General features: G+C 39.5%; 6 protein-coding genes and 1 long non-coding RNA gene across 12 annotated transcripts; 2 read left to right on the top strand and 5 right to left on the bottom strand.

Moving 5' to 3' along the window:
• Window positions 1-4,160: 4,160 nt before the first annotated feature.
• LOC131241284 (uncharacterized) lies at window positions 4,161-8,253 on the bottom strand. The gene is made up of 4 exons (XM_058240066.1): window positions 8,015-8,253; window positions 7,710-7,789; window positions 5,194-6,822; window positions 4,161-4,796 (listed from the first exon to the last, which is right to left on the bottom strand). Coding segments are annotated over exons 2-4 (2,037 nt in total). The 5' UTR covers window positions 7,711-7,789; window positions 8,015-8,253; the 3' UTR covers window positions 4,161-4,389.
• A 7,632-nt stretch (window positions 8,254-15,885) lies between these two features.
• On the bottom strand, window positions 15,886-33,001 carry LOC131241286 (exosome complex component RRP41 homolog). Of its 2 annotated transcripts, XM_058240067.1 has the most exons (12): window positions 32,896-33,001; window positions 32,745-32,791; window positions 32,589-32,649; window positions 25,855-25,893; window positions 25,693-25,760; window positions 19,559-19,637; window positions 19,428-19,464; window positions 18,692-18,808; window positions 18,504-18,589; window positions 17,445-17,534; window positions 16,879-16,936; window positions 15,886-16,379 (listed from the first exon to the last, which is right to left on the bottom strand). In XM_058240067.1, exons 1-11 carry the CDS (start codon window positions 32,947-32,949, stop codon window positions 16,889-16,891), a joined length of 726 nt encoding a protein of 241 aa, XP_058096050.1. In that variant the 5' UTR covers window positions 32,950-33,001; the 3' UTR covers window positions 15,886-16,379; window positions 16,879-16,888. The 2 variants fall into 2 exon arrangements, with proteins under 2 accessions (XP_058096050.1, XP_058096051.1); XM_058240068.1 differs by lacking the exon at window positions 17,445-17,534.
• LOC131241288 (uncharacterized) lies at window positions 17,607-18,309 on the bottom strand. The gene is made up of 2 exons (XR_009168992.1): window positions 17,788-18,309; window positions 17,607-17,736 (listed from the first exon to the last, which is right to left on the bottom strand). It is a non-coding gene; the product is annotated as an uncharacterized LOC131241288 (long non-coding RNA).
• A 32,936-nt stretch (window positions 33,002-65,937) lies between the features above and the next one.
• On the top strand, window positions 65,938-74,208 carry LOC131239160 (protein neprosin-like). Its single transcript, XM_058236716.1, has 6 exons — window positions 65,938-66,064; window positions 66,745-66,896; window positions 67,807-67,814; window positions 67,979-68,160; window positions 72,803-72,934; window positions 73,891-74,208. Exons 1-6 carry the CDS (start codon window positions 66,014-66,016, stop codon window positions 74,206-74,208), a joined length of 843 nt encoding a protein of 280 aa, XP_058092699.1. The 5' UTR covers window positions 65,938-66,013.
• Window positions 74,209-82,581: 8,373 nt separating this feature from the next.
• LOC131241287 (exosome complex component RRP41 homolog) lies at window positions 82,582-85,234 on the bottom strand. 2 transcript variants are annotated; one of them, XM_058240071.1, is made up of 5 exons: window positions 85,188-85,234; window positions 85,038-85,084; window positions 84,876-84,936; window positions 82,945-82,983; window positions 82,582-82,850 (listed from the first exon to the last, which is right to left on the bottom strand). In XM_058240071.1, exons 1-5 carry the CDS (start codon window positions 85,191-85,193, stop codon window positions 82,749-82,751), a joined length of 255 nt encoding a protein of 84 aa, XP_058096054.1. In that variant the 5' UTR covers window positions 85,194-85,234; the 3' UTR covers window positions 82,582-82,748. The 2 variants fall into 2 exon arrangements, with proteins under 2 accessions (XP_058096054.1, XP_058096053.1); XM_058240070.1 differs by having other exon boundaries at window positions 84,876-84,942; window positions 85,188-85,232.
• Window positions 85,235-119,070: 33,836 nt separating this feature from the next.
• LOC131241289 (probable inactive receptor kinase At4g23740) lies at window positions 119,071-125,836 on the top strand. Of its 2 annotated transcripts, XM_058240073.1 has the most exons (3): window positions 119,071-119,360; window positions 119,777-121,205; window positions 124,801-125,836. In XM_058240073.1, the coding sequence occupies exons 2-3, from the start codon at window positions 119,969-119,971 to the stop codon at window positions 125,544-125,546; spliced, it is 1,983 nt and encodes a 660-aa protein (XP_058096056.1). In that variant the 5' UTR covers window positions 119,071-119,360; window positions 119,777-119,968; the 3' UTR covers window positions 125,547-125,836. The 2 variants fall into 2 exon arrangements, with proteins under 2 accessions (XP_058096056.1, XP_058096055.1); XM_058240072.1 differs by having other exon boundaries at window positions 119,071-121,205.
• A 1,591-nt stretch (window positions 125,837-127,427) lies between these two features.
• Window positions 127,428-138,863, bottom strand: LOC131241290 (uncharacterized). 3 transcript variants are annotated; one of them, XM_058240074.1, is made up of 4 exons: window positions 138,526-138,861; window positions 129,952-130,339; window positions 128,416-128,474; window positions 127,428-127,628 (listed from the first exon to the last, which is right to left on the bottom strand). In XM_058240074.1, exons 1-4 carry the CDS (start codon window positions 138,761-138,763, stop codon window positions 127,597-127,599), a joined length of 717 nt encoding a protein of 238 aa, XP_058096057.1. In that variant the 5' UTR covers window positions 138,764-138,861; the 3' UTR covers window positions 127,428-127,596. The 3 variants fall into 3 exon arrangements, with proteins under 3 accessions (XP_058096057.1, XP_058096059.1, XP_058096058.1); XM_058240076.1 differs by having other exon boundaries at window positions 129,952-130,270; window positions 138,526-138,854; XM_058240075.1 differs by lacking the exon at window positions 127,428-127,628 and adding an exon at window positions 127,664-128,244 and having other exon boundaries at window positions 138,526-138,863.
• Between the last annotated feature and the right edge of the window lie 5,316 nt (window positions 138,864-144,179).

Here is a 144,179-nt window from a genome sequence, read left to right on the forward strand (position 1 = left end):
TCTTCATACAAAGTGCATAAAATCTGAGCCATTTGTAGCTAAGCATGCAGAATTTGCAAATTCCCTAAATACACTCATCTGCATTGGAAATCCCTTCTAATGTCCTTTCAAATCCCAAAGTTCTCGACTCTCTCAAGACTAATTGCATGGGCAAAATTGTCGATTACTACCAGCATTATATACAGTAGAGATAAAACCAGTGTTTTAAATGTCGACGATATCGGCAGATATATCCCATGATATATCTCGTATCCCACCTGTGAGATACGAAATGCATAGGTAGTGCCGATATATCCCACCTATTCGATCCGGTGAGCATATTCGATTTTTTATCCCTTATTTTTTTTTTTGCTGTAAATCACGTTAAATCAATGGCAAATGGTTACAAATCTATAATTTCTTCATGTTTTCCATGAAAAATCATGGATTTGGAGTTTCGATTTCAAGATTTAGGGGAGATGGGGCAAGTTGCAGAAAATTGGGAAAAATCAAAATTTCTCTTAAATCAGTTGCAATTGTTGTATCCAAACACAAACTCAAACATGTAACCTGATCTAGTGATTCTTTTTTTTCTTTTGAATGTATTGCTTGTGTTTCCATACATGTCTTCTTACATTTATAAATTATATGAATAGACTTTAAATATACTTGCATTAGTTCAGTTGGACAATGCATGTATTAGTACCCCATACAAAGGAAACCCCTATTATGTGCACCTTTTTTTTTTTGTAATGTTTTGATTTCTAAGTGTGTATTGATGTCTTTTTCAACAATCCTTGAAGTTTCCTTGAAAAATTCGACCAGTTTCCCAATGGTCCCATGTTTCCCAACAACAACGATACATTATGCGATACAACCAATATATCCCATGCGATAACCGATATGTATCCGTATGCCAAGGGTGTGATACATCACGCGATAACGATATTTAAAACATTGGATAAAACATGAGGTTGACGTCGTAGTAGTTAGTCAGAAAATAGTAAGTGAAGAAATGTTGTGTATACTTGGATGAACTTAGAAACGAGCAGTGTGTTGATAAAGCCACATAACTTGGATATGGAATTGCAGAAATGTATTTTGTACATGAGGATGGATAATTTTCATTTATTTCTCTAGGCAAGGTATGCAAGTCATGAACTTATTGGTAGTTGTAGATTAACCCAACCGAACTACTCTTCTATAGTATGCTTTGGTTGTCCTCTCAAGCTGTTCTCTCCATTTTTACACATGGAACTGTGGGCATGAAATTTTCAAAACCAGCACCACCTAGCATGAAAATCAAACTGGTCTAGCCATCAGAGGGGCCACACTAAGTCGGAATACAGGTGTGGACCACCTAGTGAATCAATCAGCATGTTTTTCAAGAAGGGTGATCTTTATAGTGGGGACCTTCAGCTTTCATTATATGTCCTGCATGATTAGCATGTTAGCGGAAAACATGGCACGGCACAAGTTGTGGTGCCATTAGCTGTAGGCGATCGATTCTCATGCAAGAATACCAAGAAACATGATAACAGTAATTGGAGTTTTACCTAGTTGCAAAGTCAACATACGAGCCTGAACGATATGCTGTCCAACAAGGCAGAATCCTAGAAATGAAATGAGCATGTCATGCAAACATAAGAATATGATGGATGTGGCCATATGAATTTATGATGCATCGAGAAGGTTCCAATCGCAAACCCCAATTAATTGGGATGAGGCTTAGTTGATGATGATGATCTAGAAGGTTCCAATTATGTTGACATGAAAGAACAATGGAAAATGGAAGTAGTATCCTCAATTCATCAAATCTAATCAAAATGTTTGAATCGGCTTGCAAATTTTCAATCTAATGCATCGGGGCACTTTCAAGATTGAAGTATAATAGGTGGGGCTATTTGGTGATAATGGTTAAGAAACACACCTTATTACACATGGAAAAAGGCATGACTGGTTCAGACCAAAGTCGTATCAAACCCTTCTGACTTCTTTAGAAAACCTTCAGCAGTTAACATCATCAAGCAATCTCTGAGAAGTGTTTTTTGTTGGAACTCCGCACACGGCTTGAAGGAGGCTCGAAGAAGCTACACCTAACGTTGCATGTCTAAGAACTTGTGAGTGTCGCTCAGCTGAACTCATTCTCTCAGCTGAAACAGAAGTTGCAAAAAAGGATCCTGCCATTTCATGGATCCATGTGACAGATCCATTAGGGCCCGTTTGGCCAGGTGGATTGAAAGGGATTGAATGGTACTAGGGTGGATGGCATGGATTTCTAGGTTTGTCTTGAGATCCATGGGATTGCTCTATCCCTGGATTGCTATATCCAGTCTGTTTGGCACGCCCGGCCAATCCCGGGATTAAACCTTCCCATCCCTTCCAATCCCTCGAACAAAACACGTCCCAGTCAAATTTGAACGGATTAGGGTGGATTGGATGGGATTTAAAGGTAATGATGGTGTTGTCAGTGGATTGTCTTAAGATCCATGGGATTGGGATCAGATCACTGACTCCGTTTGGCACGCCCGGCCAATCCCGGGATTCAACTTCAAATCCCTTCCAATACCATCCAATCCCTTCCAATCCGACCGGCCGAACGGGCCCTTATAGAAAAATGAGGCTTCCATTCCATCACAATTCAGATTAACATAGCATGATTATGGATCAGAGGAAGTGAAATCAATGACATGGTTAGATGACAAAAAAAACCCTTGATGCATATATAGAAATATATTTTTATATTTTTTTTAAAAAAAGAAAAGAGTAAGGTTAAGGTACCTCCATATCTCAAGAATAGCTTCACTTTTTGGAATCAAAGGCTCAGTTGAATAACTGGTATTTTATTTTATTTTATTTTTATTTTATTTTATTTATCTAAAGGGATCTCCCATGAATGGGCAGCGTGTCCTACATGGGGCTCCTAGTGTGTCATGAAAGAAAGAGCTTTCATGGCCTGAATTAGAGCAGAGCTCTATACTAGAAACTGCAAAAAGGATAAATCTGAATGTGGGTGCAAGGAGGACTGGGATAAACAGGGCAGGGTGCATGGACTTAAACATGGAAAGAGGGTATCCTTAATCCGGTGTCCACAGAGACAGCTGGTGAGCCAATTTTCTTCGATACATTACAAGAAAATGGAAAGCATTTTAGGTTATTCACATTTTGCAAGCTAAACTCCAGTAGCTCCTTCTCCTCTCATTTATAGATAATTAAAAATAATAATAATAAATGCTAAAGGTAAATTGTGTAGGTTTATGGAGCGTGTGACATCCACCCCATCCATGAGGTGCACCACCATGTGTTTGGCCTTGATCCTCAAAATCAGGCTGATCCAAACCAGGTTGGCCCTGCCATAGGAAACTGTGCAAAATCATGCCTAAAACCTCTAAAAATACACATGGTATAGTCACTGAAGTTTTGGAATAGAATGATTTTTTGCGGAGTCCCTTCATCCTAGGGAGGCACATCAGATGAATGGATTGAGTGGCATATAAACACCACAGTGGGCCCCACACACAACTAATGGTGGGCGTCCCAATCCTAATTGTTCCCTATGCTGTGGCCTACATGAGTTTTGGATCAGCCTGATTTTAGGGTTCCATGGTGAACATGAGGCTGCACAGCTGATGGATGGGGTGGATTTCATGCACATTCCTGCCACATAGAGTTGGCGGTAGGCATGCCCTCTATATACCTATGTGAGTCACGCTAGAGCGGTTCTTTGACAATGGAAATGTAAATTGGACACGTAAGAATTTCATATACACATGAAAAATTTCTCTGAAGGATTCCATACATATGAATGAGTTTCTCATTTAGGGTCATTTTGATGTCAGTAAAAGCTCATTTATGTCAACTCTTTACACAGTACAGAGTTATACAGGTAAACTGTTCCATTCCATCACGTTTGGGTACTGGAAAAGTCTGTATCAGGTTTCTACTGATAGTTGTTGGAGAGACAGAGCAGGGGTAAAGTTTTTATTTTTTTATTTTTTTATTTTTTTTATAACAGCCGCAGGGGTGAAGTTGGGAAACTGCACTCAGCCAAGTTTTTGGCATAAAGTGTATTATGAGGAGTGAGGACTTTACATCCCTTTCACAACATCCAAACACCTCGTGTGAACTATTTACAGGTAAATAGTTTACATAAGTGAGTACCCACATCAAAATGGAAGTACTTAGAAAACTAGAAACCACTGTGCCCAAAATTAGAATTCAATGCACGTGCTTCATGCTTTTTCTTTTTACAGAAAGGGTAAAAATTATTAATAATGAGATAATGCTACACATTTCATAAGAAAACAAACTGTTGAACTTGTTGAAGAAATAAAAATCTATAGAAAGGCTATCACCAATCAAGCATTAACGTCCACATGGTAAAGATGAGGTGCTAAAAGGTGCAAACAATCACAACCCAAATATATGATCATTTGAACTAAAGATGGTGCTGTTAAATTGCCTTGTATTCAAATCTCCACCATCTAAAGTGGGACCAAACCGATCAAGCCACTGGGTTGGGTTAGGGTTTTCAGTCTCCTCCACCCAATCCGAAGTCATATCTACGTCCTCAACAATAATAGGATCAATGTCCGCAGGCTTTCCTTTCACACGGTTTGCCAACTTGAGATTGTAACTTATGTATAGAAGGTCATTCAATGTCTCTTTATCCAGCCTATTGCGCTTTTCAGAGTGAATCTGCTGAAAGGTGCTCCAGTTCCTCTCAAAAGTAGAAGCGCTGCAAACTTGGCTAAGTATTCTAATAGCAACCCGTTGCAACCCCGGCGCTGAATCGCCATATTCATCCCACCATATCCCTACATGTTTAAATTGCAGTATCTTAAGAATTTCATCAGAAATATTAAGAACAAGGAATGTTAGTAAAGACACACACGCCATAAGGCACGTGTACAAAATCCAGGCAGCTCATCTGGCAGCTCAACATATATGGGCTATGCTTAAAAACCACAAAGTCGACCAACAGTATTTGTTCAAGTGCATGAACCGTTGGTCAATGTTCACCATTTTCCCACTAAAGGGTTACAACCATCCAATTGGTGTGATTATTTATGGTGGTGCCCGCAGATTGACTGGTCCAGATTATGCATGTGTACCACATGTGCCATTGAGTGGAATGTGGCAAGTGGGGGTGATGATTGAATGTGACATGGCAATCATCATTGAGAACATAGTACCTGAATCTACATTACATACCTGGTGGGATTGTGTTACGGGACTCCCTAGCTATGCTACAGCCAAACATCCCTTGTGCTTTTTTAAATGCAAAGATCTGTCCAGTAATGTCATGTCTCAATTCCGGCGTTGGCAGTAGCTTTTCCAGAACGGTAAGGAACTCTTCCTTTATGTGTGCAAGGAATTTACTATCCTGATTGTATTGGATACTGGGATTCAAAAATGCCGCTGCGGAATGGAGAGGTAAGTGGAGCTCATTCCGCCACCTCCCGTCAACTATGTCCAAGAACAACTTGCACTTGTTCTCATCCATTATGTAGTATGTCCTGATAGATTCCTTGGCCTTGGTCATAGATTCATAAATTGATCCGACAGCCGGCTTTCCTCCAGCAACATCCCTCAGTACTTTTAGTAAAGGCTCCGAAACAGCTACTATTTCTTCAACAACTCTCCAGAAATTGTTATCCTCAAGGATGTCGATACAAGATATGCTTTGAGTTTTGTTGGCATATGAGGAAGATGAATATTCCGGACTATTGAACATGTGCCGTAACCTCGACCTATTCCTCAACAATGACTGCAAGGAGAGGAAGTTGGAAGCAGCCTTTGTAATACTTGTGCGGACAACTTCTTGTCCCCCTGTGAATTTTCTCATTAGATCAAGTATCCACATGTGATTGTAAATGAACCTGGAAACAGATTGTGCTTGTGAGATGCATCTGTGCACCCAATCAATCTTGCAAAAATCTTCCAAGATCAAATTCAAGCAATGAGAAGCACAAGGTGACCAGAAGATCGTACTGTAGTTCTGCAAGATGTGATTTCCTACACCAACATAGTTCAAGGCATTATCTGTGATTACTTGAACAACATTTTCCGGGCCACAATCTTGAATAACTGAGTCGAATAAGTCAGACAGGCATTTCGTGTTCTTGAAGTACATAGATGCATCAACGGATTTGTGGAAAAAGGTTCCAGAAGGTGATGAAACCAAGAAGTTTATTAAGGCCCTCGATTTATTATCAGTCCATGTATCTGCAATGATCGTACAACCTGTTATCGACCATTCTTTCTCCATTTCCCTTGATTGCAGAATGACTTCAGATTTAATTCTTTGCAACCACGTGGTCCTCAAAGCTTCCGATGAAGGGCCCCTGAAACCTTGGCCACACTTTGAGACCGCCTCTATCATCTGCTGATAGGAAGAAGACCGTGCGGCACTGGAATCCAACTTATTTTCGAAGAAGAATAGAGCAATGCTTCTCTCCGCACTTTCTCTATCAGATGAAGGCTGGGGCACAACTGTTGGGCCAGACGGAAAAATTTTCATAATTGGAGGTGTCATCTCTATGGATGTAAGAGCTTTAATAGCTGAAATATTTCCTGGAGATTTGGATTCAGCTAATCGTTGTTTTTTAGCACTAGCGGCTTCTTTACCTTCCTCCTTCATTGCTATTATAGCTCTCACCTTGTCAGTAACATCATCTCTTACTTTGCTACACGGATGAACGCCTTTACTTGGTAATCGAGATAGATGATGCTTCAACCTACTGATCCCCCCATTCAAAATTCTAAGGCAAAATTTGCATTTGACCTTGTTTCCTTCTAACTTCTCGGCATATTCCCAACACACGTCCTTCTCTCGAACCACTGTAAAAGGATAATCGACATTACAAAATAAAGCCATTTGTAGTTCCAAAGTAACTAGGTTCCTTGGGATGCTTTTCATGATTAATCCAGCTCAAGAAAACGAAATGAAAAATGTGGGCACGATTTAAGATGTAATGATCTTTCCCTATATGGAGTTACTAGATATGGTGTATGCACTCATTCATCGCACATGTGGGGCATATGTATAGTACAAAACCCATCCAAATAATGGACCACACTGTAAATGGGAGATAGCCCCAACATCAGATTGATTGGGCAATCCTAACTCTGGTTAATGGACATTTGATTATTCATACAGGTGCATCTCCACACTGGGGTGGGGTGGCCCATGAGGTGGATGCAGGATGGCCACGGGGTGGGGCCCACTGTGGGACCTGTGAGATGCGGAGTAGCCCACGGGGAAGTCTTGGTCTGGTTGCATGGGAGGGCCAGGATAAAGGGATATTCCGGTGCTTCCCCAACAGCTCTAGCGCTTTTGGTGCATTGGCTAGTACTCCCTGCATCAAGTGGTACCAAAGCAGGAGACCAATATTTGAGTCTCCTTACCGGTGTGGGTGGATGATGCAGGTGCATCTCCAACTCTGGAGTTTTCGGTGCGTTGGCCAGTACTCCCTGCATCAATTGTTGACTACTTTTCATTTTAACTATTCACTAGATGCCAACTAATCAGTGAATTAGGATCAATCCCATTCAGTGTAATTTTCAGGTTAGACCCATCTAAACATGTCCGTAGATTGGACAGCTGGATTGAACTAAATGCCATGTCTGCAGAGGCTGTGTGGATGCATACTGCCAAAGTATCAATGCTTTCTCTTTTGTATGCACATGAATGTTTAAAATTCAGAGAAATATGGATTGAAGCTCACTCCTGAAAGACGTTTATTCTGTTCTCCCCGACTAAAGAATAGTTGTCAACTCATGCTTCTTGTGCCATGAATATGCGAAACTGCATAATGCATAACCAAAAAAAAAAAGAAGGTATGTTTGAGAAACTTACTAACGAACAATATAGGAACTGTATTCTCTTCATGTATATGCCTCAACATAAACATTGTATAATGATTTGTTCGGGGAAAGTATATCGATGATAAATTGAATTAATAGTAGATAGAGATATGCCAGTGCTATTTGTATGAAGAGAGATTGAAGATGTGATCCACAGATCACCTACCAACTTATCACTCGTGTTCTAGATCCAGGCCTGTCATCAGGTTAGACCCACCATCAACATGCCCTGGCCCACAAATCAGGAGTGCTTCACCTGATAAACAGCCCAAAGTGCCAAGTTCCCACGCATACATGAGTCGCCTCTCCAATCTCTCCTCACACAAGTCGCCTTCTTTTAGTAGAAATATGAACAACATAAGGTCTGTAAGCAAACTGGTGTTATCAAAATCCTAGAGTACACACTCAACATGAATCCCACAGGAACAATTCACGACAAATTCTAGGGGATGTTTAGATGGAGAAAAACTAAATGGATACGGAATGCGACCTGGAATCATCAGGAAATGGAAATCCTTGGATTTTGATTTTCCTTCTCTTGTTTGTTTCGGATTTTAAGTGGCAACCAAACAGGGCCTAAGGCTAGTTGGGCAACGATACATTGGAGAGGCTATCCGCAGCACACACACCGCTAGGCCAAGGTACAATGCTAGGATGAGAGATTGTACGGTACATTCAGGTTTTCAGTTTGTACAAGTGGTGCTGATGATTTAGTGATCCAAAACATTGATAAGATGGGACCCACCGACACCATGGACATGCACCATAAAACCCTAAAATTGGAAGATCCAAGCTAAAGAAATTTGAACTTCTAGTGATTGAATGGGAACCTTTGCTGGAATTTCCTAACAACAAAAGGTTTAGGATGCTTTCATCAAGGGATTGTTGGTGCATCAACCATTCACAGTACAGCCCATCACATCTACGGCTCAGATGCGTGCTCGTACAAATTGACAGCCCAAATTGTAATACGCAATCGCACGGCCCAAACCACTCATCAGATGGCTGCTGCCTTGATCACGCAGTGGCCCCAAAAATCATGCCGGTCTGCACATCAGGCGTGCCGCACGCGTGTCAAATTCAGGCGGTCGGTCATCCCTCCCAGCCCATGTTCACGGCAAGCCCCACCCAACGTCTGGCCCGGACCTCGCACGCACTAGGCAGTTTCGCGCGTGTGCGGCGAATCACCCCATAGCACGGTCATGCCTCATCCATGGATTCATAGTAAAAGGATTGAGAAGCGTTGGGAGAGAGGAAGAGTCTTATTTCAAATATTTGAATATTACAACGGCCTTTTTTCGTTCGTTTTCCAAATTGGAATTGAAATATATTACATTTTCTCATATCGAAATATATAAAAATAATTTCAGGAGAGATCGAAGTAAATGAAATGTTTATAAAACTTGCCTGAAAATTTGAGATTCTGAATGTGATAACGGTTTTTTCAACAGAGAAAAATCCGATTTATCGCGAAGCCATTTTCCAAAGACGGTATCGCGATATATCGCTCTAGGGTTTCTTTTCCTCTCTCTCTCTCTCCCTACCGTTTCTCTGCTTCTCCCGTCTTCCTCTTTATTTTTCCTTGGATTTGGGAATCGCGAGATTTAGACGATATTTTGATACACGTGTGACAGTGGATTCGAGTCCTGCAACACCTGTTACTGGGAGTTTCTGTAACGCAAAGCTTTTTTGGGCCCATAGAGATGGCCTTGTAAATCCATTCCGTCCATCAGTTTCTAAAGACTTTTTTATAATGATATAAAAAAAAATTAGATAGATCAAAAATTTTATTGGGCCACACGGTAAGAATAAGTAGAGAGTAAACGTTCACCATTGGAACTATTTTGAATCCACAGAAGTTTTGGATCAGGATGATATTCGTTTCTTCCCTTAATCCTAGTTGTAATTCATAGGTTGAATGGGATATATACCTCACGGTGGGACCAGGAAAAGTTTCAGTGGTGGACATTTCAATGCGTACTGCTGCCTGTGGTCCATTTGATTATCGCCCTTGCCCCACGGAGCTCTGTGTTACACGAACTTTGTGAAACAGGTGTCGGAGGAAGCTGGCGTCCGTGCAAATGTGTTGGACGCAAATTGCATGCTAACACTGCCAGTGGTGCTCTGTAGGACCGACCATGATTTAGGTGTTTTATCCAAGTCGTACATCGATTTTCTCAGCTCATTTTAGGCTATGAGACCAAAAAGTATGCAGATCCAAATCTCAAGTGGACCACACTACAGGAAACAATGGTGACTAAACGCTCACCATTAAAAACTTCCCGGAGGCAAAGTTTAGGATCGTGTTTGTGTTTTCCCTTCATCCAGGTCCCGTGACCTAATCAACAGGTTGGATGGGAAATGAAAATTACAATGGGCTCTTGGAAGTTTTTAATGGTGTTCATTCAATCACCATTATTTTTATGTGGTTTGGTCGACATGAGATTTGGATCTTCCTAATTTTTGGGGTCATGGCCTAAAATAATGATCCAAAGATGGATGGACGGTGTGGATAGAACACAGCCATTATTGTGGTCCCTCAGAGCACCATCCATTAGCCACGTCGCTACTGGCAGTGTCAGCCCGCAACCTGGGCCCGTGCAATGCGCATTCCAATGTTGGATGGGGACGCGGATTGCGTCCTACCCCTGCCCGGACGGTAATCCGTCCGGGCAGGGTTCTGTGGGGCCCAAAGTGATGTAAGTATTTTATCCACGCCGTTAATCGTTTTTCTCAGATCATTTTAAATTATGATGAAAAATATTAGGCAGCTACAAATCTTAAGTGGACCACAAAGTGTGGATTGAACTTCCACCATTAAAAAATTATTGGGAGCTAGAGAAGTTTAGGATCAAGTTTATATTTGTGTTTTCACTTCATCCACCTCTAATAGGTTGGATGGTAAAAAAACATTACAGTGGCCCTCATAAAGGTTTCAACGGTGGGTGTCATTATCACTGAAGCTTCCTTTGGTGTGGTCCACTGGAGTTGTGGACATGCCTCGTTCTTTGAATCATAATTTAAAATGGTCTAATAAAAGCGATTAACGGCGTGGATATAACACTTACATCACTTTGGGCCCCACAGACCCCTGCCCGGACGGTAATCGACGCAATCCGCGTCCGTTGGATTGTACAAGCGACTCGCGCGAAGGTAGACTTTGATTCAAAAGGAGATTCGCGGAACGCCTGGATCTCGACAGATGTACGATATCCGATCCATTCATCCGAACGTGTTTGAGTAAAATGGATTGCAAGAGACAAAATGCCCGACAGGCTAAGCTCAATGGACACTTGCGGTAAATCTGTACGTATTTCTACTTTCTAGGTCGGCAATGTAGCCTTTGGATCTGGCGTCAAGATCAAGTGATCCAAACCATTGATATGGTGAACCTCACATTTGGTGGATAAGTTGCTATTGTAGTCTTCTTCAACATTGGAAGATCCTATAGGTATTCTACTACATAAAGGTTTAAAACAAAAGAGTTAGATTAATTAGAGGATTGAAATATTCAAATTGGAAGGAAATTTTTTAGATATCTCTCATCCAAGGTGAGGCCGGTCATATAAACGGTTTTGATGATTACAACGTTAGCTTAGATTCAGCAGCTACGGTCCCGACGTAACAAATAGCAATAGGTTGAGATGTACCGAAGAGAAGGGAGTTAATATCGAGAAGTGGCCGAGTCTTGAATTCCAAAATCCCTCCTTTCTGTTCCTTCTCAATTTCAAGTGAAATGAAAGTGAACGCAATTTCCCCCGTTTCTTTACAGCAGATATCATGGTTTGATTTCACACGAGGTCCGACTGGACACGTGCCTCCTGTATATAACATCTGTACCATTGATCTGATTAGCCGCATACATGGACCATACCCCAAAAGATCCGGCCTATTAGATAAACCACCGTTAGCACCCTCCAACTAACCCGAGAGTAGGGACATGGACGGTCTATGGTGGTGGCCGCTGATTAACGGTCCAGCTCTTCAACCCGGAAGCGGATTGCGTCCTGCCTCGGCGGGACAGAAATCGGTCCAGGCAGGGGCTGTGTGGGGCCCTACGTGATTTATGGGAATTATCCACGCCGTTCATCCATTTTTTTCAAATCATTTTATGATAAGAGCCTAAAAATGAGTAAGATTCAAGACACAAGTGGACTACACCACAGGAAGCAGCGGTAATAATGACGCTTAATGTTTGAGTAGGGCACTCCCTCACACGTGAAAATGAGGCACACGTGCAAGATCAACGCACTTCCACATGTGATCCCAGCAACGTTAGATGTTACATCTAAAAGACAAGGTCCATCGGATCATCGTGTGAGCCCCACCTGTAAAAAAAACAACCAACAGTCCAAGTTCTCCGTACCAATGTCACTCACCTAATGATCATCTCGCCCTGATTTTAGAAGAATGGCATTTACACGGCGAGGATGGCTTAACGTGGAACACCTTTTGTCTCATAGAACACTGGGCCGAATTTATCATATTGCAAACCAGAATTCGTACATGTGGGCCCCCTCTCCATGATCCACAACGTTCAACTAATGGCTAGCACGGGTGTGTGGCCGACCGAAAATCTCCTCCGTGGAGCAATCCTAACAATTAGATCAGCAGACCTTTCCCAAATTCTCTTTGAAGATCGTCTTCCTTAGGTACGGGAATTGGCTGGCCCAGGCCTGGATCTTGTACTGCAGGCCCAGGTTCGGGCTTGGGGCTATTTAACTTTCTGATTTTGATGGACCCAAGCCCGGCCCATTGCCAACGTTAGTCTTATTGAGGTTGCCATGGTATCATCCGCCATCTAATGATGGACCAATAGGTTAGACCGACGCGGCTTCGGTGGTTCCAGGACTGGGGACCCACTGGGATGTATGTGTTTTATATCCACACCGTCAATCCGTTTTACCAGCTTGTTTTAGGGTAAAAAGTCAAAAAGGAAGTAGATCCAAATATCAGTTGAACCACACCACATGAAATAGTGATGATTGAACTCCCATCATTAAAAACTCCCCAAGGCCCGCCGTAATGTTTATTTTACATCCAACCCGTTGATAAAGTCACACAAACTTAGATGAAGGGAAAAGTTAAATATCAGCTTGCGTAGACAAGTGTCCACTGATGGGGAAAGATGGACGGATGCACGTTCCAGATCATCATAGAATGCAGCAATCATCTATACACATAAATTTTCATGCGTTGGCCAATACACAGCGGAACCAACTGATGAGCCCAATCATTTTGCCATTGACTATAACCCGCGAAATAAACAGTCCAGATCGTCGCACACATGGTCACTCACGTACGCGGTAGTTGGCGTGTGGCTGGGAATGTTTTACGTCTCCGTGGACAGCTAACTTACCGTCCATCAAATCCGCTGAAAGCGAACCCCACCTCGAAGACATCTGGAAGCCAAAAAACAGCCATCCATTCATCAGGTGGGCCACACTGGAAAATATATGACAAAAAGGTTAAATAATTCTATTTTTTTTTATCAGAGACAGGTTTCGATCCTGTGACCTGTGGGTTATGGGCCCACCACGCTTCCGCTGCGCCCCTCTGATGTGTTGAGAAGTTGTCCAAAAATTAAATATTTGTACAGAATACTAACTCTGCTAGAACGTATGACTTGTATGTGAACCTTTGCTGCAGTTTACTTCTTAACCATCCATCTTTTATGTTGCAAATCGAAAGGTTAACATTATTATGCTAAGGAATTTTCTTAACATGGTCCATCCATGATAGGAAACAACAGATCAATGGACTGGATTATTGAACCATATGCCCCACTTGTCAAAAATTGGAAAACCATGTGTGTACCTTGGATCATGAGGGTTAGGAAGCATCCCCTCGATCAGATCCCCAGCATTTTGCAGTGATGCAATACATATCATCCCAATACTGTGATAGTTACCATACAAAAGACTCCTACAGCCGTTGGATGAGTGTAGTCTAGGCGGGGAATCTCAGAAAAATCGAATTTGAAAATTTTGCCCACCATAATTTACGCGGCTGCATTTGGATGCTTAATTGAATGGAAATTGCAATAGGGTAATTCAAAGTCATTTTGGAAAATGGCAGCGACCCTTCAACCAAACATTTAGGCATGGTTTTGACAAGCAATCTTGACCCTCCAAATCACTGACACAATTGTGTATGGAGCATGACAAAAGACTAAAGACTATGAAAATGGCAGCAACCACAAGTAGAGGTGGGCATCGAGTCGAGTCAGACCGGATTGGGTCCAACTCGACTCGATCCGATTTTTCAAAAACCTGACTCGAATTCGATCCGATCCGGGACCAAGTCTGATAGAGCTGACTCGATCCGATCCGAATCCTTGCTGGCCTCACCCGAACTGAGTCCAACTCAGTCTGAGAAACTAAATCGAGTCGGATCGAGTTGAGTCTAAGGAGAGAGAGGAAGAGAAATGAGGAGAGAAAGAAGGAGATGTGGGAAACCAAGAGAGAAGGAAGGAGAGGAGGGAAAGCGGGAGAGAAAGAGGGAGAGAAATGAGGAGATGAGTGTGTGCGGCGCCTCCTTCAAGTTGAGAAAGAGGGGTTAGGGTTCGTTTGGATTTCGGATCGGATCAGTCCGGATTGACAACGATCCGAACTCGATCCGATGTACGATCGAATCTAAGTGGTCCTACTCGATTCGATCCAGGCCTTTGGTTCGGTTCGGATCGGGTTGGATCCACCGGATCGAGTCGGATTTTGCCCAACTCTAACCACAAGCCATCCATTTAATAGCCATCAACAAACTAAGGTGCCCCGCGCGTGCACGCGCGCACACACAAATGGCACCTAATTTGGGAGAGAGTGGCGGAAGCTTTTAAGCCGTTCATTGGCTTTCGCCGGTGAAATTTGAATGATCCGATGGACACCAATCACATTTTTTTTTTCTAAAATATCCTTGAACTAATTAAAATGTCTTATTATGGTCTTAAATTATTTAAAAATTTCCATCCATGAAAATAATTGTAGGGGCTAAAATGTCTAAGACCTGCTGTCCTTATGTGGTAGAGATTGTTAGGATTTCATGATTAGTGTGTGATCCTAGATAAATGCTCCATTGACAATTAGGTATTGATGGTAGTCACAATGAGGTTGGGTTTTGATGGTTGTGCATCAGGGGAGATTAGGTATTGCCCCTACTTGACATGGTAAATTTTGATTGGATGATGGGCCACTATCAGAGATGAGGCCCAGGCCGACGGAAAATATGGTTTACTTGATCAGGTCACATTTCTAACAGCAGCTTGCCTTCTAATTAATTTCCACCACATTTTGCCTTCACCCACACTCAACCGGGCCACATTTCTAACAGCAGCTTGTCATCCAGTCAAATCCCACCATATTTTGCCTGAGTGTGTCTGGCACCACATGTGAGGATGAGCAACGACCATTTTCAAAATGGCAGTAAACTATCACAGCAGCCCAGTTTGAAATGCATGGAATTGAAATTGTCGGTTGGTTGACATCATGGGTCAGAATCGCACGTCCCCACTTGTGCCATTTCCACTATAATGGTTGGAATAAATTGCAATTATTTTCAATTGAGCATCCAAAGGCACCCTTTTTGCTTCACCAACTCTTACATGTATTGCATGCACTTCTCAGCATGTAGGAAATGCTCTAAAATGCCTCCCTGAATCTTATAATCTGCAACTTGGTTTCGTTTCCATTATCCTGTTCAGCATTCATGCATTGTTTACTGCACGTGGTTCCATCACAATCAAACATCACAACATAAGAAGGAGATCAGAGGCTGTTTATGTGATGGCACTCATCAGGAAGGCTTTAGGCCAAAACAACTCTCTGCCTCTCTTCTTTACTTCTTTTTTTTCTTTTTCATGGTCAGGACGTGAGCTGTCCACATAGTGGCCCCCCAGATCAGTGGTTCTGCTCACCACATGAGGAGCTGCACAGCATGTCTATGACCAAAGCAGCATATTAATATCTCCGGCACAATCCATAGCACTGAAAACCGGTCTGCTAAACTATTAACTCTAAGGGCCATCTCATGACTAGATATAACTAATCATAAACCAAACTTACTCATCCGAAATAAGTCACTTGTCTACGGCTGTAAGTAGAAAAAGTTTAGTTATTTGGTGGTATTCAAACAGCCCCCTAACAGATACACCTTAGTATATCTATTAAAAGGAAAACCACACGTTTTACTGTAATTGCACATAACTTGAAAGGAGCAACAAAGGATGCAAAACTGCAAACAAGCTACACTACAAAGCGCATTTTCAGAATGACATAAAACCCAAGTTGGTGGAGATCGCTTTTAGTGATCCATAAAATTCCAAGTTGGCAGAAATTGCATGCTAGTGATCCTGTCATCGTAGTATAGGCAGGAGGTCCACCATGTTCATGCTGTAAGAGCAATGAACGATCATGCGGGTTGAGAGAACTATAGCTTTCACAAGACCCCACAAAACAGCCAAGGGAGGATTGAAAGATCATTTGAAGTTGAGCTGCATCGCCATCATGTGTTAGGTGATTGGAGCGGTAAAGGTGCATCTGCATGGAATAAATATCAAGCAGCCCAGTTATTTGTCACTGAATGCATTTTCTGGTTTTTCTCTTGTTCTTCAAAAAGATGTCAGTTGGGATCAGGGACTTGTGACAGTGGCCACAAACTCACTGACTTGACCAAAATGGATCATGTCAAGTTGTTGGGGACAGGCTTGAGTTGTTCAGAGCCCAATTTCCTAAGAGGAATAATGCAATCCTCAAGGTGAGGATATGCAGTCTTCAAGCATTGAGTTGGTACAAGTTCAAGCCACATTTGGTGACCCGGACTGTTGATCCCATGTCGCCCAGAATGGATCATGGATTCAATTCTCAGATCCAAAGCCTGATTTCCAAGTTGGGTCCAAGTTTAAATTTTTAGTCAATGGTCCTCACAGCTAAACAGGGATTGGATCTCCAAAAATGCATTATACTTGAACAAAGTGACATTTTCAGGTAAGGAGAATTCATCAGTTCCAATGACAATAAAGAACTTGGGAATCTTAACCTGACGGAAACTATATGCCTCGTCGATACTCCAACTGTTTGGTATTCTCCAACAGCACCTGTGAACAAAACAACAAACACCCATGAGCAAAGACCAACAAATTGGATAAAATTGCATGCTCTTAAGAGAGAGAGAGAGAGAGAGAGAGAGAGAGAGAGGGGAGAGGGCGCGAGAGACTGTGGGCGCACGCACAAGGGGTGGGGGAGGGACAGTGAATCATCTTGTGCCAAGGCAAGCTTTTGAATGCAATAGCAAATTGAAGTGCAAAGAAGCAGTTTAATGAAGAGGAAATGACAAAATCATGTGTCATGATGAAGTAGCCCTCAGATTCCAAATCTAACTTGAAAGTAACGTAATTGCAATTTGGAGCCCAGATCCTCAATATGGATGCTAAGGACATAACAGTTTCTTCTTCTTCTTTTTTTTCCCCCTGATTTCCACCTTTGCAGCTGAATAATTGCAATACAATCAATAGTGCTTCCAAATGCACCCTTACAAAACACAAGAAAATAAAATAAAAAAAGATGATCTCGACTCATAAGTTAAATGAATTGACAGCTTCTTACTTCCCGAATGTAATGAGCAACTGCTTTGCATCCTTCTGTTGCAAGTTCCATGACATTTTCAAAGATATCCATGGGTAGTTTTGCATCCATCTGAAATTTGAGCAATATGGGTGTGATAATCACGTGGTAAAACTTTAATAAGAAAAAAAGGGTTCGGGGAAACAATGACAAAGAAAAGGAAAAATAGGCAAGTGAAAAGGCCATAATGTTCCGCCGCCCATAGCTGGTGTGCGGTGCACATTTCAGGATGGAGGCCAAGAGGATGGCAATTCCAACGTATTCTTCACAGGACCTTGGATAAGATGGTGTTTCATGCATGAATCAATAACTACCACCATAAAACCATCCAACCAGCATGGTAATATATGCATATACAAATGCATGTACATGTAAACATATATGCACATAAGAGGTTTGCTATTTCAAGACTTGTACAATTCAGATCCAAACCTCCCATCAGGTGGGTCCCACCATGCAGATGCCCCAGCCCGAAAATAAGGCCTTGAGTCATTGGCTGTCACACAGACCAAGCTAAACCATGCATTTGTTCACAACGTTGCGGCCCACACGATGAGTGGACCAGCCTGATTTTTCAGGCAACACATGTATGTGGTGGGACTGACCTGATGGGGGGCTTGGATCTCACATAACTGAGCCACATGGGCACATGTAGCCTATACACTGGGATTAGACAACCACCACACATATAACATTCAACAATAATTATTTTAAAACTAACAGGTACTCCTCAACTACAGTCAATTGTATGCACAGATTGAAAGTAATGGTTCGCTTATATGTAGTGATCGATTTTTATGAAGATGAAAAGGTAACATTTTAAAAATATGCTGACACATGAAAAAAAATAAAAAATGATCTCACACCCAAACCATGCTCACTAGATGATGGGCCATATTCATGTACGCTTGTTTCAAATCCCCAGAACAAGCTTTGTCCTCAAAATCAGTAAGACCACAAAGAAAGACAATTTTATGATTTGTATCTTATGTTCACAACATGAAGCAATCAATCACAGTAGAGTTATTGTTGTTTTGAGACCTGAAGAAGAGTCACTTTATCCATCTTTGCTAGGATCCCTACGGTGACATCTGCACCTCCAGCACTATCTTCTACATAGTTCAGGTCTGCCCATATAACAGTTAACGACAATGAGCCTATATAGAAATCTTCAATAATCTTCTTGTATGGTTCTTTTAAAGAAAATCAGAAACCAAAAAAAGCTTTACCCAGCAAAGGAGTGCTGTTAAGATATCCAGCACTGCATGATGTGACAAGATCACGCATTGGAATCCCGGCATCTGCAAGGGCCAATGTTGCAGCATTGATGCATGCAGATCTCGTTCCTGCAAGTAGGATGATTACCATTTACATTGATTTCACAAGCATGGACAATCGGGGGGGGGGGGAGGGCGTCCATATGCATCCATATATTTCACTAGGAGTGTGGCACATGGAGAGAGAGAAACAGAAAGAGACTGAGGGAAAGAGTGTAGCTACAAGCATGCAGGTTACATGCAGAAAGAGAAAGAAACAGTGTGTATGTTGCAGATTCATCAGTGGACTCCAAAGCACATTTCACATGGGTTCCCTAACACTACACGCGCTACATGCATAGAAGAGAAGAAGTGGATGCAGGCTACTCCCAGGAATGAGTTGGAAGAACAAAAACGCCTTCAGGTTGAAGGGCTACACAGATTAAAAAACTGAAGGTTTTTCCTCTCCCCACTACTTACAGGAGCAAAAATATCCAAAGCTACTCATGTTATATATAGTATAGATATGAAAGAGAGGGAAGAGGGAAAGACCCTGGTTTTTCCAGAACATACAGAAACCTCTCCCCATTGCTTATAAGTAAGTTCACCCTCTGAAGCAGTTCAGTTTAAGAAGCCATTGTACATTTATTGTGAAACAGCAGGGAGATTTCATAGGAATCAAATCTGGGAGGCATTTAGAGAACCCTACCTCCATCAGCTTGAAGAACTTGGACAAATATGTCTATCTGCAAAACACATTAAAGAGAGTTTTTGAAAAGAAAAGAAAAAAAAAAAAAGTATGTGGTGTAAATGAAAAAGACATTGGTACGGATGCAAAACCTGAGAACGAGGCATTAAGTGAGTCAATATGCAAGCTTCCATGGTTTGACGGATTACTAGAGATATTTCTGTGGATCGCCTGCCATATAACAAGTGACCTATGAAACTTTAGAAAATTGAGTTGATGATATACTTCAATTTGGTCACGATCATAGTTAGCAAAACAGCATACAGCAAACAAACAAAAAATTTATGGGAAATGTCCTTGTTTAACTCGGTCTCGATTTTAAAAATACAGTAAAAATTTGGTATTAAAAATTTAAAAAAAAAAAAAAATTAAAAAAAAAAAAAGGAAAACACAAAATTTTGGAGAATGAAAAGGTTAGGTTTAATACAGTTTGAACTCAAAAAAATCAGAGTGAAAAAAATGGCTATATATGTGCATATATGTGTTTATCTATTACATATAAATAAGTTCAAAATTGAAAGTTATAATTAAAATAATTAGAATTTCTATATGTATGAACAATAATGCATATAGAGATTAGAGAGTCAAATGGTGTTCTTTGCCTCTCTCAAATCCTTTCCTGTCAAGTAATCATATAAATCAGTTCGTCTATACTATTTTCACCTTCTACTCAATTTTATTAATGGCTGGTGCCCACCGATCTCTATATTTGAAAGTGCCCCCAAAAGTTTTTTTTTTTTTTTTTTTTTTAAAGATATAAAACTTGTTTTATTATTATATTATATATATATATAATAAAAAAAAAAACATGTTTAATCCATTTTGCCAAAAAATAAAAAAATTTATGTCTTCCAAAATACACGGAGTTTTAAATGTTCAATTAATTATAAGCAATTCTTTTCAAACATATGGATGTTAAAACGGACTTTTCCTAACAAAGGTCATGATACGTAGAAGCATAAACAGCAAAATGTAACATGGTTTCAAAAGTCCAAAACATGACGCAGTTAGAAACCAACCACCAGAATATATACATATTACATAACTAAAAAGAAAAAGCTGGGAATCAACTTACAGGTGTGGCCATACTTGTAATTTACAAATGGCACCCTGGTTATCTAACTTCGGGTGGTCCACGCTCATATCCACAATACAACTCTTCAGATTGCAACAAGAGAGTGATAGTTGTGAGTCATCTTTCTCTCACCATTAAGGAGAGAATTTCTTTCATTACAATTTAAAGAGTCGTAATTTTTTACCATTTTGGAAACAATGTGTGGGCTCATAGGAGGCAGACAATTGGATCTTCTAGAAAGTTCTTTCTAAAAGTTTCCTATGTTGCATTGAGGCCTATATAAAGGCAAGAGGGAAATACAATTGATGTAATGTGTCAGTGTGCACAAGGTGTATGTACACTTGAGGAGTACACAACACCAATGGTGTACACAAACCTTAATGCACCTGCATTGTACAGTATTAAGAGATTTAACTTTAAGTTTCCTAAATTGTATTTAGCCTCTATCTGCTTAAGTAGAGGTGGGTACCGGACGACTTGATCCGGCTAACTTGACTCGTCCTACTTGTTTAGATCCGACTCGACCCGAACCGAATGGGTGAGTTGGTCCGAACCGAGTAGGCTTCGCCCAATCCGAACTCAAACCGAGTCGAGTTCGAGTTCCCTAGTAACTCGATCCGGTTATACCCAACTCGATCCGAAACCCGACTCTCTAACCCTACCCCGACCTGATCCCAAAATCTCTCTCTCCTCCCTCATCCTCCTCATCTTCCAAGCCTAACCTCTCTCTCTCTCTCCCTCCCTCATCCTCCTCATCTTCCAAGCCTAGCAACCACCCACCACCATCACCCTCCTCCTCCTCTCTCTCCTCTCTACTCTCTCGGTCTCTCCCTCCCTCATCTCTCAATCTGACTCAGTGCCAACTCGACCCGACTCAATACTTCTGACCGGATCGGACTCAGTCCGGATCAGTCTAGGCCAGACCGGACTCGGATCGAGTTAGGCATGCCGGACTTGGTATCGAGTCAGATCGAGTTCGGGTCAAGCCTATTTCAAAACCAGATCAAGTCGAGTCATCCCTAACTCGGTCCGACTCGACTCGATGCCTAGCTCTATGCTTAAGTATCCTTATTGTAATCTAATTAGGATTATAGTGGAATTAAGGTTATAAATAAAGGTTTAGGGAAAGAGGGTATGAGATATAGCTCACCCTCTTCCTCTTCTCTTTCTATCCTTTCTCCATCTATTCTTTCATGGAATCAGAGCTTTTTCTTATCCAAATTCTCCTTCACTAGTTCCCTTTCTTCTTCCCAACAATACCCAACCTCTTCTCTGCAGCGTTTGACCTTGAAATTGATCAGATTTCATTCTTTTTCTCTCAGTAGGATGGTGAATGAGAGATAAAGTCTCCATCATCATCCTACAAATGCCATTCTAGCATCATAGCCTTACCGGAAGGATTCTTTTTCCATCGGAAGTTCTCTAGAAGCACCACTCACCAGAGAAGTCTCAATCGACCCTGGATCTGACCGAAAATCCTCTCAAATTTGATTTCTAGCACCAGATCTGCACAAGAATCAGTCCAACACCTTTAGATCTCGTCGGAATCAACTTCCTGCACCTCTCAACTCACTGGGTATTGCTTCCGGACTTGTTTTTAATGTTGGATCTTGCTGGTGCTCACTTCTATGCCACCCATTCTTGCCAAAATCCCCTCTAGACACACCTTGTCTCGCCGAATCGCTCCCGGCTCTGTCCAGGAGCATCAGATCTGACTCCATGCCACTTTAGATGTAACAACCCTGATTTTCATGAACCACTTGAGACCTTGACTAAAACAAATTAATATTTTAGTTCCCATTATTAATAAAAACCAAGCACTTAGCCCAATTAGTAAAAACACACTCGGTGAAGGGATAATTTAGCGAATTGATTCCCCATACGCAGTAATTATATTTTTGCCAAATCCACCAAAACCCTAGTGGAATCTTCTAGAATCAAGGCTCCCACTCTATTTAAAGGGGAGATCTATAGGAAACTCCTGCAGAAAACCCTAAACCTAAGGGCAGCCGGGAAAGAGATGGAAGCCATGCGAAAGGAGAGCCTCCACTAGTAAGGTTTCATTTTCCTACCCTTAATTTTCTATAAATCCCTACTAAAATAAAATAAAATGGATTCAACCACCACGAGCACACAAAGCACATTAAAGTTGACTGTCACCTCATTTGAGAAAAATTGGCCACTAAGCTTCTACGTACTCCTTTTGTCCGTTCAAAAGATCAGCTAGTAGATGTCTTTACCAAAGCCATGTATACAGTGCATCTCAAGAGCATCAGTGTCAAGCTTGGCATGACCAATATTCATGCTCCAGCTTGAGGGGGAGTGTTAGTGTGCACAAGGTGTGTGTATACCTGAGGAGTACACAACACCGATGGTGTACACAAACCTCAATGCACCTGCAGTGTACAATATGAAGAGTTTTAGCTTAAGTTTCCTAAATTGTATTTAGCCTCTATATGCTTAAGTATCCTTATTGTAAACTAATTAGGATTACTGGAGTTGAAAGGATTAAGGAAGGAAAGAGGGTACGAAGTACACCTCTCTCTCTCTCTCTCTCTCTCTCTCTCTCTCTCTCTCTCTCTCTCTCTCACAATGAATGGCACTACAATGGCAACAGGCCCATGCCTACGCCCGAAAGCTAGGACTAGACCCATCCACGTATCCAAGCCTAGGCTCGTAACTTGCTTGTAGGCCCAAGTGCCTAGAGATTTATAAGATATTTATTAAACAAAGGTAGTCATTAAAGACAGTGTTGGCTTGAGAAAGGTGAAATCTGTGGGAGCTTATGAAGGTGGATTTCCAACAACAAAGTGGCATTGGAAACTAAATTAGTTGTCTAGGACTAGGAATATGAAGTGCTTATATAGGAAAAATAAAGTGGTAGATTTCCTAAATTGATTATTAATTTATATGTGGCTACTTTAGCAAGTTTCCTCTTCTATAAAACCAGTATACTAGTTCTCTTTTCGGCATGAATGAATAAGAACAAAATTTTCCAGCACTTGTTGCTTCCTTGGTGGTGTGACTCCATCAACCCCTTTCAGAGGTGAGACGTCTCTGACCGATTAGTGTGACTCAAGTCACTCAACAATCTCCATTTAGATGACTAAGGTGAGACTCTAGTTCAGGTTGTGTGACTCAGTCCATTATCCTTCTTTCATATTCTTGTCTTTAACTTTCTGATCTATTGACCGCCACATATATCTATCCACTCTTGCTTGACCAATCCTAAACCTCATCTAGCCCAAACACTGAAATTTGGACTAATCATGTAATCATGTCCTGCATCACACTGAATTACTTTAATTAAGAAATCTACTTTTATATTTTGTGTTCATCACACTGAATTACTTGAATTAAGAAATTTGCTTTCTTATTTTGTGTTTCCTGTGATTGGAAACACAGTGTAATGATGTGATGCTTCTAACTAGATTAGGGATTGACTCCCTTAGGTTTCATGTGGTGCAACTCTTCACTCCACATAGATGTCTATACTTTCTTGCTATTATTGAATATATTGAAGAAGTACTTGAGCATCTGAAGGTCGAATCCATATTCTCAAATTGGTACTAATTCAAATTTCTAATCTCAAAGTTCAAATCCATCTTCATACTCCATCACCAAGCCATACTACCTTCCAATTAATTGGTTCATACAAACTAGGAGGGTGCTGAGACGGACATTGGAGAACGAAGGGTGTGGGAGAAGCATGTGATAACACATGAGGCACACTATTGGAGATGGATGGGCTCGAGTAAGTCAAGACGCTAAACCCAACTTTCACCCAAAGCAGTCGAACTTAAACGAGTCAAGTGACTACATGACACTTGGACCTTGGAAGATGTGCTTGAATAAGATGATTAACTAATCTAACGTGTTACATGTTCACAAAATCTGATGTGTCTTCTAATCTCCGAGGTTAAGCAAGCCAAGTAACCTCCTTCTTTAGCCTATTTATAGGAGTATTTGTAAGGCATCTAAGGAAAGATTTTAGTGTCATCCTCTTTGTTTATGTCTTCTAACTTTCTTTTACACTTCGTATTCCTTTCTATTCACAAGTTTCTTTCTTATGTAGAGTGGATTGGACTAGAGCATTCTTACCATGGAATCCAAGTGAATAATGCCATTGCCCCATTACACCATCACCATTGATGCCAACTATTAAAAGAAACTAGCTGTTCTGGCCGTGCAACACTAGGCACTACCTTGATAACATTGTTTGGTTTCATAGGAGCTGTATGGAAAACTTGTGGTTGAAGGGTCTCAGGGGATCTTCCACAATGTTTGGAAAGCGGTTGCCCAGGGCTTGGAATTCAACAATTGCTGAAGGCTAGTGCATCATTTACTGTCTGAGATCTATCACTGACCAATTTAGGGGCTAGATCATCGCAGGTTAGCAGAGTTGTCTGCCAAGATCTTTCCCAAAGAACTCCTCTCTTTTTCCTTTTTCTTTTCTTCATTTTTTTTTTAAAGAATAACTTTCTAGTGGACCATCATTCATAGGGAATCCAAAACAACGCATGACTTGGCATCTTGCTGGAGTTTCTGGGGCTGTAGTGTAGTCGCCGCCTTGGCGTCTCGCTGTGTTTTGTCTTGCTGCTTTGCTTTGTTTTGCCTTGCTTCTCTTCTTCTTTTAATAAAATTTTCAGTAGTGGACCTTCATTCATAGGGAATCCAAAACAATGCATGGCTTCTTCATTGACAAAGGTGTTAGGTAGGAGTGTCCACTGTTATTTCTGACCCATAATTCTTACGAATAAATGCATTCCTCTGAAAACTAAAGTACAAATTCATAACCAATCTATTTGAGGAGCAATGCCTGGTGATGGGAAACGTTTCCAGATGTTTGTATGCTACAACTTACATCAGCATTATATAATCATCTCAGAAATGCGCGCCTTCATCATGAAGGCAAAAGCTCAGGATCCAAATCACCTGTCCTTCATACCGTTTAGAGTTTTCACTTTCATACTATTTATTTGGCTATGCATATTTTCTTTCAGCACCATTTAGACTCTGAGTTTCAATAGGAATAGCTAAATACGGTATAACAAGCATACAAGTTCAGATCCTTCACAATCATGAACATGAACAACTGATCAAAATTTTGATTATGAGACATGGCATAAAAGAAGATGAAAGAGGGTGGACCTGTCACCCTTTGGCCTTCTCATGCGGTCTCCTGTGCTAAAATTGGCCATGCTGTACTCACACCGCACCTGCATACGCATTAGGAAAAAAGAAGGGTGATGACAAAATGTTCATGGAATATGCATTCGAAAATGGAAGTAACCAAAGGCAAAAGGACGTTACCAGTGCCTGGTCAGTAATTTGTTGGCTCCTATTTTGGACCTAGGAAAAAAAAAAAAAAAACTCCAATCAATCAAAACACTATGCAGGCTTACCTTCACATTAACTTACAAGACATGCATAGAACAACTTATCTATAATGCACTGTGTCTACCATAGAAGATCTATATGAAAGATGAATTTTTCTGTGAAGGAATTGAAACTCATGCATGACTGAATCTTCCCACCCACTGCAACTTTGAACAGATTTTCTAAAGAGAACTGAGAAAATGATAAGGGCCAATTTTGGCAGTAATGCCAAATCGGGATTGGCTCCTGAGCTTGATTGGGATCCATTAGCACAAAAAACAGAAGCCCATTAAGTTCAATTCAGTTTTCTCCTTTTTGTCCCATATCTCATGTGACAATTGATATGGGAGCATCCCATCCGCCACTAAAAGAAGAGCACCAAACGCATTAAGGAAACAACTCAACTGAGAAATACACCACTGAAAGAGACAACACCGTTATTCCTTCTTCTTTTTTAATATGCTAGGAGTAGTACAACTACTTTCAATCTGTAAATGTGCATGCCACTTGATGACCAATGAAAACATCTTCAATATGATTCATGCTAGGAAGCAAGAGCATTTACGTATATGTGATATTATTGTAAGACACATGTCTGTAATATCATCTGAGTTGTATATAGTCTCGTACTGATAGATTATAATGCATGATCATAGAAAATTCTCAAATTTAATTCTCGATTGAGATGAGAAGCATTACAAAATGAATATATTTTTCATCAGTAACTTAACATGAATGTAATCAGAATTTGGGACTAGTTATTTACCATAGGGTTGAATTTGGATAAACTAGCAAATTGAGTTGCAATTGATTAGCCAAATGAAGATTAACTGAGAAAATTCTAATTTTCTTAGGCCTTGTTTGGTAGCCACTTAAAAATGATTTTGCCCCACCAAACAGCCACTAAAAAGACAGTCCGTATTCAGAGGAAAAAAGGTGAATGATCAATGGGCCACAGTGGCCACACACAAAATCTGGAAGGTTTTTAAAGTTGGGCATCCCATCCCAAGTGTTCCCTCTCATGTGGCCCATCGGATGATCATCAAGGGACGCACATGATGGACAGATTGGATGCTCTTTATGTAAGACTGAATGTGGAATGTAAGATCGATCTATGCATCAATTATGGAGATTATAAAACTAAATAACTGAATCTTAAATGCAGACCTGAATGACAGCAGATTGTTTACATGTGAATTGATGAACTTGGCCTAGACATGTATTTATAAAAGAGGGGCCAGAGTAGTTCAACCCATCACAACTACTCCCTCACGAGTCTCTACACTAAATAGAGTCCACGTACTGTTGATACGTAACACAGTCCAAGCGCACCACATCGATCACCACTGTTGTGGGGCCCATTGGTAAGCTCAATCTAAACACCCAACAGCCAGATCACCCAAACCATTGATCACGTGAGCCCCACCTAATACACTTTGCACATCATGGTAGTCCACACACATCATGAGTGTGTATCAACCACTGTGTTTTATTATATATAATGTCATTTCAGTTGTAAAGAAATTATCTGTACTGATCTGAAACATGGCTTTTTGCCTGTAAAAAAGGGGTGAATTTACATGAAAAATGTTTACTGCTTGTAAACACCTTAAAGGCAAATTTTTGTCATCCAAACACTTGTCTGTAAAGTGTTTACCTGTAACCCCTTTATGACTAAGTATTTTGCATGCTGGAAATAATTTATTTACTCAAGTATTTGAGTTTTTTAGTTGTCCGGATCAATAGGATATTTTCAATTAGTGGTTTTATGGTTATTATACGTGTCCAGTTTTTATGATCATGGTCTTTTGTTTTACCTAGTCTATAGGATAGTTTGTTTTACACGATGTGTGTAGTGCTGAGTTTGGTGCTATTAGTTTGGATCTATTCGTTGGTGTACTGCCTATTTAAAGGCTATTGGTTAATGAATGAAAGAGTGTAGATAAATCAATATTTCCTCTTCCTTATTTTACTTTTGCTCAGTGTTGTCTTCGTTCAAGCGTATTATTTTTATTTGCAATAGTGGTATCAGAGCCAAGTTGAGAGTGTAAGAAAAGTAAAGTTGAGAGTACCAAAAAGGGGTGTTCGTGAGATAAAATAGCAGCAGCATTTTTTCATCAAAACTCTTTTGTAGCAGTAGCAATGGCCTCCGAAAATAATTTTGTGCAACCTGTAATTCCACGCTTTGATGGTCACTATGACCATTGGAGCATGCTAATGGAGAACTTCTTAAGGTCTAAGGAGTATTGGCAAGTCGTTTCAGAATGAATAACAGAACCAGCAGCAGGCACGGCAATGTTGGATGCGCAGAGAACGGAGATAGAAGGGCAGCGGTTGAACGATCTCAAAGCCAAGAACTATCTATTTCAAGCCATTGATCGGTCAACCTTGGAAATAATTCTTTGCAAAGAAACTTTTAAGCAAATTTGGGATTCCATGAAGAAGTATCAGGGATCAGTAAGGGCAAAGAGGCAGCAACTTCAAGCACTTCATACGGAGTTTGAAATGCTTCGGATGAAATTGGGAGAGTCGGTCATAGATTATTTTTCACGAACGATGGCAATCGTCAACAAGATGCGTGTTCATGGCAACAAGATGGAGGACGTGACTGTAATTGAAAAAATTCTTCGATCAATGACGCCAAAATTTAATTATGTGGTTTGTGCAATTGAAGAATCAAAAGATCTTGATGATCTTTCAATTGATGAGCTGCAAGGTTTGTTGTTGGTTCATAAACAAAAATTTAAACAGCAAGAGAAGGAGGAACAAGTGTTGCAGGTCACAACTAGTAACAAATTTTCGGCCTTGAACTCAGCAAGCTGAGGAAGAGGAGGAGGCAGAGGAAACAAGGATCAAAGAAACCAACAACAATTCCAACACCAAAAGCCTGAAGATAACCAATTTCATGGTTCTCAATGGAGAGGAAGAGGACGAGGCACTACCAAGGATGTGACAGTCACCACTCAATTACTAAAGACCGATGTCAGCAGACAAGTCTAATGTTGAGTGCTACAGACGTCACAGGTATGGCTATTATCAGTCAAAATGTAGAACTAACTTGTCCAATAAACGCGGTGAGAAATCTAATTTTGCAGAAAAGGAAGAAGAAGTATCCTTGTTGATGGTTTGTCATGCAAAGGAGGAAACCAATAAGATTTTATGGTACTTAGATACAGGCTGCAGCAATCATATGTGTGGAGACAAGTCTGCATTCTCTGCTTTGGATGAATCCTTCCGTGATGATGTGAAGTTTGGAGACAATTCTAAAGTTCATGTAATGGGAAAAGGAGGGGTAGCTATCCAAACCAAGGGAAATTCCATCCACACTCTCTAATGTTCTTTTTGTGCCAGATTTAAAGACTAATCTGCTTAGTGTGGGACAACTGCAAGAAAAGGGATACGAAATTTCTATCAAAGATGGAGTATGTCGAATTCAAGATGCAAAATTAGGCTTAATTGCCCTAGTCAATATGACGCCAAATCGGATGTTTCCGCTTTATCTCTACAACACCACTCATTCATGCTTCTCAACAAAATTGAAGGATGCCGCGTGGCTATGGCATTTTCGCTATGGTCACCTAAACTTTGGTGGATTGAAGATTCTACGACAGAAAAATATGGTAACAGGTCTTCATCAAATTATAGCTTCTTCTGAAGTTTGTGAAGAATGTGTTGTTAGCAAACAACACCGTAATCAATTTCCACAAGGAAAGTCATGGAGAGTAAAGCAGTCGCTAAAACTAGTTCATTCTGATCTTTGCGGGCCAACAAATCCATCATCTAATGGAGGCAAAAGATACATAATTACCTTCATTGATGATTATAGTCGGAAAATTTGGGTATATTTTTTGCAGGAGAAATCTGAAGCTTTTTCAGCTTTTAAAAATTATAAAGCGCTTGTTGAAAAAGAAGTTGGAAGTCCAATCAAAGTTCTTCGCACAGATTGTGATGGAGAATACAACTCGTATGAATTTACAAATTTTTGTGAGTTTCTTGAAATCAAGAGGCAACTTACAACAGAGTAGGCGCCCCAACAAAATGGAGTTTCTGAGAGGAAAAATCGCACTATCCTGAGTATGGTACGAAGTCTTTTAATGAGCAGCATTCCGAAAAATTTCTGGCCCGAAGCAGTCAATTGGAGCATTCATATTTTGAACAGAAGTCCCACTCTGGCCGTTCAAAATATGACGCCAAAGGAAGCTTGGAGCAGACAAAGACCATCAGTAGATAATTTCATAATTTTTGGGTGTATTGCTTATGCCCATATTCCAGATAAGAAGAGGAAGAAGCTCAACGAGAAAGGAGAAAAATGCATTTTTCTTAGTGTTAGTGATCAGTCAAAAGCTTATAAGTTATACAATCCTAGCACCGAGAAAATTGTTATCAGTCGCGATGTTGTTTTTGATGAAGAACAATTCTGGCTATGGAACAATAACGTTATTGGACAACAAATTCTTGCTGATTTTGATGGAGAAAAAGAAGATGGAAGGCAGCAGCCAGTGGAGAATGAGCAACAACCAGTTCCGATAGCTACTTAAGATGAACAACGACTAGAACGTGCTAGAAGAAGGCCCACGTGGATGACCTATTATGAGGTAACTGGGATTGACCAATCTGAGGACCCACTTGCACATTTGCTCTATTCTCAGATTATAATCTTACCACTTTCGAAGTAGTTGTCAAAGAATCAAAATGGCGAAAGGCGATGGATGAAGAAATTGCATCTATTGAAAGGAATAATACTTGGGAGTTGACTGAGCTTCCAAAAGGGCACAAAACAATTGGTGTCAAGTGAGTGTACAAGGCAAAATTGAAGGAGAACGGCGAAGTCGACAAGTACAAGGCACGCTTAGTAGCTAAAGGCTATAAGCAAGAGTTTGGTGTGGACTATAGAGAAGTTTTTGCTCCTGTTGCACGACTTGATACAATCAGATTGGTGATTGCATTGGCGGCTCAAAACTCATGGCCTATCTTTCAATTGGATGTGAAATCGGCTTTCTTACATGAAAACTTGGAAGAACAGGTATTTATTGATCAACCTCCCGATTATGTTAAGATTGAAGATGAGCATAAGGTGTATAAATTAAAAAAGACACTATATGGACTAAAACAAGCTCTGAGAGCTTGGTATAGTCGTATAGACGCTTATTTTTCCAAGGAGGGATTTAAAAATGTCCACATGAGCATACACTCTATATTAAAATTGGTGATGGAGGAAAGATGATCATTGTGTGCTTATATGTGGATGATCTTATTTATACTAGAAATGATAGTGCTATGTTTGACAAATTTAAGAAGTCTATGATGGTTGAATTTGATATGTCTGGTCTTGGAATAATGCACCATTTTCTTGTATTGAAGTAACGCAATCTGCAGCTAGAATTTTTATTTCTCAAAAGAAGTATGTGCGAGAAATTTTAGACAGGTTTCAAATGAAGAATTGCAATTCTGTTAGTACACCAACTGAAGTAGGTTTGAAGCTCATCAAAGATCCTAAAAAACAGAGGGTTGACAACACCCTTTACAAGCAAATTGTGGGAAGCTTGATATATTTGACTACAACAAGACCTGATATAATGTACGTTGTAAGTCTTATTAACAGATATATGGAGAACCCAAGATAGATGCATCTTCTTGCTGCAAAGAAGATTTTTCGTTACTTGCAAGGTACTGCTAATTTTGGGCTGCTCTACAAGAAGGGAGAAAATTCAGATTTGATGGGATTTACTAATAGCGATTATGCTGGAGATCAAGATGATAGAAAAAGCACTTCGGGGTATGCTTTTATGATGGGTTCAGGAGTTGTCTCATGGTCTTCAAAAAAACAACCAATTATCACTTTATCAACAACCGAAGCCGAATTCGTAGTTGCAACTTCATGTGCATGTCAAGCTATTTGGCTAAGGAGAATTCTTGAAGAACTTTAGTTTAAGCAACAAGGAGCCACTTCAATTTATTGTGACAACAGTTCAGCAATTAAACTTTCCAAAAATCTTGTTTTGCATGGAAGAAGCAAACATATTGATGTTAAGTATCACTTCTTAAGGGATCTCACGAAAGATGAAGTGATTAATCTTATCTTCTGCAGAAGTGAAGACCAAATCGCTGACATATTCACCAAACCTCTCAAAATGTCTTTGTTCCATAAGCAAAGCAAGTTGCTTGGGGTCTGCACTTTGGAAGGTTCAGTTTGAAGTTCGCAGTTGATATTCTTTAAACTGAATGTTGTCAAAGATTCAGTTTAAGGGAGGGAATGTTGGAAATAATTTATTTACTCAAGTATTTGAGTCTTTTAGTTGTCTGGGTCAATAAGATATTTTCAATTAGTGGTTTTATGGTTATTATACGTGTCCAATTTTTATGATCATGGTCTTTTGTTTTACCAGTCTATAGGATAGTTTGATTTACACGATGTGTGTAGTGCCAAGTTTGGTGCCATTAGTTTGGATCTATTCATTGGTGTACTGCCTATTTAAAGGCTATTGGTTAATGAATGAAATAGTGCAGATAAATCAATACTTCCTCTTCCTTATTTTACTTTTGCTCAGTGTTGTCTTCGTTCAAGTGTATTATTTTTTATTTGCAACATTGCAGGCATCCAAACGACATGATTTCAGATACAAATGCAGCCGGAAAACAAGAATCGACGATAAGAAAGAAAAACCAACCTCTCTAGGCCCGTAGACTGCAGCAATGACTTTGGTGTTCCCCATCTCGAAAACAGCAGAGCTGCGGGCATTTGAAGAAGAAACAGAATCAATCCCATTTCAATTTCTTGTAAAAGAAAGCAATTTTTCAATCAAGAAAACAAAAATGGGAAATACCCATCAGCTTTCGCAACTGCACCAATCTCCGCTCGAATTTTCCTCATCTAAAATAAAAGAAATGGAAAAAAGAAAAGCAATTGAGAAGGACCAAAAAAATCTGTAGCGATGGAGATCAGAAATAGAGAGTGACAGGGGGGGGGGAATTTACTTCCATGGGACGACGGCCATCTAATCGAAGTCCTTCCGGGCTTACAAACTCCATTTTCGTCTCCTAACGAGAGAGGGGGGGGGGTTAAGGGTGTTGGCGTGGAGAGAGAGAGAGAGAGAGAGAGGGAGGGAGCGAGGGTTCAAGGAAAGCGGATTGCGTCCTGCCCCGCCTGATGGCCTCGGTCCAAACAAGGGCGCTGTGGGGCCCACCGTAATGCATGGGTTTTATCCACGCCGTCCATACATTTTTCCAGATCATTTTAGGTTATAAGCCCAAAAATGATGCAGGTCCAAGGCTCTAGTGGGCCACACAGTGAGGATTGAACGTCCGCCATTAAAAACATTTTGAGAGCCGCAGAAGTTTTGATCGAGCTTATAATTGTCAGGTCCATGTGACCTTTACGAATGGGTTGGATGGCAAATAAACGTGGAGGTGGGCTTGGAAAGCTTTTAACGGTGGGCATCATTAACACTTCTACTTATCGCCTGGAGGTGTGTACGAGTCCAGTCGAGCCGAGCTTTGCCCAACTCGTGCTCGACTCGGACTGCTTGAGTCTCAGTGTCACATCCCAAACTCGGAAACCAGGCTCACAAAATTCTCGATCGCCGAATCCAGCGCCGACGGCCTCCGTAGTGCTCCATTCTCGGATTCCAGCACTCATATGCCAAATTCCGATCTTGGGATCCTACAAGAAGGATTTTCCAACGTATTTTTTTTAAAAAAAAGAAGCATAACCACGAGTTTACCCAAATCACAAAGACAACATCATCATCATATATCCACTAATATAAACATTTGGATACAATACTGAAAGGGAAATACATATGACAAATTCAAGCTCCATAAGTCAGCTACATGCTCCAAGCTCCACGCTGCTGTAACCTAACATCACATGCACGCATCTATCGTGCATAAGCTTATAGAAAACTTAAAGGGTGGTGAAAGTGTGTGCATAAGATAAATGTCAAGTATACCATAAAGTCCATAAATCATACATCATCGGAATAAGCGAAAATACTGACAAGATCATGAGTGTTATCAGCCATACCAAGGCTATGCGATGCAAAGCATGAATGCTAACGGCCATATCAAGGTTATGCAATATAAAATGTGGAAGCCAAATATCAGATGCCGATGATGTAATGCAATATGCAAATCATGCTAAGTCCGTCTAGGTCATATAAGTGCAAAAACATAGTAACCCAAAATGCTAAGTACTACGGATGCAATGTAATATGCGGTGCGAATGAAATGGTCATGCTGGAATGTGAAGTCGGGATGATAGTACGTAGTATCGCAGGCTATGGGGTTCACCACAAGGGACTTCTATCGAAATCAGTCTCATACTTAAATTTGGATAGTCCGACTCAATGTGGTAAACTCCTGAGCTCAAGTTAGTCACGCGCCCAACCGAAATCTTGGCCACACGAAGATACACGTAACAAATAGTTACACACCACTAGCCCGAGTGAATAGTGAATGAATGAATGAATGGATATGTAATTCCTATTCAATTAGTCCACATATCAGTACGGTTACTCTCTGGAGAAATCATCGGGGTCTATTACACTCCACACTGACTGTCTCTTCCCTAGCTGCACAGTCAAGCAAGTGAAAGAGACCTCACTATCTACCTACCAATATCGGGCCCGGCTCGTCGATAGCGGACCTATTTATGAGCTGGTCATACTCAGCCTAGCTTATAGCCCCCTCACTCGGGAGGATAAGGCCACACCCCCTTCCAACCGACCATGACACAGTGGAAGACACGACCTTATGATATAGGCACCGACGTTCATATTCCACTCGGTCTAGACGTTGGAGTATCTCCTGGTACCAATGAGGTTCTGAGATTTTCACCCAAGGACATCCTACGTGCCCACAGTGCTAGAACTAAGTATTTTCGGTGTCCCATCTGGCCATCCACGATGTGTCTGTGGAGGCCACGGCCCTGATGTCACTAGGGCATACAATGATCATGTCACACATATACGAGATGCACGAGTCACACTGTCCAGTCATGCAACAATCCTGCGCATACCACGCGCTTATGTGGGTAACTCCTATTAGTGAGTCCCCTAAATAATCTGCTCAATGGCTATGCTATGATCAGTCACTACTCGTCTCAAGCATGCATATGATGCGTATGGCATGAGTCATGGAATTATACTACGCATGTTATAAAGTGATGAACTATCCTCTCAACGAAGATAGTCCTAGATGGCCTACGCACAACAAGTATGGGTCTATCAATGGGCCCTAGGGAGATTTATAATGCAGACATTAAACCAACATAATTCTTACAATGTGGACGTCAAACCAACATTGCTCCCAAGGCATGACCCACCATAAATGTCATTACATAACCCATAGTGGAATCACACAATGCAATAGACCTTGTATACATTCCATTTGACCTCAACCCATGGGCCTTAAAATACATCAAAATGGGCCTCATCATATGGTCCTCATACACATCACGGTGGGCCTCAATAACCGGCCTTGAATACATCACAATGGGCCTCAACCCATGGGCCCCAAATATATCACAATGGGCCTCAACCCACGGGCCCTAATACATCACAGTGGGTCTTACCAAATGGGCCACAAATATATCACAATGGCCTCTACCCATGGGCTCCAATTACATCACAATGGGCCTTAACCCATGGGCCCTAATACATCACAATGGGCCTTAACCCACGGGCCCTAATACATCACAATGGGTCTCAACCCATGGGCCCCAAATACATTCAAGTGGGCCCGACGGATGGGCCACAAAATACATCGAGGTGGACCTCACAGATGGACCACAAAAATACATCAAGGTGGATCTCACAGATGATCATATCACGGAGTGGCCCGCTGTGATGTGTTCGAGATCCAACCAATTCATAAGTTAACATAGAGCTAGATGAAGTGAAAACAGAATATAAGCTTAATTGGAAGCTACTGCGGCTCCTAAAAAGTTTGAATGTTGGAGGTCATTGTCCACATTGATGGTGGGGTCCACTTGAACTTTAGATCTAACTCATTTTTATTCTTAAACCTTAAGACGAGCTTTCAAAATTGTTGAACGGCTTGGATGCAACACATGCATCATGGGTGGGGTCCAGGAGCGTGGCCAGCACGCTAGATGGATGGACGGTTTGGATGCAACACATGCATCATGGTGGGTCCCATATAGATGGACGACATGGATGAAACAGGAGGGACCCACATAACTTGGTGACGTCACATACACCAGCTATATAGCTCGTGTGTGGTACCCCAGCCAATTCGCTTCACAAGGTAGGTCCACATGTGTGGCCCACACAGACCCTGACGAAGAGGAAAAGCAAAATTCATAACTGATCCAAAACTTCTGCTACCTAAAAAAGGGTTTCAATGGCAGACCTTCAATCAACATTGTTTCCTATGATGTGGGCCGCCTGAGTGTGGTATACGGCTGATTTTTGGAGGGCGGCCCACTGCCCTAAGGGCCTACAAGATGGATGGTGTGGATATACAAAACACACAACATGGTGGGGCCCACGACTGGGTTGTGGGGACTGCTGTCCGTCCGCTCAAATGCCGCAGGCAGCATCAGCGTCTGCTGCACACTTTGTTTTTTTTTTAATCGCGTAATCTCGCGGTTTTTCAGGCGTAGGGCCCGCATCGGAAGAATCCACCCCGTCCACTGGTTCCCATAGCTCAAAACAAGCCAAACAAGCCCAATATTCAGGGTGTTTTGGCGTATAGAAACATTAGGTGGTTTTTCAACGGTAAAAGTTACAGTTTTCTAAACTATGGCCCGCCAGATAATCTGATTGGCTTCATTTTTTGGCTCAATGCCTAAAATGAGCTAGGGAAAGGGATGGACAGCTTGGATTAGAATTATACATCAAGGTGGGGCCTGTATGAGTGGCCCACCCAATAAGCTTTAAAACAAGCTAATATTTCTGTTTTCTTTTCACATCCAGCGTCCCTTGACGTTGGACGGTTTGGGCGTAACACATACATATGAGGTGGGTCGGTGGGCCACCGAGTGGCTTGATGGCTTGGGTAAGACACACATATAAAGTGGGCCCCACCTGCAAATGGCTTGGATAAAATACATGCTTCATGGTGGGGTCCATCCGGGTGTGCCAGATGGCCACATCATCACATAAGAAGAAATGAAAAAGAGAGGGAGAGGGAGAGAGAGAGAGAGAGAGAGAGAGAGAGAGATAAAGGGATTGGAACACGTGTGATGGAGGGACCCCGACACTATGGGCCCTCCCTTGCATGATTTACAACATACATCAAGTGGGTCTCATTTCATATGGGCCCACCGATCAAAATCAACGGTGGAGATCCCTTCTCCACAAAAATAGAAGGTCTAGATGACCTCCTTTCTAAACTAGAAAGTAAACATTATGATGGGGTCCATGGAGAATAGCCCCATCATGGAATGATCATGATAATCAAGGTGAGTCATCGGCCACATTTAGGGTCCAAAGTGAGATCCATACCATCAATCGGTAGGCCTCACTTGGCCCATCAAAAAAGCATGAAATCTAGGCTATAGAAGCACCCACCGTTCGATCTTCTCAGTCCGATGGAATGCCGGTCTCCTTGTACTTCACTTTGATGTAAGATGATAAGAGTTGAATGGTTAGGATGAAGGATTTTGGGGGTGGGAAGTGGGCCACACACATGCATTTTTCTCTCATGGAAGAGCTTGGACGTGAACCTCTTCTCTTGATTGGGAAACGTGTTGGAGAAATGAGAGAGAGAGGGTTATTGTAAGAGAAGTGATGGTTGATGGATGTGAGGTGATGGTGTACTTGACTAGTATGAGTGTGTAAGAGAGGGTGAGAAAGAGTTGACTTTGGGGCTGCTTGACTTGAGGAGAAAGAAAGCATTGATTGATTGATTGATTGATTGATGAGACATGTTGTAGAGATTCTCTTGGGATTGCAAACGCGCGGCATTTTCTTCAAACTGAATGCGGCCCACATCTCCCTGCCAGGGTATCGGATCGGTATGCAAGACATGGTGTTGGAATCACGGCGATGGTGAGGTCGTAATGGTACAAGTCTCAGATTAAGCCGACTTAAATTTATAGGATACAACTTAGGGTCGTGCGCAAACGTCGATCATAGGTCGCAGGTTGGCGGAATTCAACAGGAAGGATTGCGAGAGTTGACGGAACAGTATGGACTAGGATACGGGTCTTACACTCAGCTCGTGCTCAGCTCGGTTCAACCTTCGAGCTTGGAACAGCATGTCGTGCTCGGCTCGGTCCAATCCGAGCTGAGTTCGAGTTGAGTGGAGGAGAGGAGAGGACTTACTTTGGAAGAGGATGGACGAACGCTACTCGTCGCAAAAAATGAAGAGAGTGAAAGAGAGGACTCACTTTAGAAGAGGAGCTTGTTCGGATAGACGCTGGAAGAAAGAATGTCGCCAAGCGAAAAGTATTTGGCGGAGCTCGTCCGGATAGACGCTGGAAGAAAAAAATGTCGCCGGACGGACGACTGATTTAGTCGAAAGGGAGAGAGAAATGGGTTAGGGTAAGGCAATTTGGACGATTTGGGCGAAAGGGAGGGAGAAACGGGTAGGGTTGCTAGGTTGGGCGAACTGGGTAGGGTTTTTTAAAATTTCGTTATATACTTAAACTCAATCCGAGTCGAGTCAAGCTCAATACCGAGTCGAGCTAGGTCTATCTCAAACTCAACTCGAAATGTTCCGAGCTCCCAAAAAATGGTTCGACTCGGTTCGAACAACATTTCTATTCGAGTCAAGTCGAGCAAGTTACCGAGCTTAGTCTGCTCGTGTACAGCTCTACTTACGGGTAGGCAGGGCTAAAATAGTCTAACCTAAACCGGGCATATATGTGGCTTGAACCTAGCCATTCCCAGAAAGACGGAAGCACTATTATCACCGCTGCTTATGGGTAGGCAAGGGTGTCAATGGGCTGGGTTAGGTCCAGGCTCAAGCCCAAACCCAGCAGAGGCTAAAATAGTCCAGCGAACTAGGCCAGTAAAACATATGCAAGGCCAAGCTCGAGTCCAAACATAGCCATTCCCGTAAAGTGAGAACAAACTCCTTATGAGGAACCATGTCCCCTTCATTCATGCAAAATCAACAACCAGTTACATGAGCTTCCATATCAATCTTTCATTCTCATCAATCAAAAATATGAAAACTCCTTACAAAAAAACAAAAGATTAAAAGAAAGGAAAGAAAGAAAATGAATAAATCAAAGCCTTAGTTATGAGCTATTTACGTCTTTGTTCTCGTTATAACTCTCGACTACAACAAAGAGAAAAGAAAATAAGAGTAAGTACAATATTAAAAAAAATCAAGATATCTAACCAAAAAATGAAGGAAAAATTTCAAAATTAAAGTTAGAGATTGTGCCATACCAATCTTTAGGGGGAGAGATAAAAATAGGTGGGGAATGAGGACGAGAGAGGTGTCAAGAGTTTTTTGGGAAGATCTTTAAAAAAAAAAAAAAAAAGAGGCTTTAAGAGTTTTGAGTGGGAAAAGTTTTAGTTAAATTTTGAAAATGTTTAAAAATTATCGAGTTGGGCTAGACCGACGAGCCGGCCTGCTTGATAAATGGGCTCATGTTTTAAACCTGAACCCTTTGGGGCCAATACTCCAACCCAAGCTAAGCCCAAGGTAGGCCAGGTCAGCGGGCGGGGCTAGCCCATCATACTTACAAGCTTGGTCTGGAGTATCAGGCCTAAGAGTCAGGTTCGAGCTTAAAACATGAGCCCCTTTAGCATGTGGGCCCAACCCGATAGCCTAGCCCGACTTGTTAATTTTTTTTCTAAAAAAATAAATTTTAAAACTATATTTTCCATCCCATCCCTCCCTTCAATTACTGAAAAACTAGCTGGAAAAGAATATTATAGTATTTCACTCTCATAATATTCTCATCACATAATCTTATATGAGAGAGAGATGAAAAGATCTCTTCTCTCTTGCTCTGTGGTACTCTTAGGAGTTTCAACACCTGGTCAAGGGTTCGAGTACCCATAGGTGGTGAAATTCCACTATGGTGTGAGTGTGTTGGTAAGGGCTCGAGTACCCATAGGTGGTGAAATTTCACTATGGTGTGAGTGTGTTGGTAAGGGCTCGAGTACCCATAGGTGGTGAAATTTCACTACGACGTGAGTGTGTTTGGGTATGTGTGCGTGTGTAAAAAAAAAAAGAAGAAGATGAAAAGCTCTCTTTTATCTCATTTTTCTAACACTCATTTCTTTCTCTTCGAATTCCATGTTGAAACTTCTCCCACTAGTAAATCAAACTAACCCAGTGTCTTTTCTTTCTTTCTTTTTAAATCTCTCTAATTTTTTTAAATTTCCATTAATGGGCTTCTATTTTTCCATGTATTGTTTTGCAGGGCCCTTGATAAAACATGTCTTCTTTTCTCAAATGGACATCGCTTTCTCCCAAACTGCCCAAACAAGTCTATCAAATCCTCTCTTTCTCTCTCTCTCTCTCTCTCTCTCTCTCTCTCTCTTATTTTTCTTTTTTCCTCAAAGAAAGAAGGCAAATGCTCTTTATCTTTGTAAGTCTTATTCTTCTTCTCCTCTACTTTTGAAATTTTAACAGCGAATGCTAGAGATGAAAAAGTTGTGAAGAGAACCTACGTCAAAATTTGGGAGCGGGTCCTGTATAACCAATTTGAGCCAAGCTCTTGCTCGATTATTTTGGCTCGTCATGGGCCTGAGCAAGGTTTGGGCTGAGGTTGAAAATTGCAATCCACGCTCAGACAAAACTTGGCCCAGCCCTACCCCAATCTGTTAACACCCCTACTATTATTGGGTGTGATCCACTGGAGCCTTGGATCTGCCTATTTTTTGGCTCATATCTTAAAATGAGCTGGAAATAGATGGAATGTGTGGATAAACCCCATACATTGTGATGAGCTCCACAGAACCCCTTCCTAGACTGAGTCCATAGATGTGAGGGTAAGACACAAATTGGGTTTTGATGTAAAACGTGTTATAGATACATTCATAGCATGGTGGGGGCAAAATAAGGTGAACCGTAAATTGGCCATAACTTTTGATCTAGGTATCATTATGGGGCGCACAACCTACAATCTTTACTGAAACGGGCCATCTGAGGTGAACCGACCCACAAGGTGGGTCACATCTGTTCGTTTCGTCAGAAAACAAGCGCTTTTAGCTGAAAATTGAATTTTTAGGAAAACTTTTATATTGTTTAGTAATTCCGATTTTTTAATATTTTCTTATTTTTAGAGTTTTAAAATTTTCTTCTTTCTTAGAAACAACTTATAATCATGTTAGGACTTTTCTAGCAAAAGTTTATTTGGAATTTTATTTTTTAGAAATTATGCTTTAGAAGAGTTTTAGTGGAATTAGTAGCTTTATTAGAGTTAGAAATTTACTATTTTTGGTAATTACGAATTTTAGTTTTTTTTTTTTTATATTAATGATGTAACTGACACATACAGATTAGACAATTATTAATAAAATTATTTCGAATATTTTAGAATTATTTTTATTTTCTTTTCCTTGTGGATTCGAGGTTTCTTTGTGAGGAGTCTAGAGAAGTTCCATAGATTTGGAACAATTATCCCCCTAAGGAAAATCATATTAGCCCCTGTGGATCCAGAGGAGCCACCCGAAACTTCTAAAGTGGATGGTCGTTTTCTCTTAACCATACGGGACTTTGTGGATGAATCCAAATAAACAGAACAGGCCTATGCCCTAATTATAAAGCGGAAGGAACTTGATCCCACCATCATCCATGAGAAACTAAAACCCTTGCCGTATAAGTTTAAAGAAATTTGGCCCAATGACCTTCTCGATGGATTGCCTCTTATGCGAGATATCCAGCACTATATCAACTTTATCCCTGTGTCCACCTTACTCAATCGTCCTTACTATCGGATGGGTTCGAAAGAGTGTGAAATTTTATAGGGGTAAGTTGAGGAACTGATCCATAAGTGTTTTATTTGAAAAAGCACGAGCCCATGCGTCGTACCATTGAGGGTCAAATATTACATATCAGACCCAGTTATTGCCTAGATTTATGAACACGGTACCATTGAATAACCCATTTTAATCATGTTTGTGTTGCGAGGTGTAATTGCGCTGAGACTGGATCGGGATGCTAAAAGCATGGATTCAACGGTCTGAAGTCACAAGGCAAGTGACGGATCCTAGGAGACCAAGATCGACAAATTTGCACGCCAGGGATCCAAGAAAATCGAGAAATTGAAGCTCAAGTGGCCCGAAAAGTGTCCAGAATGCAAAATCATAGGGTTCCCACCATCTGATCAGTTCGAAACTCCATACGTGGCCTGAGGACCATAAATTAACCGTACACGTCGAATTTCATCTGTTCAGTGCCTCTAGAAGTGGCACAACTGTCAGATCAGCCCATAAACAGTTGATTCTGGGCCCACTTGAGATCTGGATATGCTTCAAGTTTTTCTCAACCCATTATATGATGTGAAAAAGCTAATGGACGGAGCGAATTTCTCATTAACATCTCTGTGGGGCCCCGCCTGTGATGAATGTGTATAACATCACGTGCACCAGCCGTGCACCCGTGCACTCAAAGTCGGTCAGTTGGCGCTGACCGACTCAAACTCAAATTCTTCTTACGCAACAGCGTAACGCTGCCCGACTGTCGGTTTGCTTAGTGGGCCCCACTCATCATGTGATTAGAAGATCCATGCCGTCCATTTAGATTTCAAAGGTTGTATTGCCAACGCCTAGGTGACAGAATTTTAGGAGATGGCATATATCAGATTTCAACCGTCAAAACGGAAGATGGACGGTAGTGAGAAAACTCTTGTGGGACCACACCGAAATCAATACAATCTCGCTTTTCTCGAACGGTTTTTCGTCCTGAATCCACTGGACGGCTTGGATTTCTTAAAAAAAATAGTGAAGTGGGCCCCACCATCAGTACAGCGTAAGTACATTACGCACCCTGTTTTCGTGTCTGGGAAATCTGAAATTTCCGGCCGATTGTGGGCCACTGCCTGTGATCGGATTGGTGATCCAAACCGTCCAGATGATGACCAAGCTAGGAATGACCCTAGCCATGAAGTCGATTTTGAGGTTACTGGACGGCGAGCCTCCCAAACTGAGGCCAAACGCCACTCCTTTTGCATTTTGATTTTTTGCTGCGCACGCTGCTGCATCGCTGGCTGCGTAAGAAACCTTCCAGGAGTTTTCCGCACGGACTCCAGGAGCCACAGCATGCGCCGAATGCATATATAGAAGGGAACCAGGGAGCAAAAGGCTGGGATGGCTGGGGAAAAAATGGGAAGACAGGGGTGGTTTTTCTGCTGGACGTGGCTGAAGCGAGAGGTTGGAACGGGAGCAAGAATCTGGGCGGCTGTGAGGAGCAAGACAGGAAGCTTTAGGGCTGGTCATGGAGCAGGAAAAGAGGCATTGGAAGGAGGAGAGTTGGAGCTTGGTCTGACGTATGGAGAGCTGCACATGAGCAACATTGGCAGGCTGGGTTTCCTCTTTTTCTTTTCTTCTTCTTCTCTTGTTTATGTTGGATTCAGCCTAAGCATGTCCATTCTCGGCTGAACCTCTTAGCTAGGGCTAAGAGGTGAAGCCTGTAGCGAGATGGGAGATTTTACTGTGTGCCTTTAATTCATAAACTGAATTTGATATAGTTGATTATCAAAGGAATATTTTTCTTAGTCTTTTATGGTCTGTTGTGACTGAAATTACAATGGGTTTGCAATGGCTTTGAGTAATTCTTTTCCCCTTTTTATGTTTATGAAGTCAGGAACCCCTGTTGTTCATCATTGTCCCATGGGCATGGTAGGATGACAGTACCCTTCCTGATCCTCATACATTGTTGGTTGGTTGGTAATTAGTTTAATTCTGTTGTTTACTTTGTCTCCTGGGCATGGCTTGGTGATGGAATCCATTCTAATTCATATACCTTTCACCTCTTGAAAACTATATCAAAGGAAGTCTAGTTAAATTCCATGATTTCTGAAGCAGGCATAATTTCTCCCTGATCTCTACAAGTGGATCCTCTGAATCCCTAGTTTCCTTCCTCTGAATTCCTTAAAGTTTTAGGTAATTATTTCTTAAATTCTATTTGGTTTAGATCACATCTTAGTCTAGTTCTAGTTCTACTTGGTTTCAGTAACGTACAGGTATCAGTCCCTGTGGATAGGAACTGATCCATAAGTGTTTTATTTGAAAAAGCACGAGCCCATGCGTCGTACCATCTCTATTAACTCCTAAGAAAGATGTGAGTCGGCGCATGTGTGTTGATAACCAGGCCATTAACAAAATCACCATAAAATACAAGTTTCAACACCACAGCTGGATGATATCCAACAAATACCTAAGGGCGCAAAATTATTTTCTAAATTGGATCTAAGGAGCGGCTACCATCAGATTCGAATACGGTCGAGTGATGAGTGGAAGACAGTGCTCCTCATCACGTTCATCCTTGCATCAGGTTTAAGAGCGTTATGACGTTAACCATATAATACAACTCTCATACTGAATGTTTGTACATAACAATTTTGGCACTCTGTTTATACAAGTGGCCCCATGTTTCTGTGATCGAAACCACTTATATGATAAGAGGCACTTCGAATAGGTCATGGAATAAAACTTTCAAAATAAAAATTAATTATAAACCTTCAATTAAAGGTCAAAAAATAGTTGTTAAAAAAATTTATGTAACAATGGTCCACATTCAACCTAAAAGGACATGATCTTATATGTTCAGGTGTTTACACCTAATCTAACCATGTCAGATCTAGTGATTCAGATGATGCCACGTGTTAATGAAATCTCAATAAGAGAAAAAAGGAAGATTTATTCAGTAGCTCTGATGGTCGAATGAGATTAAAATCTGTAAAGTCATGAGTAGCCTAAAAAGGATAAGACAAGCTAGCTACAATAAGGATACACGTGTCGACTCATGATTGATGTTGAGTATTGATCGAAACACGGCCGCACCGTATGATGAGTTCGGCTAACACACCATGACGTGTCACATTGTCACTATGGTCGAAAATATTCGAGGGGTGGAGTAATGAATACACTAAGTTGGCCTAATATCATGATGCACCATCCACGTTTGTGCAAAGAAAATGGTGATTATTGTTAATGTATGGTAGCATAAGAGAAACTCTCGTCCACCTAGTAGGGATAAAATGTGAATGTAACCAATGACCAACCGATAATGAACAACCTGCATGCGTAGTATCGTCTGATATGTTATGATTGTCTTTGGCTTTATATAATTATCTCCACATCAATAGACATGAGAAGTGGTTATAAAGATCTCCCCATGTAACCGTCTTAGAATTCTATAATAGGAGGAAGATCAAAGAGCTCCAGACCCTTGCCAACCCAACACATCAAACCAAATCTACAGTGCAATGTTGCCTACCTTTTATCTTTTATAGTATCTTAGCATGGAATAACTTGTCTACACTACTACACTAGATCAACCTTAGCATATGAGCAGTGTAATCTCGTTTGTTTACGCTGCTATGATATAATAACCTAGACTACAAGTAGTGTAATTACATTCCATCTACACTGAGCACTAGATCGCACGAAAGACATTTTTCTTTTCTTTCAGTAGTATAATTCCTCCTGCCTATGTTAGAGTTGCTAGACCCAGGAAGATTCAGATCTATGATATCGCCATTTACTCCACGGATATTGGATAATCGAGGTATACTTTTATAAGTTTTTTTTTCAATTAATGCAATTGAATTCTTTCTATTCTCATATTGTGGGAATTGAATTATCTCTGTTATTACGACGAGAAAAAGTTCTTTCGGTTGAAAGATAAAAAGAATTTATTAAAAGGACGAATCTCCCCTTCACAAATTACGTGATTATGCATGCAAGTGGATGAATAAATGACTAAACTGCTTCAATTCTCGGTCATATATGACACCCATAGTTTCTTTGTCTATCTCAGTACTTTAAGTCATAGACATTCGGTTTAGATCGAGCTGTAAAAGGCTTTGGTACGCCAGGCACAATACACATGTACCAATGATCTAATTTCAAGCCAAACATCAGGATATACCTTTCTTTGAGATTTTCATCAATTGGCCATAAAGGATGAGACCCATCATGTCAATGGTTTAGATAGTGAAAGATGGGCTCCACTGCTACCAACCAAATGTACAAACGCCCTTCGATGCACTCGGCAATGTATAATACCTTGGAAAGATGCCAGTGTATGTATAATCAAGGTGAATTATGTCGGACACAGTTTAGCTAGTAACCCCAACACCAGCCACCTATCTAGTGTGAAAACTCTATGGACCCCCCACCATGATGTATGTGTTTTATCCATGTTGTTCATCCATTTCTCCATCTTATTTCAGGGCATGAGCCGAAAAATGAGGTAGATCTAAATCACATATGGACCACACCATAGGAAAGCAATATTAATTGCATGTGTACCATTAAAAACTTCATAGGCCCACTATAATGTTTATTTGCCATCCAACCTGTTGATAAGGTCACACAGACTTGGATGAAGGTAAAACACAAATATCAGCTTGATCCAAAACTTTAGTGGCAATCCCCACTATTTCCTATGGTTTGGTCCACCTCATTTTTATGCCGTCTCATTTTTGGAATCATGCCTTAAAACGAGCCGGCAAAATGGATGGACAACATGGATAAAACACATACATTATGGTGGGGCCCACAAATATTTGGCACCATCTACCTGGCTAGTGTTGGGGTCACGTCATTCATATGTCGTAATTCATTTATTTTCAAAATTCTAAACGGTGACATGCTGTATTAATACATGTAGCTTGATTACTTTTGAATTAAGACTTCCAAATAACTTAACTTACCTGACTACTTTGCATACAATCTAAATATGTTGCACCCAGAAGGGTGGATCTTTCTACCGTAAGACAAATGTATGAGTTATTGTCGGCTTATGTTGGAGTTGGCGGGCAATGGCCACCAAAGTAAAAATACCCATTGATGAAAAAGAGAAATATCCATAATTGTCTACTTGGCAAGTCCTTGTCAGCTTATGTTGGGTGGTGGTGGGTAATGACCACCAAAATAAAATCACTCATTGATAAAGAAGAGCAACATGGAACCACTGAATAGGGTTATATGCTTGACATTGCTTTCTTTTAATCATTTATCCCAATATATTAATCTTTATTTGTTTTTGTTCCTTTCTCAGGTTGAAGGCTTTAAGCAGAGAAACAACCTGAGATTTCTGAGTCGTATTCGGTTTCAACAGTCCCTTATTTCGCCTTTTGTAAGGTCAATTATTTTTATTTTTGGCCTCTCTTTATTTCTTGTCTTAATGCAAGAAAATACTGCACGCGTAGCATTTGCATGTAGGTTGCACTCTCGAATTGAATTGCAATCACTATCCTAATTGTAGTTTCCTTGCATTTGTAACTATATTAAGTTGGACTTCAAAGAAACATAGCTGTAATTTGAGGGCTACTTCCTGATTTATGAATGATAGAAAACATCACTTAACTATTGTCATTTCTTCTTGATAAATGTGAGTGATTACAATGCAGATTATAGGTTGATCTAACAACCCATAGATTGATTACTGGCTATGTACTGTACTCTTAATATGTACATTGCTTTCTTTGCTTAGATTATTATTGTGACTTGTGATTGTGATTTGTAAGTTAGATAATTAGTTACCCATTTGAGGATTTCTATGTGGCCATATATAGATATAGTATGTTTTTGGTGGCATAGAAATCGCTCAAATTGTCCCTTTTTGGACAGTTCAAGATTAGATGGATAGTATGCTTTCATATAACCTATTTAAATGTTCATGCCTGATCTGCGGTCCATCTCCTCGTTTCTCTCTGGATTTATTTTTTTCGTTTCGTATCCAATGCCAAATATATTCATATTGCTTTAGATATTTGGCATCAGAATGTAACGTAAGATCAACTTATCTGGAGAGGCATGGGGAGATGCTGCCAGATTTTCGGCGTGAACGTTTAAATGGGAATATGAAAGTATTACAATTTATCCAACCTTGGATGGATAACTAATTTATGATTTAATTGTTACTTGTAAGTTAGATAATTAGTTACCCGTTTAAGGATTTATATGTGGCCATATATAGATACAGTATGTTTTTGATGGCATAGAAATCGCTCAAATTGTTCCTTTTTGGACAGTTCAAGGTTAGATGGATAGTATGCTTTCATATAACCTATTTAAATGTTCATGCCTGATCCGCGGTCCATCTCCTCGTTTCTCTCTGGATATGTTTCTTTCGTTTCGTATCCAATGCCGAATATCTTTACATTGCTTTAGATATTTGACATCGGAATATAATGTAAGATCAACTTATCTATAAAGGCATTGGGAGATGCTGCCGGATTTTCAGCATGAACGTTTAAATGGGAATATGAAAGTATTACAATCTATCCAACCTTGGATGGGTAACTAATTTAGGATTTAGTATAACTCTATTAGCATTAGATTGTTAATGCTAATATGATTTAGTATATTTCAACTATCAGATGGAAAGTGAGGGTCTTTCCAATATCTTATCCCCGACCCCTGGTGGTCAGTCAATTACATCACCGATTATCCTTGAAGATGAAGGATTAGGTCTTGAACATGAAGAGGTTCTTGTCGACATCGTTGATACTAGTACCACACAGTCACATCTTGCGAAAAATACGAAAAAATGGTCGGTAGTGTGGGAAGATTTTGAAGAAGTAACCTTAAAGAATGGCCAAGTAAAGATACAATGAAAGCACTGCAAGAGTCAGTGCACTAAGCAAGCAGATGGTTCGACCACAACGTTGAAGAAACATCTAGGAAAGTGTTTTTAAAAAGTGAGAAGTGTATCAAAGCAACAAACATTTTCATTTTCGCAATCTGCAGGGGGTCCATCAGTGTCCATCTACAAGTATGATAAAGAGTCGGTGAATGAGTGCATGACCAAGTTAATTATTTCAGATGAAAGACCATTTCAAATGGTAGAGAGTCCTGCTTTTGTTGGACTAGCCAAATGTCTTAACCCCAAATACGAAAAGGTCTCTCGTACAATAATCAGGAGGGTGTGTATGAAGATGTATGAAGGCGAGAAGGTCAGGTTGAAATGAGAGTTGGCTATGATTTTCTGAATTAGTCTGACATTAGATTTATGGACGACATCCAATTAATGAAAGGAATATATGTCCCTAACTGCTCACTACGTTGATGCCGAATGAAGGCTTTGCAAGAGAATAATAAACTTCCGTTATCTTGTGCCTCATCATAGTGGTTTGATGATTTCAGACTGCATACACAGATGTCTAATGGAGTGGGGAATTGAGAAGAAGATCTCGATAATTACACTAGACAATGCCTTTGCAAATGATAGCGTGATAATGAATTTGCGCAACCATTTTAAGGCCACCAGTGACCTGTATTTTGGTGGAAAGATATTTCATGTTAGGTGTTGTGCCCACATCCTAAACTTGATTATACAAGAAGACTTTAAAACAATCGATCCCACGATTGAAAACATAAGAGAGAGTGTAAAGTACATACGGGAGTCCCCTTCACGATTACATGTATGGAATGAGATCGTGAAGCGATTGAATTTGTCAACTCAGAGAACGATAAAGTTGGACGTCACGACATGTTGGAATTCAACTTTTGAAATGTTCAATTCAACGATAGATTTGAGACATGCCTTCTCTCACTATTTGAAGAGTGATAGTGCATATGTTTGGCTGCCTTCTGAAGATGATTGGTCAAGAGCTGAATCAGTTCGTAAGTTCCTTTCTGTTTTTTACAACAGCACGAAGAAATTTTCGGGCTGCAAGTATCCAACAGCAAATATATTTCTGCCTAAACTTTGGAAGGTAAAAGATGCCTTGCGCAAAAACAAGAGTGGACAGGATATTTTACACATCATGACCATATGTATGCAGGTAAAGTTTGATAAGTATTGGTCTGAGTGTAGTCTAGTAATGGGTGTTGTAGTCGTTCTTGATCCCCAATACAAGATGATTGTGGTTGGCTTCATATGTAATAAGTTGTATAGTGTGATGGGTGTTGCTAAGGCTGAAAAGATTTCTGGTGCAGCCAGTGAATTATACAATTTGTATGCATGTGCCGCAAAAGAACAATCTCCTCGTGTAGGTTATAGTTCTATTGTTGATGAATCGCAAGAAGACACGACAGATGATTTCATGTCTTACTATGCATAATAAAAGGGACTCAAGTACAGATGGCTAGATCAGAACTTGAAGACTATCTGAACGAGGATCTTTTAGTTCTAAACAAAGGCGATGATTTTGATATTTTAGAGTGGTGGAGGATGAGACCTGGTAAGTTACAGTACCCTGTGCTCTTGTTAATGGCATGCGATATATTATTAATTCCAATTTCAACTGTGGCTTGAGAATCCGTTTTTAGTACGGGGAGTAGGGTCCTAAGCAAATATGGAAGCTCACTTACACCTAAATCGGTTAAAGCGCTCATTTGTACTCAGGATTGGTTGCGTCCGATGTGGGGGAAAGAGACCTCTATTGACGAGGAGTTCGATGAAGAGGAGAGTGACAAGATTGATGAGACAGTACCTACAACTACAATATGATTTTGATGCATTCTAATTTTTTTATATCATGTTATTTGTAATTTTATTAAAACAGTTACATTGAAGTTTTACGGTTGTCTTATGGGTGGATAAATATTTCACCTTTTTTATTAGTACTATTCAATTAGATAATGTTGTTTAAATATTTTATTATATTGTTATTCATTCATAACGTTAATTTTTTTGTCCTAAGCTAACCAGATATACACTAGATATGTCATCGGAAGATGATGCATCAGCGGATATTTGGGATTATGGAGTCCAAACCTACTCCTAGAATAGAAAGATAAAGTTGAAATGTAAGTTATGTGGAAAACAGTTTGTCAACAAAATAAATCGACTCAAATTACATTTGGCTTGTCAGGGAGGAGATGCCGCACCATGTAGCAAAGCTTCTTAGGAAGTCCGAGATTTATTTAGAGTCATTCTCGATTCTAATACGAAGACTTCCCACACCCCTCACCCTGCAACTACAACCAATACAACTAATCCAAGAATATATAGAAGTAAGCCTATTAAAAATGAAGAAGGGTTTAGCAGAGGAACTGCATTTGCCTCTGGCTATAGTTTCAGGCCTTCTACAACAACAATTAGTAGAGAAGAAAAACAAGAGAGAATTTTAAGGGAGCAAGAAGAACGGGATTATAAAGAGGCTGTTCACTCCCCAAGTATAGGGTTGTGATGTAGTAATAAACTCGGTGAGACCGAGGTTGAATCCTAAGGGACTGAAACCTGTACGTTATCTGAAACTAAGTAGAACTAGAACTAGACTAAAATGTAATCTAAATTAAGTAGAATTGAAGGAATAATGGTGAAATATTAATTTAAAACTTAAGAAATTCAGGAAAAGGAAACTAGGGATTCAGAGGATCCACTTGTAGAGATTAAGGAGATCTTATGCTTGCTTCAAGAACTCAACTGAACTTAGAGTCCATCTTCATCCAGTTGAAGGGTGTAACCATGAAAATTAACTGAACTTCTTTTGATATAGTTTTCAAGAGATGAAAGGTATATGAATTAGAATGGATTCCATCACCAAACCATGCCTAGGAGATAAAGTAAATAACAGAATTAAACTAATTACCAACCAATCAATAATGTATGAAGGTTATTGAGGGCACCGTCATCCGACCATGCCCAGGAGACGATCGTGAACAACAGGGCTTCCTGACGTCATAAACATAAAAGGAAAGGAACATGCTCAAAGCTATTGCAGACCCATTGTAATTTTAGTCACAACAGACCATTAAAAACTAAAAACATTCCCATTAATTAACTAAAATCCACATCAGTTCAGCATAAACAAAAAGGCACAAGCACAGAGTCTCCCCTCATGCTACAAGCTTCACCTCGTAGCCCTAGCTAAGAGGTTTAGCCTGACATGATGAGGCTAGAACACATGAGAAAAAATAAAATAAAACAAAATAAAAAAAACTCTAAAAGAACCACTCTCCCTGTCTCTGACTTCCAGCTCTGGCTCTCGTCCCCCTCTTCCATGTCCCAAAACCTCCTCTTATAGCTACTGGAAGGCTAGAGTCGGTGGCAGAGTCGCAGCAAGAAACGGAGTGCAACTTTTCGTAGCAAACTTCGGTGCCTCAAAACTCGCCACTTTTCTTGCTCAATTACCAAAGAAACACCGTCCCTTAGAACTTTTTTGAGTTCTCTACATGATGGACGGTTCAGATCTGCCATATGATGAAATATGGTGGGCCACAACCGCCTGGAAATTCTATTTTCGCAGATGTGCGTAAGTTTTCGCACGTTGAACGCTGGGTAGCTCGGTGGGCCCCACAGAGGTATTTTCTGGGAAATCCACCCCGTCCATTGGATTCAGGATGAAATTTCAGTTAAGAATGGATAGTTTTGAACGTCTATTGACGCGGCCCAGAGGAGAAATCACAATAAAATCACTTTTGAACATTACAGGACAGTCCTTTTGTGGCCCCTGTATCGCACACGTGTGCACGTATGGGTATGAAATTTCAGCAATATTTTGAAGTGTTTGAGACACTCTACACGATGTACGGATCGGATCTGTCGTACAGGTGATGTATGGGTCCCACAGTCATCCGCAAAAACGGCTAGTGGCCGTTTGTTGCGCAGCTGAAAATGGAAACTTCCGTTTCTGTGAAGGTTGCCGCTAGTAAGGGCGGGCGCTGGTCCGGTGCGGCCCGCGTACATGTACACGTGCAATGTACACACCTCACATACGGGCCCCACTGTGATGTGTTTCAAAAATCTGATCCATCCATTCATTTTCTCATCTTATTTAAACCGTCGAAACCAAAGTTGAGACAGTTCCAGATATCAGGTGGGCCCTAAATTAAAGATTAATGGGATGATCTCTCTGTTAGGCTACTTTTGGAGATCTTCAATGGTTGAAATTTAATATGTATGGTTAATTTATGGCCCCCATCACATGTATGAAGTTTCGTGTCAATCGGATGGCGAGAACCCTATGATCTTGCATTTTAGACCATTTTCGGACCTTTTTAATGTGAACAACTTGATTTCCTCGGATCCTTGACATGTAAATCCGTTGATCTCAGTCCTCGGGAGTCTGTTCCTTGCTCTGGTGACTTCGGAGCGTTAAATCCATGCTTTTAATACTCTTTTTCAATCAAAGCTCCTTATTACATCCTGCAACAAAAACACGATTAAATTATAATATTAAGCATTATCGTGTACGTAAAATCAGGTAGTAATCGGGGTCTGATATGCAATATTCGACCCTCAACAGAGGCTGTCACAGAAGCATGCAAATGGCATACAGATCAAGAATTACCAGACAACAACATCCACCTCCGAGACAACATGATGCTGAAGCAGGTAAAGTAAACCATCAAAGTTTATTAAAAGTCTTGCAACATTTCATAGGTGGTTGGGAATCCCGTACAAATCGGATCATAAAAAGCATTTGAAAAAACTTCTTGCATCTATGAATGAGGACGATGGGAAAGGATCCCCACCATCCGATTCAGCAGAAGTGAATGACCATTTTTTGGACACATCCAGCTCGGAGTCGCCCAAGAGTTCTCCTGCAGTTGAATCAATAAAAAGAGAACCGAAGGATTAATCTAACGACGAAGGTGGAGGTGGAGGAGGTGGTTACTATTACGGACAAGGTTCATTTAGTTACATGTCACAAAGGTATTCATCATATAGAGGGTATTGAATGTATGAAAGTTTTACGTAATCTATATGTTAGTATGTGCATGTTAGGTTTTTTTACTTTTGATTTTGGACATGATGTTAGATATGATTTATTTACTTTCGAAGTGAAGAATGTTCTTTTGTTTAGATGCTAATTTGCTTTTTTGGCCTATTCTTTTTCTTTTTCTTTCTTTATTATTCTTTAAATTTTAGCTTAAAGTGTATTTAGTACCAAATTTCATGAAAATCTGCACCAAATTAGACTGATTAGTCATGAAATGTCATGGTATTTGCTGCAACCATACAATTTTTTATCCATATAACTTCTTAACATCTTGATTGCACTAAATATCATGTCTAATGTGGCACAATATATCATGATATTTTAATGAAATAATGGTGCAATCGAACACATTGTCTTCTCTTTCAAATTTGAAGCACTCATTCTAGAGTTTTCTTATTGACTGGGGTCCACCATCTCCATGTGCTAAGGTGTGGGAATTTGCTCATTGGACTGTAAAGGTGCTTCCATGAATGATGTCTTCATAATGATGTCCACCATCTCTTATTTTTGTATTTTAGCAATTTTCATTCATTTGTTGTATTTTGAAGGTTTGCAAGTTCTCTGTGTTTTTAAACTCTGTTTTCTCTTTGCTGATCTCTTAAGAGTGCTATTTGATATGTAAATTAGGTTTCGAAAAGATATTTAAGCTTGGGGAAACATATCAGGTGTTAGATATGCATAGGTTCCTTACACATGAGTATAGAATATAGATATGTGGTCAGGCATTTGTGTTTATTTGTAATTATCATTGAAAACTATCTTTGGACTCTGGGTTTGGGTTTTATGCCTGATACAAATACTAAGATTGCATTTGATTGAACTGAAGTTAGTCTAATGAGGTGACAATCACTAAACCTTAACATTTGTTTATTAAAAAAAAAAATTTGTAATTACATCATTGGGATGGAGTTGAAAGCGATGTAGCTACAGTTGTGCTACCTGTTATAAATGCTTGGAAGCGTCACTAGTTTTCTTTGTTAAACGTTCTTATATTTGATGAAAATGAATGCTTGACCATCCAATTCACTTGTGCATCCAAATGCAGCCTGCCTGATTAGTAATTACAATCCAAATATGGTAAGAGAGAACTCTCCTTCATCCAATAGTGGTTCAATTGCGTTCCCTGCAAACACTTCCCTGCATTTGTAATATTGTGATGTGTGTCTGGTTAATCTTGATCTAATCCCTAGTTTGTAGTATACTTTGGTTTGCTTGCATTAATTCATTCGATCAGCCAAACATCTGCATCTTCATTACCACTGTATATAATGTGATACTTTGGTTTACTTGCATTATAAAAACTACAGTGTTATCTGGCCCAAAAATAAAAAATAAAAAAAATTTTGATTGATCAGGCAAGTGGAACACACACCCTTTGTTTTATTTCTATTTTTTTTCCTAATCATCCAAATGTTTTATTGAGGTAAGATTAGTCAAATGGCTTGATTAATATATTCACAGCGCGTCCCACCTGATGAACTGGATCTTTCATAAGCCAATACATAGGACTTCTAACCATGAGATGATGGAAAGATTTGTACAACCCATGCATGACCTTGGTTATTGTCATTGGGAAAAATGAGTTTGGGATGATTTTCAGACATCATCCAAACAAGCCCTCAAATTTTACTGCTACCTCTTCATTCACATCATATCAAGGAGATACCTGGCAGAACTTACACCAACAAGTAGCAAATTTACTCATATATGTTTGCTATTGAACTTCTATTTTTCAAATGAATATTCTAAACGGCACCATGCCTCAGCACCACGGCCCCACCACTCCTTATCGACGACAAAGAAGGAACCAACAATTATCAACCTCTAAATCAACTGCTAACAGTTGCATTTTTATTTTTATTTTTCCTTATTTAATGGTCTTGAATATCTTTTGTTAACTTGAGAGCTTGTTGAAAGTAGGCTAGTATTAACTAGAGATGAGGATTTCTCCTCCATGCACACATTTTCCTTTGGTTCCCTGGAATCTAAAATGAAGTCATGAATGTGTTTCTGGGAAATGGATTTCTAGTGAAAGAGATTCTGCCTATGGTGTTTGGGTATTGGTAGAACTATTCTCAAGAATGGAGTAGTTGTTTTTGAATAGTAGGAGTTGTTAGGAGAAGAGAGGCATTTTATCCTCTTAACAAATATGACTATACTAAGGGAATCCATTTCCCAATATCTAACCTTTTACAGTTCTCTTGGGAATACATTTCTCACTTTCTTAGGACCCAAACATAAACATCAGCCTCTTGCTGATGGAATCTGTTTCCTAGAGGCTGGATTCCCAGGAGAAAAAGCACCCCATAGAACAGAAGTTACAAATAAATTGCCCAAATACATAAGACAACCCTGAAACTAAAAATATATTTATAAGGTGAAGCATAGAATGCACATGTTTAATCCTAACCAAGCTATGCCCAAATCATCATCAGCCAACCTGCTAACAGGTAACAGAGTGCAACATGGGCAAGTACCTGGCAGCTACAACTTTACAGAAGGAAAAAAAACTGATCCGAACTTGGGCCAATCCGATCCGACTCGGTTCCCTGACCGAGTCAGACTCGAATCGGTCCAGGTCAGTTTGGGTTAGGATCGGATCAGGTCTGAGGACCCGGACTTGGTCTCGGATCGGACCGAGTTCGGGTCAGGCCATGCAGAACTTGGACCGGGTCGAGTTGGGCCTAATCCGATTTGACTCGGTCCGATGCCCAGCTCTAATCATGGCCCCTTAATGGATACCTTATGCCATTTGAATACAAACCATTGGTTGAACTTTTTTGTCCATTTCTAATATATATATATATATATATAAAAATCATCAAATCAGTGGCTAAGATCATCTGAACAGCTAAGTTAAAAGGTGTAGCCCATACATGGTGGTGTTCCAGCAGACGATTGGTCTTGGAACCATACATATGTAAGAGCGGATTAGGTGTAGCCCTTACCTTGGGCCCCACCTTGATGTATGTATTGTATATCCAAGCTGTCCATCAGTTTTTCCAAATCATTATAGTGCATGACCACAAAAACGAAGGTGATTTAAATCTCAGGTGGACCACACGATGGGAAATAGTGGTACTGACCATTAAAACTTTTTTTGTGAGCCACAAAAGTTGTGGATCACGCTAATATTTTCTGTGCTCCCTTCATCCATGTATTTGTGACCTTATCAATGGGCTGGATGGCAAATAAACATTTCGGTATGTCCTACAATTTATTTATTGTTTTTTTTTTTTATGGTGGAGAGTTCAACCACCACAGTTTCTTATATCATGGTTCACCTTGGATTTGGATCCACTTCCTTTTTGGGCTCATGCACTAAAATGATGCGGAAAAACAGATGGCCGGTGTGGATATACAATACATACATCAAAGTGGGGCCCCACAATAAGGGCCGCACCATTATTTTAGTTAGTAAATTAGAAAATAAATTCCAATCCATTGGACATACTTTTGAATATATATATATATATATAGGAAAAGGTTCTATGCGGTTGAGCTCATGGGAACTTCCCATGAGGTAGAGCTATGTGGGCCCCACCGTGATGCGTGTCGACCATCTACCCCATCAGTCAGATGCACCATTCCATGTTGGGCCTGGGGCTTAAAAATCAAGTCAATCCGTGAGTTTTATGGGCCACACTACATACAAAAGTTGAGAGGGGTTACCCTCCATTAAAACATTTATAATTATTTGTTGGGCCCACTGAGATGTGGTTCACAAATCCAGCTGATCCATTATGTGTGTCCCACTTGGATGAGGGGTTAGACCAAGTTTCAGATGCATCCAAATTTCAAGTGAGCCCCACCAAGTGATTTTATACGTTTTAAGCATGTCTTCACATGCTTTTAGATGGTATGGCCCACCTGAGTTCCGTATACGGCTGATTTTTGGGATATCCCATAATTTAAAGGGGACCCATCAAATTCACGGTGTTGATGGTTGATACACATCACAGTGGGGCCCACACAGCTCGACCTCATGGGAAGTTCCCATGAGCTTGACCGCATAGAACCTTTTCCATGAGGTCAAGTGCTAGCAACACGCTAGCGGTTGGATGGTGAAAATTTCAAACCAACCGTGAGATTTTACAGTATGAGTGGAGAAACAAAATCGGTGAAATTGGTTATTAAAATACTGACTCTGCGTATTTCCTGCAAATAGGGGTGTATATTGAGTCGAACCGAGTCAAGCTGGCCTCAGCTCGACTCGGCTCGGCCACTAGCTGACCTTAGCTCGAACTTGACTTGGCTCGGTCCTCGAGCCTGACTAGCCAGCTCGGCTCGGTTCGGTCAGCAAATCAGGCTACTTCGAGTCGAGTTCGCCAGTACAGCATTTTCACAAACACCTAGACTGCACTTTCAAAATCCCACTATTTATAAAACAAAAGTAATGGTTTTACAAGTATTTTATCAAACACCTTTTGAGCAACATAAAAACCAAGAAAAAAAAGGGTATTTGTTTCATGTACATACCTTCCTTGGAAATTGAGACAGAAACACTACAAACTTTACTATCAAAGAATAGAATTTTGTGCACAAAATGAGAACAAAATAAATATATTTAAAACCCTTGAAATGATGTGCCTATAGAGACTAGCACCATCATTATGACGACTTAAAAAGAGTTTGCACACTCACCATTTGAATTAGTTCTGGAAGATGGATCATGAGCTACCAGAATGCATGCAATCAAGTCAATGATTACTAAAGAACTCTCATGCATAGACTCATTCATACACAATATTAGCATATAAATAGATAAGAAAGAGAACTGAGAACCTACACACTTTCATGTACCAGCCACACTTGGTTGAGTCATTTCATCAAACACTTGGTGAGCACTATCAATAGCTAAGAAACTGAGTCACCAAACTAGTTCGATCCGAGTTTGATTCGAGTTGGGTTCGATCCGATCCGAGTCGAGTCAATCTTGGGCAGCTTGAACTCGGCTTGAACTCATTTCCGAGCTCAAAAATTCAGCTCGACTCGGCTCGAACTCAACTTCAAACCAAGCTGAATTGAGCTTTTTCGAGTTGAGTCAAGCGAGCTAACCCATCTAGCCCGGTTCATGTTTACCCCTACCTGCAAAAGCCTTTAGCACGAAGGTCGTGAGCTAGAAACCTAGGCGCAACCTACCATGAGGTTTTTTGAGAAATCCACCCCATCCATCCGTTTTTCCATATCATTTAAGGGGTTGAGTCTAAAATTGAACCAAATCTAAATCTCAAGTTAATGATATCACAGGAAAGAGTGGAAATAATGATTTCAACCATTGAAACCTAGCTAGGCCCCACATTGATGTTTATTTGTCATCCAATCTGTTCATAAGATCATACAAACATGGATGAAGAGAAAACACAAATATAAGTTTGATCCAAAAGTTCTGTGGCCCCTGAGAATTATTCGGTGATATTCGGATATATTTTATTTTTAGGTTAGAGCTCTAAAATTATTCAGTAAAATAGATAGACGGAGTGGATAAAATACATAAATCATGGTGGACCTTGGAGAGTTTACCCTGTCCACTTCCATTTTAAAAGGCACAATCTACGCCCCTCAATGAATCAGGAGATGCCAGCGGATGGACGCGGATTGCTTCCTACCCCCCGCCGGTCCCTAGCCACGAACAAGCAGTTCAGTGGGTGGGCCCACTCTAATGTATTAGTTTATCCACGCCGTCCTTTCTTCTTCTCAGATCATTTTAAGATATAACCATGAAAATGAGACAGATACAACGCTCAAGTGGGCCACACCAGTGACATGAAATGACAAAGCATTAAATGCCAGTTGCATTAAATGCAACAGTAATCTATGGTTGTGGTCCACTTGAGTGTTGGATGTATTTCATTTTTGTGCTTATACTTTAAAAGGATCCAAGAATGGACGGCGTGGATAAACCGCTACATTACAGTTTGCCCGCCGACAGAACTGACCGTCCGTGGCTAGAGACGCCGGGGGGGGGGTGGTAGGACGCAATCGGCGTCGCCAGCGGACGGGGATTAGCTACCGACATGTTTAGTACCGACTCGCTACATCACCAAGTTCCGTGGGACGCACCATGATATATGTGTTACATCCATACCGTCTATCCACTCGGAGGTATCAATTTAAAGCATGAGCTAAAGAATGAGATCAAAAACTCGAATGGACCCCACCACAGAAAACAGTGGATAGAGTGACTTCTACCATTGAAATTTTCTAAGGGCCACAAAAGTCTTTGATTAAGCTGAAATTTGTGTTTTCCCTTCTTTCATGTCTGTCTTACTTACGAACACGTTGGATACATTATAGTGGACCTTAGGTAGGTTTCAACGGTGGGCATCACTCTTCCCACTGTTTTCTGTGGTGGGGTCTACTTTAGACTTGGATTTGACCCATTCTTTGTATAATGCCCTAAAATGATCTCTCCAAATGGATGGCCGATGTGGATACAACATATACATGATGGTAGGTCCCACGGAACTTGGTGACGTCACTTCAGTATCGAGTCTCGTTACAACCCGTCAGTATCTCGATAAGGGAGCTTCTACGGGACGGCCATGGCAGGGGAGAAATACTCTACTGCCCTTTGGTTTCAATTCAGGTGGTTAGATTTTTAAAATCCACGCGGTCTATCCATTTTACCACCTCATTTTAGGACAGAGGTCAAATTTTAAGTAGATCGAAGATAGCTAAGTGAACCACACCACAAGAAACAGTGGGGATAATGCCTCCACGGTTAAAGCCTTTCTAGGAGTGGGGCCATCTTGATGGATTTATTATATATCCACGCCGAAGCAGATCAAAATTCCAAGTGGATCATACTACAGGAAACAGCAGGATTCAACGCCCACCATTAAAAACGTCTTTTATGGAACAAAAGTTCCGGATGGAGCTCATATTTGATTTTAACGGTGGATGACAAATAAACATTACTGTGGGGCTTAGAAAGGTTTCGATAGTTGAAATCATTATTCCCACTATTTCTTGTGATATGATGAACTTGAGATTTAGATTTGGTTCAATTTTAAGCTCAACCCCTTGAAAGATCTGGAAAAATGGACGGACGGGGTAGATTTCTTAAAAAATCCCACGGTAGGCCTCATACAAGTTTACAAGGCAGGACCTTCTAGCAGGAAATTGGATTGCGCACCGAGTAAGCGGATTGCGTACTGAGTGACTCAGTACCCTTAGCATACTAAGTAAACTCCGTAGGGTCCACATTATTTATTTATTTTATCCACTCCATCCATGTTAAAGGATAAATTTAGGCTTTGAGACCAAAAATTAAGTATATCCAAAGCTCAAGTGGACCACACCACATGAAACAGTTTTATTGAACCTCTACCATTGAAAAATTCTTGGAGGCCACGGAAGTTTTGGATCAAGCTGATGTTTGTGTTTTCTCTTCATCAATGTCTTCGTGATCATATGAACAGCTTTGATGAAAAATAAACATTACTGTGAGCCCTAGGAAGGTTTTAACGGTGGAAATCATTATTCCACACTTTCCTATGGCATGGTCCACTTAAGTTTTGGATTTACTTCAATTTTGCGATCAACGCCTAAAATTATTGGGAAAAATGGATTGACAGTGTGGATAAACCACAGACATTCACAGTGGTCCCAACTGAGTTTACTCAGTACGATAAAAGCCTACTGAGTTAACTCAGTCCGCAATCCAATTTCCCGCGAGGAAGCGGCTTGCGTACTTAGTAACTCAGTACCCTTAGCATACTGAGTAAACTCTGTGGGGTCCACAATTATTTATTTATTTTATCCACTCCGTTCATCCATGTTAAAGGATAAATTTAGGCTTTGAGACCAAAAATTAAGTATATCCAAAGCTCAAGTGGACCACACCACATGAAACAGTTTTATTGAACCTCTACCATTGAAAAATTCTTGGAGGCCACGGACCACGGCACATAAAGTGAGGAGGGACAATGATGCCCACTGGTAAAACCTTTCTACAGCCCATCATAATGTTTATTTTACATCCAACCTGTCCATAACGTCACACAAACTAGATGAAGGGACCAAACAAATATTATCTTGATCCAAAACTTTTGTAGCCCCAAGAAGTTTTCAATGATAGGTGTTCAATCCCTACTACTTTCTATGTTATGGTCTACTTAAGCTTTGGATCTGCTTAATTTTTGTACTAATGTCCTAAAATGATTTTTCCAAATGAATGGACAGTGTAGATATAATACTTATATCATGGTGGGGCCTAGCAACTGCAAGTGGTGTGTGGCACACTAGCCTTTCCGCTTCCCACGCTAAAGGGGACGTGGATTAGATACTGACAGGTTGAGTAGCGAGTCGGCTACCGAGGTGACATAACTAAGTTACGCTGGTTCCACTATGATGTACGTGTTATATCCATATCGTACATCCATTTTTAAATATCATTTTAGGGCATGGGCTAAAGAATATGGCAATTAAAAAGCTGTAGTGGACCCTACCACAGAAAACAGTGGGGAGAGTGATTCCCACCGTTGAAACTATCCTAAGGCCCACCATAATTTTTAGTTGAAATCCAACCTGTTCAAAAGTTTAAAAAAAGACATGAAATAAGAGAAAACACAAATATCAGCTTAATCTAAAACTTTTGTGGCCTTTAGAAGTTTTTAATGGTGGGCGTCACAGTCCCACTGTTTTCTGTGCTGGGATCTACTGGAACTTTAAATTTAACTAGTTCTTTGGATATTGCCCTAAAATGATCTCTCTGGATGGATGGAAGGTATGGATACAAAACGTACATCATGGTGGGGCCCAGAGCTTGGTGATGTCACTTCAGTAGCTAGTCTCACTACTCAACCTATAAGTAGCTAATCCGCACCCCGTGAAAGGAAGTAAATTAGGTGCCTAACTTAGGACAGTGCAACCATCATCGTGGAGCCCAACTTGATCTACATATTGTGTACCCACATGACCCATCTGTTTTGAAAGATATTTTTAGGTCCTGAGTCCGCAAATAAAGAAGATTCAATTCTAAGGGGAACCATACTATCGAAAACAGTGGTGATTGAATAATCACCTCGCAGACTGTCCTCTAGATGGTGTGAGAAGGAATTTTTATCTACATAGATATGTGGGCCCATTATAATGTTTATTAGAAATCCACCACGTTCATTTATTTTTTCTGGTCATGTTAGGATGTCGGAAAAATAATGAGGTATATCTATAATTCAACTGGGCCACACAATAAAAAAATGTGAGTAGTTAAATGCCTATCGTTGAAACCTTCCTAAGGTCTACCATTATTCTTATATGCCATCTATACTGTTAACAGGGTCATTCTTACTTGGATGAACTGAACATATAAAAGTATTAACTCAATCCATGTAACCCACCAATGTTCACCAGCAGACATCCATTCCTCACTATTTCCTATCGGAAGCCTACATGATTTTAGGATCTCCCCACTTTCTGTCTCATGCCCTAACGTGAAATTTATTTTTTTTTTAAAAAAACACAAATGAACAGTGTGAATTTATCACAAAATGATAGTGGGCCCTACACAGAATCCTAGCACATGATCTTCCAATAACGAAAGGCTCGCACATAAATTCAATTGCGGCCCTATAAAATTTCTCAGTTTGTTTAAAATTTTTACCATCCAATGAATAACGTAACGCCAACACTCGACCTTATAGTATAATATAGTCGAGCGTATAGTACCTTTTCCCATATATATATATATATAGAGTAATGCTCACACAACTAGTTGGACATTACGTTTTCATCCAACTAGCGTTGTGGTTAATGAAAACTTTCTTCATAATTAATGTAAGTAAATGCTTCCATTACAAGGCTAATTTCTTTTTAGCATGGAAAAGCGGTCATGGCTTAGGTGGGCCCATCGTGGTGTTAATGTAAAATCAATCCATCACATTATGTCACTCCATGTTAGATCAAGGTCTCAAAATTTATCATGGCTTAGGTGGGCCCATCATGGTGTTAATGTAAAATCAATCCATCACGTTATGTCACTCCATGTTAGATCAAGGTCTCAAAATTTATCTACATATGTAGTTCAAGAGGACCACACTATTGGAATTAGTGTACATGGAAAGGTTAACCCTGCAAACAGTATCGATGAGCCTAATTTTTGGGACCTAAGCTTAATTTTGGTCTCACATCTAATGGTTGGAATAGATTTCACAGTTTCATCATGATGGTCCCTGTAAAAATCAAGGGTGGATGTCTCTCTTCTAGTTATTCTCATTGGTGTCTGAATCACGGATTAGCCTGATTCATTGGCACTAGGCCTATTACTTGATTATATATCTAATGTTCGGAGTGGATCTCGGGTGGGATTACATGTAGTATCTGTTTCGAACACGCTACTTTAAGGCGTTGGTTAATGCCCGTAATGCTGGCGGTCAAGGATTAGATGCTAAAGTAATGTCGCCACGTTCTGTGGGCCCCACCATGATGTTTGTATTGTATCCACACCGTTCATCCATTTGGATACATCATTTTAAGATATAAATCAAAGAATGATGTAGATCCAAAGCTAAGTGAACCCCACCATAGAAAACATTGGGAACAATGATGCCCTCTGTTGAAACCTTTATAGGGCCCACCATGATGTCTATTTGAGATCCAACATGTTTATAAGTTAACACAGACATGGAATATGGAAATAACACAAATATCAGCTTCATCGAAAACTTTTGTGGCCTCAATATGTTTTTAAGGGTAGGCCTTAAATCCCTAATGTTTTCTGTGGTGGGGTACACTTGAGCTTTGTATCTGCCTCATTCTTTGTCTCATGCCATAAAATGATCACTCTAAATGGACGGATGATGTAAATACAACACATACATCATGGTGGGGCCTACAAAACATTACCATAGGGGTGGGGAGTTTTTAATGGTGGGTATTCAATGTCTACTCTTTTCTGCGGTGTGATCCACTTAAAATTTGGATCTACTTCGTTTTTAAGATCATACAGTGGAATGATGTCTCAAAACTGTTGGATGGCGTGGATATTTAGCGCATACATGAAGGTGGGCCCCACGGTCAGGTAAGCACCCCACTGCTTTTTTACCGGGCAACACTAATCCACTCCACACCAATCTCGGGAATGTCCGACATTTTTGGGAACCAACCGTCCAAGAGGTCCCACCTTTATATTAGCACAGGGCCTACCGTGATGCGTACCACGGAATCTACTCCGATCATTGGATGTGTAATCCTGTGTAGGTCTACCTAGGTGAGGTCTACCTGGGATATTTTGAGAAATCCACCCTGTCCATCCGTTTTTCCATATCATTTAAGGGGTTGAGCCTAAAATTAAACCAAATCGAAGTCTCAAGTTGATCAGATCACAGGAAACAGTGGGAATAATGATTTCAACCATTGAAATCTTGCTAGGCTCTACAGTAATTTTATTTGTCATCCAAACTGTTCATAAGATCATACAGACATGGATGAAGAGAAAAAACAAATATACACTTGATCCAAAACTTCCTTGGCCCCCAAGAATTTTTCAACAGTAGATGTTCAATTCAACTGTTTCATGTGGTGTGGTCCATTTGAACATTCTGTATGATTTATTTTTGGGATCAGGCCCTAAAATTATATGGTAAAATGGATGGACAGAGCGGATCACATACATAAATCATGGTGGACCTCACAGAGTTTACTCAGTACGTTAAGCGTAGTGAGTTACTCACTGCGCAGTTTGCTTCCGTCGCCGATCAGGAAATCGGATTGTACGGAGTAAACTCAGTGGGGCCCACCTTATGTGTGGGGCCACTGTGATCTTTGTGTGAAATCCAACCCGTCCATTCATTTTTAGATATCATTTTAGTACATCATACCAAAAAATGAGGAGGATCCAAAATTCAAGTGGGCCATACTAAATCTCTACCGTTTCCTCTCATGTGGCACATTTAATTTTTGGATCCTCCTCGTTTTTTGGTCGCATGTCCTAAAATGATTTCAAAAAACGGATGGACGGGTTGGATTTATCATAAACATCATAATGGGCCCCACACAGAATCCGTGCACCGGATCTTGCTCTTGCGTGAAATTAACTTGCAATTCCAAGAGTATCTTGGTGTACTCTTGGTGTGTGTAGGAGAGAGTGCATGAAATTCATTTGCAATGCAATTCCAAGAGTCTCTCCGCGAGTGTAGAAGAGACTCTTTATCTTGAGTTCGCAGGAGACCGCTACTCTATAAATAGATATGCATCCAACCATTAGAAATAGAAGAGCACGCAATGGGCGAGAGTAAGATTCTGATATTAGTTTTGATAGCGATTTCTCTTCTTTGCTGCGATGCAAGAAGTATATCAAAAGAAGAACATTTGAAAATGAAGAGAGAACTCAAGCGTCTCAACAAGCCTGCTGTGGAGAGCATTCAGGTAAGTCATGTAACAAGCATGTACTAATTAATGTATGGTCAAGCCAAAACATATATATTCAAGTGGTGTGGCCCCCATGAGTTTTGAAATGACCTTGGATGTGTTCCTTCAACCTTGTGGGGGTGAAGCTGATGACTGAGTTGGATGGCATGCCCACAACATGGTGGACCTTTAGTGGGGCCCACTTGACTTCTTGGGGATTTTATGAAGAGGTTAGATAGCACCTATACATCACTTGGCTCACTACCATATGTTGAAATGTATGGGATCATTCCTCTTGATAAAACATTAATTTTTACTGGGCGTCTCTAATTGGAAACATCTTTGCAGAGCCACCCATCTGGGCTGCTCTCAACACATGAATGGTCAGGATCATTGTAAAGTGGACCAAATGAACAAGGATGGTCAGTGAGCCTGGCCTAGGCCATGCTATTTTAAGGCTGTTATAGCTCATAAGCGTATAGCCAGTGGCTTCGGGCGCACTGTATACACGTGTGCGTATACATGCATGCGCCTGCCATATCTATGCTCCTATGTCCACATCAGCACATTTCTTTTATTCATAAATTGTAAAAAGCTTGATCAGTCATCATCATCACACATTGTAATCATGATCAAGGACATGGTCGCCATCATTAGAATGTTTTGGAATATTGATGGATGTTTAAAGTTTCTTGCAGACGGAATATGGAGATATCTTTGATTGTGTAGACATTTATAAGCAACCAGCTTTTGATCATCCTTCACTCAAGAATCACATAATTCAGGTTAGTCTCTCTTTCTTTTCATTTATAGGCCATACACCAAGATTTGCAGTGATCAGACAATCCTAGTCATTTATATAGAAATAGGTATCTTTTTTTTTTTTTGTGGGCCAGTGATTAGATGATCACCCCATCTTAGTTGAAAAGTATTCTTAACATTTATCCATCCTAACTGTCCATTAGATGTGTACCCTTTGTCAGGTCTGCATCCAAAATCCTGCATCACAGGTGGGGGGCACACTAAATGGAACAATTGGGGGTAATTGTGGAGGGTGATACCCACCAGATGCATGATTTGGATTTTAAAAAAACACCTGGAAACCATGCCATGTGTGTGTGTGTGTGGAAATGCTCACCTGCACAGAACTCATCTCCCATGATATGAGCGCAAAATCTGAATCAGCCATGTAATGCAGCACCTTGGGCTTAACTTTCACCCTGATTCAAAACTTTAGTGGGCCATGGCAAAAGTTAACAATTTCCTCCCTTGATTTCTCTCTCTCTCTCTCTCTCTCTCTCTCTCTCTCTCTCTCTCTCTTGCTATGGCCCACCAAAGTTTTTTATTAAGGTGAAAGTTGGTCCGGGAGGTTTCATTGAGTGTTGCATCACATGGACCGTTTAGATTTTGGAAGATGAGTTCTTAAAAAGTTCTGGTGCAAGCATTCATACTTCGGTACCTTCTTATGAGAGCCTGTGCTCACTTTTGCACATGCGTCATGGGCACATAATCTGAATGGTCCACGTGACGCGGTACCCCTTGAAATCTCACCAGCCCAATTAACTTTTAGCCTGATACAAAACTCTGGTGAGCCATGGCAAAAAGAAATAGTTTCCTCCCTTGATTTGCATTTCTCTTTGCTATGGCCTACTAGAGTTTTGGATAGGCTGAAATTTGGGCCGATAGAGTTTCAAGGGGTGCAGCATCACGTGAGCCGTTCAAATTTTATGCCCATGACATGTGTGCAAAGGTGCGGACAGCTACTCACGTAAGAAGGTCTGCATGTGCCTCTCTCTCTCTCTCTCTCTCTCTCTCTCTCTCTCTATATATATATATATATATATATATATATATATATATATATATATATATAATGACATTTCCCTAATGACTTTGTAACGTTTAAAAACTAATAACTTACTGCGCATGCAGATTCCTATCCAAAAGGGATGGAGAATAAACACCCTTCAAATACAAATCTAGAGTTTGGGCTCAAGGAAGGTGGGTGTCCATTTGGGACCATACCTATTCGACGGACTACAATGCAAGACCTATTAAGAGCTAAATCTCTCTCTGATTTTGGTAGAAAGCCTGCAACCGATGTGACCCATCATGTAAGTCCCTTTTTACTCTTCTCTATATTTTCGGTTGGCATTTTTTTTCATGTATTGCTCTCACCCGTGTAGACCTTCAGACATGACATGATCCGAACCATTCATATGGATCCAAGAAGTGGCTTTTTAAATTAGCTTGTGATGGACACTTGATGTAACAATCCTAAATTTTAATGCATTAAAAAAAAACTAAAATAAATATTTAAATATTTTATTATTGAGTTGGGAGAGAGGTCTAGGGACCGATTCTTGAAGTAGTAATAGTAAATTTTTTATCAAATGTCATAAAAAAAAAATAAAAATAAATTCAGGATAGGATAAGGGAGGATGTGCTTATCCTATCTAGAAGTAAGGAAAAAAAGAGATAGGAAGCCCTAAAGAAAAGGGAGAGGAGATTCTAAGAAGATTTTATCAGGTAAGTTCTAACCCTTAAATCTTTTTAGTTTTTTATTATCTTGTTAATTTCTTTCCGATTTATACAATAGATGGTGTGTATCATCCACACGATCATTATATAGGTGTGTAGAATTTTTTTTAATAAAGTTATGCTTTTATGATTTCAAATCTGGTTAATAATATTTTAGGAATAAAGTGAATGGATAAAATTTGATTTCAGATCTTGTGAGATAGATCTGAACGAGTCATTTAATCCTAAGCACCAAAAGATAACAGTGCCTTGAATTTCAGATCGATCTGACCATCGGATGGGCCACACTAATCAGATCTATAAGTATTTAATTAGGAAAGCTAGATTTCTGCGCAAGTGATTGATATCACTTAGCGTAGAAAGTCGAGATGGGTCATCGATGTATATGTGGTTAGATCCATATAATTCTTCCAATGTGTAGAGATAAAATATGCCAAGACCTCAAGAATCTGGATGATCCAATCATCCGGTGGCCCACCTCGATTAATTATTTGACATTTAATTTCAGAATTTTTTTTTTTAAAAATCTAAATCTTGATAATTAAATTTAATAAATATATAATTTTAATTATTTGATCATTTAAGGTTTGACCACTTAGGATGTATATCAAAGGTGGGCCCCACCATGTAAAATAACTAGATGAATAATAATGTTATTGATATAATTGATAGGATCTTTGAATTCAAACTAACCTAATTACCTTGTGGATTATTGATATAATTGATAGGATCTTTGAATTCAAACTAACCTAATTACCTTGTGGATTCTACACTATCAGATTTATATGAGTAACCCAACTTATTTCATGATTCATTAAAATTAAAATAAATCATTTGTGGTTGTTTGATTGATTGATATACTGATTTGAATATTTTGTTATGATAATTGTATGCTAAATTCATATGTGAATATTCTGATTAAGACAATTATGTCAAATATGAAAAATATGCATTTATATATCATTCATTATTCATTGCATTTGCATAACGCATGGTTGATCGTAGGGGCCCCCCCTGAAAGAAATGTCGATCTTGGTAAAGCGTTACCAGATGCAGACTATGCCCAAGCCTACCGAAAGGTGAAAGCCTACTCAACGGGTGGATGCGGGTTGACGTCCTCCAAACCAAGCAGATGGATGATCATCCCATCCAATGCATTCATACACCATTTGCATCTATATCATTTTACATACATTTTTTGTATTATTTTAATTGTTATGATTATGACCATGCTGGGTTATTTCACTAAGCCTGGCCAACTTACCTTTTTATTAATGGAAAAAATGTACAGAGGAGTCATTGGCAGATGATGTGGCACAAGAACCAGAAGGATCTACTGTACCTGAGCACGACCCATATGAAACGTGACTATACTTATCTAAAGATAAAGTAGCGGCATTAGACCATTTCTGATTATGTGGTTTATTTGCTAGCATAGTTTGATTAACGTATAGTACATATCGATATTGATTTTAAGAATTTAAGAAATTATGTAGTTTATTTGATTGAAACAATATTATTATGGAATAAGCATAATTATAATATGATGATATAATAAATGAATGATTTTTAAGGTTTATTTTATTTTAAGGGTCGTTAAGATTTAAATATGTCTGGTTGATTGGTGTTAAGTATTATGTATGTATGATTGAGATTATGGTGGAACTTATACTGTGTATAATTATCACCTCTGATTAAAATGATTAAGGAATTAAGTTAGTACACTTTAAGGAATTATCACCTCTAATATAATTATCACTTCTTATTAAACTGATTATATTGAAACTCAGATCTAAGGGTGCACACTCTGTACCCGAATTTTGGAGCGTGACACCTGAAGGTTCCAACCAACTGATCTATGTCGTCCATTAGTTCCAAATAATGGCCCTATAAAATGAATGGTTAACACTATTTATAGAAAAATAGGCCAAATCCACCACTTGTGCCATGTTTGCTGGGGCCCATCATAAATAGCTCACAGCTCTTAAAAATCACTTTTATTAGAAAACTACTAATAATCCCATCAATGGCTTTGAAAATGGATAGCCACAAAAAAGAAAAGGCCAACTTATTGATAGATCAGCCCATTTGATCATTGTGATTTTCACATTGATGCCCAAAAAATGTATACTCAACCTAGTAGACGGCACAGATCGATCTGATGGAATGTTATCGTTTTTATTTAAAGTGATGTATGTAATACTAATATACTTATCTTCTTTTTCTTTTCTTTTCTTTTAAAATTTTAAAATCAAGTTTGCTACTATAAGCCATGTAGGTGAATGGTCTGGAACCCGAGCGACTATGAATGTGTGGAGTCCACTAGTTTCAGATAACAGGCAATTTAGCTTGGCCCAATTGTGGATTATAAATGGCCCAATAGATCAACTCAATACCATAAAGGCTGGATGGAATGTACGTCATCCTATCTACTACTTTTTGAAAATTCAATGAATTATGATCGTTGATTTTTTAGTTCATTTGAAACTTTGATATCATCCAAGCTACTAATTTTCTTAGGTATATCCGCAACTCTACGGCGGTGGATTACCTCGTTTGTTTGTGTTCTGGACAGTAAGCTTCACAGTCATTAATTTCTTCTTATACCTGCAAACTGTTCAATTAATGGGCCACCTCTTTAAGTGAACATAGACCCAAAACTTGTGCCATGTATTTAAATTTAAATAGTGGAGTCACTTCTTAGTTGATATGTCAGTAGGGTATAGCATCCATTTGCATGCATGGAAAAACTCTATTGTTGCGTTCACACTCGGCAAATCATGGGGCCCACCCATGAACTAAAAAAGAACAGGGATGAAGATGATCTCAACCGTCAGATCGGAGGATATCAAATCTAACTTTAAGATGGAAAGAAAATAAAGGTTCACATTCAACAAACTGAGACTTGATAGATTTGAGGTTGGAATATTAGATATGTAATGAGGAATTGACAGATTGTATATGCATCATTAATGGAGATTTAATGCTTTAATCTTAAGGGCTTGTTTGATTTTTCATGTAAGAGGTAATTACCTAGTAAATGGATAATAATTATTTACCCAGGTAATTATCACATCGTTTCCGATGCAGGCGTTGACGGCTGAAGTTTTCAGTGCTAGGCTGCAAAATGAATGTAGGGCCCACTGTGATGTACGTGGCGTATCCACATCGTTCATCATATATGTCAGCCTCATTTAGGACATGAACCCAAAAATGATGCAGATCCAAAGCTCCCATGGACCACACCACACCGTATAAAAATTTGTGTGGCCCTCAGAAGTTTTGGATGAGGCTGATATTTGTGTTTACTCCTTATCAATGTTTTTATAACTTCATGAACAGATTAGATGATAAATAAACATCAATGTGGGCCTAATGAACAAAATAACTTTCAATGGTGAACGTTTAAGGCCATTGTTTCCTCCGGTATGGGCCACTTGAGCATTGCATTTGTCTCAATTTTGAAATTAGGCACTAAAATCTTCTAATAAAATTGATGGACGCTGTGGATATGTCATACACATCACAGTGGGGTCCACAAATTTAAATAAGCTTTTTTGGACCAAGTTTCTAGACGAAAATACGCTTGAAATTTCAAATAGAGTAAAAAGGGTAATAATGAGCTTTTTCCCCGGTATTTCCCTGATACACGAAAAATCAAACAGCCCCTAAATGTGTATATGATTGAGAAGACATTTTCGATGACATGTAATCGCTGATAAAGGATCTTGGTCTTTCGCACCTTACACCTTTAGGAGAACATCCAATGAAATTAGGGTTTTCTCTCTTATGTGAGTGAGGGGACTAAGACATCTATTTATAAGAAAGAGGAGTAGAAAAGCTTACCCATCACACTTCTCTCCTCCAGGGTCTCCACACTTAGGTTTCCATATCCTGCTTAATAACCGTGTATAAGAATTATGGTTTAAACGTCCCGCCCCAAACCTATTTACAATGATTGCGACTGTAGTGGAGCTCACTAAATCACTCAATTAGAATAATCTAACAGTCAAATCTACACTTGTGATCATGTGTAGCCCACCTGATAGGAGTCTTACATGGAACTCTGCTGTTAATCTAATTTTGGACCTTCACCCATCTACATCAGGTGGCCCATCCCATGATTTGAATGGTTTGTATCTTCATTCTCTTCTAGTAGTAAAACACTTTTTCTCATATCAATGTACACTTCTAATAAAAGTCGATTCATACAAGACAATAGGCTGCTACAATCTATTGTGCCCTGGTTTTGTACAAGTGAGCAAAGATATAGCCCTTGGCTCTTTCCTGCGAACTTCTGTCTACAATGGAGATCAACAGGAGGAAGTGACCCTGGCAGTATTTAAGGTACCTCTCAACCTTCTTTCTTATAAGTTAATGGGCCACCTGATGAAGGGTTATGATGTAGTAAAGGACGTGATGAGGTCGATCACGGTCTTCCTCATGGATAACTACTCTGAATCTACGGTGCTCTATGGATTCCCCATGGATTTTCTTCGAATCCACCAGAGATAAAATAAAAATAATATCTAATAAATTCAAAAATAAATTAATTGATGATAAAAATAAAATTACAATCCTTTAAACAATGAGTTAAAACCTAGGATGGAGTTCTAGACTCAAACACCCTAAAAACTTGACTTACTATAAATGGTAAACTGACAGTCATAATTTCTATTATACTTCATGGTTTTGGCCAAAAATAGTTGGGCATGACTCCTACAACTCAAATGATCAAAAGTAATGATAGAACCAAGACTTATTATTTATAGGGAAAAATGAAAATAAAATGGACTTTTGACCGTCAATATGATAGAATATCGCAAATCCGACATGGGGAACCCAGCATAGCGGGGTTGGTTGGCTAAAGTAGCTTCTCCTACCCAAAATCATATATGATATGTCGAAAAATTCATTCCGGTTTGCGAGATATGAATATTTTAATGGTCCGGATCATTTCGGCCTCTGATCGGGCCTTCTCTAGACCATCTTTGCCATGAAAGTGTCTGTGATTCGCTCTACGTCAGGCTAGGTGACATGTTCCACACATTCCATCGGGATGTTTCTATGGTGTACCCTCACCAATGTCTTCCAGTGTTCCCTTTGCTGTGGCCCAGCCTGATTTTTAGGCCAGGTCATGCTCACAGTGGTCCCACCTGATAAATGGTGCCTGCTGCTAGTTGTTATAGTACTGGACCCCACCTGATCTGGCTACTGCTATTACAGGAAAAATCGACAGGTGATTGGTGGTTGACATTTGGAGATGATCATGTACCAGACTACCAGTGGGTTATTGGACTCAGTCCATCTTCACAAGCTTAGCCGACAAATCAACTGGAACTGATTGGGGTGGTGAGACGTGCACACCTGAAGGAATCAAAAGCCCCCCAATGGGAAGTGGACAATTTCCTGATGAAGGGTTTAAAAAGGCCTCTTATATGAGGAGGCTGCAGTATGTGGACAACACCTACACTTTTAAAGACATCCCCAACACTTTTAAAGACGTCCCCAATGATGGCTTCGTCTATTCAGATCTGCAGTGCTACAAGTTGAATGATGGTGGCAACTTAGGTGGGTTCTGGGATAGGAATTTCTTTTTTGGCGGGCCAGGTGGATGCTAGAGTTGTGATGGACGGTGGATTTTCAATGTTTTTATGCACTGTAAGCTTGACTCATATATGGGTTTTCTAAATAAGTAACAAATAAATGGGGGATTTATCAAAAATTCCCTACACTGCTTTTCTTATTTGATTAAGTACCTTCTTTGATTATTTTGATCATAACATGACTCATCTGAGTCGACCCGGACTCGGTCTAATGAGGTCTGGTTTAAAAGTGAGTTGTGGCTCGACTCTCCTGACCCGATGAGTCAGCCATGTCTTAAATGCATGGTCCCACCTCTCATTAGAGGTGACAGTGGGCTGGACCATTCTAAGCCCGGGCTCAGCCCTACAATGTAATGCCCAAGGCTTAGTTCAGGCCTACATCAGCATGGGCAGGCCCAAATAAAAAAATGATTGGGTCAGGCCTGACCCATCCCTGATCTGGCCTAAAATTCATGGAACCGTCCATATAAAAGAATCATGCTGATCCAAAACTCATGATTCCATATGTTTGAGATTCACTCTGTCCATCAGGTGTGCCACCCATTTTAGGCCTTAATCCCAACACACCGATTCAAAATTCATATGTCCCTCACTGTGGGAAAAAGTGTAAAATCTGCCTTGAACCCATAAATCTATGTTTTGTGGTTCACCTAAGTCTCAAAAAACGTAATTTTTGGTGAGTACCTTCGTCTCCATGAGAAGCATCACATGGATGCATTGGGTGGTATATACAAACCAAGGTGGGTCCCATTGAAAATTAACGGTGGGTGAGCGCCCATCCCAGCTCTTCCGGATGCTGTGGCTTACCTTTAGTTTTCAACCGAACCAGCTTTTTATTACTGGGGAGTGTTGTACCCTATTCATGATCATCCGTGGGAAATCAAACTGAAAAAGGAAATGTGTCCTGTCATGGTTATGGGAAATATATATCATGGAGCACGGCTGAAAGAAACACGGTTGAACGAAAAGCGGTTGAGCAGAAAGAAGCCGAAATCAGTCGAGCAAAAAAGAATGATAAGAGGGAACCAAAGGGATGGAAAGATTTGAAAGGCCTGCATGACAATGATTTAGTTATCGTAAGAGACAAAATCATACATGTGGTATATGTTAATTCAAATTAAACCTACTAAATACTGTAACCCAAATTACACCCGAGAATCAGATTTGCTTGAACAATTCAAGCCTCTAATTTGTGAACACTTAAAGACCATTGGATGCTTTTCATTTTTAACCATCCAATAAATGTCCACCAATCCAGCAGTAAGCTAACCAAGTAAGCTCGTTATTGTTGTATTTGATGTCTTAAATCAAGTCAGATATAGAGCCTATCGATGCTATTGATAGACTGTTCGATGTCACCTTCGATGGCATTGAACAGTGTTCGATCCCATTGAGATTTTTTTTTCCTCCAGTTGGTCACTGGACCATCAGGGTGTCTTTTCGATGACATCAGAATGTGTCCGATGACATCGAAGTAAATGTTCAATGCCATCGAACATAGCAAGATGCAATCAAGAATTTTCGAAAAATCATATTTTGTCTCTGGACAAGTTTTGGTGTTTATTCGATGCCATCAAAAGATTAGTTTCGATGACATCGAAGTATGTTTGATTCCATCGAAGGATTCTGTACAGATTTACGATTTTGCAGGATTTGTTTCTAATTTCGTTTGGGATTCTTCCATAGCTTATAAATACGTGTAAATAGGATTAGGAGGTATTCCAATGGTTTTTAATTCGTCCAAAGGGTTTCAAGGGTGTAGCAAGGGTTTGATTCAAGATTGTTCGAATCGGGTAAGCTCTCTTCTCTTGTAATTTCCCGCAAGGGTTTTTCCACGTTAGAATCGATGTATTCTTTTTCTGCTTGCTTGGTGCGAGTGGATTACATCACTTGATTCACCTTTGTGTGCTTCCTCGGTCCCCCAATATGTCGTGCCACGAACTTGCAACACTGGGGATGATCATGGCCCCTTAATGGATACCTTATGCCAATTGAATACAAACCATTGGTTGGACTTTTTTGTCCATTTCTAATATATATTAAAAAAAATCATCAAATCAGTGGCTAAGATCATATGAACAGCTAAGTTAAAAGGTGTAGCCCATACATTATGTAGGAGCGGATTAGGTGTACCCTTACCTTGGGCCCCACCTTGATGTATGTATTGTATATCCAAGCTCTCCATCAGTTTTTCCAAATCATTATAGTGCATGACCACAAAAACGAAGGTGATTTAAATCTCAGGTGGACCACATGATAGGAAATAGTGGTGACTGACCATTAAAACTTTTTTTGTGAGCCACAAAAGTTGTGGATCAAGCTAATATTTTCTGTGGTCCCTTCATCCATGTATTTGTGACCTTATCAACAGGTTGGATGGCAAATAAAAATTTCGGTATGTCCTAGAATTTTTTTATTTTTTTATGGTGGAGAGTTCAACCACCACAATTTCTTATATTATGGTTCACCTTGGATTTGGATCCACTTCGTTTTTGGGTTCATGCACTAAAATGATGCGAAAAAACAGATGGACGGTGTAGATATACAATACATACATCAAAGTGGGCCCCACAATAAGGGCCGCACCATTATTTTAGTTAGTAAATTAGAAAATAAATTCCAATCCATTGGACATACTTTTGAATATATATATATATATATATATATATATATATATATATATATATATATATATATATATATATATAGGAAAAGGTTCTATGCGGTTGAGCTCATGGGAACTTCCTCCCATGAGGTCGAGCTATGTGGGCCCCACCGTGATGCGTGTCGACCATCTACCCCATCGGTCAGATGCACCATTCCATGTTGGGCCTGGGGCTTAAAAATCAAGTCAATCCAAGAGTTGTATGGGCCACACTACATACAAAAGTTGAGAGGGGTTACCCTCTATTAAAACATTTATAATTATTTGTTGGGCCCACCGAGATATGGTTCACAAATCCAGCCCATCCATTATGTGTGTCCCACTTGAATGAGGGGTCAGACCAAGTTTTAGATGCATCCAAATTTCAAGTGAGCCCCACCAAGTGATTTTATAAGTTTTAAGCATGTCTTCATATGCTTTTAGATGGTATGGCCCACCTAAGTTCCGTACATGGCAGATTTTTAGGATATCCCATAATTTAAAGGGGACCCATCAAATTCACAGTGTTGATGGTCGATACACATCACAGTGGGGCCCACACAACTCGACCTCATGGGAAGTTCCCATGAGCTTGACCGCATAGAATATGGGAAAAGGTTCTATGCGGTCCACCACATAGTACCTTTCCCTGAGGTCGAGTGCTGGCAACACGCTAGTAGTCAGATGGTGAAAATTTCAAACCAACCATGAGATTTTACGGGATGAGTGGAGAAACAAAACCGGTGAAACTAGTTATTAAAATATTGACTCCGTGTATTTCCTACAAATAGGGGTGTACATCGAGTCGAACCGAGTCCAGCTGGCCTCAGCTCGACTCGGCTCGGCCACTAGCTGACCTCAGCTCAAACTCAGCTTGGCTCAGTCCTCGAGCCTGATTGGCCAACTCGGCTCGGTTCGGTCAGTAGCTCAGGCCAGTTTGAGCCAAGTTCGCCATTACAGCATTTCCACAAACACCTGGATTGCACTTTTAAAATTCCACTGTTTGTAAAACAAAAGCAATGGTTTTACAGGTATTTTATCAAACACCTTCCAAGCAACATAAAAACCAAGAAAAAAAGGGTATTTGTTTCATGTACATACCTTCCTTGGAAATTGAGACAAGAAACACTGCAAACTTTACTATCAAAGAACAGAATTTTGTGCACAAAATGAGAACAAAATAAATAAATTCCAAAACCCTTGAAATGTTGTGCCTATAGAGACTAGCATCATTCATTATGGCAACTTAAGAAGAGTTTGCACACTCACCATTTGAATCAGTTCTGGAAGATGGATCATGAGCTACCAGAATGCATGCAATCATGAAAATTGATTACTAAAGAACTCACATGCATAGACTCATTCATACACAATATTAGCAACACGCATAGACTCATTCATACACAATATTAGCATATAAATAGATAAGAAAGAGAACTGAGAACCTACACGTAGGGGTGTACATCGGGCCGAACCGAGTCGAACTGGGCTCAACCCGGCCCGGCCCGCTCACCAGCCAAAGCAGCCCGAACTCGGCCCGGCCCGGTCACCGGGCCAGCATGCCGGCCCGAACCCGGCCCGGTCAGTAATTGGGCGAGTTCGGGCCGAGTTCGGGCCAGTTTCGAACCCACGATTTGGATGGCCTTGATTTTTTAACTCTGCTCCATCTACTCCATGGGAAGAACTTAGGCAGATAACTTGAATGGCCTTGATTTTGGGAAGAGTTTTTGTCATAAATTTTTAGAACTTTGCTCCATCTACAAAGGGACCCACGATTTGGATGGCCTGGATTGTTGTAAATGGTTAGGGTAACTAGGTAAGAATTTAGATATATATATATATATAGGCCGAGTTGGGCCGGGTCGAGCCAGGCCGAGTCGGGTTTTGGGCCGAGTCGGGCCGAACTGGAACCTATCCGAACTCGGCCCGAACTCAGTTTCGGGCCGAAGAAAATGGCCCGTCCCGACCCGAACTCAGTTTCGGGTCGGGCCGGGTCGAGCTTTTTCGGGCCGAGTCGAGCGAGCTAATCGGGCTAGCCCGGTTTGTGTACAGCCCTACCTACACGCTTTCAGGTACCAACCACACTTGGTTGAGTCATTTCATCAAACACTTGGTAAGCAATATTAATAGCAAAGTAACTGAGTCACCGAACTGGTTCGATCCGAGTCGAGTCGATCTGGGGCAGCTCAAACTCGGCTCGAACTCATTTTTGAGCTCAAAAAATCAGCTCGACTCGGCTCGAACTCAACTTCGAACCGAGTTGAATTGAGCTTTTTCGAGTCGAATCGAGCGAGCTAACCGAGCTAGCTTGGTTCTTGTTACCCCCTACCTGCAAAAGCCTTTAGCATGAAGGTCGTGAGCTAGAAACCTACGTGGAGCCTACCATAACGTTTTTTGAGAAATCCACCCCATCCATCCGTCTCTCTCTCTCTCTCTCTCTGATGGAGACATCACGTGCACACGCAACGCCCCCCCTACGCACGCACGCAAGGAGGAAGGCCCCACCATCGATCTAGATCGATGACGACTCTATGGAGGGCCTCCTAGTTAGAGGGTTGTGCTATGGTTCCTTGGAGTGGACCCGATCATCATATGGATCCCACCATTGGATCTCATGATCGTGGCCCACTACCCTAGATAATCTAGGACTTTGAATTTTAGTTATTATCGTTATTAGGAACATGAATGGTTTAAATTTCATTGATTAGTTGTTATTTTTATTACTTCGTCTCTAAGTAATAGTGTGTGCACATGGCGCGGCTTTTGGGGTATAGGATTTTCTTATAAATAGGTAACTCCTTGTAGGTTTTTTCTCATTGAAGATTATGAATAAAATTTTGCATTTTCCTGCTTCTCTAATTCTCTGAGTTATGAATATCTAATTGGGTGCGAAACCCTTCCTTCTTCAAAGGACTAACTACCGCGGTGCAAAACCACACCCATCGCAAATCGTCCCCACCTCCTATCCTCAATATTCATCACCTGCCACAGCCATCCAATCATCAAATCCACCCCTTTTTGCAGCCGATCCTTTTTCTACAGCAGATTTGTAGAATCAGACCCTCCTGGAGGGCTGAAACTTCGACGGAGTACCATGTACGGACCAGACGTCCGATCGCCCTGAGATTTGGTGTGTGGGTGGCCCACCCCTGGCCGATCAGATCCAAGCTTTCCTTTTTTGGGTTCGTGGGCCCCACACACGTGCTGGCAGGATCCCACGCACGTGCGTCAGGGCCAGATTGTTGTCCACACATGTGGACTATTTTCAGGTTCTCTCTCTCTTCTAATCCTCTCCTCTCTCGCCTAAATCCCTAACCCTAATCCTAGATAATCCTAAATTCCAAGTTCTATTCCACTTTTACAAACCCTAGGCTTTCCCGAATTGAAACATGGTGAATCTCTTGGATTGAGGAATAATTCTTTGCAAGTGCATGAATCTACTCTCCTTTGAGCATTGTTTGGTCTATAATTTTTAATTGATCCAGTCCTAACATGTGTAGGCTTGGAACATTGTAGATTCCCCTTGTTGAATGCTTGACTTTATGTAAGATGCGGTTTTTTATGATTGTTTCTAAATTAGTATGATCTAAAGCCTAAAATCTTGCATATCATATTTAACTTTCATGTCCTCTCTCTCTCTCTCTCTCTCTCTCTATGAATGGCACTACGATGGCAACAGGCCCATGCCTACGCCCAAGAGCTAGGCCTAGACCCATACACGTACCCAAGCCTAGGCTCATAACTTGCTTGTAGGCCCAAGTGCTTAGAGATTTATAAGATATTTATTAAACGAAGGCAGTCATTAAAGACAATGTTGGCTTGCGAAAGGTGAAATCTGTGGGCGCTTATGAAGGTGAATTTCCAACAACAAAGTGGCACTCGAAACTAAATTAGTTGTCTGGGACTGCGAATATGAAGTGCTTAGATAGGAAATATAAAGTGGTAGATTTCCTGAATTGATTATTAATTTATATGTGGCTACTTTAGCAAGTTTCCTCTTCTATAAAACCAGTATGCTAGTTCTCTTTTCAGCATGAATGAATAAGAACAAATTTTCCAGCACTTGTTGCTTCCTTGGTGATGTGACTCCATCAACCCCTTTCAGAGGTGAGATGTCTCTGACCGATTTGTGTGACTCAACAATCTCCATTTAGATGACTAAGGTGAGACTCAGTTCAGGTTGTGTGACTCAGTCCATTATCCTTCTTTCATATTCTTGTCTTTAACTTTCTGATCTATTGATCACCAAATATATCTCTTTCCACTCTTGCTTGACCAATCCTAAACATCATCTAGCCCAAACACTGAAATTTGGACTAATCATGTAATCATGTCCTGCATCACGATTCACACTGAATTACTTTAATTAAGAAATCTACTTTTATATTTTGTGTTCATCACACTGAATTACTTGAATTAAGTAATTTGCTTTCTTATTTTGCGTTTCCTGTGATTGGAAACACAGTGTAATGATGTGACGCTTCTAAATAGATTAGGGAGTGACTCCCTTAGGTTTCATGTGGTGCGACTCTTCACTCCACATAGATGTTTATACTTTCTTGCTATTATTGGATCAATTGAAGTACTTGAGCATCTGAAGGTGGAATCCATATTCTCAAATTGGTACTAATTCAAATTTCTAATCTCAAATTCAAATCTATCTTCAGACTCCATCACCGAGCCATACTACCTTCCAATTAATTGGTTCATACAAACTAGGAGGGTGCAGAGAAGGACACTGGAGAACAAAGGGTGTGGGAGAAGCATGTGATAACACATGAGGCAAACTACTAGAGATGGATGGGCTCGAGCAAGTCAAGACGCTAAACCCAACTTTCACCCAAAGAAGTCGAACTTAAGTGAGTCAAGTGACTACATGACACTTGGACCTTGGAAGATGTACTTGAATAAGATGATTAACTAATCTAACACATTACATGTTCACGCAATCATCCGATGTGTCTTCTAATCTCCGAGGTTATGCAAGCCAAGTAACTTCCTTCTTTAGCCTATTTATAGGAGTAATTGCAAGGCATCTAAGGAAGGAAAGATTTTAGTGTCATCCTCTTTGTTTGTCTTCTAACTTTCTTTTACACTTCATATTCCTTTCTATTCACAAGTTTCGTTCTTTCTTATGTAGAGTGGATTGGACTAGAGCATTCTTACCATGGAATCCAAGTGAATAATGCCATTGCCCAACTACTCCATCACCATTGATGCCAACTATTAAAAGAAACTAGCTGTTCCAGCCGTGCAACACTAGGCACTACCTTGATAACATTGTTTGGTTTCATAGGAGATGTATGGAAAACTTGTGGTTGAAGGGTCTCAAAGGATCTTCCACAATGTTTGAAGAGGGGTTGCTGAGGGCTTGGAATTCAACAATTGCTGAAGGCTAGTGCATCATTTACTGTCTGAGATCTATCGTTGACCAATTTAGGCGCTAGATCATCACAGGTTAGCAGAGTTGTCTGCCAAGATCTTTCCCAAACAACTCCTCGCTTTTTCCTTTTTCTTTTCTTCATTTTTTTTTTCCTTTGAGAATAACTTTCTAGTGGACCATCATTCATAGGGAATCCAAAACAATGCATGACTTGGCATCTCGCTGGAGTTTCTGGGGCTGTATTGGAGTCGCCGCCATGGCGTCTCGCCGTGTTTTGTCTTGCTGTTTTGCTTTGTTTTGCCTTGCTTCTCTTCTTCTTTTAATAAAATTTTCAGTTGCCTTTCAAATCACCTGTCCTTCATACCATTTAAAGTTTTGACTTTCATACCTATTTATTTGGCTATACATATTTTCTTTCAGCACCATTTAGACTCTGAGTTTCAATAGGAATAGCTAATTACGGTATAACAAGCATACAAGTTCAGATCCTTCACAATCAGGAACATGAACAACTAATCAAAATTTTGATTATGAGACATGGCATAAAAGTGGGTGAAAGAGGGTAGAACTGTCACCCCTTCTCATGCAGTCTCCTGTGCTAAAATTGGCCATGCTGTACTCACACCGCACCTGCATACACATTAGGACAAAAGATGGGTGATGACAAAGCGTCCATGGCATACGCATTCCAAAATGGAAGTAACCAAAGGCAAAAGGACATTACCAGTGCCTGGTCAGTAATTTGTTGGCTACTATTTTGGACCTAGAAAAAAAAAAAAAAACTCCAATCAATCAAAACACTATACAGGCTTACCTTCATATTAATTTATAAGACATACACAGAACAACTTATCTAGAATGCACTATGCGTGTCTACCATAGAAGATCTATATGAAAGATGAATTTTTGTGTGGAGGAATTGAAACTCATGCATGACTGAATCTTCCCACCCACTGCAACTTTGAACAGATTTTCTAAAGAGAACTGAGAAAATGATAAGGGCCTATTTTGGAAGTAATGCCAAATCAGGATTGGCTCCTGAGCTTGATTGGGATCCATTAGCACAAAAAACAGAAACCCATTAAGTTCAATTCAGTTTTCTCCTTTTTGTCCCATACCTCATGTGACAATTGATATTGAGAGCAAGAGCTCATCCCATCCACAACTAAAAGAAGAGCACCAAACGCATTAAGGAAGCAACTCAACTGAGAAATACACCAATGAAAGAGACGGAACACTGTTATTCCTTCTTTTTTTTTAAATATGCGAGGAGTAGTACAATTACTTTCAATCTGTAAATGTGCATGCCACTTGATGACCAATGAAAACATCTTCAATATGATTCATGCAAGGAAGCATGAGCATTTACCTTCCAATCTTGTTAATGTATATGTGATATTATTGTGAGACACATGTCTGTAATATCATCTGAGTCTTATATAGTCTCATACTGATAGATTATAATGCATGATCATAGAAAATTCATAAATTTAATGGGTAACTTAATTATAATTCAATGTTATAGCATATTATATGTCCAATTTAATTCTCAATTGAGATGAGAAGCATTACAAAATGAATATATTTTTTATCGGTAACTTAACATGAATGTAATCAGAATTTGGGACTAGTTATTTACCCTAAGGTTGAATTTGGATAAACTAGCACATTGAGTTGCAATTGATTAGCCAAATGAAGATTAACTAAGCAAATTGCAATTTTCTTAGGCCTTGTTTGGTTGCCACTTAAAAATGATTCTGACCCACCAAACAGCCACAAAAAAGACAGTCCATATTCAGAGGAAAAAAGGTGAATGATCAATGGACCACAGTCACCACACACACAATCTGGAAGGCTTTTAAAGGTAGGCATCCATTCCAAGTGTTCCCTCTCATGCAGCCCATCGGATGATCAATCGGGCTGTTCTTTCAGGGCCATACAAGAGCATCAAGGGACGCACATGATGGACAGACTTGATGCTCTTTATGTAAGACTGAATGTGGAATGTAGGATCAATCTATAAAACTAAATAACTGAATCTTAAATGCCTACCTGAATGACAGCAGATTGTTTAGATGTGAATTGATGAACTTGGCCTAGACATGTATTTATAAAAGAGGGGCTGGAGTAGTTCAACCCATCGCAACTACTCCCTCAGGAATCTCCGCACTAGATAAGAGTCCATGTACTATGGATACGTAACACAGTCCAAGCACACCACATCGATCACCACTGTTGTGGGGCCCACTAGTAAGCTCAATCTAAATACCCAACAGTCAGATCATCCAAACCATTGACCACGTGGGGCCCACCTAATAGAAGTCTTACACTTTGCACATCATGGTAGTCCACGCATCATGAGTTTATATCAACCACTGTGTTTTACTATAAATAATGTCATTTCAGTTGTAAAGAATTTATCCGCAATGATATGAAAAATGGCTTTTTGCCTGTAACAAAGGGGTGAATTTACATGAAAAATGTTTACTGCTTGTAAACACCTTAGAGGAAAATCCTGCCATACAAACACTTGTCTGTAAAGTGTTTACCTGTAACCCCTTTATGACTAAGTATTTTGCAGGCATCCAAACGACATGATTTCAGATACAAACGCAGCCGGAAAACAAGAATCGACGATAAGAAAGAAAAACCAACCTCTCTAGGCCCATAGACTGCAGCAATGACTTTGGTGTTCCCCATCTCGAAAACAGCAGAGCTGAGCCTGCGGGCATTTTAAGAAGAAACAGAATCAAACCCATTTCAATTTCTTGTAAAAGAAAGCGATTTTTTAATCAAGAAAACAAAACTGATAAATACCCATCAGCTTTCGCAACTGCATCAATCTCTGCTCGAATTTTCCTCATCTAAAATAAAAGAAATGGAAAAAAGAAAAGCAATTGCGAAGGACCAAAAAAATCTGTAGCGATGGAGATCAGAGATAGAGAGTGACAGGGGGCGAGAATTTACTTCCATGGGACGACGGCCATCTAATCGAAGTCCTTCCGGGCTTACGTATCCAAAACTCCAAACGAGAGAGCGAGGGAGAGGGAGAGAGGGTTTAAGGAAAGCGGATCGCGTCCTGGCCCGCCTGATGGACTCGGTCCAAACAGGGGCACTGTGGGGCCCACCGTAATGCATGGGTTTTATCCACGCCGTCCATACATTTTTCCAGATCATTTTAGATTATAAGCCCAAAAATGATAAAGGTCCAATGCTCTAGTGGACCACACAGTGAGGATTGAACGCCCGCCATTAAAAACATTTTGAGAGCCGCAGAAGTTTTGATCGAGCTTACAATAGTCAGGTCCATGTGACCTTACGGATGGGTTGGATGGCAAATGAACGTGGTGGTGGGCTTGGAAAGCTTTTAACGGTGGGCATCATCAAAGCGCCATTATCACCGCTGCTTGTGGTTAGGCAGGAGTGTCAATGGGCCGGGTTAAGGCCGGGCTCAAGCTATGCCCAACCCCAGCAGAGGCTAAAATAATCCAGCCTGAACCAGGCCAGTAAAACATATGCAAGGCTCAGCTTGAGTCCGAACATAGCCATTCCCATAAAGCAAGAACAAACTCCTTATAAGGAACCATGTCCCCTTCATTCATTCAAAATCAACAACCATCTACATGAGCTTCCATATTAATCTTTCATTCCCATCAATCAAAAATATGAAAACTCCCTACAAAAAAATAAAGGAATGATAGAAAGGAAAGAAAGAAAATGAATAAATCAAAGCCTTAGTTATGAGCTATTGACGTCTTTGTTCTCGTTATAACTCTCGACTACAATAAAGAGAAAAGAAAATAAGAGTAAGTACAATATTTTAAAAAATCAAGATATCTAACTAAAAAATGAAGGAAAATTTTTAAATTTAAGGGTTGTTTGGATGCCTATAACTTTTTTAAGTTGTAAGAAAGTTACATGTAACTTACTTATCCGAGTAAGTTACAGGTAATCTTGTTTGGATGTAAGTTGTAACTTACAAGTAATTTTGTTTTTGTGTTTGGATAACCTATAACTTTGTTACAAATAATAAGTTGGATATTCACACTAGATAGAGTTGAAATAGAGAATTGTTGAAAAATTAGATTGACACATAAGAAAGATAGAATAAAATTATTTCATTTTATTAAGCTCATATAAATGAATAGTTTGGTCAATTTTTAAACTAAACTAATCAACAGGTGGGCCATGGAAGTGGGCCCAAGTTTTCAAAATGCTAGTAACGCGGGCAAAAAACTTGAGGTAACATGGGCTTCTTAAACAACCACAACAACCCACGTAGCAAGAAGCAGAAAAAATAAAAATGGATCCTGTAAACATGGGCTTCTCAAATAGCCACAACAACCCATATAGCAGGAAGCAAAAAAAAAAAAAAAACAAAACAAAACAAAACAAAACAAAATTGGGTCATGTAAACATGGGCTTCTCAGACAGCCACAACATCCCACATAATAGGAAGCAAAAAAACAAAAAAAAAAATGGGTCCTGTAAACATGGGCTTCTCAAACAGCCACAATAGCCCACATAGCAGGAAGCAAAAAAAAAAAAAACCCAAAAATGAGTCCTCAAACAGCCACAACACCTGCCGCTTGACAAAGGGAAGGCCCACATAGCAGGAAAACCAATTATATGGGTCTTGTAGACATGGGCTTACCTAAAATAATAATCAGAAATGGATGGACGACATGAATATAACACATAAATCATGGTGGGGCCCACATAGCACCATCATTAGTAGATTACTGTCCATGGGCTGCTGACGTGTTATGTGGGCCCACTATGATATATTTGTTTCATCCACACTATCTATCCATTATTCCAAATCATTTTAAGTCATTAGCGGACGTGGTAGTTTTTTAATGGTGGACTTTCAATCATTATTGTTTTTGGTGGTGTAGTCCACCTGAGATTTGGATATCCCTCGTTTTAGGAATCATGCCTTAAAACGATTCAAAAGAATGGATGGACGGCATGGATAAAACAAATACAATATGGTGGGCACCACAGATCATCGGCCATTATCCACGCCACCTCACCAAGCTACGTCCGTCAACGCAGAAGCAAAAAAAAATAAAAAAATAAAAAACACAATAGAAAGAGAGAAAAGGGGTTTCCAACCTTGCTGAAGCTCGATGGAAGAGGGAGAAGGAGACTGAGAGAGGGAGAAGGAGACTTGAGAGAGAGGGAGAAGTGTCCGTCACTCCATCTGAAGGTAGGTGTGCTTCTTCAATGCAGGTGTGATTATTTCCAAAGATTTTCATTTCAAAATTTTCAACCGTTACCTATATCAAAGATACAGGTAACTTGAAAAAAGACTTAAGTGCCTATAAGATTTTCGCCCCTTTCTCCTGTAAGAAAGTCATAGGTTGAGAGAAAGTTATCTGTGGCTTTCCTCTCCTAAACACCAACTGTAACAAAGTCACTTGTAACTTTGTTACATTTTAGAAAAGTTACAGGCATCCAAACAGGCCTTAAAGCTAGATATTATGCCATACCAATCTTTAGAGGGAGAGGTAAAAATAGGTGGGAATGAGGACGAGAGAGAGGTTTCAAGAGTTTTTTGGGAAGATCTTTTTTTTTTTTGGAAGAGAGGCTTTAAGAGTTTTGAGTGGGAAATGTTTTAGTTAAAATTTAAAAATGTTTAAAAATTATCGAGTCGGGCTGGATTGACGAGCCGGCCTACTTGATAAATGGGCTCATGTTTTAAACTTGAACCCTTTGGGGCCAATACTCCAACCCAAGCTCAACCCGAGGTGGGCCAGGTCAATGGGCGGGGCTAGCCCGGCATACTTACGAGCTTGGGCTGGAGTATCAGGCCTAAGAGCCAGGTTTGGGCTTAAAACATGAGCCCCTTTAGAACGTGGGCCAAGCCTGTAGCCCAACCCAGCTCGTTAAATTTTTTCTAAAAAAATAAATTTCAAAACTATATTTTTCATCCCATCCCTCCCTTCAATTAATTGAAAAACTAGCTGGAAAAGAATATTATAGTATTTCACTCTCGTCTTCTCATCACATAATCTTTTTTAGAGTGGTAGAATCTCTAGAGTTTCAACACCTAGTCAAGGGTTTGAGTATCCATAGGTGGTGAAATTCCACTAGTGTGAGTGTGTATTTTTTTTTAATTTCCATTAATGGGCTTCTATTTTTCCATGTATTGTTTTCCCAGGCCCTTGATAAAACCCATCTTCTTTTCTCAAATGGACATCGCTTTCTCCCAAACCGCCCAAATATGTCTATCAAATCCTCTCTTTTTCTCTCTTCATTTTTTTCCTCAAAGAAAGAAAGGCAAATGCTCTTTATCTTTGTAAGTCTTATTCTTCTTCTACTCTACTTTTGAAATTTTAAAGGCGAATGCTAGAGATGAAAAACTTGTGAAGAGAACCTATGTAAAAATTTGGGAAAATTTGAGCTCGGGTGGAGCCCCATAGAACCAATATGAGTCGGGCTCAGGCCGGGCTCATATAACCAATTTGAGTTGGGCTCAGGCCGAGCCCTATATAACCAATCTGAGCCGAGCTTGTGCTAAATTATTTTGGCTTAGCATAGGCTTGACAAGGTTTGGGCTGAGGTTGAAAATTGCAATCTACGCTTAGAGAAAACTTGGCCCAACCCGTTAACACCCCTACTACTATGGGGTGTGATCCACTTGAGCCCTGGATCTGCCTTATTTTTTGGCTCATATCTTAAAATGAGCTGGAAATAGATGGAATGTGTGGATAAAACCCATACATCATGGTGGGCTTCATAGAACCCCTTCCTAGACTGAGTCCATACATGCGAGGGCAATACACAATTTGGGTTTTGATGTAGAAGTGTCACAGATACATTCCTAGCATGGTTGGGGCAAAATAAGGTGGACCATAAATTGGCCATAACTTTTGATCCAAGTATCGTTATGGGGCACGCAACCTATCAATCTTTAATGAAACGGGCCATCCGAGGTGAACTGACCCACAAAATGGGTCGCATCTATTCGTTTCATTAGAAAACACACGCTTTCAGCTGAAAAATGAAGTTTTAGAAAAAAAATTATTTTTTTTTAGGAATTCTGAATTTTTAATATTTTATTATTTTTAGAGTTTTAGATTTTTCTTCTTTTTTAGAAACAACTTATAATCATGTTAGGACTCTTCTAGCATAAGTTTATTTGGAATTTTATTTTTTAGAAATTAGACGTTAGAAAAGTTTTAGTAGAATTAGGATTTTTATTAGAGTTAGAAATTTATTATTTTTGGTAATTACGAATTTTAGTTTTTTTTCCTATATTAATGATGTAACAAGCACACACAGATCAATTTTAGAATTATTTCTATTTTCTTTTCCTCGTAGATTTGAAGTTTCTCTGCGCGGAGTCCAGAGAAGTTCCATGGGTTCAGAATAGTTATCGCCCTAAGGAAAACCATATTAGCCCCTATGGATCCAGAGGGGTCACCCGAAACTTTTAAAGTGGAGGGTCGTTTTCTCTTAACCATGTAGGAATTTGTAAATGAATTCAAATAAACAGGACAGGCTTATGTCCTAATTGTAAAGGGGAAAGAACTTGATCTCACCATCATCCATGAGAAACTAAAACCCTTTCTATACGAATTTAAAGAAATTTGGCCCGATGACCTTCCCGATGGATTGTCTCCCATGTAAGATATTCAGTACAATATCGACCTTGTCCCTGAGTCCACCTTACCCAATCGTCCTCACTATTGGATGAGTTCGAAGGAGTGCGAAATTCTGTAAGGGCAAGTGGAGGAACTGATTCATAAGGGTCTTATTCGAGAAAGCACGAGCCCATATGCCGTACGGCTCTATTAACTCCTGAAAAAGATGTGAGTCAGCGCATGTGTGTCGACACCTGGGACATCAAAAAAATCACCATAAAATACAAGTTTCTCATACCACGGTTGGACGGTATCTTAGACATGCATGAGAGGGCAAAATTATTCTCTAAATTGGATCTAAAGAGCGGCTAACATTAGATTTGAATACGGCCGGGTGATGAGTAGAGGACGGTGCTCCTCATCACGTTCATTCCCACATTAAGTTTAAGAGTGTCAGTGCGTTAACCGTATTATACAACTCTCAGACTGAATGTTTGTACATAAAAATTTCGACACTCTATTTATACAAGTGGGCCCATGTCTCGGTGATCGAAACCATTTATATGATAGGAGGCACTTCGGATAGGTCATGGGATGAAACTTTTAAAATAAAAATTAATCATAAACCTTTAACTAAAGGTTAAAAAAAATAGCGGTTAAGAAAAAATATGTAGCAATAGTCCACATTCAACCTAAAAGGACAAGATCTTCTACGCTCGGGTGTTTACACCTAATCTAACCATGTCAGATCTAGTGATTCAGATGATGCCACATGTTAATGAAATCTCAATAAGAGATAAAATGAAGATTTCTTCAGCAGCTCTAATGGTCGAATGAGATTAAAATCCGTAAAGTCATGAGTAGCATAAAAAGTATAAGACAAGCTGGCTACAACAAGGATACACATGTCGGCTCATGACTAATGTTGAGTATTGATTGAAACATGGTCACACCGTATGATGAGTTCGGCTAACACACCATGACGTGTCACATTGTCACTATAGCCGAAAATATTCGAGGGGTGGAGTAATAAATACACTAAGTTGGCCTAACATCACAATGCATTATCCACGTTCGTGCAAAGAAAATGGTGATTATCGTCAATGTATGGTAGCATAAGAGAAATGCTCGTCCATGTAATAGGGATAGAATGTGAATGCAACCAATGACCAATCGATAATGAACAACCAGCATGCATAGTATTATCTGATATGTTATGATTGTCTTTGACTTCAGATAATTATCTCCACATCAATAGACATGAGAAGTGGCTATAAAGATCTCCCCGTGTAACCGTCTTAGAATTCTATAATAGGAGGAAGATCGAAGAGCTCTGGACCCTTGCCAACCCAACACATCAAATCAAATCTACAATACAATGTTGCCTACCTTTTATCTTTTATTTTATCTTAGCATAGAATAACTTGTCTACACTACTACACTAAATCAACTTTAGCACATAGGCATTGCAATCTCGTTTGTCTATGCTGCTATGATAGAATAACCCAGACTACAAGTAGTGTAATTACATTCCATCTACACTGAGCGCTAGATCGCACGGAAGACATTTTTCTTTTCTTTCAATAGTATAATTCCTCCTGCCTATGCTAAAGTTACTAGACCAAGGAAGATTCAGATCTATGATATCGCCATCTACTCCACAAATATTGGATCATTGAGGTATACTTTTATAAGTTTTTTTTTCAACTAATGTAATTGAATTCTTTCTACTCTCATATTGTGGGAATTGGATTATCTCCGCTATTATGGTCAGAAAAAATTCTTTCGATTGAAAGGTAAAAAGAATTCATTAAAAAGACGAATCTTTATTTGATTGTGCATGCAGGGTAGATGAATAAACGACTGAACTGCTTCAGTTCTCGGTCATATATGACTACCCATGGCTTCTTTGTCTATCTCAGCACTTTAGGTCATAGGCATTTGGTTTAGATCGAGCTGTAAGAGGCTCTGGCACGTCAGGCACAATACACATGTACAAATGATCGAATTTCAAGCCAAACATTAGGATATACCTGCCTTTGAGATTTTCATCAATTGGCCACAAAGGATGAGACCCATCATGTTAATGGTTTAGATGGTGAAAGATGGGCTTCACTTCTATAAACCAAATATACATACTCTCTTCGATGCACACGGCAATTTATAATACCTTGGAAAGATGCCACCGAGTGTATAATCAAGGTGGATTGTGCCAGCGGTTTAGCTAGTGACCCCAACACTAGCCACCTATCTAGTGTGAAAGCTCTATGGACCCCCACCATGATGTATGTGTTTTATCCATGTTGTCCATCCATTTCTCCATATTATTTTAGGGCATGAGCCGAAAAATGAGGTAGATCTAAATCACATATGGACCACACCACCAGAAAGCAATATTAATTAAATGTGTACCATTAGAAACTTCATAGGCCCACTATAATGTTTATTTGTCATCCAACCTATTGATAAGGTCACAGAGACTTGGATAAATGAAAAACACAAATATCATCTTGAGCCAAAACTTCAGTAGCAATCCCCACTATTTCCTATGGTTTGGTCCACCTCATTTTTAGGCTGTCTCATTTTTGGAATCATGCCCTAAAATGAGCTGGCAAAATTGGATGGACTGCGTGGATAAAACACATACATTATGGTGGGGGCCACAAATATTTGGCACCATCTACCTGGCTAGTGTTGGGGTCACTAGCTAAACTGTGTCTGATCTACCCTGCCCCCATTTGTGGGGCCCACCATAACGGAGGGGTTTTATCCACACCATTCTCCATTTTTCCAGTTCATTTTATTTTTAGGGTATAAGCCCAAAACGAGGTTAATCCAAGACTCAAGGGGACCACGCCACAAGAGTAGGGGTGATAATGATCCACGGATAATGCATCATGTATTGGAGGATTAGGATTGGATAGTGACCCCTTCACCACCCAAGTCAACGGTGGAAAAGCTATGTGGGCCCCAACATGATGTATGTGTTTTATCAACACTGTCCATCCATTTTTTTAGCTCATTTTAGGGCATGAGCCAAAAAATGAGGTAGATTCAACCGTTAAGTGGACCATGTCACGGGAAACAATGGGAATTAAATGCTATCATTGAAACCATGTCACGGGAAACAATGGGAATTAAATGCTATCATTGAAACCTTCATAGGGCCACAAGTTTGATATCAAGCTTATATTCATGTTTTCCCTTCATCTAGGTTTACGTGACTTTATGAATAGGTTGGATAACAAATAAATATTGTGGTGGGACCTTAAGAAGTTTTCAATGGTAGGCTTTCCATCCTTGACCATTTTTCCTGTGGTGTGGTCCACGTGAGCTTTGGATCTACCTCATTTTTGGGGTCATGCACTAAAATGAGCTGGCAAAATGGATAGACGGCCGGGAAAAAACACATACTATTGAAGCCGACAAAGCTTTTCCATCACCAACTTGGCAGTTGGGGATCATTACGCAATCCAAGCCCTGCCTGGGAAGTGTTTAAGCCCATGGAAATGAAACGTGGACCCATGTTAGGGATGATCATTGATCTACGTTTCTACTGCAATTATTATGGATCATCCATTCCCCTAGACAGAAAAGTTAGAATCACCTGCTCAAAGTTATTTTTTCATGGTCTATCAAAAGTGAAGCCATGTGATGGATGATTTCGATCATCGATTGAATCATGTCAACTCCATCAATGTGGATCGTCTTTTCCTAGATTTTGATTGGACAACTACATCACATGGCTAAAGTGATTTTTGAGGTGGATGGAGAATGAAGGGCAGGACTTGGGTCAATGATAAGACTGTCCATGGTAAATCAATGTGGACCATGTTCGCCCAACCATTGATTGGACAACTAGGACGAGCATGAAGGCGTGATTTTTAAGAGGAATGGTCAATCAATGGTGAGACCCACATTGTCTAAATAGTATACATCGTAGATAGTAATATAATTTTATATGTTAGTTGAATAATTATATGCAAATAAATGAATATAGTGTCGGTTCTAATATACTGAAATATAACAGAAAATTCAAAATATTAAAATTAGAAATAATAAAAGAAGAATTTGGAGAGTCGAGGTATGTTACCGTCATTATCTTAAAAATAGATTTCAAAAAATAGATTTCCCACACATAAAGATTCTAGATAGACTGGGTACCAGTAAGTTAACCCTTGGGATACAATAATCTTCCTCTAAGATGAATGATGTCGATCAGGTGCATTCACCATCTTAATCACACGAACCCAAGAACACCCGTTCTGATTTATCTAAACGGAAGTTACAAAAAGAAGCTGAATTTAAACCAGAGAGGAGAAAACTTTTGGATGATCTTTCAATATAGAAGATAAACTTTTAATACATATGTGAAGGAGGAAGTCATCTAAGCTCATGTCCATTATCTTATTTTTCAAAGAATTTTTATACTCCATCTAGAATGGTGAGTGTTTTTTAATTATTACAATAGCTTGGAAAGCCTCATCAATCACCATACTTTTAGATGATATTTCATGAGATATCTTCTGTAAAGCACACACTTGATCTATTACAGACTTATCATCACACATTTTTAAATTAATATAACAACTAACTATATATTTCTTCGTTTCAGTAGTATCTATTTTGAATTTCTTTTCAAGATGATCATACAAATATTTGGTAGTGGATATATGACAATAGATATTATAGTTTTCATTGGTCATCGCATTGAGAATGTAATTTTTATAGAGATAGTCTCCGTTCTTCCCATATCGATTGTTTAAAGGATGTCGTTGGTTCACTTACCTTGAGCAATTGGGTATAATCTTTAACAACGTAAATCAACTTGAGGATAGTGAGATAGAACTCCATTTTCTGCTGCTATCTCTTGAAAATTTTCTCATCAAAAATCTCGATTATAGGATTCTCATGCCGATTTGTCCACACAGAAGTTACAAAAAGAAGCTAGAAGAAAATTATAGATGAGAGGATTTTTAGATGATCTTTCAATAGAGAAGGTAAGCCTCTATAAAGAAAAAGTAAGTAGTTGTCGGGGCTTAAGGGGCATATGAGTAGCATAGTAAATGCATGTTGACGCGCATGCCGACTCATTAAATATTAGATAGGTGCATGACAGCTCATTATCTTTATGTGCATAATCAAGACATTGGTGTAATAAATGTATGTCGCTTGCCAGCTAATTAAATATTAGAAAGGTGGATGACGCAGAGAAAACAAACATGTCAAATCAAAGACACGCCACACCACGTCGCGTCTCTTCACGATCTTGACCTGCACATGTGCAAGGTGGCTCCCATGTCATACCTTTGTTTTCCTAATACAAATTATTAGTAAAAGATTTTAATATAAATGCTTAATTTTCCTAATTAGTTTTCAATATGGGATAAAACTAAGCACAATTAAGGCAAGAGAGTTAATAAAATATAGAATCATTTTTAAAAAAAAATCAAATCTCATTTTTTCCTTTTTATTCTAGCATATAGATTAATTCAATTCTTACATGATAAGTCCTTATTTTAGTTAACCAAAAAGAGAAGTTAAATTACAAGAACCAAACTACCACAAAATCATAGAATTCGACTAATTCCATGAATTCTTATATGATATGAACATAGTTTTAAAAGAACAAGATAGATGACCAGGAAAAAGGATTAATCACCTATGGGACCCGCAATCATCAGGTCCTTGGTCATGCATGCTTAGTTAAAGTGGTCCTACTACTCGCTTCTCTTTGAAATATGACCCATTTTTTTGTGCATCATATGTTGCATAATTGCCCCACCATCTCAATTATATAATTATGGGCCACTAAAACATAAGGTGAAAATTCTCATCCTTGGGAATTTCGTGGTTTGGGATTTTCCAAAGAGATTTTCATGTTTAGATATTTCTTATGATGTTGTCGGAAAAATCTCTTTGAGAATAAAACATCACAATATTGATTATAAGCTAATAAATAATTTTAAAATTTTAAATTAGAGTTATGCTAATATTTGCACATCTAAATATTGATTACAAATTAATAAATTATTTTTAAAAAATAAATATGAGTTTTGCAAACATCCCTTTCCTTCATGGGGCACTAGCAACATTCCCAACCTTTTGATTGACATGTGGGATGTCCAGTCATCAATCAGGACTGTTCATTCAATACTACCAATGGAATTAAGCCACGGTGCAGCAATCATGCCCAACCGATAACTCTAATTTGAATGAGATTTATTTATTATCATTGTCCATTATTTACAAGCCATAAATCACATGATTAGAATCATTAAACCAATGTGCTATTTAGGAATATTTATAATCAACATAGTGTGATTTATTTAATAGACATTTCATCATGATGAATGGTTAAGATCCCACGTGCCATTAATTAAGATCTCACCGGACGTTGCTAGTATCCTATGAAGATGGGGACCCAGATTAGCTACTGACAGTGCCAGTGATGTTACCAAGTTCTGTGTGCGCCCACAATGTATTTGTTGTATCCAAAACCGTCCATTCATTTGGAGAGAATATTTTAACGCATGAGCTGAAATAAATTCACCTTTTGGGCCACCAAAAAAACCCTAGCCCATAAGAAGTTTTTAATGGCAGCCTCCAATCCCTACTATTTTCTGTGGTGAAATCTACTTGAACTTTGGATCTGCCTTATTCTTTGGCTCATGCTTAAAATCATTTTTCCTAATGAATAAACAGTGTAAATACAACACATACATCATGGTGCGGCCCACAGAACTCAGTGATGCCTGTCAATAGCTAATCCACGTTTTAGCAAAACCCTACCAAGATGAGGACCTTAGCAATTCCCTTTAAATATATGTTAACCTAATAATAATTTTGCAATAAAATCGTGTAAAGTTTAAAACTGGAGAGCTTTTAAAGATATCATAACGTTATGGAGATAACATCGTTTTGTTTTCATGAAAATATCTGTTTTACAATGCCAATAAGTGACTTATGATCACCCAGTTGATAAATAATTGAGAGTTATTAATGGATACTCTAAATGTGTAGAATGATTGGTACGCAATCACTTAGAAATGGTACAGGTGGCATATATTGACTTAAACCAACCATTTTGTGGAACCCGCCGCCAGAGTATCAAAACTGGATGCGGATCGTGTACCAAGTTAGCTTACATAGTAAACTCAATGAGGCCCACACATGATGTATATGTCTTATCCACACCATCTATCTCTTTTTACTGATCATGTTAGGAGATGAGCCCAAAACTGAAGCATATCCAAAGCTCAAAAAGACCACACCACAGGAAGCGGTGAAGATAATGGTGTCCATGGTTAAAACCTTCCTTGAAACCACAGTGATGCTTATTTCTCATCCAACTTGTTGGATGAAGGGAAAATATAAATCCAAAACTTCAGTGCCCTTGAGAAGTTTTCAACATGTCCTAAAATGATATGTTAAAATAAAAGGATGGGGTGGATAAAATACGTACATCACGGTGGGCCCACATAGTTTACTCACTATGCTCAAGCGTACTGAGTAATCCCACATCCATCAAAACTGTTCTATGAATAATTTGGGTGTACTGAGTAGGCAATCCACTTCCATTAAAACTGTCATCTAAATAATTTGGGTGTAGTCCATTCAGAGTAGGCTCCACTGGATGTATGATCCATATCATTAATACTCTAGCTATAGCAGACACGTAAACCATAGATCTTGGCAGATTTTTATTCTCAATGCAAGGTTCGAGTGGCCTAAGACCTTTTTATATATTTATATATTTTGGCATCTTTATACACTGACGCCTTAGTGGAATTTCACCACCTATGGGTATTGGAACCCTTGATCAGGAGGCCCTAAGAGTCCACCACCCGCGCAAGAGTAAGGGCCCTTTTTGACTACCTCACGCTGAATATGGTCTAAAGATTACGCGACTGGGACTGAGTCGTTCGGTCTCTGGTTGGACCGTTGTTCACGTAAGCTGGGAGTAAATCAGGCTGACTCACTTGACTCAAGGTGTTAAATCCGATATGACCCCACCGAATCCGAGTTGACTCGGACGAGTCACATGGGACTAGTCCGAATCATATAACCACGTTGCTGCGTGGTTGTTATTTGCATACCAGGGTTTTAGGTGGTACAATCACAATGGAAGCGTATTGGCTGGTGTACCACACACCACCGACCCGGCTGGTGTGTTGACGTAACTAAGTTCTGTGAGTCCCATCATGAGGAATGTGTTATATCCAAACCGTCCGTCCATTTGGAGAGCTTGTAGTAAGACTTGAGATGAAAATAAGACAGATCCAAAGATCAAGTGGACCACGCTGCAAAAAGCAGTAAAGGATTGAACATCAACCATTGAAACTCTTTTGGGGTCAGAGAAGTTTTGGATTATTATGATATTTGATTTTCCTCTTCATCTCAGTATGTGTGAACTTATTAACAGATTATATGGGAAGTAAACGTTACGGTGGGCCCTACAAATGTTTTAATAATAAGAATTATTATGATGTGGTCCACTTGAACTTTAGAGATGACTTATTTTTGGGCTGATGCCCTAAAATGATCTAACCAAATGGATGAATCGGTGTGGATATAATAAATACATCATTGTGGGGGCACATGTAACTTTGATCTCCTTGGAACCGTTCATACAAGTCGGAGCTCGAGGAGCGTCAGCCCTGGTCTTCGCATGACACGTACCACACCAGCCGGTCGCTGATGTGTGGTACACAAGCTAATCTGCTTCCAATCAGGATGTAATAAAAAAACAGTAATGATAATTCCCAGTAATTACAATACTCTGGTGGGTATTTCAATATGCCATAGGAATTGGTCGCCAGTCATGTTGCATGATTCCCAAGTGCACTGGCGATGAAGTGGGCCATGCAATGGATGTTAGACCTTGTCCACTAGCGTCAAAGACAAACGGGCAAGGTTATCTATGATAAAGCCTACGTACAATGAATACCATGTGGTCAGTGGGCCCAACTTCAGCCGCATGATCTGCACCACCCCCACATCACTTGATCAAATCACGCATGGGATGCCGTAGGTTTATTAGGCAGGTCGTAGACACTCCTTGCTCCCGGCTAAATGCTAATACTCCAAAGGATAGAATTCCATGTATGGGCCCAAAAACAAGCATTCAACGCCCTTTTATTTTCAATCTCTCAAGTTGGCTTTTATTGATAGAAGAGAAGGCATGCCATGCCAAACACATTCATATGCTTTGAACAAATAAAACGGTCCAAATTCCACGGCCATGCGTGTTTGGAAACAAATAGAAAATGGCAATCAGAGCATCTGATGGCCCCGGTTTTGAACTGGTTGGGGTGAGCCTGTTTAAGCTTTTGATCTCGCTCTATCTGAGCCTAGCCCAATTATAACCCTGCTCATCTTTCACGATCGATGCAAGGCCAAATGAAAGGGTCTCCATGGATCAGGCCAGCTCATGAGCCGATCTGTCACCCGTCACGCTCAGGTCTACGTAATGATAATGCATATCCATCTTGTTAGTTAGCTCCGTATTATTAATATCCATGTAGAAATTGCTTAAAAGACTCGGCCCAGGCTCCAGAAATATCTAACCTTATCAGGATCTGACCTGAAAAACTTGGCTCGTTTGGAATTGGGTTTGTGCCTTGCAATTTCCGGGTCAGGCACAGGTTGGTCCTGACCTGACATTCCTTGGCCCAGTGCAAAACGGTGTGTTACAAACTTGCTTTACTTAGGGTAGCTTTTGGACATGATATCAACTGTCGACTTCTGGAGGTTGTACATCATTGGGCAAAACGGAGATTTATTGCCTTCAAATGTCGGGTGGGTCCCAAACTAGAAATTGGGGTGCGGTCCAAACATGCTGCTGAACGAGTGTTTCTAATCAAAATGAGGGTTTCATCTCCAAACCTGGTTTTGTCGGTGCATCCAAACGGGCCTTTTTGGTACGTGGAATTGAAGGGTATTGAATTGTATTAGATGAGATTAATATCATTATTGTATAATGATTACATATCTGGAAATAACATGGTATTGTAGCCATCCAATCCCATGGTTGGGATAAAATTTTAGCTATAGAAAACCCAGGATTAAACAAAATCATGTTTGGTAGACAATGAAATTGTAATCAAAAGACCAAAGTCACAATTGATGTCGGTCACTTGTACACATATATAATCAGAATGTCACGTATAAATGGTGTATATGGATGGACAGCATAGATAACGCATGCATCAATGCGGGGCCCACATGTGTAATGGATTTCAAAATCACATGATTCCTACATGGGACCAAATGCAATTCTATAAGACTAAATGTAATTCCATCCCACTTAATCTCAACCTTTTCGGCCCTCTCCAAATGCAAGATGGAATTGCACATGGCAGTATAATTCTATCCCACCGAATCTCATCTAATACCTTGAGCCAAACACCTTAGGGCCTGTTTGGTCGGGCAGATTGGAAGGGATTGGGAGGGATTGGGAGGGATTAGAAAATAGATCTCGGGATTGACCAGGCGTGCCAAACAGACACGGGATCCTGATCCGGGGATATAGCAATCCCATGGATCTTAAGATAATCCACTGGCATCACCATCATTACCTTTAAATCCCATCCAATCCACCCTAATCCCTTCAAAATTGCCTGGGACATGTTTGGTTCGAAGGATTGAAAGGGATTGGAAGGTTTAATCCTGGAATTGACTGGGCGTGCCAAACATACCGGATGTAGCAGTCCCGGTATATAGCAACCACATAGATCTTGCACCAATCCACTATGCAGCTATCATTACCTTGAAATCCGTGCAATCCACTCTAATACCATCCAATTCCATCCAATCTGCCCAGGCGGTGGGATTAGAAGGGATTAGGTGGAATGGGATTCAAAAAACATAATAATTACCCATGGCAGGGATTGTCCCATGTTGCCATGGGATAAGATTAATGTCATGCTTTGTTGGTAATATGGTGGTACATTGAATGGATATACCCACCATCATTTGAAATTATTGAGAACAACACACATATGTTATATCTAAACCGTTCATTTGTTTTGTAACCTCATTTTATGGCATGTGCCTAAAAATGAGGTAGATCCAAAAAGTTATATGGCCCCAAAGAAGTTTTCAACGGTAAGTATTCAATCCCCGTTGCTTTCTATGGTGGGCTCCACTTGAGCTTTAGATTTACCTAATTTTTTGGCCAATGGTCTAAAATAATCTCGAAAAATGGGTGGACAGTGTAGATATAGCCAACACATCATGGTGGGACCTACACAACTTGCTAACATTAAGTGAAATTAGCACGGGACCCAATGCAATACCATCTAATCTAATTCCACGCTTTTCCATTCTTCCCAAGGAGTGGAATTGGGACGAGATGAATCCCATCCCACCTAATCCCTTCTAATCCCGCTGGGCGTGTTTGGGCGTTGGGATTGGAAGGGATTCGGTGGGATGGGATTCAAAAAACATAGTTACCCTGTTGCCATGGGATAAGAATAATTCTATGCTTTGTTGGTAATCCGGTGGTACATAGAATGGATATACTAACCATCATTCGAAGTTATTGAGAATAACATACATGTGTTATATCTAGACCGTTCATTTGTTTTGTAACCTCATTTTATGGCATGGGCCTAAAAATGAGGTAGATCCAAAACTTATGTAGCCCCATTGAAGTTTTCAACGGTAAGTCTTCAATCCCCGTTGCTTTCTATGGTGGGGTCTACTTGAGCTTTAGATTAACCTGATTTTTTGGCCCATGCTCTAAAATAATCTCAAAAAATGGGTGGACGGTGTGGATCTAACCTACACATCATAGTGGGACCTACCCAACTTGCAAACATGGAGTGAAATTGGCATGGGACCCAATGCAATTCCATCGACAGCTTTTCCATCCACCCCAAACATGGAGTGGAATTGGCACGGGACCAGATGCAATTCCGTCCCACCTAATCCCTTCTAATCCCAGTGCCCAAACACGCCCTTAGGTTTTAAAACATTGTGAATTGGGATATAGAATAGGAGGTGGGCCAAATGCCGCACAATGTAAATCTTATGGCCCACGCTTATATATATATATATATATATATGTATGTATGGGAAAAGGTGCTATGTGCTCGACCTCACGAGTCCGTCCCATGAGGTTGAGCTGTGTGGGCCCCACCGTGATGGATTTCGAACATCTAACCCATCAGTTAGATGCACCATTCCATCGTGGGCCTAGGTCTCAAAAATTAAGTCAATCCGTGACTTTTTGGGCCACACCACATACAGCAGTGGGGAGGGGCCGTGCACCATTAAAACATTCATAATCAGTATTTTCCGCCCACCGAGATGTGGTTTGCAAATCCAGCCCATCCATCATGTGTTACGTGAGCACACGTGCTAGTATATATATATAAACCCGAAAGATCATTTAGATATTGACAGTAACCAGTAAGAATCATTCGCTCAATGCAAGTTTCGTATGGTTGCTAGTATATCAAAAGGATCCATAGGATGGATGGCTCAGATCTTCTGAAAATCTTTTGATGAATTCTGAGTTGCGAAGTAGGCACAACGAACTCATATTTTAATACTTCAGGAAGCTAATGCCTAATAGCGATCCGAAATCGGATTACGTACGGAGTAAATTCTGTTGGGCCAATCGTAAACGTATGTAGCTCATCCACTCCGTCCATCCGTTTTTTCAGCTGATTTTAAGGGTTGAACCCGAATTTTAAATATTTCCAAATCTCAAATGGATCACACCACAGGAAACAGTGGGAATAATGATTTCCACCGTTGAAGCCTTCCTAGGGCACAAAGTATTGTTAATTTGTCATCCAACCTGTTAATAAGATCACAAAGACACCTGTTAATAAGATCACAAAGACATAATGAATGGAAAAACAAATATCAGCTTGATCCAAAACTTCTGTGGCCCTTAAGAAATTTTCAGCAGTAAATGTTCAATTCACACTGTTTCCTGATGTGTGGTCCACACGAGCGTTCCCGCCCCTATTATCTCCACGGTACATGAGGCCGTAGTCTAGTGCGATCATGGCTGATGTTCTGGTGAGCCACCTCATACACAGGCTGCGGCCAAAAGCTCACAGAAATTGAAATTCCCAGACTTTTGATCGTTGTGAAAATTCACCCAAAACGCATAACATCCCTCGTTTCTCTACCCTCCATTTTAAACCGTCCGCTTGCGTGCCCGTGGTTCAATGGCTATGATGAATGGCTAGTTTTGACTTTCGGGCTACGGCCAGTGGATGTCGTCACCGACTTGATCAATAATCCAAATCGTTCCATCAACCAAAATAACTGCCGTACGTAGGGCGGAGATGCAAGAGACGGGCACGCAACAATCTCTAAAATGGCACGCGAGCATTGGAGGAAACCAAATTAGTCAAAGGGTTGACTGGAATTAAGATGCTGCAGAATACAAGGCATCCACATGAAAAAGTAACGTGGCCCATGTGCCATCAGCAGTAATGTTTTATGTCTGAGCTTTGCTAATACAGCTCATGTACATACCACACATGTGCCAGCATACCACGATAGGTCAAAGATCCAATCCATTCGTCAGGAGAAGACCACTACAATGATGACCCAGAGTAAGAATTACGTTGATCTACTGAGCAGGTGGGCCACAGTTTTAAAAAAATACAAAAAATAAAAATAAAAATAACCAGGCTGGAGTTGTCTAATCCGTTTTCCTGTTTATAATATTAGGGTCCACCAGCTGAGTGGACCAGATTTATTTTTGTTAAAACATCTACCAGTGCGGACCAACCTGATGGATGGATTGGATATCACACCTATGTGCTCTGGTGGCACATGTGTCGCATGTAGGTGAGCTGTGTTGCACACGCGTGTGGGCTTAGCAAACTCTCTTATAATAAGAGACATTATTATTAATTAATTAATTAAAGAGATTTCGGCAGAGGTTTGTTTGATTCCAGCTTGTCTACGAGTAGATTCCAATCCTTTTCAGTTGCTTGCATTCCCACTCCATTCCAACGAGGTTAGCTAGCAGCCTCCCATGTGGACCTTCATACATGGCTGTACACGATCCGGGCCTTCTTACCATTGGCGCAAAATATCAGGACGGTCCACTCATCAGGTTGGCCATTGCAAAGTTTCTTAAGCCGTCCTTTGGTTTTTATAAGGTGGACTGCCAATGAGTGGGCTGGGCTGCCTTATGAGCAAGTCACATATCCGTCCGTTTCTCTGACGTGTAAGGGTGCGTTGAGGCCCCACAGTTTAAGGCCACCGTATCCACTGCTAGGATGGTATATCTGATGTAGAGCAGGCTGCGGGAACTTTCATGTCTACAATGGAATGGAAAAGACCCGATCAAATGCAAAAGTTATCAAGACAGTCAAAACCTTAACATAGACATATTTCGTAAATTAAAATGAGTTACTCTACGTATTATATATGATTTTGGGATAGGACCGTTACTTTATCCAACTAACCTGGCTATGTCAGGTTGTCCATGCCAAATTTGCGAGATTCCATCATATTAATCTGAATTCCATGTTTAATTCCGTTTTTACTATAAATAGTAAGTTATAATAAACAAGTGCTGGTTATCATGTATAGCACCAATGAGATGGACAGTCAGGATCCATTGCTTTGCTTGCCACATGTCAGGTAACAGGCGACGGATGCCCCTTTTAATCCAATGTGACGAAACTGAAACCTTAAAACCTCCACTATAATCAAGTTAAAGTTGAGATTAGGAGGAAGTAATCAAACAAACGCACAGCTTGGTATAAGATAAGAGAAGATTCTTCCCCGATATATGATTGCGATGTAATCCTAATTTTGGCCTAATCCCAAAAAATAAAATAAAAGTAAAAATAAAAAATCAAAGTTATGAGATTTTGACAAAAGAGAGAACAAAAGCCCTGTACATGGGATGAAATGATGTGACTCAAACCTCTCCCGTGGCACTGTGTGCGAGATCCAGGCCTTTCATCTGTTGGCCCCCACCTTGCATACATACGCGATCAGGTTGAAAGTTAATCTTCGGTCAGGCCAATACATATTAGAAATCAAAATATTTAATATATAACTACTGTTAATTAAAATACGATGAATTCATTTTTCGGTGCCTGTCAAGAATGACCTAAAATTTTAATATTTGTTACATTAAGGCAACATAAGTTTGCAATAAAGTCAAAATTTTAAAACAAAATAAGTTTTCCAATAATATCCCGAGAAAAACCTCAGAAATTATAAACCTCACGATGAATTTCTTTGCTGAAAAATTGCCGAGAGAAAGAGATTTGTCACTATACTAGCCTCAGGATGATAAATGGTGGCAAACGTACCAACCTAGCACGTGGGCAGCATTCATGACAATGGGCTAATCATGAGGTGTGCCATTGAGCACATACCCTCATTTATTAGGTGGGCCATCCCACTCATCGGGTGGGGCAAATCTGCAGGAGGAAAATGGACAGCTAGAAAATCACCAGCAGCCAATTTTCTACTATTATGGAAAGAGGGGATGAGACTGGACTTTAAAGATCGGGCACGTTCGCGTTGAAAGCAGATACTGCACACGTGCGAGGTGTAAATGTCTCCCGTCCTGCCCTCCAGTCTCCTCTCTTCGGGAGCCGTAGGTAAGATCCCGTTCTCACCCAAGACGGTGGGGGCCTTACCGTGGGGCCACCTTGATGTATGTATGTATTATGCATCTACGCCGTCCATCCATCTCTCCCAATCATTTTAGGTATTATCCCAAAAATGAAGCAGATAAAATTATGACGTGGACCATATCATAAGAAACAGCGGTGATTGACTGTCTTACCACTAAAAGCTTCTTAGGGTGTAACTTAATGTTTTCTTAGTGGTTATTTACCATCCAATCTGTTGATAAGGTGAGTAAGCATGGATGAAAGGAAAAAACAATTATCAGATTGATACAAAACTTTCATGGCACATTAATGGCCAATCATCACTGTTCGATATGACATGGGCTACTTGATAATTGGATATGTACCATTTTTAGATTCATAAAATGATACGGAAAAATGGATGGACAGCGTGGAGACATATAGTACTTTTAGGGCTCCATGGTATGAGTCTCACCATCTTGGGTGAGGCATGTGTTGGTACATGGAGTTTGAAAACCATTATGACAAAATAAATTTAAATTAAGAATAAGAGAAAATCTAGTATAGAGGTATTATTTCTAAAAGAGTTGTGATTATTGAGTTTTAAACTTAATTGGTGCGACCTTTAGGATTGAAAAGATACAACCTTTCAAAATGAAAAATATGAAAGAGTGCAACCCTTTAGACTTATTAAAAAGACACATTGGTAAGCATATGTGCACCTATGACCACAACCACAACCCATTCTGATGGAAATTTTTGAAACACTAAATTATTTTAAAATAATTTAAAATACAACAATCATTCGTATGTTGTAAAATTTATGATATTTTAGGTTAAGACAGAAGTAATTCGAGCTCGCGTACAGTGAGTGCACCGTTAAAACCGAATCATAGTCATTGTATCCTGGAAGTTGATTGCTCTGAAAATTTATTACACTTAGAACATTATCTAAGAGAAGTAAATTTGATTTCAAGCCGAGTGACTCACGTCACGCCTAGACTTTTAACGGACCAATAAATTTTTTATTTTCTCTTTTTAATTTTAATTTTATTTTATCTAAATAGGTTTCCAAACTCTATATCCCATAGCACGTGGTTGGTGTCTCACCTAATCCGATCTCTTCCTTTTAAACCTCACTGGCTTCTTATTTATCGCCTGTACTTGCAACCGGAGCCACCGCAATATAAACTCAATGGGCCCTCTGGCAACGTTTAAATGGCATGTACTCTATTCATCGATTTCTTCACCTCATGGTAGGCAGCGAGCCCAAGAACGAAACAGATCCGGATTGAGACGCCCACCATTGAAGCCTTCGTAGGGCCCACCGTGATATGTATATATACAATCAAACCTTTTTACAAGGTGATTCCCCACACGGATTAAAGGCAAGCAAAAACATCAACCGGATCAAGAACTTTTGGAAAGCCTTGAGAAGGTTTCAATGACGGGCGCCATAATCCCTACTGGCCCACTGGAGTTTGCATCTGCCTGGTTTTTTAATGCGGATTGCAACAGCTAGCAGCCACCTACAGGACGGTGCTCTGTGGGCCCTACCAGATTTAAATCTCAAGGGGTCCACTGGAAACCGTGGTGATTGAACGCCTTGTGTTAAAAACTTCTTAGGAGTCACGAAAGTTTTAGATCAGTTTTTGTATTTTCGTTTATCCACGTCTGTATGACCTGATGACACGTTGGATAGCAAATAAACATTACAGCGGGATTAGGAAGTTTTTAATGGTTGGCCCACCTGAGATTTGAATCTGCCTTTCCTTTTTTATCTCATGCTTTAAAATAATGATCCAAAATGGATGGACGGAGTGGATTAAATACATACATCATTTTGGGGCCCACAGAGGACCGTCCAGTAGCCACTCCCTATCATCAGTCAATATGCAATCCGCGTCCCTGATTTTTGGGCTCACGTCAGCTGGCGAAACCGGTAAACAAGCTGCATGCCATACAGACATCGGACATCACCGTGGCCGGACAGAGAGTTCTGATGGGCGAGCTCCTGTAATAGGTGTTGTAGTAAATTTGCTTCCGAACGGCTCGGATCTAACGAGGAAAAGGTCCATTTATCGGTTAGTCGTGAATCAACGGCGAAGCCCATGAGATGCACGGTTCGGAACACCGCGAGCCCTTTGCACGTTACCCGCGGCTGCGGATTACCTGCGCGCCTTCAGATTGCGTGCAGATATGGCACGTGTATGATGATCCGGACCAGGCATCCTGAGGCTCAGCTGTTGGTTGGTTGTTAAGCATTTTTGGTAATGGCGACTAGACGATCTTAGCCATCTAATAAATGGACACTTACCTCGATAATTAGGAGCAGTTGCTGATTTGTCTTTTAGTATTTGATTGTATCTAAGAATTAACTGGCTGAAATGGTCCCAACATTGTAATTTTTGTACCATAGTTCGTTCACCGTTGGAAATACTAAATGGACGGTTCTCATCCCATCCAAATGTGTCACATTTTCGAAATGATATGGATGCACGTAAAATGTCGTGTCTCCATGGTCACGCATGCGCTTCCGTTGCGAAGAATGGAGTCGCCAAACCAAACGTCAGTTGCTGCTGATGCATCAGAGCAATGATTTGATGCAACTACTTATAATTGCATCTGCCACATACATTTAATTCAAGATAAAGTGATAAACCGTTCATATTATGGTTTCCAACCTAGATGCATCTATAATTAACAATTACTGTTATTTAATAATCTAAAAACTAGACTGATGGACATTTATTGGACGGTTGGAAATGAAAAAATGTGGATCATCTTATTTCAATAAACAAGTGTCCTTGGATCAGAGGTTGAGATTTTTCAAATCAATCTGATTTTTGGACCGGAACTTAGAGACAGTGGCTTCCAAATTTTAGTCCGTTTAATATGAATTAATATATTCCACATGTATCATTTCTACGTGCCTTGGTATCAAGCATCATGTGCAGCCAGAGTATTAAGCGCAAGGACTGAGAAAGAAAAATGTTTGCTAAATGCACACATGTGCGAGACGTACACATCCACATGCGGACATTGTGTCAAAATTTGACACGTGTGTGAGATCTGAGCGTTCCATCAGGTGATCTACAATGCTTACATCTTCTCGTTTAAAAATTAAGCTATTTCACAACTCAGGTGGGCCAAAGCATATCAGAACACATGAATGGCTACAAAAGTATACGAAACCATCAATTCACTTTGTAGTTGTGGTCCACCCGAAGAGTGAAATTGTCTGCTTTTTAGAAATTATTTCAAAATTTAGGGAAGGCTCAGATCTCACACACATGCTTAATATTTGTATGCGTATAGGTGCGTACGTATCCACCCAACTTGTTTTTAAAATGTACGGTTTTTTCCTCATTATCTTCTCTTATTTATTAAAATGTCCGCTTGGTAGTCGCTCCATATATCAAGGTTTCTAACCAAGCTGCACTTCCTACGCCCGCGTAGAATCCGGACCGTTTGTCTTTGGAGTCATTGCAGATGGTTGTATGACTCAGATTCTCACTGATAGAACAATCTTAACCATCCTATCAATGGACCTTGTTTTGGATTCATGTCCTTGTTTTACCCATCTACATGTTTTCTAGGCATCGAAGCATCCCTGGTGGGGCCCGCTGAATGTACATTAGAGGTCGTGGTTTAGGAATTACCAGACGCCGCATGTGTAGCGCCGGACTTTTGCCGTTGTGAGAAACCGTCTCTTTTGGGGATTTGACTTCTCTTAAGTGGAATTACCGGCTGCTAAAACTACATACGAGAAAAGGTTTATGCGCCGACATAGCATGATGATTCATACACATGCAGTGAGAAGTTGTACATGAGACTCACTGGGAATCAAATATAAACCGTCCAAATCGTGGGCCACACTTTTGATTGGGTTTTTAATCAAAATCTACTGGATTAAGGTCCCAATGTACTGCACGAATCAAATAACTTCCACTCTACAGATTCCATGGAGAGAACAAAGACAAATACGCAGAAAGAGGAGGCACGAGCTATGGCGCTAGCCATTGCCCGCTAAAAGCTAACCACTTATCCGGTGGGCTCACCGACAGTGAAGAAAACCAACCCTTGTTAGGTGGGCTGGCTCTCCTTTCAGGAAGCGGATTGCGTGTAGCACCCGCCACAGGGATATTCCCGTGGCCCGTGATCTGTGGAGCCCACTATGATGTAGGTGTTTTATCCACCCCGTTCATCCATTCTCCAGCTCCTTTTAGGGCGTGATCCAAAAACTAATGGAGATCCAAAGTTGAAGTGAAGCACATCGTAAAAACGGTGGGCATTGAGTGCCTACGGTTGAAAACTTCTTGGAAGATATAAAAGTTTTGGATCATGCTTATGTTTGTGTGTTCCCTTCATTCAAGTATGCATGACCTTGCGAATAAATTGAATGCAAATAAAACATCATATGGACCTTAGGAGATTTTCAATAGTGGCCATTGAATCTCTGTTATTTTCTGTGGTGTGGAACACATGCATTTTGGATTTGAGTTATTTTTTGGTTCATGCCCTAAAATGATCTTTCAAAATGGATGGACGGACGGTGTAGATAAAATATGTACAATAAAGTTAGCCCCACAGAACTTGATAATTGGATCTATTTCAATTTTGAGTTAATACTCTTAACATAATTTAAATAGACACATAATACATATGTAAAGTCAGGCCCTATGGTAAGCGCTGCACCATCTCAGGTGAGGCACAGGACCTCACCTCATCTGCTCTCCCACCATTTCTGTCTTGCCAGCCCTCCTCAATCACATGCCACATCATGTAACGCCCTGTAAATCGGGGGTCGCGCATACGCTCAACTCCCGAGTTTCCGAGAGTCACTTATAACCGATTTTCATTAATGTGCATTTAATCCGGTTTAGTTGTGCAGCCTAGAGTTTCCTGGAACATGAATACAATCACACAAGTCTACTGAAATGAGAGAGATCAACATATATCTATATATATGCCCAAAAGAATAAAAGGGTCATACATGACGCCACCCAACAAATCACAAAAAAAAATAGTAAGCCAAAAGAATAGAGCTGAGCCCACTGCTCAGCGATCCAACGCCCCATCTACAGATTCGATGAGGTCCCGCCCATTAGCTGAGAGTAAGAGAACTCGTCCTCCTTCTCAAAGTTCCCATCGCCAAGCTCCTCCAGCCCTGAGTCACCTGCATTTATGAATGGGTCTGGTTGGTGTTTTAAAACACCGTCCCAAACTGGGAGTAAGTGATCAACTCAATGGGTGCTATAAATCTTAAGTTATCACAGGCATCAATTATAATATGATTTTAATGAAAAACAGTCAGTCATAACATCTAACTAATTTTATTAATGCGCATGCATGCATGATGATATGATGCATGCCCTTGCCACAATGCTCCCTCGAGCGACTCCATCTAACGATCGCGTATGACAACACTCCCTTAGAGCGACCTCGACTGCCGAGTCGCCACCCTAACTAGTGCGATGCAATGCGATCGTGTTAGCTGAGTTATTAATTAAGTCCATTCATCCAGCAGATTGGGGAATCTGGTACACCCCACGTATCAATGCCCTAAACTGGTTGCAAGGTCAAGACCTCCCAATGCGTGAGGCCGAGACCCCGCGGTCCATGATCCCGTCGGGTTCCTCATCCCCGACTTCAAGCACATGAGGAGTGCCGAGAGAAAGGGATCGCTTGCGGTCACTACGGAGTGGTGTGGTACCCCAGCGTAAGCCGACGGCTCGGACACAGTGTCCCATTCCACCCTACCTAGCTCACGAGGCTGTGGACCAATTTCACGCGGGTTATTAATGGGCTACAACGGTGGTAGGGTGGATCAGGTTCCATACAAAGGTAAGCAAATAGGGTTAACAAACAAGGTTGGTCAGACAGTAGGCTAGACCGCACGAGTCAGGCAAGTGTGAGACGAGAGACATCGGGCACAAATGACCCATGTAGTCGAACTACAGCCACCAGAACACACCTGTCCAAACCCACAGGTCTAGCTATAGCATAGTCCTACCGATGGGACTACTGTCTCTCATCATGTTCCCGACCAACCCATTAGAATAGTGGTGATCCATAACGTGCCAACTTTTCAGATTATCAACTGACATAACAAAATCATATTCTCATGCATCTCAACCATACAAACGAATACTCCTACCAAGCGAATAAATATTATCAAGAAACAAGGTGCGTGTGAGTTTGTGAGGAAGTTAAGCACTTCCTCCAACTAAAGAAATCATGAGCACAATGGTAGTAATCATTTACCCAATAAAGCACACATATGAGAGAAATGAATCAACAACCATGAACAAAATATCATCCATACATAATTTCATGTGAGAGGCAAGATCCACACCAATTTGAGAGCTAAGCATGCAAATCTATAAAATTCCTAAGATTTCTCTAGACTTTTCAAATATAGCATCCAAGCAATCAAAATTATTAAACTCATATTAAAATTGGTGTTAGGCCACTTAAGAATAATAGTCCGCACCTTCGGATTTGTAGAAGGCGTGAGATCGACCTAGGAGCGTGGATCTTTGAGGTTGAATGGCCGGAATCCCTAAAACATACGTTTGTATGTTAAAACCCCATGTAAATCTTTTCTCTACTCATAGGTTTCAAGAAAAAGGGATGAATGATCTTACCTAAACGATCATGGAACGAATGGTGTGATTGTGGTGGAGAGTTTCTTCTTGGAGAAGAGGTAGGGAGTTATGGAATTTGATTCCCTTGGGCCCCACCTCGATCTAGGGTCCACACAAGCTCTTTCTTCACTCACTCTTTCTTCTCCTTTACTCTCTTACTCTCCCTTTTCTCCTTGGTGGTTGTGGTGAATGGGAGAGTTATGAGAGAGCTAGGGTTTATTCCCTAGACTTGGGCCCTTTGGCCTTAAGTTCCCACATTTGCCCAAACTAGCCTTCTAGGGCTCCCTATTGAAGTTGGGGTGTCCCTAATGCCTCCTTGGCCACCAAATTCAGTGTTTAGGTGTCTTATGGCCCGATTAGGGCCCGTGTAAAATTTGGGGACAAATGGATGAACGGATATAGGGTCTGAGTCAATGGTTCCGATCTTTAAATGGCCCTATGGGGTCCGTTCGAGTGATTGGAGTGATTCTGGTGGCCCTCTGGCTATGAAATTCATATGATAGTTGCTCCATGGCCCGATGAAGGGCCATGCAAAATTTGGGGACGATCGGATCTGGGGTTTGATCGTATGGATCCGATTTGTGATCAACGGTCACCGTTCCCCGATCGGGTCCCAGAGTTCGTGGATGGGTGTAGAAAATTTTATTAGACCTTCACCGAAAATGTAGAAGAGATCTGACGGCTGGATAGCCTGGTATCTCGATTTTATTTGCGAGTCCCAGATTCCGATCTTGGCATTAGTGAGGTGCATTTAGTCAGTGCCAGATCTCATTTCTGGGAGTCCACTGGGTCCGTAATCCGCGATGGACCACAAGCCCAGTGAGATATATGGTTCCCTATATTTTTATAATTTTTCGACCTTCCTGCGTCGCGGTATAGCTCGTACGACTGTTGCTAAGTGCAGACGAGTCATCTGGCTTGACGGCCCGCACCGGGTCCCATCATGGCCCGTCTGATTTATTCAAATGGGCTAATCATAGGTTAATTAGCTTGTGATACCCCACTGCGAATGGTTTAAATGAATAGTCCTATGGAAAATCCTACGTGGACGTCCAAGGACACTGTGCTGGTTGAACGGGATGTTACACATCATCCTTGGCCACACTTTTTTCATTTGCTACTAGCTACGTAATTAGCAAATGTCAATTATTACTAGAAGGGTAATGGATGGGTAAAAGGGCACGGATTAGGTTGGACAGGGTGGGTAAGGCCCTGATTGTGGGGCCCACATTAATGTATGTCTTGTATATTCATGTTGTTGGTTTGTTTTTATGGATAATTTAAAGGTGTGGTATCTAAAATGATGTATGTCAAAATCTAAGGTGAAGAACGCCGCAATCAAATAAAGGTGATTGAATGCCCACCATTAAAAACTTCTTAAAGACCATAGTAATGTTTATTTGACATCTAACCACATAGACCTCGACAAGGGGCAAAAACAAATGACAGACCAAAGCTTTTTTGGCCCCGAGAAGTTTTTAACGATAAGAATTCAATTCATTTTGTGTGGTCCACCTAACATTTGGATATGCTACATTTTTTGAAACGTGCCCTAAAATGATTTGAAAAAACGGATAAATGGCATGTTTATATAGTACATATGCCAAGGTGTGCCCCCCACATGAGGACGTCATTCACTTTGGGCGTGTTTGGATCACGTCAAATCCGAGTAATATGATGAACGGTAAAAACAGTAATCATTACCGACTCCTCTTTCAAGTACTTTCATTGGTTAAATATATAATTTTTTTCATATATATCTTATATTTAAATCATTTATCTATTTTGCAATGTGACTATAGGGATTCAACACTAGTGAAGACTTTAAAAAATTTTCAATGACGAACATCCAATCCCTACTTGTTAAGTGGTCCATTTTGAAATTGTATCTACCTCTTTTCTATCCCATTACATAAAATGATCATACAAGATGAGTTGACTATGTGAATATAGCACAAACATCGTGGTGGGGCCCACAAAATTATGCCACAACTGCCATTGGCCCATTCATGCCAGGCTGAGATTCGAACGGATTTCAAAGGAATCAAGTGGCAGTAATGATATGAGATTTATCCTACATTATTTCCTTAGTTTCCAGTAATCCAAACACGCCCCCTTAGCTGTTACCCACTCCTTACCTAAACTGAGCCCTCGGTGGCGAACTGATCAATCACGTACAAGCTACTGCATCACTGCGCAAATTTTCAGCCACATAAAATCACCTGACGTGGTGGGGGATTTAAAATATTATTTTCTTCTGAATCTTTTTGGTTGAAAACACATTGCAGTGCTCTTGCTGTGCAGGCTGAAATAGGTAATCAGTTCTCAGATATGGTAATCCAGGATAATTCCAACCGTCTGATTTGTGGCCTGCTGATATACGGTTATGAAGAGAAACACTGATCGTTAGATTTTCAAATCTGTGAGATTTTGGAAAATGATTCATCCAGTGGGATGCAACGGATCCATGGTCTGGATCACGGGGATACGGGCCCCACTTGTGAGAATAGAAAATCGGCATATAATGTTGACAACCAATGGTTGTGTATCTTATTACTCGTAAGAGCATGAGATCCACCGTCGAAACATGTCCACTGGGCCATCATGGAAAACATGAAAGTAAAGCGCTGATACGAGAGATGTGCCTCTCGACAGCTTGGAAGGGTTGGTGGATTCAATCATGACCAACGAACGAGGACCCATGAGATAAAATTATCCTATTTCACGTTATTACATCCCTCTCACACGTGTACAAGAAAGGTCCCTTAGCTCACGCCAAGGCATCCACCCATGAGTCCGCATGGAGTGCCGATAAGATGATTGGAGCAATCCTTGCTACGGAGAGCACCCAGCACCTTATGGGAGCTTGAACTGGGAACGCTTTCGGAAAAAATTAGGATGGTAGACGCTTCCTTTTTATGCCTTTTTTGTTCCTGATGATCGAAAACTTACGTCATGAAGGAAGATTTTTAGGATATGGAAAGAAGATTTTGGACAAAAATATTTTTTGATTTTTAGGTTAAAGTAACTGAAAAAAATAGAGGTATTTTCATTTTTATTGGTTCGTCCGTACGAATGGAGGTTTAGTTTGGTAAGGTAGGTTTTGTTCGGATTAAATAAAAAAAGGTAGATGATAGGTCACATATATGATAAAAAATTACCCATACTTTGAATTCTAAATCACAAATTAAGATAATTTAATCTTAATTATAATATGCATTGGACCTTAATAATAAAAATACACTAAAGTTTTGTAATATATTTATAAAAATTTAAATTTATTAACTAAATTAATTATAATATCTTTAAATAGTACACATATGTAATATTTGATAGAATTATTGTGATAAGTGGATTGAAATACGTACTTTAAGGTGATAAAAATTTTGGACTCAAGCATACTGCAAGTACCGTATATATGAGTGGCTTAGGGACTGTCTGGGAGCCTAGATTTGAAACCCCTTATATTTGAAATCTTACTATCGTGTTTCACACCCTAAATTGGTAACCAACTTTAATCTAAAAGTAGATATGCATGGTATATTTACATAGGCTTGAATTTAATTACTAAATCAACTTTAATATATCTAATTAGTGGCGTATGTAATGTTTAGCACAATAGTTGTAATAAACCTGATGAAATATATGATTTGCCAGAAAATGATAAAATTTCAAGTCTTGGATGAGCCACAAGTATAAGATCATGTTTGAGTAACCAACCAATAATTTTTAACAATTGATTTACATGGATAATGTTTGGATGGTGTTGATCATCATATTAAAGTAATTATATATAATGATGCAATTAATAGTCCAATTATTTTTGGATATCATTAGTGGGCCATATGCCCAATAGAATAATAGTCTAGTGACACATGTTACAAATGCAACTATTGAAAGAATTTTAGGTGTAATTCAAGTTCTTACCATGGATTTGAAACCCCCTCCTTAAGGGGATTTGAAACCAACTGGATTTGAAACCTCCAATTACTTTATGCTGCCAAACAACAAGAGACTTGAAATCCTCTCAATTCCCCTTAAATCTAGGGTGCCAAACAACCTCTTATTGTTTTTTAACTAGTGATTTACATGGCTAATGTTTGAAATATTCAATTATTCTAATAATTTTATTTCAGCGATGCAACCAATAATGTTGTTGTTTTCAAATATCAACGACATGCCATGTGTAAGTTGAATTAAGTAGCTTAGCAACACCTTTGTTATTTAATTGACTTTTCTACCTTTGAAAAAAAATATAAATATATATTTAATTATCAATTATAATAAAAGAGAGAGATTTCTGAACATAAAAAAACTGTAAATTTTAAATGCCTTTAATTGAAAATGTTACTGAATCTATGCTGCCAAGTAACTTTTGGATCCCAAATACACTTGAATCCATGCTTGCCAAACAGCTCCCGAGATAGACAAAAATATAACAATACTGAAAAGTCGATCCTGTTTCTCTACATCTTAATAGAACGCTAACGGTCGAAACTTCTATTTCGGTCCAATTCAGTTGAACTTATCCATGGCCAAAACCATGAGATGAGCGATGCAGATCATCCAATCATGTCTGCATGTGAGCCCATGGTTCCATGCCTGCGTATAGATGGGTAAACCTGAGTCGCGGTTCAACCAACCCAAATTGACCAGGGGTTTTGTTATCCGCGGCCTGATGCATTGTACCTTGAATACGGGTGAATCCAGCCACCGTACACGTGTCATGCACCTCAGATAAGAGCCACTCAAACGGTGCATTCCACCGTAGCATGATGGTAACTGATCGAGTGTGGTGGACATTTAATACATGAGGAAAACGAAAGGTACTGAATGTAACCATTCCGACAAAAAGATGTAAAAACGAGGACAAGATTTCCCAACCGAATTCGAGTAACCTGAAAGTCCGACCATTTCAAAATTATGCAGCCTCACGAGGATCTGAGACCCAAGTCGGTGGAATTTTCAGAAGATCATACCCGTCTATCAGGTACGTTGCCTAATAATAACCATGGAATCCAAAAATAATGATGATTTGACCCTCATGTGGACCACACAACAGGACACAGTCTGGATGGGATGCCCACCAATAGTTTCGTGTAAAGCCTATCGTGGCCCACATGAGTGTTGAATCAGCCTGACTTTGGGCTCACGAACAAACAAGGAGAAATGTCACTGAGGGACGGGTTGGATTTGATGCACGTTGGTAGGTTTCACCCACGATAGAGTGAGTAACCCCGACAGTTCCCTGGGACCGGATCAGGTGAGACCCCGGCCCCACCCAAGAAGGTTCGTCGCTTACCGTATGGCCTACCTTGCTGTATGTATGATTTATCCATGCTGTCCATCTGTTTTTCCATACTATATTTGGGCATTAAACCAAAAAATGAAGCAGATTTAATTGTCAGGTGGACCATACCTTAGGAAACAGGGGTGATTGAAAGTCCTACTATTAAAAACTTCTTAGGGCACTTATTAATGTTTCTGTAGTGTTTATTTGCATTCCAATCTGTTGTTAAGGTCACGTAATCCTAGAAGAAGGGAAAAAAAATCATCTTGATCTAAAACTCTCATGGTCCATTAATGGTCAATCAACACTGTTTCCTCTAGTACGGTCCACATGATAATTGGATCTGCTTCATTCTTGTCATAATACACTAAAATAATCTTTAAAAAACATATGGGCGGAGTGGATACATTATACATACATCAATGTGGGCTCCACGGTAAGGGCCGCACCGTCATGGGTGAGTCTGGGTCGCACTTAATAGGCTCCCGTAGGTACACGGGCGTTCTCCGCATCGGAACTCAAAAGATAAATTTTCATATTCTGGCAGACTAGGGTGGATGGTACTTAGTCACTTACAAATTCCACATGCGGCACAAAAATAATTCAAATCAAAACTCTCCAATTTATGAGTCCCAGTCTAGATGTACTATTGAAGACAGCATTATGCTTATTTATTTATCTATCCATTGGATTAGTGGACACCTATTGGAGGGTTAAAATTGAAAAAATCCATTTGTCCTAATTCAACAAAAAAAGCGTCTAAAAATCAACTTTGGGATTGCTCAAACAAACTGAATTTCGGAATGTGACTAATGGACAACGATTTCAACAATTAAATCGGTTTAATTTGAGTTAATCGTCCACGTATATAATTATTAAGTGGCCACCATTCATACACAAAAATTCAAATAACCTTATGACTTACCCGTAGACTCGCATGAGCTTCACGATGAGATCATGGGTTCGAGCAACAGTCGTGTAGCGTGAGTGCGCGTGCGCGTGAAAGAATAAAATCAAATAACATCCAGAACGCCGTAATTCTCCGAAGCACCGGTTGAACGCAGAGCGTACAACACCTGAGCTCCGTAGGCCTACCGTGTTGTTTATATGAAATCCACTCCATCCATCGTGTATCTCCCTTGATTTTAGGCCTGAAGGAAAAAAATTATCGAGATCTTCATGTGGGCCGTGCTACATGAACAATGGAGAGGAGACGCCAACCATAGATTTATGCGTGGGTCCTACCATGGTTTTACATTCCATCTGATCCATTCATATGATGTGCTTCACTAGGTTGGACTTACTAGTTAAAAATCAGCCTGATCCAATATATGGTGGGAACAACGTAGAAACAAGGAGGTTTTAGGAGTGATTTTATATTTCTCCGAATGGTGTGGCCCACTTAGGAAATGGATCAATCGTATTTTTGGGTTGTACAGTTAAAACAGAAAAATTCACCTGATGGACAGAGAGGATGAAATAGTCAACATACAGTGAGCCACACGGTGCCTAATTGTATTAGCTGTTGCGTGAAACCGGTGTTGGAGAGGATTCCTTTCGACCTAACCCAACCTTACCAGGAGGAGGGCCCACTATAATCTCAGTGCCACGTAAGCTCTCAGTCAATGGGAAGCTCCAAATGAGAGAGCTGTCCCCGATGAAATGAAAGACAGATTTCTGTTCGCGGACGGGTATATAACCTTACCCATTTCCTCTCCCTCCTGCTCATTTTTTTACTGCTATCCGTTAGAGAGAGAGAGAGAGCTGCAGAAACCCTAGTTGTGGTTGTTTGAGAGCTTTAATGGCGATTTCCTGGCTGTCTGCTGCCATTTCTATAATCTCTCCTGCTTAGAAATGGTGGAAATGCCGCCTCTTCTCCGCTTTTCGCTCTCTCCTCACATGCAAAATCTTCCTATTTCTGCGGAGAACTGCTTTTCTTTTCCGTCATATCGTGGAATGATATGATTATTCAATTTCTCCGCATTGGATGCTGTTTTCGCAAGCAAAAACCGGTCAGAGAAGTCATTTCTTTTTTCTGTTTATGAGGAGAGTCATTCCTACAAAGTAGAAGAAAACGCATCTTTTTCTTTTCTTTTCTTTTCTTTCAAGCTTTTGGAAACCGCTCGGAAATGCTGGTTTCGGTGTATTTTTGCTTGATTTTGTGTTCAAGAAGTTTCAAAACCGCTTCGGGATTTGGAATTCCTGTTTCGTTTTCTGCTCTTAGACGCTTAGATCTCGGTTTTTGACGAAGGCTTGTGGTAAAGCACTCGATCTTCGACGAAAATCGAAGCACACTGCTTCGTCTTTGACTAGATCTACAAAAGCAAGCCTGTTTTTGAGTTCTTACTGAATCGCTTGGTTTCGACGATCTGTAAAAGGTAAAAGGAAAAGGCAAATTAAAGAAATGCTCTTCTTTTGACTGAAACAGCCGATTTAAAGCCTGCCAGCGCGATCTTTGAGAGAAGTCTCTCTGGAACGGCTCGTCTTTTCATGAAAATGCCCCGAAATCGGTAGTTTTTACCGCCTCTTCTTCGGTTTCGATTCAAAATCTCGTGGATTGAGAGAGAGAGAGAGAGAGAGAGAGAGAGGGAACTCCGTCTCTGCCGCGGATTTCAGTGAAATGGAAGCTTCCTTCATTTTCTCTGCGATTTTTCTTCTCTTGTCACTTTCGTCGCGATTGCTTGCCGATCCGGTCGAAGACAAACAAGCTCTGCTCGATTTCATCGTCAATCTCCCTCACGGCCGCAATCTCAACTGGAACGAGAACTCCCTTGTCTGCCATAACTGGACCGGAGTCACCTGCAGCCCTGATAACTCGCGCGTGGTAGCCGTCCGTTTGCCTGGTGTTGGATTAAATGGCAGGATCCCTCCTAACACTCTCGGCCGTTTATCGGCGCTCCAAATCCTGAGCCTTAGATCCAACGGCCTGACTGGCCCTTTCCCTTCAGATTTAAGCAGAATCAAAACCCTGACTCTGCTCTACCTTCAGTTCAACAACTTCTCTGGCCCCCTGCCTCTGGATTTCTCTGTTTGGAAGAATCTAACCATCGTCAATCTCTCCTTCAACTCCTTCAATGGAAGCATCCCTTCGTCGATCTCGAATCTCACAATGCTCACTTCTTTAAGCTTCGCAAACAACTTGCTTTCGGGTGAAATCCCTGATTTCAATCTCCCGAATTTGCAGCAGTTGGATTTAGCTAATAACAGTCTCACTGGCAGCGTGCCGAAGTCTCTCAAGAGGTTCCCTAATTCGTCATTTGCTGGTAACAACAATCTTTCCTTAGTAATTCCTCCAGTTTCACTTTCACCCACAAATCCTCCTGTTTCCACACCATTGCCAAGCCCGAGAAAAACTAGAAAACTTGGGGAATCGGCAATACTGGGAATTATAGTAGGTGGTTGCGCTGTTGCATTTCTTGCATGTGCGGTTTTGCTGATTGTATGTTGCTCCAAGAGGAAATATGAAAAAGGGGCCTCCGGCAAGTTGCGTAAGGGTGAGAGATCACCAGAGAAGGTGGTAGCAAGTAGCCAAGATGAAAATAATAGGCTGGTTTTCTTTGAAGGGTGTAGTTATGCATTTGATTTAGAGGATTTGTTGAGGGCTTCTGCCGAGGTGCTCGGGAAGGGGACGTTTGGGACAGCATATAAGGCAGTCTTGGAAGATGCTACCACAGTGGTGGTGAAGAGGTTGAAGGAGGTGGGTGTTGGAAAGAGGGAGTTTGAGCAGCAGATGGAAATTGTGGGGAGAATTCGGCATGAGAATGTTGTTGAGCTAAGGGCGTATTACTATTCAAAGGATGAGAAGCTCATGGTCTATGATTACTACACCCTTGGGAGTGTCTCCTCACTATTACACGGTATGATACTACTTCCTAATCTGCCTGTTCTGGACTAGTTTAGTAGTTTCATACTAATAGAAAATTGAATTATACTTTAATTTGCTATTTTTATCTGAGTGATGTTTCTTGACAATGAGCAGATGACCAAATATTTTGCCTTGAAATCTTACATGGTATGCTGTATCGCCATCAGGGGTTGCATGTTAGTTTTGTGGATCTTATGATCCTTTCTTTTTCCATGTCAGGAGATTGCATTGTTGGTTGTTTTTAATGTGCATAATAAGGTTAGGCTTGAAGTTGTATCTGCAACTTTTACAAAAGTGCCAGCCAACCCCACAACCTGCCCTTGGGAGGGGAACAACAACTGTAAATGGCTGCTAATACCCTGTAGGCTGAGGAGCAAAAGCAGGAATCCACCTGAGGAGGTGCTCGCATCAGATTAGCTACTTGGTGAGGCAACAGCTTACCAAGGCGATGATCAGTAGCTGGTCCAAGAGGATGATTTTTATTTTATTTAATTAATTAATTAATTTATTTTTAAGGATTCAGTCTATGCTATCTCTGCAATCTATTTCAGCTGCTATCAATGTGCTTGCTATTTTTATATTGTTTGAAAATAGATTTAACACTGCCTTTTTGCTGTTGTTTTGATATGGTTACGACCATACTCTTAGTTGTTTCATAGGATTAAACTCTAGTTTATGGGTACTGTTGGATAGAAGGTTATGGGCATTTTTGAATTTCGAGGAAACGATCGAAGTCGAGGAATTACTCAAAATGAAAATGATGTGCTGTTATATTATGTCTTTGTCAATAACCCGAAAAACCATGTATGTTCTATTGATGTGTGCTTCAGTTCTTAGACATGCCAAGTTGGAATTTATGCAAGAACTTCTAAATGACTCATTTGCACTTTTGATGAAATGCTAAAACAAACAGTATGGTCCACCCTAGCACCAAGAAATTTCTATCCATTGTATAACTCACACCAGAGAATCCCACTCCTCCCTCTCTCATGTATGACCTCCTCTCGCTTGTATTTGCATCTATGATACTAGGATCCTTTGAAAGCTGGAGTACCCAAGTGGATTACAAGCACTCTGATCCTGGCTGGGGTCTCCCTTCTCCAACACTCGAATTTTTACTCTTACCAGGGTTTTGAACTCTAGGCCTCGTTGGAAACTAGACTAATACTAATTCGGATTTGGGGACAAGCTGAACCTATGAACATTGGGGAATTACTTTCACACTATTCTAATTTGAGTTGTAACCAGCCTTGCCAAACCAGTACCTGATCATTTGGCTTTCAAACTTTAGGAGGATCTTCCATACTAAATACCCTTACTTGTCCTTGTGTAACATAGAAATTTGCAGTAGTTTTGTGTCTCGGATGAGTCCCGTGTGACTAGTCTGAGTCGACTTGGATTTGGTTAGACCTGATCCAGTTCGATACAATGAGTCATCTGGACAAGTCACCCCTGACAAGGTCGAGTCGGCCGATTTCACCCCCGACTCTGGTGAGTTTGGACTCAACTTCAGATTGGACGAGTCGGGTTCAAGTTGCAGAGTCTTTTAACCATGATATTCACCATCTGCTTTTCCATCAGGACAGCTCATTTATTCATTCAATTTTAATCATGTAGTTCTTTCCATTTCTGCATCTCTATTTATATAGAAGTTGCTAAATGATTTATGCCTAGATATAATTAAAATATAAACGCAAAATCGTATAGTATCATTTTATACAAACACTTCATGGTTGCTTCAACATGTTAGATTTTTAGGATTTACACGTCCTCACTTCAGCTCTCACTTCGTGCAACTAAATGCACCATTTTCCTTGCTACTCTTATTACTATCTACTCTACGATCTCCTCTTCCTTTATTTCTGAATTAAAATTTTTGTAGTTTTGAACTTGCTATGACACATTCAGAAAATTTTGCAGTGCAAAGATTAGGATTATGCACCTTGTTTAGTGACCTTAAGCAGTTTGAAGCTGTAGGCATTTCTTAATTGTTAGGAAATGATTATAATATGTTTGTATGATTGTCACATTTGAGAAGCTCTGCTTCCAAATTCTATTCTTTGTTATCAAGTTCTGAGTATTGAATTGGTTTGGGGAATCATAAGAGAGTCAGCTGAATTGAATCGTTAAAATGGATTGTTAATTTTAAGATTATTTAAAATATAGGAAATACGTGAGGATTTGGAAATTTAAGTTATGACCAATTCAACCTTAAAGTCAAACCTATGACATCTGATAACATTTCTATATTGTAGTGACTCGCATCAGGACATTCTGAATAAACCTGCCTTTCAGATAGACCATCATCACCCCACCACCACCACCATTGCCTTGTTCCAACTATTTGGGGCCTGGCTTTAAGAACCATAACTTCAAATGTGAGTCGGCCAAGTTTGAGAGCTTTTTACCAGTGGTGGACCTCATGGCAACTGCTTCAAGCACATTTAATATCTCCTTTTTTGCCCTGCCAACCTCACCCTGCATATTATCGTCTCTTCATTCCGTCCAGCATGTCATTTAACTTGATGTTTCTCTCTATGAAGCTCTATGATATCTGCCCCTCACATATATGCAACTGATGCACGTATATGTTCCTGGATGCTTCCAATTGCAAATCTGTACACTTTGAAAAGGCAGCATCTTAACCTTGTCGGGAGAGAAGATGAACACTATAAGAAAGCTGTAGGTTACAGATGGACTTATTAGGCAATTAATGAAGTGGATGGATCTGTAGAGCATGGCATGGCTTGTTATTTGTTGCCAGGGAAGAAAGCATGCAATATTTTTAAGGGAATGGTTCTGTAAATATGATTGGACATGGAAAGGTAATCTTACATAAAACATTTAGGAAATGAAATAGATTCGTTCTTAACAAAGTAGGAATTTACAATGTAACTTAAAATCATTCTTTCTTACCAAAGTAGGAAATTACAATGTAACTAAGATCAAATTCTCAAAGCACTATGTCTACACATCAACAGCGCATAGAGAAGCAAATTCTGTCAGTGTACCGAGATTTGTGTCAATGACTGTCCAGATGTTTCTCAATCCAATCCGAATAAGTTTTCTTGTTAATTATAACCGTACATTAGAGAAATTAGACTCTTGTAGTGATCTGTGAATTGGGTTCTGAATTTCCGTAAGAACAGAAGTAGAAATAAGACCATTATTGAGAAATACTAGGGTGTGATACATGAGGTAAGAGTGAAGATGTGAATCACAGCATGTGTACGAGATCCAGGCCATGTGTCAGAACAGGCTCAGTTTGAATATGCCCCATCGCAATATCCCAGTGGGTCCACTCCTCAGGTGTGGAAAATGTGTTGAGCATAGAACATTGGTTATTTTCTTTCTAATCATCCATTTTTCTGATACTAGTGTGGGCCACCTGATGGCCTGATTGATGATCGACCGTATTCTCATGGTCGACCCCACCTAATTATTGGCTTCCATATCACTGATGGGTGTGGCACTGGCACACCCAAACGGATGAAGGCCTGACTGTAGTTTTCTCTCAGATTGGTCCAATGTTTACATTTTTACTGATTCAACAGTTTCTTTCTGGCTGATATTCTGCTTTCTTGCAGGTAAAAGACGTGAGGACAGGATCCCACTAGACTGGGACACCCGCCTGAGAATTGCTCTAGGGACAGCGAGGGGTGTCGCCTACATCCATGCAGAGAACTCGGGAAAGCTTGTCCATGGGAACATAAAATCCTCAAACATCTTCCTCAACTCCCGCCAGTACGGCTGTGTATCCGATCTCGGCCTTACAACCCTAATGAACCCGGCGGCTCCTCTGTCTCGGGCCATTGGGTACCGGGCCCCAGAAGTGGTTGACACCCGAAAAGCATCGCAGGCCTCTGATGTCTACAGCGTCGGTGTCCTACTCCTTGAGCTCCTCACCGGGAAGTCTCCTGTTCAGACCTCTGCAGGGGAAGAGGTGATGCACTTGGTCCGCTGGGTGCAATCCGTGGTCCGTGAGGAGTGGACGGCGGAAGTGTTTGATGTGGAGCTGATGAGGTATCCGAACATAGAGGAGGAGCTCGTGGAGATGCTGCAGATAGCTATGGCTTGCGTGGTGAGGATGCCAGAGCAGAGGCCGAAGATGGCAAACATTGTGAAGATGATCGAGGATGTCAGGCGGGTTGACACTGGGAACCGCCCCTCCTCCGAAGCCAAATCAGACGAATCAAGTGGCCAAACACCACGAGTTCGAGCAGGCGAATCCTCCACCCGACCCAAGAACCGGCCTTCCTCAGAAGTCAAATCGGATGTGTCAAGCGGCCAAACACCACCCGTCCTGGCAGGCGAATCCTCCTCCCCACAATGAGCCAATGCTGGTGTATCTCTCATGTCTGTATTTTATTTTATTTTTTAATATTTTAGTATGTCGGCCTGTATGGATGCTCTAGGCAGCGTCAATCTTCTTCTTCATCCTCTGGTGATTCGTGACAAGGTATCCTTATCGGCCGGCACACTATGGACTGTCAGTCCTGGCATCGTCTTGATGCCATACAAAATCCGAAGGTTTGATCTGATATCTCATCCTTGTGAAATCCGGCATATGTATCATTGGTAATTTGTTTTGCTGTTGTTTTTTATTTTATTTTATTTTTTTTCCATCAAAGCAGTGGCCGAGTCTCTCTCTCTCTCTCTTCCTCTCTCTTACATTAAAGATCTCCCTGGAATAGACGGGAGAGCGGATTGATATTTAAAAGCCGCCTCCCCGACCAGTCTGGCGCCGTCCGTCAACCCATTTACCATACTTGCACGTCAATGGAGAGTCCGGATGGTCCAGGTCTTGTCTCGTTCTCATGTGCCTAACCAATATGTCAAACTGCAGTTATATGATACACTCAGGCACTATTGACGCTTGATATTCAGGCACTTGGAAATTGTACACGCGGCATGCACTAACTCAAGGTAAACCTCTGGTGACATCCATATTTTCAATATACATAGGTATTTTCAATATACACCCATCCCATAGGCAGATTATTAAATAGGCGTAATTTTCTTTCTTTTTTGATCGTGCATCTAAAACTGGAACCACACTTCTCTTCACAGCTTTATTGGAATTTACTTGTATGCAATATCAATCGTCTGCTTTGTCATAACATGATTGAAACGTATGGAACTTACAAGGGACATGGATTCCTTGTAACCAAGGCTATATGAATCCATGTGTAACAATGATGTGGTTTAGTAAAAGGAGTAAGGTATGTGTCAGATGTGGGACTCACAATAAAAAGAAGATAGCCATCCAGTTCAGCTCTCTTGTTGCTGTCTGGTAGCAACACCTGCTGCTGAGCCTGGGGAACATTGTTGTTATCTCCCAACCATAAAAATCCAATTGATGATGTTTTCGGCCCAAATACAAATTAAGATGCAAGGATATCATTGTCAAGAACCAAACCAGTACGCCAAAAGCCTCAGGACTGATGAAACTTATCAAAGCTAGGGCCTTAAATCATTGGCATTGGAACACATCCCCATGCCATGCAGCTGCACTGATGGCACTTTCTGGTTTATTTCCCGGTCATACGTTTCCACCTTGGGGCAGCTTTCACTCTAGTCCACATTGCCCTTTCCAAAGGTCACCCCCTCCTGCGGTTCCCATCTACAACGGCTCACTCCACAGCAGCACCCACTCTAGCTTATGTCTAATCATAACACTTTCCACCTTGTACTGGCTTCCGCTCTAGTGTAGGTTGTCCTTTCTGCCGGTCAACCCTACAAAGAGCGGATGTCTAGTGATGGTGCCCTCTTGGGCCGCACTCATTCTGGCCTATGTTCAAGTGGCCCTCTGCACCCTGTGACATCTATGGTTGTCAGCTGACCAGGCTTGAGGTGGGCTTCAGGCCATATTTGAACTGTGCTGGCCTTAAGTGTATTCAAAAGCTAGTAACAGCTCTCATTTTGATCCAAATCAAGGTTTAAAGCATCATCCTAAACCAGTACATGCATAGCCCATTAACAATACAGCTGCATCCGCCTGAAAGAGCCCAAGTCGGGCAATGAAGGGTGATTCACAGACATATCAATGGTGAATGATATGATATCCAATACACGTGGGGTGTGGTGTTGTATTCAATGGTGAATGATATGATATCCAATACACGTGGGATGTTGTGTTGGCTTTGATACCAAATGCTAAGAAACCAAACCAGTAGATGAACGACCCATTATTGGAATGAATCAAGCTAGGCCCTTAAAAACAAAGGAAATTATTGGCTTCCTACAAGAAGACAGTAATAAGAATCAAAATTACATTTTTGGGCGGATGGAAGCACCCAATAATGAATACACATGAAACACTTATTTTTACAAACAATAATGGCAGAAAACAAAATATCACAAGACTGGCAATCATTGCGGTTTCACTTGCTCACAATCCTTGTTTTAACCCCTCCTGTCATTTGGCAATATAAAAAGTAGAATGTGATTTAGCAATATTAAAAAAATAAAATAAAAAAATACACGAAATGAGAATCCGATAGAAAAAAGGAAAAAGGTTTAATAAGGCTACTATTGGCTTGGGTCTCAAGAAAAATTATTCAAAATTAGAGAGATTTCTATTCTCACTAAGAATGTCCAAAATCATGAAGCGACACTCATGTGGATATGAAAGAGCTCATTATTTCCAATGCAACAATAAAGAGCCACGGTTAACCATTTTAAAATAAAAAATAAAAATCTATCAAGAGTAGAAAATCCAATGTCATGAACTGTTTTCCTCTCTTCTTGAAATGGCAATGAGCCAAATGCAGCCTCAAAAACTAACAAAGAAAGAAAAGAGGACGCTTTGCATAGGCAACTGAACTTGACCTGTGAAATCTTCCAATGTATGTGGGCCATGGTCAGTGGTTGGAACTCATCATGCAGTAGGCCCAGTCGTCAGTGGCCAACAGTGCAAAAAAGAAGAAGAAGAAGCAAAAGAATTATCTTAACCATCCGGGTCAGCTTGAAAACTGATGGTTAATGCAAAATAGCCTCTCTCTTTTCAACTGCTCATCCCAAGCCTCCGACTGCAGGGTCACGATTGTGCAATCAGCACCATGGCCCATTACCTTATGGGTGACAGGTTCCAGTCACTGACCACTAGGAAAGTGTATGGTAGTGAATTGGCAGGATGCAACATGGGGTGTCCTTGCAAGACCAATTTTAAAAAGAATTGGAATCATGGATGCATGACAAACCTTCGACTTCCTCAAATTGGACTTCCTTAACTAACTCAGCAGAAGCATTGTATTCAAACCTGCACAATTCCACCACAAGTCGTGACCGTATACATAACAGAAGTATCAATAAACACTGAAGATTATGAGGAACGATTACCAACCATCAGTTCTGGTTAGCTTAGCATGCAACCCGACTCACCTGCTAACATGTTATGTGAGTACGCCATCTGATATGCAAAAGGTGGGCCCCAACATGAAGATCACATGGTGCAAGAATCAGGTCAGTCCACTCATCATGCACCCCGTCATAGTATGTGAATCAGATTTTCAGCGAGCATGATTCAAACAATCGATCATTTTCTCCCATCTGGCAAGTGGACTAACCTGATTTTTGTACGAGGTGATCTTCATGGCAAGGCTCGCCCTTTGCCCACTTGGGTGGCCTACAAAAGTGATTGGTGGTGTGTAAGCCAACCTTTATCTGTGCTTCTGTTTTAGCGTAACTGGTAAAGGCATGCATGCTCATTTGCGCCCATAGTGGAGTGATATAAATATTGTTGGCAAATTTTACAATGTATATGCTTAAAAAGGCTCTCTCTAGTCGTTTTGCAACTAGATAAAGGTGGGACCCCAGGCAAATCAATGGTGGGCGTCCCCTCTCAAACTGTTCCCGTGGTGTCACTGCCTGAATTATGGATTGACCTGATTTTTGGCCTTGAGGCCAATGGGGGCCTGTGGGCGGACACATCTGATGGACATGTTGGATGTTATGCATACATTATGAGGACCCCATGGTACCACCATAAGCTATGCTGGTACTGGTACCACTGGAGGCCAGCTCTACTTAAAATGGGGTTTCAAAATTCTCAATCTAAAGGGCAGAGGCATTTTTGGAGCAAGTGGTATAAAATCATACTTACATTGAGTTGCATTCTAAAATCAGATTGACCTGGACCTCATACTTTGAGTTGCATGTTTATAATCAATTCCACAGCACCATTTTGGCAATAAATGCTCATGCATAGGGTTATTAAAAATATGGAATCTTATGGTCGCCTATATCCATATGATATGTTCCTTAGATTTGATTTAGGTCACTAACTTTGGGTTTGATTTGGATATACTGAGGATTTTGCACCAGAATACCATAACGAGAAAACCATACTTGAAGATAGTGAAAATATATGCCTATGAAATGTGTGCCCTTTCGAGAAGTCAGGCACATGCAATTTTGCTTTCACTCCCGATACCACAGAACGAATCCTATGATCATTCTCCAAAAGGCGAGGTCTAGGTTTCCACCTATTAAGAAAAATGATATGTTCATGACATCCACAAATCTGAAAAGTGGAAATCTGACCTGCCTTGCCCAATCCCAATTGACAGAAGCAATGGGACCACCATCACGGAATGATGGTACCATCATTCCAACCAGTGGGATCAGGAAAAACTTACTTTGCTCTAAACACCGTATGGATCATTGCCAGAAAACGAAGAATCTTTTATACTAATTAACTTTGTGCGGCAAGAGGAGGAAATGCATTCCAGTTTTACCTATTGGAGAAAGCAACCTCAAGTTCGTAGTCGGATGTGCTTTTGGTAGCTTCGACGAACACAGTAACGATCTCGGTTTTCCGAGTGCTGGCCATAAGGCAGTCGTATTCGCTTGGAACAATAATTGCAAAGAAATTATCGCTCAGTTCACTCAAACATAGCTTATCAACAGCCGCAAGTGCTATCCGTCGTTTAAGTGCATTGACTTCTGGGTCCACAATGTAGATTGCAAAATCTGTAATTAACAGAATACGTCGCTTCATCTTCCCTGAGCCAGTGAACTTCAGAATCTTATCCGCAAAAAGAACTTGCTGGTCACCTGCAGAGATGGAATACGGAACTTTGGCCAAAAAAAAAGAAAAAAAAGAGATGTGCTCTAACCAGTGGCCTAAAAGCAGGAAAAGGGAGGGGGAGGGGGGAATAAAAATTAAAAATAAAAATAAAATGAAAGACCAATTCCTTGAGAAGTGAAATCAGCAGTCAATGATTGTTCATCCGATCTTTGAACCTTTAAATTTTGTATATCATTAACGTGAAGAGCGCAAACAAGTGGAAGAAAAGGGAAGCATGCAGAATTCAAAATATACACGAGCCAAAGCGCTCCACTAGGATATAATTTGGATAAGGTGTTTTATATTTAAACGTATTAGTACATGACATGTGGCTTATCAGGCTTCTTGAAGTCTGTCCAACACTTGATACCATGTCCTTCAATGATAAACTGTCTCCAAGTTTTTTTTTTTTTTTAATGACAGGGCAAATTTTTTTATTCAAAATACTCTGTCAAGGTACTTGCAATGATCATATATAATCCCTTCAGTAGGTTAATTTGAGATCATCAATGTGCTCCCAGACATAAACATGCTGCCATCCCACTCAAACAAGGTCACAAGATTGAGCAAAATGGATAAATTTTGTATCCATAAATACAAATCACATACGGTTGTTAGCCAGCTAGCTAAAAATAGAGACTCGACCACCACATTTTTATTTCCCATGAATAGCTTTATTTTCAGTGGTTTGATGATGTGGACACCATCGACCTGTAGAAAGAAAAAAAAAATGGAGGAAGAAATGCAAGTCTTTGACAAAAGTCGAACACTCGATTTAAGATTTCCATAGATATCCTTCTCTTCTCAATTCCTTCTTCAAGGTCTTAATTTAGCAAAGTGGCAAGCGCTTGATGTCTCTCAAAAGAGTAATTTCCCCACCTATACAAAATGATCATATTATTTCAAAACATCAAGGCGACCGTCTCCTCATATTGCTTCGTAAGACGAGCATTAATGCAGAATCAGATATGGCTCCGGTAAGGACCCCTGCAAGGACACAATCAAACCTTCATCCAGTCCGTGAACAACACAAACTGTCCATCCTACACCAAGTTGGCACTTGGCAGGGGTTAACCATTTGATCTTCTGTAGTCGACTCCTTCCAGAGGAAAGTTAACCAATTCTGTTATGAATTAAATTTTAATTTTGTTTCTATTGTCTTTCATGTGGCCATCTAATCGTGTCGAATATTGAAACCGCATGATCTGTATAGAGGCGTCAAAGTTGCCTCTGACCAACATAAGCTCTTCCTAGAGGCTTCTGTACTGGATTCACCACATTGATGATAGCTGATATCAGCCACGTAGGATCCGATGTTGATCAAACATCTTTTAGGAACACCAGATAACAAGCCACTGCACAGTGTTGCAGCATTATCCAAATCTCCCGAGCTGTCTTAATTGCAGGGAGGGCAACAGTGCTGTCGTATTGCCAAATCCTCTTGGAAATAATGAGCTGGCCTCAAGACATCTCCTTCAAGTGGAAAAAGCACCCAGTTTGAGAGATCCAGTCAAATTCTTGATCAGCCTTTAGTGCTGGGTCTGTTTGGACCCATAAAGCTCCGCATAAAGGTCATTGGGATGGGAAGAGAAGTGTCAAATCACACACATGCAGAAGACTCAAAAACCAACCCCAGAGGCCAAGGACTCTAATGAACCACTGAAGAAATGAGGTCACCTTGTGTCCTTAATATCATCATTTGCCTAGATTGACTACTCTTGGTGGAGCCATGCAACATTTCCTCCCCACAAACAACCCAGATGTGATATAAATTCATCCCCCCAAAGTGATATTTTCAACTTCATTCCTCCCAATGCCGAAGCTCAATTTAAAGAAGATGCGGTGATGAGAAAAGGTACAGCTCGTCGCCCAAGGAAAAGGCCCTTAGAATGAGAAGATAGATTTATCCACTCTCCTCCACCACGAGTAATTCCCAACAATAGCAATTGGGTAGAGTTGGCATCCATCATCTAAGTTTTCTAGGTAGGGATCAATCAGGGTGGCCAAAAGGCATGAGCAGTCAATGGGTCAAGTTTGGGACAGGCCAGGATCAGACAGGGACCAGCACATTTGTCAAGCCATAAAATAGGCTGGAGACAGCCTGCAGAGCAGGCTTGAAAATCGTGTCCTAGCCCAACCCATGAAAACAATTAGTTGTGGACACTGGCTGGGACTCAATTGAAATTGTCACCAAACGTGTGCCTGGGCGCAGTTCATCTATTTTTTCAGTCTCCAAAATCATGCCAAATCCATCTCTTAGGCCTAAAATTGCCAGCTGAGCACTGGTCACAGCAGCCATGTCCTCAAGCTTGATGGGCCAACCTGGCTCACTGATAGGCCTAATAAACAATGTCTTCAAACTCATAACCAAATTCAAGAAACCTAACATCACAAAAAAGATGCCAATTATCTCTCAGGCCTCCTGTATTTCCCAAAACAAAGCACTTGATAGTCACGGAATTTTTTATGATGGCGGCACCGACTCAGGGTGTGTAAAGCCATTACATGGTCCACATAAGCAATGGAGAGAAACAATAACAAAAGTAACATAACTTTGATTCGGTAACTTAAACAGAGTACTAAATTATATGGCAAAACTTTTAAACAAAGGATTCTCGTGAACTACTGAATAACTATCCAATCACCAGGAACAATTTGTGTGAATAGTTTACGAGTAATTCATGAGTCGCACTCAAAATCTTCATTAATTAATTACTAAGGGTGTGTTTGGATACATTATTGGATACAGCTGCAATTATTATTCTAGAAAGGTGGAAATAACCCAATCGTAATTTCCCTAGCATTCACACCAATGTTCTGGATCCAAATTACAATTACATTCCTTACAAATTGGAAATGAAAGAAGTGCAACTACATTTTGAGGGTTACTTCCTCCTTGTGAATACTAGGAAAAGTCTTACATTTTATCGTTTCATCTGGATTCATAAACCGAATGTTTGCAACTCACTTCACTTGTGTGATCCAAATGCATTCTAAAGGAGGAAAGGGAATCCAAAAACTCAAAAGACAATATTTAAATTTCTATAGTTTCCCAAAAACTTCCCTAGTTTCTCAAAAATTTCTAGATTTTTGCCAAATTGCAAATGATGACCTTGTGATGCATGCGCACACGCACACATACTAACAGCATGTTTGGCATGATATTGTTGAGACTCAAATATTGCATAATTTTTCCCATTTATATATTGGTTTTATGAAGATGAATTAACTTAATGTTGTATTTTACTCATGTATGTGTTGCAAGATAAATTTAAGAGCTTTGATTGAAAAAGAGTGCTAAAAGCATAGATTTGATGCTCAAAAATCACTAAGGCAAGGGATGGATCATATGAGACTAAGATTGAAGAATTAACATGCCAAAGATCTAAGAAAACCGAGTGAGAAATGAAAAGAATCAAGATTTGAAATGAAGAATCCTGAAATCGTCCTGAAAAAAGTGTATTCTAAAACTCTAAAGTTTATTTTTGAAAATTGCGCAGTGTGAAGTCTATTTTAACAAACTACGCAGCGTGAAGTCTATTTTTAAAAAATGCATAAATTTGAGGCGGTTTCTAGAGTTTTTCAACTTTGTACGAAAGTTGGAGTTCCTGACCAATAAATAGGGCTTCCCAGGAATTCCTAAGCATCATTCAAGAGCAAGATTTAGGGTTTTTAGAGGGTTTTCAATTTTATTAAAGTTTTATAAATTATTATTTTTTCTTTTAGATCTTTTTTATTTGCATTTATTTCTTTCTTTTTGCTTTCTTTCTCTATTTTAATTATGTTTTTCTAAGTTCTCTCTAGCCCAAGCTAGAAGGAAAGCACATGAGTTTAATAATTCTTTAAGTTTTGATTATTGATTATTTTAATGATGAGAAGAATAGTGTATGCATGTTATCTATTGTTTAGGTTTAGTTTTTTTTATCATAATGTGAGATCCATATGTTTCCATCATATGAGATCCACATTGATAGATAGGCTTACCTTGAATCAATTAGATTTTCTACATAGGAGATGTTCTCAAACTGTTACATTTCTTTGATGTTCATTATCTTATAGATATGAATTCTTAAAAGTACTGGCGCTTGAGAATATATATCAATGGTGTAAATCCATGATTTTCTAAGCTTTTATATCATTTATTTATAATGTTTAAATTAATTTATTTTCTGATTAGGCCGACCATAGTGCTTGGATCCTAGTTGTGTTATCCAAGTCATCATGAATAGGCGCCTTTAAGTGCAGAGGTTCGTAAGTAATATCCTGTGAATACAGGGTCGATCTCACAGGGAGATGAATTGTGAGAATGAGAAACTCAAATGCAAAATTAATTAAGTAATGGAAACTAAACAAATGAAATGATTTTGAAGGTTTTGAATGTATGGAATTCAATTAATTTGAAAACAATACCCAAGCTTCAAAGTTCTACATATAGGTTAATGTTCCAAAATCATGATGACTTGGATAACACAACTAGGATCCGAGCACTATGGTCAGCCTAATTAAAAAATAAAATAATTTAAACATTTTAAATAAATGATATAAAATACTAGAAAATTATGGATTTGTACCATTGATATATATTCTCAAGCGTCAGTGATTTTAAGAATTCATATCTATAAGATAATGAACATCAAAGAAATATAATAGGTTGAGATCCTCTCCTATCTAGGAAATTTAATTGATTCATAGTAAACATATCCATCAAAGTGGATCTCATATGATGGAAACATATGAATCTCACATTATAATAAAAAACTAAATCTAAACAATAGATAACATACATACACCATTTTTCTCATCATTAAAATAATCAATCTTTAAAATTTAAAGAATTATTAAACTCACGTGCTTCCCTTCTAGCTTGGGCTAGAGGGAACTTGGAAAAACATAATTAGAATAGAGAAAGAAAGCAACAAGAAATAAATAAATGCAAATAGAAAAGATCTAAAAAATAATCATTTATAAAACTTTAATAAAATTGGAAACCCTCTAAAAACTCTAAATCTTGCTCTTGAATACTTTAAATGATGCTTAGGAATGCCTTGGGAAGCTCTATTTATAGGTGGGGAACTTCAACTTTGGTACAAAGTTGGAAAACTCTAGAAACCGCCTTAAATTTATGTGGTTTCTTAAAATAGACTTACGCTGCGCAGTTTTTCAAAATAAACTTTAGAGTTTCATATTATACCTTTTCAGAACGATTTCAGGATTCTTCACTTTAAATTTTTGATCCTATTCATTTCTCACTTGATTTTTTTAAATCTTTGGCATATGAATTCTTTAATCTTGATTTCATACGATCCATCCCTTGCCTTGGTGATTCATGAGCATCAAATCCATGCTTTTAGCACCCTTTTTCAATCCAAACTCTTAAATTCACCTTGCAACACATACAAGAGTAAAATACAACATTAAGCTGATTCATGTTCATAAAACCAAGATATAAATGGAGAAAATTATGCAATATTTAAGCCCCAATCCTTAGATGAAGTTTTCACCAGGTTTGCTTCATAAGATAAGGTATTATACTTGTAATGTGATAGTAATGGATACTTAGGTATCCTTACTCCGGATTACTAACACGATTGTTATGGTCATTGCATTCATGCTCTATAATAAAATTTTCTTTTTCCATCACTTTTTTTTTTCCTTCAATATTCTCTCTTTTAAGCATATATCGATGGTACTAGTTCATCCAACCTTGTCTGAATCAAAATTTGTTATTCTAGTTCACATATCATATTCCTCACTTAGTTAGCTAGGATGTATTGTGAATTCAGTACATCAAATTATAACTCACTTTAAACTAGTAATTAGATAATCGAACTCAAGTATATAAATTTTAGTTATCAGAATTCTGACTACTATCAACCTAAACTAAATATTAACTTTGCCTTTGGAATTCGCTTAATATCATGTTAATATTCCTGTATATCAACATATTATTTTACAAATGTTGAAATTTTTTTCCATAAACCTAAGAAAAACACTGAAACCTAAAAAAAACCTCACATGTGTGATTATCCACAACCCCCAACTTAAAATCTACATTGTCTCCAATGTAATGGTAATGTAATGTAGAGAACAATAAAAATAAAAGAAAGAGTGGATAGTACTTCTAATGAAAAACTCACCTGCTAGGTGACACTAAAAAAATAATATGTATTGACCGTTAGGAAATAAGAATATCATTACAAAGAATTTATTATATAATAAAATATTACTAATATAGCAAGTAAGTAATGACTGATATTTGCTTACCTGCTATACAATAGTAATTACTAATATTAACCACTGGATATTACTATATGATTATATAATTAGTAATAATATTAGTAATATATGATACTCTCACAGGAGATGTAATATTATATGATTACTTTAGTATAATAATATTGTTGATAATTATATATGATAATAATATTATATAATTATAATAATACTATAATTATATCATCAATAATTATGGTATCAATAGTCAATTATCAATAATTATATATGATTATTGAATTAATTGTCATATGATTATTATAATTTAATGGTAATAGTTATAGTATAATTATCATAATATGATTATACGCGAATAGTTATACTCATAATAATTTAATTATAATATAAGTTGATTAATGATATCATAGTACTTATAATTGATAATATATCATAATATTTATACATATTAATTAATCATGTTATAATATATTACTTATATGTTATATTATGATCATAATTATATTATACTAAGTATTATATATTCATCAAATAATTTTATTATAGGTATAAGTATATATCATTAATATATTGATATTATATATCATAAATATGATGGATATTGCACACATGAATATACTAAGTATAATATATTACTAATTATAATATGTCATGAATATATTATAATCATTTCATTAACGCGATACCGATATTTCTAACATTGTATGATGACATGCTAATAATTAGTAATAAAATGATGATAATACTTATAAGATATATTACTTAATATTATATAATTACTAATATTACTAATATTACTTTATATACATCCTCCACTAAGTAATATTGGAATATATTAATATAATAGTGTGGAATAAGTAATTACTAATATTATAATATTATACAAGTAATTATATATGTTATAATCAATAGTAATTATAATATAATATTGATTATTAGTAATTATATAATATTATAATATATGATTATTTAATTAGTAATATTACTAATATTATCATATATAATTATCAATAATATTATTAATTAATCATATATTAATATACTAATAGTAATATATTATAAGTATATTATAATCATGTGTGCAATGATTATAGTTAATCATATGAAATTATACTATGTTACTTATAGTATATGAAATATAATTATATGTGAGTATAATACTATCACCAAATATCTATATGTGCAATGATTATAATACTAATACTTATAGTATTATAATCATTAAAGCAAATACATTGCCCCCAATCAATTTCATTACAATATCAATATTACTATGTTTTGGGATAGTATTATGATTTTACTAATCATTTCATTATATAATCATATAGTAATATAATCATTTCATACACTCACTTATTCAAAATCTTCAAAATCATTTCATTTATTTAGTGTCCATTACTTAGTTAATTTTGTATTTGATTTTCTTATTCTCACAATTCATCTCCTTGTGGGATCGACCATGTATTCATAGGATATTACTTGCGAACCTCTGCAATTGGAGGCAAACAATCAGATTTCAAATTCCTATTTTTTCAAAATATTTCCTAATTCTTACAAATTTTCAAATAACTACTTTGTCATGTTTTCTATAATCTTTTTAACAACAATTAAAACAGATACAAAACAAATCACATTCAACTAACAACGCATTTGACATAATATTAGATCCCTATTTTTCTTAAAATTTTTCAATTCTTACAATTTTTTAATAACAACCTCACCATATTTTTTCGGAATCTCTTTAACAAGGATCAAAATTGATACGAAACAAAAATATGTTCAAAAAATGGCGTATTTGATACGATATTAAATCCCACACGATCCCTCCAACAGATCGCAATTATATACCTTTCAACCCATAAATTCCAGAAAAATTCTCTCAAAACTGAAAAATTTCGACAGATCCAAATCAAGATAAGCAAATATCACAAAAAACTACACAAAAACATCACATCCAAATCAAATTCAGTAAAATATGAGAGTAGAAATGAAATCGTTGGATTATAATTACCTTGTCTTTCCAAGATCTTGATAAGATAAGGATGAGAAGTTACGTCGATGTAATCTCCCTTGTAATCTCTGTAAAGAGAAGTTTTCCTTCGGACCTTCACTCCCATGAACGGTTCCTGATCGTCGATCACGTTCTCCTTCGGAGTCTGTTGCACTTGAATCCCTCCATCTTCCTCGTCTGTCCCAACAGCAGCGGCCTGGATATGGACTCGCCTCTGCGACGTCTTGAATCGGTCCATCTCATGCTCCTTTTTTAGAAGATCCAGAGAAAGGATTATGTATTAAAATAGTTATTTTTGCTTTTAACATGACTCAAGATCTCACAACTATCGTGTCTGGCGCGGATTGCATGAGACTGCCAAATGCAGAAAGTTCCTGGGTCGGAAGCCAGGTGGGCCCCACTGTGATGTTTGTGTGAAATCTATCCCGTCCATCCGTTTTTTCAGCTCATGTTAGAACAATGCCCAAAATGTGGTAGATAAAAAACTTAAGCGGGTCACATGACAGGATAAAAGTGGGGAGGGAAATACCTACCGTTGAAACCTTCTAGAGGTCCACCGTGATGTTTATATGTCATCCAAGCCATTCATAAGGTCATTCCCGCTGAGAGAACTACCCAAAAAATCTGTGGGCCACAAATGTTTCAACGGTGGGCGTTCAATCCCGAGTGATTCGTGTCTTATAGCTCGCTCGAGTTTTGTATCTGTCTCTTTTTGGGCTCCTGTCCTAACATGAGCTGGAAAAATGGATGGACGAGGTGGATTTTTCATGAGCATCACAGTGGGCCCCACCTGGTTCAGACTGTATATATCTTCTTTTTTGATAAATCTTGCAATCTATCAAAAAAGAAGAAGAAGCTCAATGAGCGTTTGTGACTAGGAGACAATTAGTGGATAATGTGTTAATAACTCATGAATGTACTGATTCACAATATAGGGAAGGAGAAAAAGAGTCATTAGCAAGCTTGATATTAAAAAGCATATGATTACGTTGACTGAGGGTTTTTACATGTTGGGCTAGCTGGAATGTGGGCACAAATGGAGTTGAATTCAATTTTGTGTTAAATCGCCTAAGTTTTCATTCTTAGTGAATGGATCACCAAAAGACTTTTTTTTCCTAGCAGTAAGAGGCCTGCAACAAGGTGACCCTCTATCTTCATATATATTCGTGGTGGTGGTTGAAGCTTTAAGCAAGATGCTGGATAAAGGGTTAACCGCGGGTTTAATCGATGGTTTTAGGGTGGATAAGTCGAATTTTCAAGTCTCTTATCTTTAGTATGCAGATGACACTATTCTATTCAAGCGATGTGGAAGAGGCTGAAGTAGATAATTCAATGAAGATTCATTGGATGCTTTGAAGTTATTTCGAGATTAAAAGTGAACATCTTCAAGAGTGAATTATTGGGTATTCAACTTTCTAAGAATGAAGTAGTTAAGTTTGTAGAATTTTTCAGCTATTGTGCAAGATCCTTCATATATTGGCCTCTTACTCTACATATGGATACTGGCCAAGCGTTTTTGAGATGATGTCATTGAGGGCGTGTTTGGAAAGAGGAATTGAATTGTATTAGGTGGAATTAACAACATTATTACACAATGATTATATAGCTGCAAATACCATGGTATGCTGACCGTCAAATCCCATGTTTGAGATCAAATTCTTCCTTTGGAAAAAACACTGAATTAAGTGAAACCAACGTTTGGCAGACCATAAAATTGTAATCAATGAACTAGACTTCGCAACTGATGCCAGTCACTTATATGCAAAGGGAATCCTCATTATCAAATTAAATTGTCATAAAATTAACCTCGATATTTATCACCCCATTTCATTAAAAAGATCATGATGTATAGGAGGGTTCCTATAAATGGTATTATAATCCCTGATTTCGATCATGGAACATATCACACCTATAAAAATATGTTCTTACATAACTAGTTATGTTGTATGTGAAACCGTGACTGGGTAATCTTTTAATCATATAATGGGCATGTTAATTATAAAAGATGTTAATAATTAAATCACCATATGATATCTAATAATTCAAATTACATTATAATATCTAATATCAAATTATTATATTATAATCAACATAATATAACCATATATATAAATATTGAAATATAACATATATAACTATCAATATATCAATGATTATAATAGCATTATATGTTAGCATAATCTCATATAGGTTATCTCATATATAAAACATTATCTCATATAAATTATAACATTAATGGTAATGTTATCAAAGTATATATTATAAGTATGATTATCATATAATTATAACATGATTAATGATTATAACATAATATAAGTTATAGATAAGTTATTATAATCATCATATGAAATTATAAGTGAAGATAACTATTATTATGATACCATATAATAATATCATAATAATATAGTATAATAATTATCACTTATTATATTAATATTATAATTATACTATATGATTATTATAACTTAATTAATATAATATTATATGATTACTTTAGTATATATAATTATCATATATAATATTAAGCTAATTATAATTATATAATTATAATATTACTATAATCATATATGATTACACATTAATATAATATAATATTACTTGATTAGTAATAATATATAATTTTTCCACTAATAATATAATACAAATAATATAATATAATTACTAATATAATATAATATATTAATTACTTATAATTAATGTAATATCCTGATGACTTATTATAGTAATTAATAATAATAATATAATAGTGTAATATAATAATATAATTACTAATATTAGTAATATATCCCCTATTAATGGATATTACAATTACATATACTCACTTATTCAAAACCTTCAAAATCATGTGTAATATTAGTAATACATCATACTATATTACCATATTATAATATTAAAGATAATATTACTATATTAATTTCATTAACCAAATATTTTATACTCACCTAAATACATTGCTTACCTGCTATCGGCCATTGCTTATAGGTACTTAAAATTACTAATTATAATATATCATGAATATATTATAATCATTATCCATGCAATATACTATAAGTAACATAGTATATTACTATCAAAATTTTATATATATATATATATATATATATATATATATATATATATATATATTATGTACGTATATGTTACTTAAGATTTGGATTTACCACAGTTTTGGAATTGAGTGCTAAAATGATCTAGAAAAATGGATGGACTGTGTGAATGAAACGCATACATCATGGTGGAGCCCACAGAGCACCTACCACTAACCACCGGCTAGTGGCAGGGTCACTGGCCAATCCGCGCGCCCTACGAGTACGGGGCCTCACAAGCTGAGGTGATTGGATGATTTGAACCGTCCATGTTCTATATAAAAAAATAAGCCTGTCTTCTAACCACACCTCCACGATGATTTTGACCCTATTAGAATTTCAATTTCTCCGTTCATCTATAGAAAATGACTGTTAAGAGTCATCTGACCATTGTAATTTTTCAAGGTGTCTTATAAGTATAGACGGTTCCGATCATTGGACCATCTTATAAATTGTTCCCACTTGAAGCGACACGTGCTAGGATTCTTGTAAGCACGTGCAGCATCTCACAATTTTCACAAACGCATGTAAGCACGTGTTGCACTTCGAGTACAGGACATTTCATTTATTGAGGTACATCCAAACAGGGCCCTAAAAAAAGGCAGAAGAATGGTGCAATTAGTAACCGACGTCCATTCAGGCATCATCATATGCAATGGCCACTGCACATTTAACACATCTGAAGCGCCGTCGTTGTTAGTACTGCATAAGATCGTGACCCACAAAAGTCATTTCAAGCTTGCATCATCAACCAGCTTCAGGGCCCGTTTGGACGCACTTCCTCAAAATGGGGTTTCTAGGAAGTTTCTAAGTTTACTTTTTAAAGCAACTACAAGAGTTGGGCATTTTTTAGTGCATTTTGTCAAGCGAGAGATAAAGAGGGACTTTGAAAATTGCATCCTAAGGTACATCCATCTTATTTTTCGATCAAAATGACATTTATGTCTCTGATGATGCCCCCATCCGAGGGTGGATCCAAATGGGACCTAACTGGCCATTATGGGTGCCAATGGACGAGCCTAAACCCGGCCCTGGCCCTATAGGGAATGGTTGGATCAAGGCTGGCCGGATACTTTTAAGGATAAATTACATATATGCTATGTGTGCAATTGGCGTATAAGTACATATTTAAGAGTCATTGTACTCTCTGGATTCGAAACCCCTTAGATTTGAAATAATTCTGTCATGTTTGTCACCCTAGATTCAGAATCCCTGTATCCAAAAGTAATTATGCATTAGTACATTTACAAAAAAGTAACTATGCACAAGCATATTTACAAGGGTTTAAATTTAATTATTACATTAAATTTAATATCTAATTAGTGTATGTATGCAATGTTTGATACAATGGTTGTAATAAGCCTGTTGAAATATATACTTTGCTTGAAAATGATGAAACTTCAAGTATCGGATGGGCCACAAGCACAAGATCACATCCAAGTGACTAACCAATGATTTTTAACCGTTTATTTATATGGACAATGTTTGGACAGTGAAGATCATCATATTAAAGTAATTACCTTATGCAATTATCTAATTATTTTGGGACATCATCAGTGGGTCATGTGCCCAATAGATTAATAGTCTAGTAACACACATGTTACACATGCAACTCTTGGAAGGATTTTAAATGTAATCCAAGCTTCACCTTGGATTTGAAACCAACCTAAATTAAAAACCCCTGGTTACTTTATGGTGTCAAACAATGGTTTAAAGTTTTTCTACAACACACCTGCATCAATATGATCATTCATTAACTAAGCATATGCCTAGCCCAATCATTCATTATATCAATGTATCATTCACCATCTAAAGTGGAGTCCACGATTTGGACAGTTAAGGCATGCACATCATCCATTACTCTGCCAGAGTTTCGAACTTCTTCATATTACTATAAATACGAGCCCTATAATCTACATTTTTAATACCCATGTAATATATAATATATACCATGGCAATAGGCTGGACTATTCATCAGTGGTCCTGACACAGTCTGTCCTGGATAACGAGCCCAGATTTCAAACCTGAGCCCAGCACTTGACCAAGCTCTGACCGTTCAAGGCTGGGTCACCGAACCGGACTAAACAGCTCGGCTCATTACCACAACTACTTGCCATCATTTTTAGATTCTTGAAAAGAGAAAATGCATATCATATTCATCTTGAATAGTAAGCAAAGCTTGCTAAACTCTTTTAAGAGCGCATTTTTCAAGTTCCATGGTTACGGGGTTTCGGGACTGCGTTGTTGCCAACACTGAATTATGAATGCAGGGTTGGGAATGTGAAAAACTGATCACCCGTCCAACAAGTTCAAGACGAAGATAAATCATTCTCTTGCATTCGGCTTACAAAGGACAATGCCTCAAAGAAGCTCAAACTAGGAATTTAGTTACCTGTGGTGGAAGCAGTGCAAGTTTTTGGGTGAAGCATTTTTCACCATCAAAGAGAAATGTTTGGGAAGAATAAAGATTAGCTCATCAATGATCTCCATAAAATTATGGATGAAAAATCTTCAAATCCCTTCATATTATGGGTTTACTAGCTCTACGCACCTCTCCACATGCAGCAC

Source organism: Magnolia sinica, chromosome 3, assembly GCF_029962835.1.
Source record: "Magnolia sinica isolate HGM2019 chromosome 3, MsV1, whole genome shotgun sequence".
Taxonomy (NCBI): Eukaryota; Viridiplantae; Streptophyta; class Magnoliopsida; order Magnoliales; family Magnoliaceae; genus Magnolia; species Magnolia sinica.

Excerpts from the sequence above, each read along its gene's own strand:
- LOC131241284 (XM_058240066.1), bottom strand. Across the intron at positions 4,797-5,193 it reads CCGTAACACAATCCCACCAG|GGATATGGTGGGATGAATAT; the intron begins GTATGTAATGTA and ends TTAAACATGTAG.
- LOC131241286 (XM_058240067.1), bottom strand. The coding sequence starts at position 32,949 with ATGGAGTTTGTAAGCCCGGAAGGACTTCGATTAGATGGCCGTCGTCCC. Across the intron at positions 32,650-32,744 it reads GCAGTTGCGAAAGCTGATGG|CTCTGCTGTTTTCGAGATGG; the intron begins GTATTTCCCATT and ends AAATGCCCGCAG. Across the intron at positions 17,535-18,503 it reads ATAAAGTGACTCTTCTTCAG|ATGGATGCAAAACTACCCAT; the intron begins GTCTCAAAACAA and ends CTCAAATTTCAG.
- LOC131239160 (XM_058236716.1), top strand. The coding sequence starts at position 66,014 with ATGAAGAGAGAACTCAAGCGTCTCAACAAGCCTGCTGTGGAGAGCATT. Across the intron at positions 66,065-66,744 it reads CTGCTGTGGAGAGCATTCAG|ACGGAATATGGAGATATCTT; the intron begins GTAAGTCATGTA and ends AGTTTCTTGCAG. Across the intron at positions 72,935-73,890 it reads TGACCCTGGCAGTATTTAAG|TCCATCTTCACAAGCTTAGC; the intron begins GTACCTCTCAAC and ends TATTGGACTCAG.
- LOC131241287 (XM_058240070.1), bottom strand. Across the intron at positions 84,943-85,037 it reads GCAGTTGCGAAAGCTGATGG|GCTCAGCTCTGCTGTTTTCG; the intron begins GTATTTATCAGT and ends AAATGCCCGCAG. Across the intron at positions 82,984-84,875 it reads CAGTCTATGGGCCTAGAGAG|GTCCAAAATAGTAGCCAACA; the intron begins GTTGGTTTTTCT and ends TTTTTTTTCTAG.
- LOC131241289 (XM_058240072.1), top strand. The coding sequence starts at position 119,969 with ATGGAAGCTTCCTTCATTTTCTCTGCGATTTTTCTTCTCTTGTCACTT. Across the intron at positions 121,206-124,800 it reads TGTCTCCTCACTATTACACG|GTAAAAGACGTGAGGACAGG; the intron begins GTATGATACTAC and ends GCTTTCTTGCAG.
- LOC131241290 (XM_058240074.1), bottom strand. The coding sequence starts at position 138,763 with ATGGACCGATTCAAGACGTCGCAGAGGCGAGTCCATATCCAGGCCGCT. Across the intron at positions 130,340-138,525 it reads CAAGATCTTGGAAAGACAAG|GCCACTGGTTAGAGCACATC; the intron begins GTAATTATAATC and ends TCCTGCTTTTAG. Across the intron at positions 128,475-129,951 it reads GAGGTTGCTTTCTCCAATAG|GTTTGAATACAATGCTTCTG; the intron begins GTAAAACTGGAA and ends GGAATTGTGCAG.